This window comes from Sciurus carolinensis, chromosome 4 (assembly GCF_902686445.1).
Source record: "Sciurus carolinensis chromosome 4, mSciCar1.2, whole genome shotgun sequence".
Classification (NCBI taxonomy): domain Eukaryota; kingdom Metazoa; phylum Chordata; class Mammalia; order Rodentia; family Sciuridae; genus Sciurus; species Sciurus carolinensis.
In genome coordinates this window covers 76,224,895-76,359,692 of record NC_062216.1, presented here as the reverse complement: position 1 = coordinate 76,359,692, position 134,798 = coordinate 76,224,895, and the positions used below count along the sequence as shown (strand labels likewise).

The window sequence follows — 134,798 nt, the reverse complement described above, 5'->3', positions numbered from 1 at the left end:
TTCCAGGAAGTCTGGCTCCTGTGTCTAGACTCTGACAACTGTACATTATTGCCTTTTTCTGACATATTCTCTAATTACTTCAATCATTTTAGTGTCTCTTCAAGTTTATTTTTGATGCTTTTGCTTAGGAATTCCCTCTCATGAAAAATTTATGTAATCCTAATTTTTAATCAATACTATTTACTTTTCTCTTTTTCTCTCAAGTGAAGGTTTCCTAGACTAATGAACAACTTTTCTGGGGCTTCTGGGGCTGGGGATTGAACGTGGGGCCTTGCACATACTAAGCATACATTCTACCACTGAGCTACATACACCCCTAGCACCTTAATGAATAAGTTTTTTCTCAGAACATAAGTTATTTTAAATTGTTCCTGATTTGACTTTATATCTACATTTGTAATATAAGTAGATACATTACAAATCTATATCTATATTGCTTAAAAATATATAATTCATGTTAAACCATCCTTGCATTCCTGGGATGAACTCCACTTGATCGTAGTGCACTATCTTCTTAATATGTTTTTGGATACAGTTTTCCGGTATTTTGTTAAGGATCTTTGCATCTATATTCATCAAGGATATTGGCCTAAAATTTTCTTTCCTTGATGTGTCTTTGCCTGGTTTGGATATGAGGATGATATTAGCTTCATAGAATAAGTTTGGTAGGGTTCCCTCCTTTTCTATTTCCTGGAATACTTTGAGAAGTATTGGAATGAGTTCTTCTTTGAAGGTCTTGTAGAACTCGGCTGAGAATCCATCTGATTCTGGGCTTTTCTTGGATAGTAAGCTTTTGATGGTTTCTTCTATTTCATTGCATGATAGTGATTTGTTTACATTTTGTATGTCCCCCTGGTTCAGTTTGGGAGGAGCATATATCTCTAGAAATTTGTCAATGACTTCGGTATTTTCTGTTTTGTTGGAATATAGATTTTCAAAGTAGTTTCTCATTACATTATGTATTTCAGTGGTGTCTGTCATGATAGTTCCTTTTTCATCATGAATTTTAGTAATTTGAGTTTTCTCTCTCCTTCTCTTTGTTAGTGTAGCTAAGGGTTTGTCTATTTTGTTTACTTTTTCAAAGAATCAACTTTTTGTTTTGTCAATTTTTTGAATAGTTTCTTTTGTTTCAATTTCATTGATTTCAGCTCTGATTTTAATTATTTCCTGTCTTCTACTACTTTTGGTGTTGTTCTGTTCTTCTTTTTCTAGGGCTTTGAGCTGTAATGTTAGGTCATTTAGTTGTTGACTTTTCATTCTTTTCTTGAATGTGCTCCATGCAATGAATTTTCCTCTTAGTACTGCTTTCACAGTGTTCCAGAGATTTTGATATGTTGTATCATTGTTCTCATTGACCTCTAAGAATTTTTTTATCTCCTCCCTGATGTTTTCTGTTATCCATGTTTCATTCAATAGCATATTATTTAGTCTCCAGGTGTTGGAGTAATTTCTGTTTTTTATTTTGTCATTGATTTCTAATTTCATTCCATTATGATATGATAGAACACAAGGCAGTATCTCTATTTTTTTTGCATTTACTAAGGGCTGCTTTGTGGCATAACATATGGTCTATTTTCGAGAAGGATCCATGTGCTGCAGAGAAGAAAGTGAATTCGCTTGTTGATGGATGGAATATTCTGTATGTCTGTTAAGTCTAGGTTATTGATTGTGTTATTGAGTTCTATGGTTTCTTTGTTTAGTTTTTGTTTGGAAGATCTATCCAGTGGTGACAGCAGTGTGTTAAACTCACCCAGAATTATTGTGTTGTGGTCTATTTGATTCTTGGCATTGAGAAGGATTTGTTTGATGCACCGTTGTTTGGGGCATAAATATTTATGAGCATTATGTCTTCCTGATTTATGGTTCCCTTAAGCAGTATGAAATGTCCTTCTTTATCCCTTCTGCCTAACTTTGGCTTGAAGTCCACTTTATCTGATATGAGGATGGAAAGCCCCGCTTTTTTACTGAGTCTGGGTGCATGATAGGTTTTTTTCCCATCCTTTCACTTTCAGTCTGTGGATGTCTTTTTCTATGAGATGAGTCTCTTGAAGGCAGCATATTGTTGGGTCTTTCTTTTTAATCCATTCTGCCAGTCCATGTCTTTTGATTGATGAGTTTAGGCCATTAACGTTCAGGGTTATTATTGAGATGTAATTTGTATTCCCAGTCATTTGGGCTTATTTTTGGTTTTTAACTTGGTTTGGTTTCTCCTTTGAATACCAGTTTTTACGTTTACTGTAGCTGAGGAAGCCAGGTGAGAGACTTTTTGTATGTTTTTAGTGTAACAATAAAAAAATGATGCACTGAAGAAGGCAAGAAGGAAGGAGTTACCCAAATCACCACACTCACAACTCCAAGCAGTGGAGTGCAAGGAGATACCTCCAGATCCTAGATTTCAAACCTAGTACCAAGCCAAACACAAGGAAACCATGAGCTGATCAGAACTGCATGGTCAGGCCAGTGCCCATAAACTGAACCTCTGAAATTTTCCTAGTCAGGTGGCCAAGAAACTGCCTCCAATACCCCTTTTTCAATCTCAGGCAGCATAGCATAGAGGAAAACTCCTCCCACCTGGGAACGGGCAGGAAAGTGTGCACAGGAGTAGGTGCTGCAAAACTCAGAGATACAGGATGAGTTTATAAAGATAGAAACTAAGCACACCTCATTTGCCATTCTCTCTCTCAAATCAATCCTGAATCAAGACGCACTTCTCTTGGCAGAAAAAGGGTAAGTAGGAAGGCCCTAGTCATTCCCCACTCCCACTTACGCCACAAACATCTGAGACATCTATTCCTGGAGAACCCTATGCCCTTCACAGACCCTGAGCCCAGTTTGCTAAGGGGTTACTACACTACTCTTTCTCCAAAGGAAAAGTCCAGCTCCTGTGGTCCCTCCCCACCCAGGCCCTCACTACACAGAGTCAGTCTTGAAACCTGGCCTACCCAGAGTACTGAGAAACAATTAGGCAGCTCCCTCCAGCAGCTCTACTGACCTGGCTCTGTTAAACCAGCCAGGAGATTTTACTTGCCTTCCCACAGCCAAGCAAGAAACTGTGTCGTTCACCCTGAGCAGTTGGGCCTGCAGAGGTCCCTAGAAATCAATCAAGCAATTCTGCACACCCAGACGCAGCTGAGTGGCTCTACCCTTGCTCCCTTGGCCCTGGGAAACAACTAGGCAACCTACCCTGAGTGACCCAGTCTGCCAAGTCTCATGGGAAGCAGCCAGGTGGCATTATTCACCCACATCTTCCCCAGAACATAACCAGGGAGCAGTTCCCAGGCAACTCAGTTCACAGAGGTCCAGAGAAACAGAGGAATGGCCATACTCACTTATCCATGACCCCAGAAAACAGCCAAGTAGACTTTCCTAAGTAGTACAACCAGCAAAGTTCCACAGAAAGGTCTCACTAACTCTCCTGTGGCCCCAAGAAGCAGTTGGGCAGCTGCTTTTTAGAAGTTCATCCCACTGAGTCCTGAGAAGCAAATACTTGGCCCTGCCCATTTACCCTCAACCCCACAAAGCAGCGAGGCAGTCCATCCAGGTTGGTCCCTGTATGCCCCATAAAATCACCAGTGCAGGCATCAGACACTGACAGGTGCTCCAACTGAGCACACAGGCACAGTGCAGTCCCAACGGAGCCCTCAGACACTGGTAGGAACCCTACCCCTCTATTGGGCACACTGTGCCACTCACCTTGGTCTTCTAAGTGGCTCCACCCATACAACCTCTGACACTAACAGGCACCCAACACCTACAGTCAGGGCCCCATGTCCAGTGTTACCAGAAAACTTGCCTCACCTAACAGAGCTGCATGCCAACTGGTTGTGCAACCCCACCTGCAACCTAGGCCAATAAAAAGCACACAGACATGATAAGAACACAGTATCACCTCCAGGATGTTCTTCTGAAGATACAAATGCCTTCTAGACATCACAGTTTTATGTCTTATAAGCACATCAAACTCCTGCCCAAACCTTCCAACTTTCCCTTGCCTATATGAACTATCTTGGTAATAGTGCTATCTTATCAATCAATTTAATTTACTCTCTTCATCTTCATTCTAAATCCTAAACTATCATCTTCTACCAATGCAAGAACCTTCTTTCTGACTTCCTTCCTTCTTTTCATTCTGTTATAGTGTGGATATGTAGTGTCTTCCAAAAGTTCATGTGTGAGCAATTCAAGAACATTTAAAGGTGAAATAATTAGATTACAAGACTTGTGACCTAATCAGTAGATTAATCCACTGATATGAATTAACTGGGCTTTAGCTATAGGCAGGTAGGGTGTGGATAGAGGAGGTATGTCACTGGGGGTGGGCCTTTGGGGCATACATTTTGTCCCTGGTGAGTGGAGTTCTCTCACTCTCTGCTTCCTTGTTGCCATGTTCTGAGCTGCTTTCCTATGCATGTCCTTCCACCATGATGGTTTGCAACTGTGGAGTCAGGTATCTGTGGACCAAGACCTCTGAAACTGTGAGCCTCAAATAAACTTTTCCTCCTCTGCCTTTTTCTTGTCAAGTCTTTTGGTCAGTTACGAAAAAGATAACTAAAACACGTTCTCTCCCAAATCCATTCACCACATAGCATTCAACGTAATGATTTTCTTTAATGTCTGTAAGACTATATCACCCTTTTTTGAGGGGGTACAAATTTTCATTTCTATGGTTGTGCACAATATAGATTCATATCATTTTGCTTCAAAGCTTTTCTGCAACTTCTCTTCACACTTGGAATCACATTCAATGTCCTTGCATGACTCATACCTTCCTGCTTCTTCAAAACTCATATCACATCTTTGTTCACTCTCCTTTCACATTGGTTTTCTTTCACAACCTTAAATTCACCAAGATTTTTTTGCCCTTTTATCTTTTACAGGTAACAACACATCTGTTTGGAAAACTCTTTAATTTGGTTTGACTAGCTCTTACTTTTATTTCAGAAATCAGCTCAAATATCAGTTCCTAAGAAGGTCTTTTCTGATCTCCAATTGAATTAGCCTCAATTCCCCTACCTCTAACATGCAAGCCCTTTGTAATGATTTATCTGTTTATTAAATAATTTTCTTTACACCTGATTCTCTCACTAGACTTAACCCTGTATGAGAACAAGATCAGCAAAGACTGAGTTAAAGATTGTTTGATTCATTACTGAAAAGGAACCTTGCTTCAACATTTTTATCTTTCCTATCTTACCCAACTTCCAGTAATTGTCATCGAAGTCGCCCATTCCCTCCTTGGAACATTCTCATCTCTACTTCAGTATCAACACTCTGAGGCTATTTTACATACAATAACCCATAGCTTTTTGACCTCTCCATTTGGCTATCCAGTAGGCAGCTTAAATTTACATGCCCCAAACAGAGCTCTAACTCTGGAATCCCTCCCGACTAAACTCTCCTCCTCTAACTCTTCCTCACATACATTTTTAACATATTTTATTCAGATTGCTCAAAATCAAATCTTTAACTCATCTTTCACACCAAAATACAGTCTACCAGTATACTTTGTATGCTATACCTACAAAACAGTCTTAAGTTTGTTTGCTTACCTCCATTTCTGTCTTTACCACTGATATATTCCCTTTAATATTATAACAACTTTCTAATAAGTTCTCATGCTTGTTATTTCCCCCTGCAATTGACTTTTTCAACAATAATTAAAATAATACTTTTAAAACATAAATCTGACCATATCAGCCCTCTGCTTAAAACTCTCCATTAGCTTCACCTCGAACTTGGAAATAAATTCCAAATTCTTTGTAACTCCCTGTCTTTTTTCTTTCTTTCTTTCTTTTTTTATTCATTGTACACAAATGGGATACAACTATCTTTTCTCTGGTTGTACAAGAAGTAGTCATATCATTTATGTAATCATACATGTACATAGGGTAATGATGTTTTGTCTCATTCTATTATCTTTCCTTTCCCCCCGTCCCCAACCCACCCCTTATTTCCCTCTACACAATCCATCCTTCTTCCATTCTTCCCTTACCTCTCTGTCCCATTATGTATCATCATCCACTTATCAGAGAAATCATTCAGTCTTTGGTTTTGGGGGATTGGCTTATTTCACTTAGCATGATATTCTCCAGTTCCATCCATTTACCAGCAAATACCATGATTTTATTCTTCTTTATGGCTAATATTCCATTGTGTATATGTACCATGGTTTCTTTATCCATTCATCTATTGAAGGGTATTTAGGTTGGTTCCACAATCTAGCTATTGTGAATTGAACTGCTATAAACATTGACGTAGCTTTGTCACTGTAGTATGCTGATTTTTCTTTTTTTTTTTTTTTTTTTTTTTTTTTTTTTTTTTTTTGCAATACTGGGGATCGAACTCACAGCCTTGTGATTGCGAGGCAAGCATTCTACCAGCTGAACTATCTCCCCAGCCCAAGTATGCTGATTTTAAGTCCCTGTCTTGTTCTTAGTTTTCTGAAATGTTAGTATGCTTACCCTTTTTAGAATATGCCAGGCTAGTTCTTCATCCTAGATTCCACAGATGTTATGTTTACTTGAATGATATTCCCCATTATTTTAAATTTCCTCTCATCAGTCAGATCTCATCCTAAACACAATTCTCTCAATAAGGATTTCTCTGAACACCCAATCTAACAAAGTCAGTCACTTGCTTTCACAGTACTCTAAGCTACTCTTCAATGGTATTTATCAATATTTCTTGTCTATATACATGAATGTTTGTTGTCCATCTCCTTCCACTAAAATGCAGACTGTACACGACCTGTCACCTTCTCTTGTTTTGTCCTACACTCAACCTTCAATAGTGCCAAACACACAGCGTGTTCTCAATAAAGATTTACAGAAATAATTAGTGATAATAATGTTCTGCACCTCACCTAATATCTTCAAATCTTGTCACTCAGATTCTTTAACCAGTCTCTCATCCATCTTCTCATTAATGGAGACTTATTCAAGCTTTTGGTTTGGTTTTGTTTTTATATTATGCCAATATCTCTTTAGTGACAATGTCTGCCTCTTGGGTACCCACTGATCTGTATTCCATATTGCTGCCTATAATAGTACTAAAGCACAAAGCTGACCACCTCACCCTCCCTCCTTTAGGATCTTTTACTGATGGCATCTAGCTTTGCCCCAGGCACTCGTTTTCTGGCCACTGCCTCCTCCTCTGCTCCCTATCTCTGCCTCACTTGCTCCTCACATCTGTTCTTGACTGTGTACCATGCATCAGTGAAATCAGACTTTATCCCATTTCCATGTGTTTTCTCTTCTTCCCAAACCATACTCTGAACAACTTCTATTTTTCCTTTTACGTTAAGACCCACAGATATTATCCCCAGGAACTTTCTCACCTCTTGGATTTACGTGTCTCCTGTCCCCTCCCGTAATACTCCACATTTAACTCTTTCGAAGCACCTAATATAGAATGGTCCTAATATTTATTTATTCAACTGTCTCTTATCAGATTTTAAGTTCTCATAGGGCTTTCTATTCTCAGGAATCACAGAGCACCTCATATGCAGGTAGTATATAAATTGTAAAATGATCAAATTGTTTATCTAAAGAGGCATTGTAGTATGTATCTATTTTCATTGTAGATTTATAAATTGTTCATCAAAGAAAATTTTCAGATATATTGTTAACAATAATTTTCAGGACTCAACCAATGTTTCAGAAGTTACCTTGTTTCCCCTAGAATTTTTAATTTATGTTTTTAATGGTAGAATTCATATGGTTCAAAAAACTAGAATGTAAAAAAAATTATAGTAATGTCATCCTCTCATTTTGGTCTCTTTGCCCAATTCCCATCCCCTTCCCCTTTTATACAACTCATGTTTAGTGTTTTAGGTAGTCATTCAATTTTTCTTAATTTATACCCAGGCAAATATGGTTATTGATTCTTATCCTCCCCTTAGCATAAAAAGTAACATAAACACACTCTTTTCATTTGTATTCATAATACATCTTATACATATTTCCTTATTAGTACATAGAAATTTTCATTTGTTTTTGATGACACAGCTTCACAGCATTAAATTGTATGGCTACTCCATAATTCATTAACTAGTTCCCTATTGATGTAAATCTGGGCTGCTTCCAATCTTTTACCACTACAAACAATACTGCAGAGAATAACCTTGAACATACATCATTTCATCAGTGTGCAAGCATACGTACAGATTGAATTCCTAGAAATGTAATTGCTGAGTTGAATGATTTTTGCAATAGTAGTCTTAATAGATATTTTGATATATTGACAAATACTGTTGCATATTAATATGTCCAGATAGCATGCTGAATTCTCCCACTGTTCTCAGACATTTCTCTGTTGATTTTTCTTGTCTTTTACAGAAATAAAATTATCTCACATGCAAATTATGATAATGTTTGCACTATGATAATTTAGATATAATTCTACCTTCCCTTGTTTTCTTTTTATTTGTTCTTTGTAGATATACATGACAGTAGAGTATATTTTGACATATTATGCATTCATAAGTATAACATTCTAATTAGTATCCCATTTTTGTGATTGTATATGATGTGGACTTTCACTGATTGTGTATTCATATATAAATGTAGGAGAGTTATGTTCAATTCATTCTACTGTCTGTCCTATTCCCATCCTGCCTCTCTTCCCTTCATTCCCCTTTGCTAATCCAATGAACTTCTATTCTTCCCTCCCGCACTTATTGTGTGTTAACATCCATACATCAAAGAAAACATTCACCCTTCTGTGTTTGGGGATTGGCTTATTTCACTTAGCATGATAATTACTATCTATTTATTTCATGATGACATGATAACTACTCTCTATTTCACTTGTCATGATAGTTAATATCTCTATTTTATTTATTTTGGGAGGTTGGCTGAAACTTATAGTACAACTTTAAAGACTAATGAAGATAGATATATGCATTATTTCTGACTTTTGAATAATGTTTTCTTATTAACTATTGTTATTGGCTTTTAGGAGAAGATAATATATACATGTATATAATTATATATATTAAATACTATATTTGGTTAAAGAACTATCCATTGATTATTATTATTTTACTAGCTATTTTGTAAGGAGTGGGTATTTATTTGACAAAAGTCTTTCTATATGGAAAAAATCAATTTGATCATGTTGTAAAAATGATTAATTCTTTAATGTGCTACTGGATTATGCCTACTAACTTTTAATTTTAAGTATTTATCACATTCGTGAGAATACTCTCATTCATATTATCTTTACCAAGATCTGATATCAATATTATAATCAGTTCGTTAATAAAATGTTGTTTCTATGTTCTGAAAAAAAGTTCAATATCATTGGAATTGCAGGAACTTTAGATTATGTAGAAGGAAATGAGAGGAAGGAGTGGGTGGAATTATGAAAGACAGTGGAATGAGACAGACAGCATTACCCTATGTACATGCATGATTACACAAGTGGTATGAATCTACATCATGCACAACAACAAACAAAAAGTTGTACCCTATTTGTGTACAATGAATCAAAATACAGTCTGTAAAAATAAAAATAATTAAAAAAAAGAAATTGTTTAGCTTGCTGTGAGAAATTCCTCCTCAGTTGCCACTCTGATGGTTATATTTGCTCAAGTTGATATCAGTGTTTTGTGTATTGCCAATATTTTACACCACATGAATTCAGAGTCCAGAGTGCTCACCATTACACCATGGAACCACCCACATGAATTCAGAAAGGAAAAAACCTCATTTGATTTCAAGGACATTATCTGCCTTGAACTCAGTGTGTGTTCAATAAATGCTGTGGATGTATAGATGAACAGTATTACTTCCAAGTCATCCAGGATGAAAATATGGCAATTTTTTAACATAATGTTGACAAATAATCTAATGAACTCATTAGATCATCATCCAAAAATTATTCCAAAAATGCAAATAATATATTTGTTAATGAATTTATAGTTTAATACACACTTGAATTACTGTACCTAGAATGTCAATAAATAAATTTTAATATGGCAATTGTTCTTTATTAGAAAACTACAGTTCCTTAGTGGTGCTTTTTTAGTTCTACATGTTCTATCAGTAACTAAACACACAAAAGGAGTGCTTATCAGTTTTGCAAATAACACCATGCTGGGAAAGACAAGCCCTCTGTGGACATTGGAATCACGTTTGAAAAACTAAGAACACAGACCAAGAGTTGCCAATTCGTAATATTTGACTATGTCTAAATAGACATTTCTCAAAAGGAAAATACAAATAATGACTAATAAACATATGAAAAATGTTCAATGTCATAAGCAATTTACAGATTAAAGGCAATCCCTATCAAAATACCAAGGAGGTTGGATAATGTGTTCCAAAATATAGTCAGATAGGAATAATAAGTTCCCATGTTTCATAGCATAGTAGGGTAGCTATAGTTCATAACAATTTATTATATATTTTATAAAATACTACAAAAGGGGAGTTTGAAATTTCCCAACTAAAGAAAGGATAAAATGTTTAAGGAGAGAGAAATGCCAATTGCCTGGATCTATCTTACACACATTTATATGTGCATACAATTATCACACCATAGCCCATAAATGTGTATATTTATTATGTTCTAGTTTTTAAAATGGTCACCTTTTAATAAAGATATAAAGGGAGTCAAATTCTTAGTGGGAAGCCATGTTTGAAATGTAGAGTTAAAAGCAAAATGGAGAAGGATGTCAGGTATTTTGCAAGTAATAGATTCTGAAGTCTAAAAGAATTGAATTTCAAGGATTTGAAACCACACTGAAGGATAGAAAATTGGATCATATTAGAATAAGCTTGGATCTATAAAAGAATGAGAGACTAATGAAAAACACCTGGGAGGATAGATGAAGTTAGCAAGATAGCAGAGTAGAAACACGTGAATCTTCCTTCCCACCCCAAAACAATTTAGCAACAATTCATGGACAAATTCCCTATATGAGAAATACAGAAAGCAACTGAAAATCTTCAACACCCTGAACAAATATATAAAACCAGACCCACTGAAATCTCTGAACAGATTCATTTCATCCTCTCAATGCAGGGCACTGAATCTTTTGACCTGATGGCAATGGAAACAAAATTGAGTCAGGTGAGAAAATATGCAGGTGCCACTTTTATTGGAGCTTCCGTTTAGAAAGGAAGACAGCTCCAAGAATAAGACTTTAGGCTGACTCCCTGAATAAAAGAAGGGAGTTCATTTTATTGGTTACTTTCAGAGGTGGGATGTTAACTGATCTTACATATACTCGATGCAAGCATTTTGCCCTGTGCTAAAGAATGGTTACTGCAGTTGTTCAAGAGAACACATATAAGGCATTCTGACTTCAACAACGCAAAGCTGAAACTGTTTGAGAGTGGCATGCATCATATCCCCCAAACTCATCTCTGGCAATGAGCCAAGATACAGAAGTACATTTTTCCCTTGGTCCCTGTGGTGGTCCCTGCTTCACTCTTTCCAGAATCCCTATCTCTGGCACAGAGTCATATGATCAGGAAAAGATTCCCTGGGTCTTAGCTTATCCCAGAAGAGGGAAGGGATTGGTTCACATGTCCAGCATCCCAACTTTTCCAGGAGGTCTCCCCAGAGGTCTGGTTTCTGTCTTACCAGTGATGGAGCTCTCACAGGACTGGTTCAGCGTAAATACTTGATGGAGAAAGAAGACACCAGGTTGGACTGGTAGAAACCATAGACAGTTCTCTGCTCATCACGGTTAATAGACATAAAAAAAAAAATTTCAGCTTTTCCGCAGGGAGAAAAAGAGTTAATCCATGTATCAAAAACCTTAATTTCTCTGGAAGATCCCAAAGAACTTGCATTTATTTTCATGGCTAGGTAACTTTAGTGGGTCTCCACAGTTTAGCCCCACCTGGCAAAGAGTGGAGGCAACATCTTGAGCTGGTAGATGTTATTGATCCTTCTCCCTGCTATCAAACAGCAGGTGAATAAAAATATCATCTTATATTTTCTCTTGAGAGCAAAAGAGTATTCCCATGCATCCAACACCCCAACTTCTCTGAGACCAGTCCAAGAATTGGCATTTTTCTTGCCATATAGGGAGCTCTAATGACCCCAAGAACAATTTAACTGCCTGGGGAGAACAGAGAGTGATTTGGGGTGGTAGATGACATAGCTCCTCCAGTTCAGCACAGAGTTAACATACAAAATCCACAACTGCCTACTTCTCTCCCCGAGGACATAAAATGTTGTTAGAGGCTCCCATACTAATTGGTAGAGGTCTTCTGTACAAAACTAGTCCTGGAAGAATAGGAGAGGTTCTTTTCTTTTTTTAATGCACAGACAGCAACACAGAGAATCAAGGAAAATGGAGAATCAGGCAAACATGTTTGAAAAAAAGGGATAAATTCCAGAAATTAATTCTAATTAAGTGAAGTTATAAAATTTACCTAACAGAGAATTCAAAATAATTGTTGTAAAAATGCTCAGGAAAGTTCAAAAGAACAATATATGAATAGTGAGACTTTTTATAAAAACATAAAAATGCTAAAAGGTACTAAGGAGAACATACAGTTGAGGAACACAATAAATGAACTGAAAATTAACCATAGGAATTCAACAGCAGACGAGGTCAAGTAGAAAAAAGAATCATTTAATTTGAAGGTCAGTAATTGAAAGCAAGTCAGTATGAAGAGCAAAAAGAAAAAAAGAATCTACAAAGCTTAATGACTGATGTAACACCATCAAGTGAACCATTATACAAATTGTGGGAGTTCTAGAAGAATAGGAAGAGACAAATCTAAAAAGATTGTTTATAGAAATAATAACTAAAAGCTTCACAAGGTAGAAAAGGAAAGAGAATCCAAACCTAAGAAACATAAATATTGCTGAATAAGATAAACTCAATGAAATGCATGACGACTCATTGTAATTAAACCATCAAAAGTAAAAGAAAGAATTTTGAAAGCAACAAGAGAAAGCAACTTGTAAGATATACAGGAATCCTTATAAACTATGAGCCAATTTTTCATCAGAAACTTTGCAAAGGAAGGAATGTAATGATATATTCAAAATTCAAAATTCAAAATGGTGAATTTTTTCCAAAAACCGGACAACCAGGAGTGCTATCTGCAACAAATCTGTTCTTCAGAAAGGAAGGAAACAAAGATTTTCCTAGATGGGTAAAAGTAAGAGTAAAGACAAATAAGGAATACTATAATACTGTAATAGTAGTAGGTAAAGCACTTTTAATTGTAGCATAAAAGAATCCAACAACAAGAACCTGGTTAGATTTGTCCCTGGCATGCAAGAATGATTTTGCATGCACATCTATAAGAAGGCTAAAACTACATAAAGAGGATAAGATACTGATAAAGCATTTCACAAAATTCAGCATTCTTCCTCTAAAAAAAAATTTTTTAAATAGTAGAACTAAAAGATGAGTACCTCAACATCATAAAGGCCATATATGAAAAACCCATAACTAACATCCTACCCAATGGTGAAACGTTGAAAACTTTCCCTTTAAGATCAAGAGCAAGGCAAGGATGCCCACTCTTCCCTCTTCTGTCCAACATAGTATGACAGTCCTAACCAGAGCAATTAGTCAAGAAAAATAAATAAAAGGAATCCACATCAGAAGTATAATTTTCTCCATTTGCAGATGGCATAATTATATATATTACATAAAATTGTATATATATTATATATATATATGCATATACAGATAGATCCTCCAAAGACTCCATTTACATAACTATTAGAACTAATAAATTCAGTAAATCAAAATACAAAAATCCCTTGCATTTCTTTTTTTACATATTAATTGTACATATTAATGGGATTCAATGTGATATTTTCATATGTGCATACAGCCAGCATTGATCGTACCCATCACTCTTCTACCTTTGCCCAGCTACCCTGGCACCCTTCCCAGTCCCTCGTAATCCCTTTTCTTCTCTTCAGGTCATCTTCTTCCTCTTCCTCCTCTTCTTTTGTTTTGGGGTATGTGTGTGTGTGTGTGTGTGTGTGTGTGTGTGTGTGTGTGTGTTACAATTTGTCTGTTTTGTTTTACTCTTGTTTTGGTCTTCTTAGTTTCTACACATGAGAGAGAACATTCAATACTTGTCTTCCTTCGTCTGGGTTATTTAATTTAACATGATGTCCTCCAGTCCCATTCATTGTGCTACAAATTACAGGATTTCATTCCTTTGGCTGTGACATACTCCATTATGCAAACATATCATATTTTCTTTATCTATTCATCTGTTGATGGGCACTTAGACTGATTCCATATCTTAGCAATTGTGAATAGTGCTGCAATAAACATGGGCTATTAAGTGTCACTTTGGTATGCTGATTTCATTTCCTTTGAACATATACCCAGGAGTTTGATACCTGACTCATATAACAGTTCTATTTTCAGCTTTTTGAGGAACATCCATACTGTTCTCTATAGCAGCTATACTACTATACATTTTCACCAACAGTGTATAATAGTTCCTTTATTTCACATTCATTCCAGTATTTGTTATTTTTTAGATTTTTTTTTATAATAGCCATTCTAACTGGGGTGAGATACTGCCTCTCATTATAACTTTGGTTTGTATTTTCCAGATGGATAAGGATATTGAGCATTTTTTCATGATTTTATTGACCATTTGTGTTTTTTCCTTTGAGAAGTGAATATTCAGATCATTTGCCCATTGTAATTGTATTATTTGTTCCATACTGTTAATCTTTTTTAGTTCTACATATATTCTGTATATAAATGTTCTTTCAGATTAATAGTTGGCAAATATTTTCTCTCATTCTTTAAGTTGCCCCTTCACTCAATTGTTTCCTTTGTTGTGCAGCAGTTGTTTGTTTTGATGTAACCCTATTTGTCAATTTTCATTCTTGTTTCCTATGCTTTGGGGGTCCTACTCAGAAAATCATTTCTTGTGCCAATGTCTTCAACTCTTTTCCTTATGGTTCCTTTTAATGTCAGAGTTTCCAGTCTTACAACTAGGTTTTTTATTCACTTTGATTTGATTTTTGAACAGGGTGAAAGACGGAGTGAAGTTTCAATTTTATCCATGTGGATATTCAGTTTTCTAAGCACCATTTTTTAAAGAGGCTTTTATTTCTCCAAGCATGTTCTTGGAACCTGTGTCAAAAATCAGTGTTCTATAAATACATTGATATTTTTTGATATCTCTCTTTTGTTCCACTGGTTTGTGTCTGGTTTGTGCCAATAACCGTGTTTTGGTTGTACCATATTTCATAAAAGCATGTATTGTGATTCCTCCAGTTTTGTTGCTTTTGCTCAAGATTGCTTTGGTTATTTGGGGTCTTTCATGCTCTAATATGAACTTTAGGATTGTTTTTTCTGGTTTTGTGAAGAACATCATTGACATTTTCATAACAATTGCATTGGATCTATAAATTGCTTTGGGTAGTATGTTAGTCAACTTTTCATTGCTGTGACCAAAATACCAAGAACAACTTAGATATGGAAAGTTTATTTTGGTTCATGGTTTCAGAGTTTAGTCCATGGTAGGCTGACTATTGTCGTGGGCTCAAAGTGAGGCAGAAAATCATGATGTAAGGGTGTGGATGAGAGGCACTGCTCCATTCATGGAAGCCAGGAAACAGAGAGAGAAAGGGGAAGGGGCCAGGAGGAAGGTCAAACCCTTCCGAAGCACAACTCCAGTGACCCACCTCCTGCAGTCATGCCCTACCTGACTGTAGTTACCACCCAGTTAGTACATTCAAATTCAGATGGACTGATCAGGTGACAGATCTCACAATCCAATCACTTTACCTCTGAATATTACTGAAGCTTTGGGGGAAAACTTCATATCCAAAACACAAGAGATAATAGAAATATTTTCACAATATTAATTCTTCCAATCCATGAACACAGGAGGTCTTTTCATCTTTCTTTGCTTCTTAAATTTCTTTCATCAGTATTTTGTTATTTTCATAGAAGAGGTCTTTAAATTCCTTAAGATTATTCCTTCATATTTTATTTTTTAAATTTTGTAGCTATTATTGATAGGATTGCTTTCATTATTTCTTTCAGTAAATGCTGTTGATATACTGAAAAGCTAGCTATTGACTTTTTGTATGTTGATTTTTGTATACTGCTACTTTATGAAATTTCTTCATCAGTTATAATAGTTTTTTTGGTGGTATCCTTAGGTTTTTCTGTATTTAGAATCACACAATCTGCAAACACAGATGATATAACTTCCTTCTTCTCCCTTTTTATGCCTTTTATTTATTCCTCTTGTCTAATAGCTCTGGCTAAAACTTCTAGTAAAATATTGAATAAGATCACTAAGAGTAAACACGTGTATTAGGGGAAATGCTGTCAGCTTTTCCCCATTTAGTATGTTGGCAGGGAATTTGTATGGCCTTTATTATGCTGAGATGTAATCCTTCTACACCAAATTGGTTCAGGGTCTTTATCTGATGATAGAGATATCTCTTGGTAGAGATACTGAATTTCATCAAATGATTTTCTTTATTGAGATAATTGTATAATTCTTATACTTCATTCTGTTTATGTGATGTATTATACTTATTGATTTGCATATGTTGAGTCATCCTTGCTTCTCTTTTGTGCAGTGATGCTGAATTGGATTTACCTGTATTTTAATGATGAAATTCGAATCTGTTTGTCAAGGATATTGATCTTCTTTTGTTGTTGTTGTGCTCTATTTTTGTTGTTCTTGTGTTTGACAACATGACAACGCTGGCCTCATAGAATGAGATTTGAAGAGTTTCCTCCCTTTCACTTTTATGGAATAATCTGAGAAGAGCTAGAATTAGTTCTTTGAAAGTTGGTAAAATTCAGCAGTGAAGCCATCTGGTCCTGTGCTTTCTTTGTTAGAAAATTATTTACTGATTCGGTCTTATTATCTTTATTAGACTATTAATGTTCTTATGCAATCATGGTTCAATTTTGGTAAGTCATATATGTCTAGAAATTTGTCCATTTCTTCTAGGTTTTCTAATTGATTAACATATAGTTTTTCAAAATAATCCCTGATTATTCTTCATATTTCTGTGGTATCAAGTGTAATGTTTTCCTTTTCATCTCCAATTTTATTTGGGTCTTCTCTCTTTTATTCTTTCTTTTATTAGAGCATTATAGTATAACTACAATAACTCCACTTTTATTAGAGCATTATAGTATAACTACAATAACTCATGTGTGGGGGTTCATTGGGGATGGATGTGACATACTTATCTAAGTGAGATGCCAATATGTAAGGATCGTGAAAATTTTCAATAGCTAGGATTTGCAGCACCTATGCTGATGGAGTTTGCTAGCACTGCCTCCTTCATCCTTACTCACATAGAGGGGAAGCTTTCCCTTCCGCAGCTGTGGAACCAGGGTGGCAGAGGCTGGGATCTTTTGTTTCTCTTACTATTCTGAGTTCCCAATCCATCAATCTTACAAAGTTCCAGTCTCTCTTGCTGATTTTGAATATTCTTTCTCAGTCACTAACCTCAAAATGCAGCTATACACCTGTTACTTTGGTTCTGCTTTGTAGAGAAAGAGGTAAGCCCTAGGCAACTCTCTTCAGCCATCCCAAAATCTTCACTTCTATGTTAGCAATAAACTATGCAAAAATAAAATTAAGAGAACAATTCCATTTACATTAGCACCAAAAAATAAAAAACTTAGCATTAAACTTGACCAAAAGTTAGACCTGTATCTGAAAACTACAAAACATCAATGATAGAATTGAAGAAAATATAAAAAGATGGAAAGACTTCCCGTGTTCATGGATTGGAAGAATTTTTATTGTTAAAATGACCATATTATCCAGAGTGATTTGTAAATTCAATGCAATCTCTATTAAGATCAAAATGGCATTGTTTACAGAGAGAAAACACAATTCTACAATTCGCGACCATGAAAAAAATGAACACAGAACAAAACGATCTTGAGACAAAAGAGCAGAAACCAAAAGTATTATATTTCCTGAATTCAGAATATAGTATGAAGTCACATTCATAAAAATAGTATGGTACTGGCATACAGACAAACATATAGGCCAAAAAATAGACTAGTCTGTTTTACTTGCAATAATATCATCAGTACCTAATAAAGAACCTGGTTCACTCTAGGCTCTTAAATATGGACTGACTGAATAGATGATTTGTTTAATCAATCTCTTTTCTTTAACTTCTGAATGTTTTATCCAACTCCTTACTCAATAGCTTCACTGGATATCTCAAAAGAACCTCAAATTCAGTATATCTAAGATTCGTCCTACTACTTCCCTTCATCGTTCATTAGCAAGACTATCCATGCACTTGTCCTAGGGAGAAACCTAGAGTGATCCTCTATTTATCATATTTAACATGGAAAATAAAAGTCCATACCTATATATCTATAAAGTTTCAAATGCATTAACTGAAATAACCAAGGCAAAGTGCTTATCATGATGCCTGGAACATAATATATGCAAGTTTTAGATATTACTAGTTTTTGTCAATTCTAAGATACATATCTTTTCACATCTCTGAAAACAAGATGTGTTTTTCAATCAGTATTATGATAATTTAATTAAATGGGATTTTCTTCTGTAGCACATTTGAAAACCACATCCTTTATATTTATGGTGTCTAAGATGTTATAAAATGCAGTAATATGATTTCTCTGTCCAATATATTGATTAATATCAAAGTATTAAGTCATAGAAAATATACTTCAAATGCATACTTTCCTCTCTCCACAGTTCTAACTACTTTTGGACCCTCATTTTCTCTCAATTGAACATTGAAATTGTCCCCTGAATTATCTCCCTCCCTCTTGCATTGCTCTCCTCCAATGCATATGCCACATTCCTGCCAGAGTGATTATGTTTCTTCCATGCCTAAAATCACTATGTTGCCTAAACAACTGCCTACATAACTAAATCCAGATTCTTCATTCTGGTACACAAGGCTCCAGTTCTCTCTCTAGTTTTATTCCTAAGTCCCAGTGAATCTGAACTCCTTTCTTTAGTTGCAGATTACCTAACACCCCTGTTATTTCATAATCATGTGTTTTTGGTCTCACTGACTTATCTCTCCAGAATATATTTTGCATCTGTTGTGAGTCAGCTGGAAATTCCTCTGGCAATAAATAACAGAAAAGTAACTAAGAGTTGCTTGAACAAATAAGGAAGTCCATAGGTTAATATTCCAAGGTTGATGCAATAGCCTAGTGTTGCTGGTAAGAACCTCAACACTATCAATCTATTGAATTTGCTTAGCAAGCAAACCTTCATTCTCATGCTTGTTGCTTCAGCATTGCAAGACAGTGACTGAAATTTCAAGCAGCATATCTACTTCTAATGCAAGAAGTGTAAGAAAGAACACTTAATGGTATGCCCACTGAAATTCTCATCTTTAATTAAGCAAATGCAAAGCCCCTTCCCATGAGCCCCGGGCAGCAGTTTTCTACTTGCATCTAATTGACCAGACTATATTAAAAAGTCACCCCTAGTTTATAGATGACTAGGGAGAAGTCTGCTGTTTGATCTGTGTTTGCCATAATCTGCTAAGCAAATATCTTCTCATTTCTTGAGACTCAGTTATGTAAGTAGAAAAAGATAGAGAAATATATAACCTGTTCATCATTACATGAACATTAATGTAGAACCTAATACACAATAAAATGAAAGAAATTTTTCCCTTGTGGAATTACATCCTAGTATTTACCTTTTGAGTCATTATTTCTGTACATATTAATTTACCTTAGCGACTATTCCTCAAAGACAAGGATATTCATTGAAGTATTATTAGATTAACAAAAATTGTTAAGTTCAGTATGTGATTTATTACTTATGATACATATAGTGTAACTATCAACATATTTCTAAATGTAGGTATTTAAACAGACATGAGAAGTTATCTCAAATGTATATTTTAATGAAAAATGTAAAGCAAATGTACAGTAAAGTATCACATTTAAAATAAAAATAAATCCTAAAATTCATATGGAATCTCACAGGACCCCAAAATTGCTAATTTTGCTCTTCTTTGAAAAAACATCAAATGGTCATCACTATTTTGTCTTTATTTAAAATAAGAAAGACAAAGTTGAAAGATTTATACTTCCTGACTTCAAAACATATTGTAAAGGTGTTTATAAAAACAAGGTGGTATTGGCATAAACACAAATAAATAAACCAATGGAATAAAATAACCACAAAATATATCCTCATGTATATGGCCAAATAATCTTTAACAGGGTGCCATGACCACTAAATAGGACAGACTCATCAACAAAAAGAGTAGGAAAACTGGATATTCACGTGCGCAACAATGAAGTTTCAGCCTTCAAACACAGAAATTAAGTCAAAATAAAGATGTAAAGATGAGAGACCTATAAAACTATTAAGTTATAAAACTTCTAGAAGAAAAAAGTGGAAAGTTCATGATATTGGAGTTGGCAGTGACTTCTGGAATATGACACCAAAAACACAGGCAATAGAAGCAAAAATCAACAAATAGGATTTCATCAACTGTAAAACTTTTAGACATCAAGGGATTACAGTCAAGAGAGCGAAATGATAATCTATGGAATGGGAGAAAATAATTGCAAATCATATGGCTGATAAAGGGTTAATTTCTATAGTGTATAAAGAACTCCTACAACTTGACAACAAATCAATTAGGCTGCTTTCATAATGGGCAAAGGACTTCAATAAACATTTCTTCAAAGATGACGAAAAATAGCTAATAATCATGTGATAAGATACTTATAATTACTACTTAGTTGAGAAATGCAAATCAAATGTGCAATGAAATATTGCAGTTTTTTCAGAATGGTCACTGTAAAAATTAAAAAATAAAATAGTAAGTGTCAATGAAGATGTAGAGCCATCAGAACCCTGTGAACTGTTACTGGAATTGTAAAATGGTGCAGAAGTTATGCAAAGCAGTGTTAAGTGTTAAGGTTCCTCAGAAAATAGAAAATAAAACTAGTATTCTGTTTTCCCACTTCAGTGTACAGGGTTATTCCTCAGTACCATTGGGGATTGATTCCAAGACCCCTGCAGATATCAAAATCTATGGGTACTCAAGTTCTTTATATAAAATAATATAGTATTTGCACATAAACTATGCACATTATTCTCTATCTTTCAAATCATATCTAGATAAATCTTAATAACTAATACAGTATAATAGTTGTTATCGTAATGTATAAAGCTGCCACCCCTCCCATCAGGTACAGCCATTTTGCCCGCCTCCCAACCACTTGTCAATCTGCGCTCCACCCGCCTCTTACATTATAGGAATTTCTGGCTTACACTGCCCCATTTTCCTGCTTCCCACATGATGTCCTAACATGCTATTGGTTCATCAGTCAGCTTGCAAGAATTCTCCTCAGCTATTGGTTCCTTCCAGCCCATGAGATTCCAATATCTGGGAGAAGCCACACGCCATCTTTCTCTTTTGCCCCTTCTTTTCACCCTGAGCGGACGTGTTAAACGTCCACATAAATAAAGCCTCTTGCGTGAGACCTCTTCTGGGAGCTATTGGCGAGCCACAACTGAACCAAGCGAGCGAGCAGCAGTTCAGCGGGATCGCGCAGCGGAGGCTGCCTTACATCTGGGGAGCGCACAGCGGCAGCTACAATCGCCGCTGCAGATCCCAACCTGAGCTGCATTTTTCCCCTAACAGTTATACTATATTGTTCAAAGAATAATGAAAAGGAAAAATGCCTGTATATTTCAGTATGGCCATAACTGCCATGGACTTAATTGCATAGTACACAAACCAACATGAGGTGAATAATGCTAAAAAAGTGTGCTGGAGAAAGATTGAGGAACTGAGGATCTGTGATAGGGCAGGAGTCTACAGCATATATGCCTACACATCATTTCATTCATAAAGATTCAGCAAAGTGTTTGGCCTGCAGAAAAAACAAGCTTGTTTTTTGGAACTTTCTAGAACGTTTTTCCAAATATTTTCCACACACAGTTTATTGGATCCATGGATGTAGAATCCACCAATATGGAGGTCCAGCCGTATTTCCAAAAAAAAAAAGAAAAAAAAAAGAAAGAAAGAAAGAAAGTAAGGTTCTGAAAAGGTATTTTCACATCCATAATCAGAACTACTCACAATATCCAAGAGTTGGAAGCACCCCAATGCCCCAATGCTTACTAATGGATGAATAGATTTTTTTTAATGTGTTATACACATAAATTGGAATGCTATCCATTTTTTTTTTTTGCTATCCATTCTTTTAAGAGAAATTAAATTCCAATAAGAGCTAGAATATAGATGAACATTGATAACACTTTGCTAATTGAAATATACCACTTAAAATAGCCAACATCCTAGAAACAGAAAGTAGAATCATAGTTTATGATAGAGTTTGAAGGAAGGAGAAAAAAAGGAGTTGTTTTATGAATATAAAGTTTTTCATATTTTCAAGATAAAAGATTTTTAGAAATCTATTTCACAACATTACAAATATATTTAACACCACTGGACTATACACTTAGAAATGATTAAGATGGATAAAGAGAAAAATTTGTATCTTCAATACAAAATATTGGAAATATTGGGTAAAGTCATCTTATTTTCTATTCTTCATACCTATGTATTTTACACAATAAGCATGCACTGCTTTTATAATCCAAGAAATATTTGAAAAACCTTTTAAAAAATAAGTTGCTTTGAAAAGTTTATTGGATCATATAATCTGAAGCAACCATCAAAAGTTTTCCAACAAAGTCAAGCCCAGAACTGGATGGATTTTCTGTCAAGCTCTACCAGACCATTAAAGAAGAAATAATCCCAATCCTACTCAAATTATTTCATGAAGATGGGGCGATCCAAGATGGTGGACTAGAGGGTGACTGCATCTCCTGTCGTTCCAGAAACCAGGATTCAAGAAGGGGAGGCATTGAGAGACTCAGACTAAAATAGAGCCACGGGGTGAGTCTCCCCCACCAGGGGAAGCTCGGCCTAGGCGGCAGGCACGGATAGGCATGGCTTATCGGAGCAGGGCAGGGCAGCTAGAGTCTTCCCCAGGTAGCCCTGCTCACTCCGGCGGTGGGCTTCTCCACAGGGCCAGCTTGTTGGAGCAGGCCCCCCAGTGAGAGCCTTTCCACACAGAGCCAGCTCAAAGCCCTGGAACCAGTAGCAGGGCTAGGGGCAGCTTTGTTCGGGAGCACTGCATTTTCAAGTTCCTCCAAGACTTCAGGCTACTGAAGGCTGGGAGGTGATACACTGGAAATCTACAGGGACACTATAAGCCAATAGAGGAAATATGCAATATCTCAGGGTCCCACTGACAGCTGACCAATATGAGAAAACAAGCGAAGAAAATGTCCCAAACAAACCTAGATACTATATCAATAAAACCCAATGACAGCACAGCAGAAAAAATGTCAGAAAGGGAGTTCAGAATGTACATAATTAAAACAATCAGGGAAGCAAATGAGGAGATGAAAGAGCAAATGCAGGCATCGAAGGAGGAGATGAAAGAGCAAATGCAGGCATTAAATGATCACACCAATCAACAGTTAAAAGACCAAATACGGGAAGCAAGAGATCATTTCAATAAAGAGTTAGAGATACTGAAAAAAAAAAAAACAAACAAACAGAAATCCTTGAAATGAAGGAAGCAAGAAACCAAGTTAAAAACACCATAAAAAGCATAACCAATAGGAAAGAACACCTGGAAGAATGAACCTTAGACATTGAAGACAATATATTTAATCTTGAAAACAAAGTTGAACAAACAGAGAAGATGGTAAAAAATCATGAACAGAATCTACAAGAATTATGGGATATCATGAAAAGGCCAAATTTAAGAATTATTGGGATTGAGGAAGGCTTAGAGAAACAAACCAAAGGAATGAACAATCTATTCAATGGAATAATATCAGAAAATTTCCCAAATCTGAAGAATGAAATGGAAAACCAAGTACAAGAGGCTTATAGGACTCCAAATATACAAAATTACAACAGACCCACACCAAGGCACATTATTATGAAAATACCTAACATACAAAATAAGGACAGAATTTTAAAGGCCATGAGAGAAAAGAATCAAATTACATTCAGGGGGAAACCAATATGGATATCAGCAGATTTTTCAATCCAGACCCTAAAAACTAGAAGGGCATGGAACAACACTTACCAAATCTTGAAAGAAAATGAATGCCAATCAAGAATCTTATACCCAGCAAAACTTACTTTCAGATTTGACGACAAAATAAGATCCTTCCATGATAAACAAAAGCTAAAGGAATTTACAAAAAGAAAGCCGGCATTACAGAACATTATCAGCAAAATATTCCATGAGGAAGAGATGAAAAACAACGATGCAAATCAGCAACAGGAGAAACTAGCCTAAAGGAATAGCCAAATAAAGGAGAAACAAAATCATGTCAAAAAACAAAAATGAGTCAAATGACTAGGAATACAAATCATATCACAATAATAACCCTGAATGTTAATGGCCTGAACTCATCAATCAAAAGACATAGACTGGCAGATTGGATTAAAAAGAAAAATCCAACAATATGCTGCCTGCAAGAGACTCATCTTATAGAAAGAGATACCCACAGACTAAAGGTGAAAGGATGGGGAAAAACATACCATGCACACGGACACATCAAAACAGCTGGAGTTTCCATCCTCATTTCAGATAATGTGGACTTCAAGCCAAAACTAGTCAGAAGGGATAAAGAAGGACATTACATACTGCTTAAGGGAAGCATAAATCAGCAAGACATAACAATCATAAATATCTATGCCCCAAACATTGGCTCATCCATGTACGTCAAAAAAATCCTTCTCAATTCCAGAAATCAAATAGACCACAACACAATAATACTAGGCGATTTTAACACACCTCTCTCACCACTGGAAAGATCTTCCAAACAAAAATTGAATAAAGAAACCATAGATCTCAATAACACAATCAACAATTTAGATTTAACCAACATATATAGAATATACCATCCAACAAAGAACGAATACACTTTCTTCTCAGCAGTACATGGATCCTTCTCTAAAATAGACCATATTTTATGTCACAAAACTTCTGTTAGCAAATACAAGAAGATAGAGATACCACCTTGTACTCTATCAGATCATAATGGATTGAAATTAGAAATAAATGACAGAATAAAAAACAGAAACTTCTCCAATACCTGGAGATTAAATAATACACTATTATATGATGAATGGATAACAGAAGACATCAGGAGGGAAATAAAAAAATTCTTAGAAGTAAACGAGAACAAAGACATATATCAAAATCTCTAGGACACTATGAAAGCAGTACTTAGAGGAAGATTTATTTCATGGGGCACATTCAACAAAAGAAGTAGAAATCAACAAATAAACGACTTAACCCTACAGCTCAAAGTCCTAGAAAAAGAAGAGCAGACCAACACCGAAAGTAATAGAAGACAGGAAATAGTTAAAATCAGAGCCAAAATCAACAAAATTGAAACAAAAGAAACAATTGGAAAAATTAACAAAATAAAGAGTTGGTTCTTTGAAAAAATAAACAAAATTGATAAACCCTTAGCCACACTAACAAAGAGAAAGAGGGAGAAAACTCAAATTACTAAAATTCGGAATGAACAAGGAAACATCACAACAGACACGACTGAAATACAAAACATAATTAGAAGCTATTTTGAAAATCTATACTCCAACAAAATAGAAAATTTTGAAGACATCAACAGGTTTCTAGAGACATATGAATTGCCTAAACTGAACGAGGAGGACATACACAACTTAAATAAATCAATTTCAAGTAATGAAATAGAAGAGGTCATCAAAAGCCTACCAACAAAGAAAAGTCCAGGACCAGATGGGTTCTCAGCCGAGTTCTACAAAACCTTTAAAGAAGAGCTCATTCCAATACTCCTCAAAGTATTCCATGAAATAGAAGAGGAAGAAACCCTCCCAAACTCATTCTATGAAGCCAATATCACCCTGATACCTAAACCAGACAGAGACACATCGAGGAAAGAAAATTTCAGACCAATATCCTTAATGAACATCGACGCAAAACTTCTCAACAAAATTTTAGCAAATCGCATACAAAAATATATTAAAAAGATAGTGCACCACGATCAGGTGGGTTTTATCCCAGGGATGCAAGGTTGGTTCAACATCCGGAAATCAATGAATGTCATTCACCATATCAACAGACTTAAAGTTAAGAATCACATGATTATTTCAATAGATGCAGAAAAAGCATTTGATAAAATACAGCATCCCTTCATGCTCAAAACACTGGAAAAAATTGGGGTAGTGGGAACATTCCTTAACATTGTAAAGGCCATCTACGCTAAGTCCATGGCCAATATCATTCTAAATGGTGAAAAACTGAAAGCATTCCCCCTAAAAACTAGAACAAGGCAGGGATGCCCTCTTTCACCACTTCTATTCAACATCGTCCTTGAGACTCTAGCCAGAGCAATTAGGCAAACCCAAGAAATTAAAGGGATATGAATTGGAAAAGAAGAACTCAAACTATCCCTGTTCGCTGACAACATGATTATATATTTAGAGGAACCTGGAAATTCCACCAGAAAACTTTTAGAACTCATAAGTGAATTCAGTAAAGTAGCAGGATATAAGATCAATGCTCATAAATCCAATGCATTTTTATACATAAGTGATGAATCTGCAGAAAGAGAAATTAGGAAAAATACCCCATTCGCAATAGCATCAAAAAAAATAAAATACTTGGGAATCAATCTCACAAAAGAGGTGAAAGACCTCTACAATGAGAACTACAGAACACTAAAGAAAGAAATTAATGAAAATCTCAGAAGATGGAAAGATCTCCAGTGTTCTTGGATAGGCAGAATTAATATTGTCAGAATGACCATACTACCTGAAGTGCTATACAGATTCAATGTAATTCCAATTAAAATCCCAATGATGTACCTTACAGAAATAGAGCAAGCAATTATGAAATTCATCTGGAAGAATAAAAAACCCAGAATAGCTAAAGCAATCCTCAGTAGAAAGAGCTAAGCAGGGGTATCGCAATACCAGATCTTCAACTCTATTTACAAAGCAATAGTAACAAAAATGGCATGGTATTGGCACCAAAAGAGACAGGTAGATCAATGGTACAGAATAGAGGACATGGACACAAACCCAAATAAATACAATTTTCTCATACTAGACAAAGGGGCCAAAAATATACAATGGAGAAAAGATAGCCTCTTGAACAAATGGTGCTGGGAAAACTGGAAAATCATATTCAACCGAATAAAATTAAACCCCTATCTCTCACCCTGCACAAAACTCAACTCAAAATGGATCAAGGACCTCGGAATCAGACCAGAGACCCTGCATCTTATAGAAGAAAAAGTAGGTCCAAACCTTCAACTTGTTGGCCTAGGATCAGACTTCCTCAACAGGACTCCCATAGCACAAGAAATAAAAGCAAGAATCAACAACTGGGATAGATTCAAACTAAAAAGCTTTCTCTCAGCTAAGGAAACTATCAGTAATGTGAAGAGAGAGCCTACAGAGTGGGAGAATATCTTTGCCACTCATACTTCAGATAGAGCGCTAATTTCTAGAATCTATAAAGAACTCAAAAAACTCTACACCAAGAATACAAATATCAACAAATGGGCTAAGGAAATGAACAGACACTTCACAGAATAAGATCTACAAGCAACCAACAGATATATGAAAAAATGTTCAACATCTCTAGTAATAAGAGAAATGCAAATCAAAGCTACACTAAGATTCCATCTCAACCCAATTAGAATGGTGATTATCAAAAACACAAGTAACAATAGGTGTTGGCAAGGATGTGGGGAAAAAGGTACACTCATACATTGCTGGTGGGGTTGCAAATTAGTGCAGCCACTGTGGAAAGCAGTGTGGAGATTCCTCAGAAAGCTTGGAATGGAACCATCATTTGACCCAGCTATCCCACTACTTGGCCTATACCCAAAGGACTTAAAATCAGCATACTACAGAGATATAGCCACATCAATGTTCATTGCTGCTCAATTCACCATAGCCAGATTGTGGAACCAACCTAGATGCCCTTCAGTTGATGAATGGATAAAGGAACTGTGGCATATATATACAATGGAATATTACTCCGCCATGAAGAATGATAAAATTATGGCATTTGCAGGCAAATGGATGAAATTGGAGAATATCATGCTAAGTGAGATAAGCCAATCTCAAAAAACTAAAGGACGAATGATCTCGCTGATAAGCAGATGAGGACATATAATGGGGGGTGGGAGGGGTTAGCGTTAGGTTTAGGGTTAGGTTTAGGGTTAGGGATAAGGAGGGTGGTAAGAATGGAGGAATGAAGGACTGTATAGAGGGAAAAGAGGTGTGGGAGGGGTGCAGGGGAAGGAAAAGGAAATAACAGAGTGAATCAAACAACATTACCCTATGTAAATTTATTATTACACAAATGGTATGACTTGACTCCATGTACAAATAGAGAAACAAAATGTATCCCATTTGTTTACAATAAAAAAAATTATTTCATGAAAAACAAAAGGGGTAAACTCCACCAAATTCATCCTATGAAACCAGTATCACCCTGGTACTAAAGACCCTGATACATCAAGACACATCAAGAAAAGGAAACTTCAGACCAATATCATTGATGAACACAAATGCATAACTTCTTAATAAAGTATTGTCAAACCACATACAAAAACACACTAAAGATAGTGCACCATGATCAAGTGGGTGTCCTCCCAGGAATGCAAGATTGATTAAACATGCTGAAACCCATAAGCGTAATTCACAACTTAACTAGACTTAAGGACAACAATCACATGATTATCTCAATAGATACAGAAAGAGTATTTGACGAAGTACAGCATTCATTCATATATACAATACTAAGAAAACTAGGGATAGAAGGAACATACCACAATATTATAAAGGTTATGTATAACAAATGTATGGCCAACATTATTCTGAATGGAGAAAAACTGAAAGCATTCTGTCTAAAAACAGGACTGAGACAAGGCTGCCTCACTTTCACCACTCCTATTTGACACAGTCCTTAAAAACTGAGCCAGAGCAATCTGGCAAGACAAGGAAATTAAAGGGATATGAATAGGGAAAAAAGAAGTCAAATTATCTCTTTGCTGATGACATGATCTATATACAGAAGACCCAAAAAACTCCACCAGAAGAGGTCTCAAATGAATTCAGCAAAGTAGCAGGATTCAAGATCAATACTTATAAATCAATACCATTCCTATACTCCAAAGATGAATCTGCTGAAAAAGAAATTAGGAAAATTATCCCATTCACCATAGCCTCAAAAAAAATACTTGGGAATCACTCTAACAAAAGAGGTGAAGGACCTCTACAATGAAAACTATACAATAAAGAAAGAAATTGAAGAACTTAGAAGATGGAAAGACCTCTCACATTCTTAGACAGGCTGAATTAATATGGTCAAAATGTTCAATACGTCTAGTGCAATTATCAAGAATACAAGTAATAATAAATGTTGGCAAGGATGTGGAGGGAAATGTACACTCATACATTGTTGGTGGGAGTGCAAATTAGTACAACCACTCTGGAAAGCATTCCTCAGAAAACTAGGAATGGAACTACTATATGACCCAGCTATCCCACTCCTCTGAATTTATCCAAAAGAATGAAAGTCAACATACTACAGAGATGCAGCCACATCAACGTATATAGCAGCTAAATTCACAATAGCCAAGCTATGGAACCAGTCTAGGTGCCCTAGGAAAGGGAATAAGGAAAGGGAGGAAGGGAGGGAAGGAGAAAGTCCTGAGGACACAATTAGTACAAATTATTTTCCATGCTTTTATAATTATGTCAAAATGAATAATTAATGGAATTATTTGTGTCAAAAGCAAGAAAGTAGAGTTTGAAACACACATTACATATCATGTTTTTTTATACCTTTATGTTACTTATAACATCTAATTCTACCTAACTTATACTGCATTACTTCAAATTAAATAATGAATCTTGCTCAGATGACCATTAGCATTTTTTGTAATATTCTTAATTGAAAAAAAGGGATTACATATTTGCAATTTGCAACAAAAATATATGATCGACCAGAGCTATGCCATTTAAAACTTAAGAACTTTGTTTTTGTCTGTGCCATTACATTATTGCTTCTGTTTCCTGCCAGTGGATACAATAAACTCTTTTTAGAAAAGTAAGACACATGAAAGCCTTCTGTGCAAGTTCCATATTATTTTAAAATTCAGTCCATAAAAATAAAAAATAATATAAAAAATTTTAAAATTTTAAAAATTCTATTGACTGATAAAAGCATTTCCACTACAGAACTGAAGAGATCTGAGAAAGCACAAGATGCACTTTCTGGAGCAAAACACCTCAACCATTATTACATTACACCTCTTGGCACGAGTAGCAGGCCAGCAAACTTTTAATAGTATCTTTATACAATATATTTCATGATTTCTTATAAGTTTTTACAATATTACTGTAAATTATGGGTATTGTAGCTGTTACTACCATCATGATCATCACAACATCTAAGTAAAACTTGGCAAACACTTTCGTTCCCCTTCTTCCCCCTTTTGTTCTTTGCTGGTGCTGGGGTTAAACCCAGAGGCTTGTGAGTACTGGGCGAGTGCTCAACCACTGAGTTACATTCCCAGTCTCATTATTCTTAAAATTTAACTCTACTTTCTGCTCCCAGATTAAACAGAATCCTCTAAAATCAAAGTTCTGACATTGGAAAGTTCCACAGTAAATAAAAGAGCTACAGTGAACACAGGGGACTCATTTTGTTAAGAGTCATGAACCAGGCCTGTGTGCATGCACACACAAATGCGTTTTTTGTTTACCAAAGGAAAATTAATCCTGCAGCATTTCTCCTACATTGCTTCATATTCAAAAGTAAACTGCAGACAGTTGAAGATACAAGTTTCTACACAAATAGTTAACACAGGAAAAAATACAGAATATTTTTACATATCATGTGTGCAGAAGGACTTCCTAATTAGAAAATAAACCTGTTAAACAAGTTAAAGAACAAGCAACAAACAGAGCTCCTAGAAGTAACAATGATCCTGAACATCATGAATAATCACAAACTTAATTATATACCAATTACAAATATGTCACCTCCCTTTGCTATCAACTTAGTACAAAAATTTTTAAAAGTTGTGGGGAAAGACATATTCTTAAGAATTGGTGGTGAGAGGGAAAATTCACAAAGTCACTTTAGGAAGGTGACGTGACAGTACTTCTAAAATCTTTTAAGCATATGTACACTCTTTGACTTTGCAAGTTCACAGTACAGATGCATCAATCAAAATACCTATTCCTACCCAAAAGGATAGTCATTGAATTTTATCAGTTGTATAAACTGTTCCAGTTCAGGCCCTAATTCCCCTGTAACCCACTGTAGATTCTAGTGATACCAATTCTCTTTAGAAACTGAAAGGAGCAAATAGATTTTTAATTGAAAGGATAAAACACTAATATTCTGAAGCTTTGTGAAATTATGGCAAGCATATTGTTAGGAGAAAATCAATTTGAGAATTTATTATAATTTTGACTTTGTAAATTAAAAATATTGTTCTTAAAAAAAGTTAGGGGGAAGGATGCTAATGAGATGACACAAATGAGAAACACTGATCTTTGAGAACATCTCTGTGGGTACATTTTGCCTTAACTCCCTAATTCCAGGTTTTGTCCAAGATAATGTGCAAAAATAAAGCCAGTACACTCTCTGATAGGGTGAATACGGTTATGACACCAACTGAATGTTGATTTCGAAAGTGGTTAATATGCAACCAGTTGAAATATCCTTTGTTTTCATCACTACCAGGAAACAGATGAACCTGAAATGTTCTCTTTTCTCAGGCAAAGTAGACTAAGTGTATAATTGGTACAATTAGACAAGTAATATTCAATCCCCAGCAAGTTATTGCAATCGAAGGAGGAAATATTTTTCTCATCTATTTTTATAAAGGCCCATGTACCTCCTAATTTTTCCCAATTCCCCAATATTCCTCCTTTGTTCTTATTGCCGTGTTTTTCTGTACTTTGCTCCGCTACTATCTTTTCCTTTAACTTTTCCCCTTTCTTTTCTCTTATCTCTTTGCCTCAGCTTTCTAACAGTAAACATTTGCTTAGTTTTTAAAATTTGTGCAGGATTTGTCCAAGTCATATGCTCCATTTTTGTCAAAGACTCGCTACTCAAATAGCCTAAAGCATTTTCTTCCCAGAAAGGCTGTTGGATGCCAGTCCTATAGCAAACCCCAGAGCAAGTATGAAATAGACCTCTTTCTCAGTCATTAGAATGCAAAATATGAATCTACACTGGTATAGTAAGGTTTTCAATTTTAAAGCTCAGCTACATATACCACCTTATGTAAACTACTCCCATATAGATGATAATACAGATATTATTACCATAAAATATATGAACAAGGAAGCTGAAGGTCAAAACAGTTAACTAAGTTATTCAAACCTACATTGTTCTGTCAAAGTTACCAACTCAGGTGTTCTGGTAACTAAATGGTCCAGTCATTTATTTTCCTTCCCAATTTTTCCCTTTGGTAAAAGGTAATTTTCATAAAAATTTTCTTTTTACAAATATACAGAAAGTGGAGTCCCTCCTCCCAAAGATAATTTCTCCATACACATTCTTTTCTTAAGAATCTATTAACATTTATTAACTTACATATTAAAGGGTTCAAGTGTGATATTTCCATACATGCATGTAATGTGTATTGATCAAATCCAACCTTCCTTCTGACACACCTCCACACACACACTTTCATCTCTAGTAATCATGATTCTACTTCCAGGTTGAATATTTTTAGCTTCCTCATCATTGAGAAAGAAACTTCCTATTTGTCTTTGTCTATCTGGCTTACTTCACTTAACATAGTGTCCTCCAGTTCCATCCATTTGGCTCCAAATAACAGGAGTTCATTCTTCATGGCAGAGCAATACTTCATTGTATACACATTCTTAATACATCTGCTCATTGCATTCTCGGAGGCCTCATTCTGGGATTATCCCTTCTCCCTACATATGTTCAGCGGCCTACTTTTCTCTAGCTCCTCCCACTCAGCATTTGTAGAAGCAACATTTCATTTAAACTTGTTCAAATATCTCTCCTTTCACCTTGCATCTCTAACAGATATCGCCCTATCATTTTTTCTCCCCTTTAGATAAACTGTGAAACCAAAGCCTGTTTCTCACGGTTTCTCATTCCTTAGGAAGCTGAAATCAAGCTTCTGCTCTATACAGACACTGAAATAGCTGGATCACAATGTTCTTTTCTCTAACTCCATCAGAAAAATTATCAATACATAATGTGATTTCACAGTGGCATTTGAATGAGTAACCAGAAATTTAGCAGTAATAATTTATATAATCTTTGCAACTTATGAGTCATCAAATGAATGCTATTAATATTAATCCCTCCTATTTAAAATACTTAATCTTACAAATAAGTGTCATTTCTAGCTTCTTAAAAATAGTTTAAATTCTGTTATATTTTGAATAAATACACTAAAATTATACAATTGCTTATAATATTTTTTATATTGCATGCTATTCACATTGATGTGTTGGCATAGTCAAAATTACTCTGACCTAGTTAAAATCTTCTGTTGATTATTATTTTGTTAAAATGGTCCCCTTCCTTGGGACTCAGAAATCTCACACTCTCCTGTGTTTTTCCCCCAACTTAACCATTTGTTTCATTTGCATCTTTCTGCACATCACATAGACAAAGCTTATATTAGTCAGCTTTCTGTTGCTATGACAAAATACCTGAGGTAGATAAACTTGAGGAAAGGTTTATTTCAGTTCATGGTTTCAGAGGTTCCAGTCCCTGATGACTTGGCCCCATTGCTTTGGGCCTGAGATAAGGCAGAACATCAAGGCGTGGAGCATCATGATGGAGAAAAACTTCTCACTTCATGGTGGCTAGAAGCAAAGATAGAGAGGAAGGGGCCTGAGAGAAGATACAGCCTTCAAGGGCATGCCCTTCCTTCCACTAGGCCTACACTCCTAAGTTTCCACCACTTCCAAATAGTTTATTCCATTATTGGAAGACATTTCATTGATGAGGTTAGAGCCTTCATTATCCAATCACCTTCCAAGGGCCCCGCTTCTGAACACTGCTGCATTGGGAAACAAGTCTTCAACACATGAGCTTTTGGGGGACATTTCAGACCCAAACCATGACAAAAGTGTTATTTGTGCCTCTTGGTCCCTTATCTCTTTTCATTAACATATTTGGACTGTTATCATCCATTTCTATTACACCAGCTTTCCCAATAAACTGATAAATCTATAGTCTGTATGAGTTATTTGGTGGCATTCCGACTATTTAACCTTGATCTACAGTAAGAAATTGTGTATGTTCTCAATAGGCTCTTCACAATGTAACACTGTAATCACATTTCACAGTGTAACTTTGACATTGTGACCTAGGATACTCAGTCAAGAAAAAAGATGATTAAGACAAAAATAGTGATAAAGAAAAAGGTAGGCTATAGGTTTTACTACTATAACAAACAGATCTCAAAATGCAAAGGTTTTAACTAAGAGAAAATAATTCTCTCATGTAAAAGTCCAGGCTTTTGATGATTCAGGGATTGGACTCAGATTGTGTCATTGTTCTGCTTTCTTGACACATGATTTCCATTTCATGGTCAAATGCTAAACTCCTTATGAATGTTAATATCCTACTAGCACTTTCTAAAACTATGCTCTTTACCAATCCCCAGGCCTCTGTCATTCCTTCTGCTCCTCCAATTTGTTTCCTCTGTTTTACTCAGTTATAGGCAACACCCTTCACACAGTAACCAGCTGGAAATTTAAAAGGCACATTTTTAACCCCCTTAAAAATGATATAAATTTTCACTCTTTTTCCAAATTCATCATGAATTACCCTGCTTGCAAATGCCATCAGCTCTTACCTACATAATCACATTAATTCCCAACTGGTCTCCCTGCCTCCCACAGGACCTCCTCCAGTTAGTCTTCCAAATTTCAGGAAGAGTCATCTCTCCAAAAAACTCTCTGAAGTCAATTCACTGAATACCCCCCAAAACCTCAACATTGCTAACAATTCCTTCCTGATTTGAAGTCAGCTTTCTTTACCTCATTTCTAAGTATACAGGCATTTCTTCCAAACCAAATAGCTCTCATCTCATGGAAAGTGCCATGATTGTTGCCACCTGCTAAGCATTTGCACACATCATTTCCTAAGCTTAGAATGCTCTCTTCATTTCCTTCTTCATCTCACGAACACCACTCATACTTCAGAGCTCAATTTACATTTTAATTTCCCCTAAATTTCCTTACCCAGGCTCCAAGTTTGGGTTGTGTGCCCTTTATTTGACCATTCTATCTCTAGGATCTTGCATGGTATCTAGCCCTAGTAAGATCAATAAATGCTTGCAAAATAACTAAATAGCCACATAAATGAATGGGCGGGTGGATAAATTAATAAAATTATTTATGTAGCTTAAAAATAGGTCTATTGTACTTAGAAGACAGGAAATTTATATGTAGTAGATGTTAGAGGCTGTTGGGATCTTAGGCACCGTGGGTTGAAACTTGCTTTTGAGGTCCTGTTACTTCTTTTTTTCCTATTTTCATTTTCTTAATAAATGAAACCATTTTCTGTTATCACTCTTCCAGGGTCTGGATTTTCATTTGTGACCCAATAAGAACACTAAGGGCAAAACCTACTAGCTCCATCCAATTTTGTTTCCACAGAGGACCACTGAGCTCCGAAACAGCTTCAGCATTGAAGGTAGGCACATCTGATGGAGGCACACTGACTTAAGAGTGAAATATATATTTTGAGCCTTTCCAGTGTTGCTTGAACTGCAAACTCCCTTGCCAACAATTCATACAAGGGACAAGAAGAGCTGTAAAAGGCACTGTGGAGGGTAGTGGGGACAGAGAGAGAAGCAGTTGAAAAGCTGATTAGCTGCTTTACTGTAAAACCCAAAGAAAGTGAGCACTAATGGGAATATGGTTTTATCCCTCCAGGAATTCTATTTAGCCTGCCAGGGATTAACCTTGACTGAAATTAGACCATCAATGACCCTTTCAGAGAACATTCGGAGACTTTAACTTTGTTTAGAAAACTTTATGCTGTGCAAACAGGAAGTTTGCACAGAGAGCAGCATAAAGTCCCATTGCTCTGCAGAGTGTTTGGGACAGATCAATTGGAGGGACTAGGGTCCAAGACAGTTTGCTCTCCTCTGGGCCTTTCTCCATGCAGCATGGGGAAGAGAAAGCTTCTTTATCCAAGTCTTGTTTTCCTGCTCCTGATCCTCTTGTCCACAGATGCCTCCATCTCTGGAAAACCGTGAGTTCCACAGAGAGCATGAAAACCAAACTTAAAGAATCTTTTCTTTATTTCAGATTCTCCTTTATTTCATTCATTTTTCCTCTGAAACTGTCACCATCTCACCTCTAAGGTTCCTTCCAACCATAAGATTTTGTAAATCTGGTGTATTTACTCTTCACTTAGTCTTAACCATTTTTCTCTAACTCACTGAATCTCTAAATCTCTAACTACCCTAGTGACATGCAAAGCTTAAGGAGCTTCAGAAATTGATACTTTTAAAATAAGTCAATTTTCAGATACGTTCCTATGGATCTGATGAGATCATGCTATTTTTTTTTTTCTGCCTTCCCTTTCTTAATTTCCTATCTTCTATTTCATAAAACAAAGACAAACCTCTCCCTCAACCAGACCTGACCATGGAGCATTGACTTGGACTATAAAAACTCTCTAGGGTGCACTGGGTGCGGTGGCACATGTGGTAATCCAGTAACCAAGGAGGCTGAGACTGGAGGACCACAAGTTCTAAGCCAGTCTCGGTAACTTAGTGAGACCCTGTTTCAAAATAAAAATTGAAAAGCACTGGGGATGTAGCTCAATTCCAAGTACTAAAAAAAGAAAAAAAAAAAAAAAAAAAACCTGTAGGGTGCCAAATAGAGGAACAGTTTGAAATACAGGTGTCAATGTTGCAAAAGTAAGGGACTCTTCATGACAAAGGAATCGTTTGCATAGCACGTGGTGGTTGATGTGTTCTTTGTTTCACCAAAAGTGAAGAAAGAACTAAAGGAAATACCACCTGATAGCTATTCTTAATAACACAGGACTGGGTGGTTTGAGTCATAATACAGAGTTGCAAGAAGTGTTGGCGATGACAATTTTTTTGTCTGGCATTTACTTACTTTTCTGGGACCAATACTTTTTATCACTTATATCTACACAAACAAAAGTAGTAACAGAAGTGATGTTAGTTCTTATTTAATCCATGCATAAATAAATTTACTTGCAGGAAAAAAGCAGCTCATCACTCTCACTGAAGATGTACTCCCAAAGAATTTTGATTTTATGTCTAAGATGTATAAATCATAATTCGTAAGAAGTTTATTTTATTTTGATCAGTTGTGCACTAGAACTTTTGAAAATAATCAGAACAACATATTTAGTACTTACAAGTTTATATTGATGTTATATTTAAAAGTTAGACTTAAATTTATATACCCACATATAATATTATGTATATAAACATGTGTAAGTGTATGTATGTACATATGCATATATATTTGTAAGAAGTAAATATTTTAAAGCCTAAAAATCTTAGAATAAACTTCTATGTGGTAAGTGGTCTGAAAATCAGGGCTCAAGGATAAAAAATGAAAAGGAAAGATGTTAAATTTTTGATCATAACAAAAAGAACTTGTTACTTTTTTAAATAAGTGATATTAGGAATCTTATCTCTATAATATTTAAAGTTCTATGGGAAACTTGTGAAAATAATGTAAGTCTTAATTGAAATATCAGAATAATATGTTTTGCTATCATTTAAAATTGTGATAAAAATAATCTTTTCCTCCCTTGTGGGTTAGCATTCACATATCAGAAAGAACATTCTGCCTTTGGCTTTTCAGACTGGCTTATTTCACTTAGCATGATATTCTCCAGTTCCATCTATTTACAGGCAAACTAGACAAAAGAGAATGAAGGGAAGGGAGGGGGAAGGGAATAGGAAAGACAGTAGAATGAATCAGACACAACTTTCCTATCCTCATGTATGAATACACAACCAAAGTAACTCCACATCATGTACAACTACAATAAGGGTATTTGAACAAGCCATACTTATTCTATGTATGTATAATATTCCAAAATATACTCTATTGTCATGCAAAAAAAACTTTAAATAAATATAAAAGAAGAAAATAAAATTGTGATAAAAAATAAATGCTTACTTGAAAATATGTAAGAGGTGCACAATGTCTAAAAATTATTTTCTATAAGAAAAAAAGTTTGAAAACTACAGAATAAATCTTACATTATATATAAAGGTATTGGGAAATTTTCTATCCTCCTCATAAATTACCAAGATCTACATTGGATCACTAGAGGACCATTTTTGGATTGAGTCATCCTCTAGCCGTGAATTGAAAGGAAAATATCTAAAATGAAAATGACTGTGGTTAGGTAAAATACCAATATTTCATTAGTTACTTAACACAACAAAGACTTTAATGACTCGCTCTCTTTGAGACTCGTTTTCATATTTACAACATGAAAGCAAGTACTTGCTATGTAATTTTCAGAATTGCTAAATCCACACTTTTCCTCAGATATGCTTCACAAAATCACTGTAATTTGTTTTTTCTGGTGCCCATATACCTGAGAGCTTGCTTGCCTTTCATAGCAATCCTAAAGTATAATAGATTTACAATTAAAGGAAACATAACTAACATTTTTATTAAAATTCAGATGCATACATATTGGTGTTTCTTATGTAAAGGTACTTAAAGAGTTTAATCTGCTTGAGGCCCACCTCAAATAAAACATTCACAGCCGTAGTGAATGATGGCGAGGGGAAACAATTCTTAAGCATGCCATTCAACAACAGAGTCTCATACTCATGAATATGTCATTCTTAGTATAAAACTAATGATGGTAACAACAATCGTGATGGAACTTAGTGCCGTTGATAGCAATGTCTCCCTTCCTTTTTGCTCGTCTAACTGGATTCCCCTATTCACAGACAATATATGGTGCTGGTCCCCTCCCTGCTCCACACTGGGACCTCTGAGAAGGGCTGTGTACTTCTGAGCCACCTGAATGAAACAGTGACTGTAAGTGCCTCCTTGGAGTCTCTAAGGGAAAACAGGAGCCTCTTCACTGACCTAGTGGCGGAGAAGGACTTATTCCACTGCGTCTCCTTCACTGTGAGTGTCTTTTTGACTGAATATACTCAGTTCTATTGGTCAGGATCTGGAGATCTAATATTTTCAAGATAAGGCTTTGGGAAGCTAGTAAGAACTTCAGGAAGGAATCTAAAGGAGTAACTAAGTGTAGGAATTACAGAGCAAAGCATAAATTTCCAACCAGAAGAGCAAACATTTATAGGTGAGTAGAACATTAACTTAATGATCAGAGAAAAATTATATTTGCAGGGAAAGAAGTATGCACTAGACAAAGGAAAAATGTGACTTCTGCTTAAAATTAAAATGGAGAAAACATTTATAAAACAAACCAGGATAGGGTTCAACATGAGTCACCAGTAATGGACTAACAGGAACACATCACACTCTTTCTAATAATAAAAATCATAAGCCAGGAATGGTGGTACACTCCTGTAATCCCAATGACTTGGGTGGTTAGGGGTTGAGGCAGGAGAAATATAAAGTCAAGGCCAGCCTCAGCAACTTAGCAAGACCCTCAACAACTTATCAAGGCCCTGTCTCAAAACACAAAAAGAGCTGGGAATATATCTCAGTGGTACAGTGCCCCTGGGTTCAATCCTCAGTTAACCTCCCCCACCAAAACTATTATAGAATTACCCTCAGCAAATATCCAGTATCTCTTGAGTCAACTATATAGGGATACTTGCAACTAGTACCAATAAAATATCATCAGGTTTTATTTTCATAACCTTAAGACATGCTCTACCATGCCCTACCATGTCTTAAGGTTATAGTATCAATTTTGTAAAGCATCAATTTTGAATGAAGACTGTTTTGTCTGAACTCTATGAAGATATGATTCTCAGTTATAACCTTTCTTAATAAAGTATTTTTTCACAACCTTATGTTCTGTCTTTCCATTTGAAAAAAAGGTAGAAGCACTTCCTTGTCTATGCCAACTTTCCCCAGTGGGAACAACGGAATGAAATTAAGTAAAAAGGGCAAGATTTCCAAAAGGAGTGGAACAGGGAATGGAGGAGAAGACTTGAGAGGCTGAATGGGTTCCCAGGATCTTGTCTGTATTTCAGGTTCCACAATCTTCATCCAGTGAGGAGATAATGTTCCTCACTATCCAAGTGAAAGGACCAACTCAAGAATTCAAGAGGCGGAACACAGTGGTGGTTAAAAACAAAGAGAGTCTGGTCTTTGTTCAGACTGATAAATCTACCTACAAACCAGGGCAGACAGGTAGGAAGAGGTTTACAGTCAACAACATCAAAAAGGAAAGATTTTCCTCCTCTACCTAGTACCCCAAATCCCTACAATCCTGATGCCTTAACAGCTTGTCTTACCAAGCTAGGTACCCAGCCAAGGTTTGGGGAGCTCATGGAAAATATTTTCATTTCAGTGAAGTTTCGTATTGTCTCATTGGATGAAGATTTTCACCCTCTGAATGAGTTGGTGAGTCTCTTGCTAATATTTATGTATAATCACTATTATTTGTATAAACTGGAGGGGAACATCTTTTTGGTGTTGAAGTGATGACCAGGGAGAGGAAGGATCTGATATCACTAACTAATATCTGATATTAAAATAGCACGAGATCCTCATTGAAAACATTATCCCAGGTCAAGAGTATATAGTTTATATCTGATAGTTGTCAAATACTTAACTTTTTAGATTCCAGTTGGGAAAATTAGAAAATTTTATTAAACAATAGATGCAGAAAGACTATCAAAGAACCTAAAAGTTCAAATGACTTCTCAGAGATTTAACTTTTTCCTAAACACATTTACCAAAATCTCTATGAAGGAATATGAAAGTAATCAATATGTTCCTCAGTATTTAACCTTCAGTATTTGTGGTAAGAAATAACTCTTTCTATTATAAAGTAGATATCAAACCAAAGTCTTCATTTTCCTCTCTCAAGTTGACTCCTCCAGCACATTTTCTCATCTCAAAAAAAAAAAAGAGGCAGTTCTTCTTTTCTAGCTCCTAAGACAATGATGAAATAATCCTTGCTTCTCTTTCTCACATCCACTTCCCCTTCACCAGGAAATCATTGGCTTAAAATACATCCAGACTACTTCTCACTACCTGAATTGTTACAACCTGGCCAATACCAGCTGTAAACAAGATCATTGCAAATTACTTTGAAACTCACCTCCCAGGCTTTACCTTCACTCCTATATCCAAAATCAATTACCACATCTATCACTCTATCAGCTTCATCCTGCTTTGTTCTTTCTTCTTGGCACTTACCACACCTGACATATATCTATGTCCAATACATATATATATATAGGCTCTTTCTTATTTATCCATCCTTATTGGAATGTAAGCTTCATGAGAGTAGATACATTGTTCTTTTGTTCTCTGCTATATTCTTATCATCTCAAATGATGAGCAGGTACAATACATGAGTAGGTACGTATTAAATATTAGCTTTAAAAAATGAATATATCATGTTATCCCACTTAGCTTTCTAACTTTGACCTCTTTAATTTATAATATTTCCATGATTTCTTATTCATAGAAGCCTACTCTTATTTTATATGCCCTTAAATCTTTCTAAGGATAAAAAATTGTATTAAATGTAAAAAAAAAATTAATTGGAAGAGCTATTTCCATTTCTTCTTGCTCTTAGAATTACCTAAGAATTCTGTGACCCATATTAATAATTAGATCTAAACATGACTAGATATCTTTAAGTATTAAAATTAATTAATATTAAGTAAGATCATAAATATGTCTTCTTCAATATATAAAATTGCATAGCAGAAGAATGTTTTTGACTCTACCATTGTATGATGTGATTTCCTTTGGGATCCTCTGGATAAATTATTGGCCAGGTTGTAGCAATTCTTTCTGAATGCTATAAGCACTTAAGTAATGTTAGTAAATTCCATTCCTAATGAATGGCAATACACATATATACTTGTTGATGACTTAGTAAGTATTTAACATAAATTATTAATTGGTTAAAAATGGGTTAATTAAAAGTTTTATAAAATTTAACCTGGAATCATTCCATGTTTTATTATATAGTGTGTTATTCTTCATTTACATTAAATTACTACATAAAAATCAGAATTGGGAATATTTGAGAACAATTACCAACTCCTTTCTTTCTTTTTGTATTTCAGATACCACTATTATATGTTAAGGTAAGTAACATGAAATATTCTGTTATTAGAAGGAAAAAAATAAATTTAGGGAAAATGTTCCTATCTGGCAAATTCTTACAATATCCCAGAAATTTGTCATTAAGGGAGATGCCTCCAAATTCACTCAGGGCTCCATGGTTATAACTCATCTCCCTTCCAAACCCCTCACTACTACCCCGTTTTTCCTCTTTGTGAAAAACGAATGTAAGTTAGAGTCTATAGATTCTTTTATCTCTCATGTTCTAAGCAATTTTGTAAATGATAACTAATTTATCCATTTATCCATAGGATCCCAAAGGAAATCGCATTATACAATGGCAGAGTCTCAAGCTAGAAAGTGGTCTCAAGCAACTGTCCTTTCCCCTCTCATCAGAGCCCCTTCAGGGCACCTACAAGGTTGTGGTACAGAAGGAATCAGGTGGAAAAATGGAGCACCCCTTTGTTGTGGAGGAATTTGGTATGGTTCATGAAAAGTCATGGAACATTTTTCTTCATAGTTAAACTTTTAGGGGCTAAAATTTAAACTTACTTATAGTCCTTCCACATCCCATGGGTGAGATTGGACTTGGAGTAGAACTAATTATAACTAAGTTGAATGAAGACATCAATGACCTTTGAATAAATGATCTTTATATAGCTTGGTTATTTTTGCAGTCATAAAACATCCTTATTTTTGTAGAGGCTTTCATAATTTATTAAGGTTCATGGATCTGTCATAGTTCCTCAACCAAAATCTCCATTTGAAAGTAAAGTAGATACAGATATATTGGAAAATAAAGTGACCTTTATCAAAGCCCCTAAATATCACTAGAGAATTGTTACTGAGAATCTGAAAATATTAATGCCCCAAAAGTTGACAATCATCAACCTCCTTTATTAACAATTAACAGTGCTTCCGAAGTTTGAAGTGCAAGTAACAATGCCAGAGATAATCACTATCATGGAAGAAGAGGTGAACGTGTCAGTGTGTGGCCTGTGAGTTGATTTTTTTAATCTTTTAAGGGAAATTATTTAAGGGAGATTCACCACTTGAGATATTTTGGCTTGTTTCTCTGGGAGTAGTCTCAACACAAATACTTGCAGTACTTTGGAAGCATCCCCATCTCTAGAATGTTCTCTTCTTGTTTTTCTACTTTTCCTTCTTATTTCCTTTCATGTCATTTTCAGAATTACTATAACTATCATGGAGTGGGGAACTGTTTCCAGAGAGGCTATGCTACTAAGGAATCACACACACACACACACACACACACACACACACACACAGTGTTGAAGGGTAGTGACTTTACCTTAACCAGAAATAACAAAACATGTATGTGAGAAATAATTAATACATGGTTATAGAGGAAATTCTATCATCGACAGATCATTTACCTGCCCTTGTAAGCATAGTGGGTAAACAGATTAGACTCAGAACACGTAGGCACAATCATGAAGCCAAAATCTCATCTAACTCGGCAGTCTACCTAAGATATGTCACATACTTCTCCACAGTCATTTTTACTCAGATGACTGAACACGTAGCTCAGCATGGTCCTGCCCACCCTTGAAAATTCATGTTTCCAAGACCTTAGGCCCTCATCCGTGGTAGCCCCACAGTAGCAAAAAGAGCAGGAAAAGTAAAGAGACCAGCCCTGCCTAAAAAGACTACCCATGTAAGGTATCTACTATTCAATTGGGTCCCTCAGCCTGTGCTACTTTACAGTAATGGTTACCAAGTGTCCAATCCCAGTAATTTATGAACTAATTCTCTTGCAAATAGCAATATAGAGGATATTCCAAATAGGAAAGGAAAAAATGCCCAGAAAAACACAGTAATCACCTATCATATTTATGCCACAATCCCATTTTTATAAAAAGTAAACAAAACTCAATATAAATACAGATTTATATTGAGGAAACACCATTGTATTAATAGCTTAGATTCCTATGCAGTTTTCAGGGTGTTCATTTCTTGTATTTGATTTTATTTTGTTCATTTTGATTTTATAGATATTGCTTTTTCTCTTAATATGTTTAGCTTTTTAATGAGGAAGGCATTATTAACATGGTATTGAAATGATAAAGTCAAAAAAGACAATAAAAGAATAGTGAATTTCAGCATGTTCACTGGACATTTTCTAAAAAGAGAAGAGCCATTGCTCAGTTTGTTTGCCCTCAACATAGTGTGAACCCTGCAGAAGCAGAGAGAAGTACAGAAGGTGAATACACTGTAACTGAAAGAGAAGTGTCAGGTGGAAAGAGGAGTGTTCTGTGTCTGCTTTGATTCATATGAAATGTTCTCATGGCAGATACACATATGGCAAGCCTGTCCCAGGACATGTGACTATGAGCATTTGCAGAAAGTATAGTAATCCTTCCTACTGTTTTGGTGGAGAGTCAGAGGCTTTCTGTGAGAAATTCAGCCAACAGGTAGGTTGAAAACAGCGCCTCTTGGAGATTAACAATAAAGGCATTATTGATAATCAGTGAGTAGCAACATGGTGTTAACTCTGGAAGAACAATCGAATAGAATTCCATGCTAGATATTGTAATTTTCTTTAAGTCAATGACTTAGCACAGTAGAATTATCTTTTGTAATTGCCCACTGTGGGTGCTCCAGAATATAGAAGTTGAGTCCTCCAAAGGCTCGTTGGGCATTTACTTCTATGAAAGAAGGGGGAAAAATACATCTTTTTAGTTACCTTTGCTTGGCAGGTTCTGCTTTCTTTCTGTGAGCAAGAACCTGACACAAGCCCCATCTAGATTCCAGGGAGGCAGGAAAGACCTCAGATGGGCAGCCAATTCCCAGCACAGCTGTCAACTATGACGGGAACCCACCCAAACTGTGGTGAAAAGTTAGCTGTGTACCATAGTAAGATTACCCAAAAAAGCTTAAGTCATTTCTATCTCATTTTCTCTAGAGAATTTCAGACACCAAAGAATATATATAAGAATATAAGATATATTATGTATAAGAATATACATAAGATGTTGTGAAATGCAATAACATTTAGTTCTTAAATAGTATATATGTTGTCCTCATTACAGAAAATGCCTAGATTATGTTGTCTCAAATATCCATTAACTGAGCACTGATCTGTCTGGTACAGTTATACATATTTTTGTATTTGAATTTCTCTGCTCTTAGCTCAACAGCCATGGCTGCTTCTTTCAACGAGTAAAAACAAAGGCCTTCCAGTTGAAGAGGCAAGGATATGAAATGCAACTGCAGGTGGAGGCCACGATCCAAGAAGAAGGAACTGGTTTGTGTACCACATGGATATGGGAGAAGAACAATGAGCACTGATTCATTTCCCTAGCCTAATAATGAATTTTAAGGCAGGAAGAGTGTAAGAAGTTCAGGGACATCATCCTTCAAAAAATATTTTTTTTTTCAGGTGTGGAAGTAACAGGAAGAGGGTCCAGTGAAATCACAAGCACCATAACCACGCTCTCATTTGTGACAGTGGACTCACATGTTAGACAAGGGATTCCCTTCTTTGGGCAGGTGGAGTATTTTGCAGTTCACTAGTCAAACCATGTAAGATTTCTGATAAAATTATACTTAATTTGCTATCAAGCGACCAAAGGTAGAAAATATAACCAAAGTAAACAACATAAAAATAAATCTAGTCATCTTAAATTTGTTTACAAAAATCTATAAAATTATTTCAAAGTTATATCAAAATTAAGAGGGTTTTTTTTTCTTTCTCTTTTGGAACAGCAGTGTAGGATGTCACTCAATCTCCTTTTCCTGGTTTGTCAAGCAGTCTCAAATTTTATATTTTCTCATAAGAATCTAAAAGTTCATGATAACCCATTACATTACCCTTCTAATACTAACTTTGTTTAGAAATGGATGGGTAGGTACTTTTATTTTTTCTTTTGAAGTATCCAAGATTCTATTATACCTAGTATTTCATTAGTAAATATGTTTACATTAATTTTCTCTAACAAGTATATTTTTTAAATAGTAAACACAGGAATAACATACTATTTAGCTTTCCCAGATTTTCAAAGTATACATTTTCTCACAGATCTAAAAAAAAATCATTGTAAACAGATATGCAGATAGATATTTCTGACTCTGAGAGTCTGAAATGACAGTTTTATGTTATAGTTGGACACAATACCTTTATTTTAATTATTTATTTTTACTTGGTGCTGAGGATCGAATCCAATGCCTCACACCTGCTAGGTGAGCACTCTACCACTGAGCCACAACCCCAGCCCATATATCATATTCTTATGGAAATGTTAGAGCTATTGAGAAAGGGACTATAACCAACAACATGGAGTACATTCTAGACCATTTCATTATATTTTGACAGGAAAGCATATTCAGAAATTTTGGTCTTGTTCTAAAATGCAAGTGTAGCCCATTTTTAAACGTTTCAGAGGTATATTAAAATTTTTGCTTCCGTTAAAAAATACATACGATTTCCAAATACATTTATTTGAAAATAAAGAACTGGAATTTTTGTGCCTATTCTTATGTTGGTACATGCAACTGATATTTGATTGACAAAGTTAGATTTTATTAATCAATTATGAATACTGACCCAAGTCAGTGTATTTTGCCTACTGCTACCAAAAGTAGCTTATAGTAGAAAGGATTTTGAATGTTCCCAAAACAAAGAAATAATAATTGTTTGGGGTGATAGATATGCCCATTACCCTAATCTGATCATTACACATTGTAACATATACTGAAATATCACACTATGCTCTATAAATATTTATAATTACTATATCAATTAAAAATAAAAATTTTTAAAGTAGTTCATTGTGAAAAAAGATCACCTTGTTCAAAATATGAACTGTGCTACACTTCTCTTGTACTACTCAGGAGAAGATAATTTGGCTTTACCTTACTTAATACTTTCTGCCTCACTTCACTTTTATATTTTTAATATGGGGAGTGCATCATAAAATCTGCCTAATTTTCAAAAGATGGAAAAGTCTAGGCTGAGAAGCAGATACCATATATAAACCACCTAGAAAAGCACACAGGATAGTGTATTAGCCATTCCTTCTTTATGTACTTATGATACTTTATGATACTAATCCTGAAAGCTAATAATCTACCTGAAAGTAAAAGTTTGAGGCTCAAATAAATGTAACTCCTGGATTTAAATTTTCTATTACTGTATTATTCTGGTGCTCTGTAACTCTCTAAGAATTATATAAAAATACTCAGTGTTTCTAAAATACCCAGAATACATTCTTCAGATCACCCCTATTATTCTTGTCACTTTCTTCTATTCCTTCACACTGCCTTAGTTTTCTTCATAGGATTGATTACTACTAAATAAGCGTATGTTATTTATGGATGTATTTAACATGTCTCTTTTACTTGACTGTAAGCTCTGTGATGAAAGGAACTTTTCTTGCTCACTGCTGTATCCTCAATACCTGAAACTATGTGCAACAATACAGGAGGCACTCAAAAATTATTTGTGATGAAATGAGTATGTTTGGTGTTTTTAATCTTCAGGTGCGCCTTGTGGATGGGAAAGGCATCCCTATGCCAAATAAAATCATCTTCATCACAGCAGATGAAGCTAGCTATCACTCAAATGCTACCACTGATGAGGATGGCCTGGTGCAGTTTTCCATCAACACCACCAACATTAAGGGTACCTCCCTTAACGTTAGAGTAAGTTTGAATAAAGTTACCAATGACATAAAGTATCCTTGAAAACAAATTGCAACCCAGAAGAGATGAAATTTCCAAATTGTGTTTAATCCTATGAAAAGAAACAAACTAGGAATTACAAACCAACTTAAGGTCAACTTTTCAAATTTTTGTGGGAAAAAAACCAGTATGTTGTTGTAGTTTAAAGGGTGGGTTTTACTTTAGCAACATTGGTGGTAATGTAAAATCGTACAGCTACTACCCCAAATAGTATAGAAATAGTAGAGTTCCTCAAAAAATTAAAAAATAGTAAAGATATATAATGATACCATAATGATGTATATATATATATATATATATATATATATATATATATATATATATATCAGTGTGTCAGTGGTGACCCTAATTCTACACTAGGGTTACAATAGGTAATAATCTACTACATATTTCAAAAAGATGCAAGAAAGGGTTTCTAATTTTCCACCATAAAAAATGATAAAATGTTGAGGAGATAAATATGTTTAACTTGATCTAAATGTTACACAATGTATATATATACCAAAACATCACATGGTGCCCCATAAGTATGCACAATTATTTTATGTATCAGTTAAATTTTTTAATTAAACTTAGTAAAAGAGAATTAAGAGTAGACTTTCAAAGGAGATATTTGCACACCCATTATTTACAGTAGATATTCACAATGGCCCAGGAGTGGAAACTACCCAAATATTCATCAACCTATAAATGGATAAAATTCTTAAATGCAGTATATATACCCAACAAAATATTTTTTCAGTCTTAGAAATACTATCCCATGCTATAATATCAGTAAACCTTGAGGATATTATGCTAAATGAAATAAGATAATCACAAAAAAGACAAATACTACATGAATCTACTTACACATGATCTCCAATATAGTCAATGTCATAGAAACAGAAAATAGAGTGAATAGTGGTTGCCAGGGGCTGGGCAGAGAGAGAAATGGCTAGTTGTTGTTTAGTGAATGTAGAGGTTTAGTTTTGCAAGATGGAAAGTTCTAGAGATTATTTGCACAACAGATATACTTAACACTATTAAACTATACAATAAAATATGAAGATGGTAATTTTATGTCATGTGATTTTAACCACATTTTTTTAAAGTGTGGATTCCAAAGTGAAAATCAGATAAACTGGACATAAATACTGACTCAATCCTAAATTAAGGCCAAATAACTGGATAAACCTTTATGCTTCTTCATTCCTTTAACTGTAAAATATGAGTGTCTAGTTCTTGAGGTGGTTGTGAGATTAAATGACCTAGTGCACCTTAAAGTACTTAGTGATGCTTACATACTGTTACATACTTTTACTATAAATGTCCTTTTTAACATAATTAGTATTTAGTTTCAGAAATATACCCTTCATAAGTTGAATTACTTTACTTTTGTCCTGCTTTTCTGTTTTCTCTAGGTGGCCTCTTTCTACCCATACAATTTGTTTTGTATAGCATGCGGTCTATTCATCAGCAAATGTAAATATGGCTGCACAATGGATATTGCATAATCATAGTGCTAAAACCCTCTGCCTTTTTAGGACTTTTCATGTTGGTATACAAAGAAGGGATGAAGAGTATATTTTACTGCTTCAGCTTTAAATGAATGACATAAAAATCTCTAATAACTAAAACTTGCGTATTTACTCATTTTTTAATTCAGAAGTGCCCTGAATGCTTTCTATGTGCCACTGTACTAGTCCTGACAAAATATTTTTAAATTCTCCCTCTTTTGATGCTCTCATCTATTATCACTAGAAAACAGCACTCAGCTATGATATGAACAAAGCATTTTGCTGGCACAAAGATTCACTCATGCTACGTGGGACCCTGAGAGTAGGGGAAGCTTGGAAAGAGCTAAAGAGCAATGTCTGCATGAAGAAAAGTTGGAAATACACCTCAAATAGAGCTATGAGGCATAAGAATCCAGAATCACTGGAAGCATTAAAAATAATCAGCCTAAGATAGCCCTGGAAAGCAGGCTTCCACTAATTTCACCAACTCAACTCTTTAAATAATGTTTTTTACAACTATAATGCACCAATTTAAAAATGTGGAAGCCATGCTCAGGGTGCGTAATCCCAGAGACTCGGGAGGCTGAGGCAGGAGGATCAAGAGTTCAAAGCCAGCCTCAGCAACTTGGCAAGGCCCTAAGCAACTCAGTGAGACTCTATCTCTAAGTAAAAATACAAAAATGGACTGGGGATGTGGCTCAGTGGTTGAGTGCCCCTGTTTCAATCCCCAGTAGTAAAAAAATAATAATAATAATTTTAAAAAATAAAAATGTGAAAAGAAAAAAAATAAAACAAATAAATGAATAATTCTTTTATAGAAAGTTTTTTCAGACCTCAAAGGTTGCAATATTTCCTTTCATAATACTCACTTGAACCCCATCATAAAAGAGGAAACTGCTTTTTTTTTTTTTTTTGCGGTGCTGGGGATTAGAACCCAGGGCCTTGTGCTTGCGAGGCAGGCACTCTACCAACTGAGCCATATCCCCAGCCCAGGAAACTGCTTTATAAAGCACAATGCTTCAATTTCTAGAGAATATTTAACCTCTTCAATCAGGTTTCATAACTCCAGTGCCTCTACTTGCATAGGTAAAGTAACCAAATTTCAAGCAAGCTAATCAGAACAAAGGATGCCTTCTTTTATGCTCTTCAGATATATAAATACCAAACCCAGGATGCTCTGTAGTGTAAAAGCATAAAAACCATGCTTATATTTGGCAGATAAGTAAAATAAGGGACCTTTCTCACTTCTTACTGTAGAGCAAAATATTTCTAACCACTAGTTAAGGTAAAACAGTAAATTTACATGGTTTTGTGAGAACACTGATCCTTGATATGTAATCCATAAAATAACATTGTTTTTCTAATTCATTAGGTCAAACACAAGGATCATAGTCACTGCTATGGCCACCAGTGGCTGTCGGAGGAAAATGAAGAAGCATATCACACTGCTAATGTTGTATTCTCCCCAAGCAAGAGCTTTATCCACCTTGAACCCATGCCTGGTAAACTGTTATGCGGCCAAACTCAGACAGTCCAGGCACATTATGTTCTAAATGGACAGGTCCTACTGGAGCTGAAGAAGCTCATCTTCTATTATCTGGTAAGAAGGGAGGTCCCTGCATTGGCTCGTCTATAGACAGAGCTCTCTGTGGGGCAATAATCATATAGCTCTTTCAAATACCATTATTTGACTTCTTATCCATGTTCCTTTTGAAAGTTTGACTTTCCTTGTGTCTAATTATTGTCAGCAGAGACTCAATAACACAAGCATATAGCATGGAAGCCAAGACTGGAGGAAAATCTCTGTTGGACAAACTAAATTTCCTTTTATTTCCTTTTTTGCAGATAATGGCAAAGGGAGGCATTGTCCGAACTGGGACTTATGTCCTGCCTGTGGAGCAGGGAGACAGTACGTATTTCCATAATGTTCATATTTCTGCCCCATTCTGCCCCCATTCAACCTCACACTACAGAAATATTTTCAAATATAGATAATTTCCATCTAATCACAGTAAAAAGAGGAAGTTGAAGGAGAGAAAGCATTATTTCTTATTTTATCCCTTTATCAAATATTTGTTTTGTCTTCCAGTGTATTCTGTTTAGATTATTTAAAATATTGACATTATTGTGTATATATACTTTAATCCAAATTTTTTTAACTTTATTTATGGACCCTCTTGTCAAAATGTGAGACATTTCAGCATTGAATATAGAATGGGGAGGAGGAGAGGTAAAGTTCTGGGATTCTTTCTATATTCTAAGTCTTGTGCTGAATCATTGATATCTTAATAAACACCTTATTTCTCCTTTGACGGTAGTTATGATTTCTGAAGTTTAAATTGAGTACTTCCGTCATTGAACAGGACTCTCCCCATGAACAAATATGGAACAATATTCGAGGACTCTAAGCAATGAGTTACTAGAAAACCATAAATGAACTACTCTTGGCATCTCTGTACCAACACAAAAGCACCATAGTAGGCTTAGGAATATTTAATGCAAACTCTAAATAATCTACATAGGCATTTAAAATTTTTCCAAAGGAACATAGTCTTCCTCAGAGAAAAGGCTAGAATATTTGCTTCATAGATAGGTAGAGAAGATATAAATACAGGGTGCTAAACTCTTAGCATAATTTCAGTTTTTATTGTCCTCTCCTCATGTGAGGTCTAGATCAAATGGTAGTGAAGTTGGATGTATCCACACCTGTAGACAGTTCAGAGTCTTATGCTCAAGCTAAAATTGGTGAGAAATCAACATGTGATTTATATAGGAGATGAAGGCTTTTGAAAATCAGAATTCTTAGTGAACATGTACTATTTATTTTATCTACTCGTAGAAGCAGTTCTTAACCAGACCAAGTTCCTAAAATGGCTTATGTGACACAATAATTTTATTTCAGCTTTGGGGAGATGTTTAACACATGATTGATCCCCTCATTCCCTCTGCTCCAGTGAAAGGCCATTTTTCCCTGACCATCCTTGTGGAATCTGACTTGGCTCCCATTGCTCGATTACTCATCTATACCATTTTACCTGATGGGGAAATGGTTGGAGATTCTGCAAAATATGAGGTTGAAAATTGTCTGGCCAACAAGGTGGGTGCTTCATACCATAAAATTTCAACATTTAATTAATTGTTACTATGATTATGAATTACTTCACACATGTGAGCATAAAAGTCAAAGGGGTTAAATGAATCCCCAGAGACATCCAGCAAAGTAACAATAGAATCATACTAAGAAGCCATGTCAGTTGACTCACTCCGCAAAATTCTCTATATAGCATTGTCTTTAACATGTGTCACAGCTCAAAGTACCTTGCTCCCTTCTTCCATGAGGAAATGTTGGGAAGTATGCAACCAAGTTTTTAAAAAGACTACATATATCCAAAACAAAACTACAGGAGAACTTAGATTAATTTGCATTCCACACTAAGTTAATGAGCACCTCATTGTGCATGAAAGATAAAAAATGACACTTCAAAATCAGTAGTTTATAAGGATAACCAAAGTCATTTCAATGGTTTTATTGAATCTTGAGATTCAGAGTAAGGTACAAAAGACAAATAGCCTTAGTACTTGCAAAATGCTAGTCACCATGAAGGTAAACAAATTAGTTATGCACTAAATTGAGGAACATTCAGGAAATGCAAGTGAATCCATGGTTAATCTGGAAATTTGCTTTTCTGACATCTGCCCCCAATTTCACAGGTGGATTTGAGCTTCAGACCAGCACAAAGTCTTCCAGCCTCAAATGCATACCTGCAAGTCACAGCTTCTCCTGGGTCCCTCTGCGCCCTCCGAGCTGTGGACCAAAGTGTGCTGCTCCTGAGGCCCGAGTCTGAGCTCTCTGCATCATCGGTGAGTTCCTGATACCTCAGAGATCAGGAAGGACTGTGCAAGGGACTTAAATCGGGAAAAAATGCTTGAGTAGAATAAGATATATTAAAATTTTATCTGTCTGCAGGTGAATTTTGAGCTCTTTCATGTGTGCTTTCTTTAGTGAGAAAGATAATTGTACATAATTTCTCATGTTCTCTTTATATCTCTCTATACACACACACATACATACACTACTAGTTTCTGCAGCTGAAAAGAATAAAAATTTATTTTGTTGCATCCTATATTGAACCAAATAAAAGAATTTTTAAGAAGATAAAATTTAATAAAAATTAACCAAAAATGGACTTATGATTCAGATATAGTAAGGTTCTTGCTCTAGGTCACCTGATAACACAAAACCAAATATGATTGTATAAGGTCATCTATATACAAAATGCTGACAGAATACAAGGCAGGTTGTGGAAAATAAAGGGACAGATAGACAAAATAAAGAAAGTAAATCTGAGGATTCAGAAAAGTTATTCATAAATTACATATATTAATGTAAAAGAGACCATGCACTATACAAAGTCCCTGAATTCCCAGAGCTTCATGAACCAATAATAGGAGTTTCCAAACTAGTATTAACATTTTGAAAATTCTAATGAAAAATGATACATTTGCCTGCACTAAGACTAAATGGAATTTCAGATTAATGTTTCTATAATTAAATCTATTGAAATGATGACTATCTCAAGGAGAACATAATTTCCGAAAAATGATATATATTGTCTCTGATAATTAAAAATTAGTAAAAGTGAATTATTGTATGCACTGATTAATCAATAGTTTTAAATACAGAGTTAATAAAAGAAATAGCAAAATGGCATGTTATTACACTTAATTATTTCATAGCACACACAAGTAGCTGCTCATATCTTCAAATTTTCAATGAGACCAAGTGAAAAAACTTTTTACTAAAGTTTTTTTTCTATCAAAATTTTACAAAAGGAAATTTTATATTTTTACTTCCCTAAAATAGAAATTTAAAAGAATATACTTCTTGCTTTTTGGTTCTTATAAGTGGGATTTTAATTGAAGCTATTCAATACTTCTAAAGGAAGAATTAAGAACATTGCAAAAGTGGAAACAAGAGTATATATGGAAAAATTAATATTTTATGTTCGTATGACAATTTTAAGTTCTCAAAGGTTTTTTTTTTATTCTAACAACTCTTTACTATTAACTTAATAACAAAGCAGAAGCTTTTAAGCATTAGTAGGATGCTAGTTCTTCTCAATCTGTGACTAGTGTTTTATTAATGAAACACTTTGCTCCTACTACGAAGTCATTCATTGAACACATATTTACATAACACCTACTGTATTCAAGAAACTATCTTAAATGCTGGGAGTCTAATGGAGAACTACCAGAACGATTTAAAAAATAGGCCAGGTACAGTGACCAATGCCTGTTATCCCAGCAGCTCGGGAGGCTGAGGCAGGAGGATCACAAGTTCAAAGAAAGCCTCAGCAATTTAACAAGGCCCTAAGCAACTCATCAAGACCCTGCCTCAAAATAAAAAATAAAAAGGGACTGGGGATGTGACTCAGTGATTAAGTGCCCCTGGGTTTAATCCCCAGGACCAAAAAAAAAAAAAAAAAAAAATATATATATATATATATACACATATATATATATACACACATATATACACACATACTTATTTATATATGTAATATGTAATATTTATACATATATATGTCTAGTGAGATTTATATTTTTATAGATGAAATAGACAATAATAACATGAGTAACATGCTTTGGAGAGAAATGAAGCAGGAAGGGACAAGGGGGAATGTTAACAGCCTTTTGAGAAATTTTCGAAGTTCATCACATCACATACTGCACCAATATATTCTGTTTAAAACTCCTATGAATATAGTGCCATGCACCAATCAGCACTTTTATGTCTGTCTTACTCCTGCCCTTCAAATGAATTTGAAAGTTGTCTTGCATGAAGATCTGAAGCATTTTGCTTGTATGAATAATATCCTAGAAAATACTATACTGTCTTATATAAAGAAAATGCATACAGTACTTACTTGTGTGGCTGTTTAGAAAGTTTGTGCATTAACTTTGTTATATATTCAGTGGTAATTATTCTTGTTCTTTTCTCCTTGTCCTTAAAAAAAATCACAAGTAAGTTAGCCTCGGTATCCTTTGCATTTATAAGGTTTACGAGCTTCTACCAGTGAAAGACCTCACTGGCTTCCCTGAGAGTTTGAATGAGGAGGAAGATCATGAAGACTGTGTCAATCACAATAACGTCTATATTAATGGAATTCTGTATTCCCCAGTATCAAATACAAATGAAAAAGATATGTACGGCTTCCTACAGGTAAATTACTGATGTTGCAGATAATCCTTAAGGTTCTTAAAATATCACATATGGAAAAATTATTTACTTTAATGCCTTTTATCATGATTGAGGTTAGTAGAACAGAGACATCAAATGACTTCTTCCAAGGTTAACAGTAGCAGTAGCTCTGCTAAAAGCAACAGAATCAGGACTAGAACTTTTGGGCTCTTAATCAAATTTCCTTTTTTATTAAAGTTCATTGTTTTGTGATATTTATAAATATCATTTATATAAAATAATTGCTGTTTTGGACAAAATTAAATTATAAGTATACTAAGTTCCTTCTACAAATGTGACCCTGAGAAGTTTAATATTAAGCTACTTGTACTGTTTGTTGAATTCAATGAAGTCTGTGCATACATGTATATGTATACATATTTTATAATTAATATGTACTCATTAGGTGATCATTTCCTTTGTAGGATATGGGCTTAAGAGTACTCACGAACTCAAAGATTCATAAACCCAAAGTATGTAGAAAGATTGAAAACTATGCAGTCAGAATTTCAGCATTAGAAGGTAAAAAATTAATAATGATTTCTTGCCTAAAATATTAAATCAAATAAAAGTATCATTTCTAATATAATATGTGATAAACAACCAAAAAAAAAAAAAAAAGAACTTGTGACTCAGATATACTATGGTTCTTGCTCAAGATTACATAACAATGCAAGCTCAAATCTGATTGTCTCGAGTCTCCACAAATGCAAATCTGGAAAGAATGCAAGGAAGACTATGCAAAGTGCTCAAAAACAAGTACAGGTATGTGAAATAAAGGCAGGATTAACTCTGATTAGGAGTAAGGAAGTCTTTCATGAAAAATCTGCTTCTGATAAATGGAGATGTGTGAGGCTGAAAGAAAGTTTCCAGGCATAAGATCACTGTACAGAAGTAGAAATGTTCACAAGACTATATTCTCATCAGTCAAGTAAAGAAGCTCTTCAGCTTCCCCAAAACGTCAGCCAATATTCATGTGGAAACACACACATTCATCAACGATGTAAGCTATTTTCTTGATAAATCAGATAGTAATCAAGGATTTAGTTGTAGTTTTATATTGTCAAATTATGGTTGAAGATAAGTTTAGTACATACAAAAGAAAGTCAAAAATCAAAAAAAGTATTCAGTGAGAATCAATTGGCTATGTGGGATTTAAAGATTACTGTATATTTTATTATTTATAAATTATATAATCCTTATCAGTAAGATTTATACTAAACTTGTACATGTACAAGTATGTATATATATGTGTATATACACACACACACATATACGAAAACACATTTTGTGCAAAGAACTGGCTGTTAAACAGGCATGGTGGCTCATGCCTGTAATTCCAGCATCTGGGTAGGCTGAGGCAGGAGGATCGTGTGTTCAAAGACAGCCACAGCAACTTAGCAAGACCTTGTGCCAAAATAAAATAAAAAGAGCAGGGGATGTGGCTTAGTAGTTATGTGCCCCCGGTATGAAAAATAAAACAAAACAAAAAAACTGGCTGTTAAATATTTACCTGTACCTGCACCTAACTCTGATCTGCTAACATACAATGAAATAAAAAGCCTTTTTATCCTGACCCTTTCATACCTATTAACTGTTTCTAAAAATCCCATATCTATTAAAATTTTTGTTTGCTCCACAGAGGAACACAACTATGGCAACTTGGCCTCCTGGTCTCCTCCTGTGCCATAGGTCACCACTTAGCACAATGGATAGTAGCCTCACCAGGACTCCACAGAGTCCTGCTCCAGAAACAATTCAAGGCTTTCTACCAAGGTCACTGTGTTCTCTGTGATTCTCTTCCTGCTGCTCAGCTTATTCTAATATTTCAGATTTGACTAAAATATCCCCTCAAAGAAATTCCATCTGACTATATAATTTCCCCTCCTGGTTCCTCTTTATTTCAGTCCTATTTATTTGGTAGCACTTATTACAATCTCTCATAAGCTTTACCTTACATTTATTGTCTTCTCTCTCACCTACCATAGAACCAGTTGCACTTCACAGAAGCCAAAGTCAGATGATACCCATGTCAAAACCTCACAAAGAGACTATAAGAAAATACTTCCCTGAGACCTGGATCTGGGACTTGGTGGTGGTAGAGTAAGTAACCTCCTCTATCTAGAAGATGCAGCAATATAGATTCCTCGCAGTTTTTACTTCTTGGCTAATTCCTCCTTTTTACCGTACATATTTTAAACATATGACATGATGTTTTGATATACATATGCATAGTGAGAAGATTGCAATCGTCAAGCAAATTAACATATCCATCATCTCTTCTTGTTGCCTTCTGTGTGTGTGTGTGTGTGTGTGTGTGTGTGTGTGTGTGTGTGTGGTAAGAGAACCTAAAATCAATTCTCTTGATGAATTTCTAGTATATGATACAATACCTTAACTATGGTCTACATGCTGCAAATTAGATCTCTATATTTATTCCTTCTACGTAACTATAAGTTTGTACCCTTTTATCTGCCTCTCCTTACCCACTCCTGCATTAATCACCATTCTATATTCTGTTTATATGTATTCAACTCTTTTTTAAATTCACCATACAGGTTAGATCATATGGTATTTTTCTTTCTATATCTTATTTCATTTAGAATAATTACCTCCATGTCACAAATGATATTATGGCGCTGTTTAAGTCTGAATAATATTTCATTTTATATTTACACCACAATTTCTTTATCCATGCATTCATCAACAGACATCCTGGTTGTTTCCATCTCTCAGCTATTGTAAATACACTGCAACAAACATAGGAGTACATGACATTTATGAGGTGATGATTTCAATTCCTTGGGTAGATACCCTGAAGAGGAATTTCAATATCATATAGTTGGTGCATGTGCCTGAGTAACCTCCATACTGCTTTCCCTAATGACGATACTAATTTACAGTCCCTCCAATAGTGTACAAAGGTCCCCCTTTTTCTATGTCCTCCCCAACACTTTTTAATCTCTTGTCTTTTTGATAGGTCATCCTAACAGGTGTGAGGCGATACCTTCTGATGATTTTGATAAGCTCTCCCCTGGTATTTAGTGATGTTGAGAACTTTTCCTCTGCCTTTAGTCCATTCTTATGTCTTCTTTGAAAAAATGTCTATCTAATACTTTGCCCAGTTTTTAATCCAATTATTGAGATTTCGCTATTGAGCTGTGTGAGTTCTTTATATATTTCCAATATTAACCCCTTATCAGATATATGGTCCACACATAACCCATGGACTGCTTTTTCATTTTGTTAACTATTTGCTGTGAAGGGCTTTCCAGTGCATATAATCCCATCTGTCTATTTTTGCTTTTGATGGTGGTGCTCTTGGTGTCACATTTAAAAAATCATTGCCCAAACCAATGTCAAGGAGACGTCTATGTTTTTATATGAAGTTTATTGTCGCCGCCCACGGCAATTTATTACCGCCTGCAGCAACAATTGCGCGGGTATTTATCGGAGGTGGACTGGAAACTGAGCTACTTCTATTATCTTTCTCTTTAGTGCACTGCTTTCTTACTTGCTCACTTGTTCCCTAGCTTATAGGGGAAGAAAGGCTTTGAGAGGAGAGAGAGAGAGAGAGGCTTTGCATAAGAGAGAAAGAGAGACTTTGCTTAAGAGAGAGAGACTACACTTTCAGAGATCTATATCTTCTTATAGTCCTGCATCCTGCAAACTTAAAGGTGCGTGCTATCAGAGGTGCTTCTTCTGTGATCTGCCATCTGCCTTCTGCGATCTGTCAGAGGTGCTGCTAATCCTCCGTCCAGCCATCTAGAGGTGTGGCTTATCCCCGAGTTCTGCAATGCTGCTTATACGATGGTGCTTCCTATAGGTGTGTCTTATATACCTAAGGTAGCCAATCAGCTTAGGATTAAGTAGCATGGTTGGAGCATGCGGTATGGTACTATGGTACTAATTAAGAATGAGGAACATCTGCTGACCACTAGCACAAAGGAGACATTAATCAGCCAAAAGTAGATTACGTGTTAACACTAATTATGTGCCAAACCTCTTAGCTCAATGCCAGCCGCCATCTTCGGGTTACCCAAACATGTCTTCTGCAGTTTTTAGATCCAGTCTTACGTTCAGATCTTCAATCAATTTTGACTTGATTTTCTGTGTATGGTCCAGTTGCACTTTTTGTATACACTCGCCAGTTTTCCCAGTATCATTTATTTTTTTAATTCATTTTTTATTGTAAACAAATGGGATACATCTTGTTTCTCTGTTTGTACATGAAGTAGAAGCATACCATTTGTGTAATCATACATGTACCTAGGGTAATAGTTTTTGATTCATTCTGTTATTTTTTTCTTCCCCCCACCCTACACACCACTCTTATCCCTCTATAGAGTCCCTCCTTCCTCCATTCTTGCCCCCTTCCCACCCACTATGTGTGCCATCATCCGCTTATCAGTAAGCTCATTCATCCTTTGGTTTTTTGACATTGGCTTATCTCACTTAACATGATATTCTCCAATTGTATCCATTTGCCTGCAAATACCATAATTTTATTATTCTTTAGGGCTGAGTAATATTCCATTGTATATATATACCATACTTTCTTTATCCATTCATCAATTGAGGGGCATCTGGGTTGGTTCCACAATCTGGCTATTGTGATTTGAGCAGCTATGAACATTGTTGTGGCTTTATCTCTGTAGTATGCTGATTTTAAGTCCTTTGGATATAGACTGAGGAGTGAGATAGCTGGGTCAAATGGTGGTTCCATTCCAAGCTTTCTGAGGAATCTCCATAATGCTTTCCAGAGTGCTGCACTACTTTGCAGCCCCACCAGCAATGTACGAGTATACCATTTTCCCCACAAACTCTCCAACACCTATTGTTGCTTGTATTCTTAATAATCACCATTCTAATTGGGGTGAGATGGAATCTTAGGGTAGTTTTGATTTGCATTTCTCTTATTACTAAAAATGGTGAACATTTTTTCATATGTTTGTTGATTGCCTGTAGATCTTCTTCTGTGAAGTGTCTGTTCATATCCTTAGCCCATTTGTTGATTGGATTATTTGTATTCTTGGCGTAGAGTTTTTTGTGTTCTTTATATATTCTGGAAATTAGTGCTCTACCTGAAGTATGAGTGGAAAAGATTTTCTCCCACTCTGTAGGCTCTCTCTTCACATTACTGATAGTTTCCTTTGCTGAGAGAAAGCTTTTTAGTTTTCTAGGTTTTTTTTCTTTGTTTGTTTGTTTTAGTTTGAATCTATCCCAGTTATTGATTCTTGCTTTTATTTCTTGTGCTATGGGAATCCTATTAAGGAAGTCTGATCCTAAGTCAACAAATTAAAGATTTGGACCTACTTTTTCTTCTATAAGATGCAGGGTCTCTGGTCTGATTTCAAGGTCCTTGATCCATTGTAAGTTTTGTACAGGGTGAGAGATAGGGGTTTAGTTTCATTCTGTTGCATACGGATTTCCAGTTTTCCCAGCACCATTTGTTGAAGAGGCTATCTTTTCTCCATTGCATATTTTTGGACCCTTTGTCTAGTATGAGAAAAATGTATTTATTTGGGCTTGTGTCCATGTCCTCTATTCTGTACCATTGATCTACCTGTCTATTTTGGTGCCAATAGCATGCCATTTTTGTTACTATTGCTTTGTAGTAGAGTTGAAGATCTGGTATTGCGATACCCCCTGCTTCGCTCTTTCTGCTAAGGATTGCTTTAGCTATTCTGGGTTTCTTATTCTTCCAGATGAATTTCATAATTGCTTGCTCTATTTCTGTAAGGTACGTCATTGGGATTTTAATTGGAATTGCATTGAATCTGTATAGCACTTTTGGTAGTATGGCCATTTTGACAATATTAGTTCTGCCTATCCAAGAACATGGGAGATCTTTCCATCTTCTAAGGTTTTCTTGAATTTCTTTCTTTAGTGTTCTGTAGTTCTCATTGTAGAGGTCTTTCACCTCTTTGGTTAGATTGATTCCCAAGTATTTTATTTTTTTCAAAGCTATTGTGAATGGGGTAGTTTTCCTAACTTCTCTTTCTGCAGATTCATCACTTATGTATAAAAAGGCATTGGATTTATGAGCATTAATCTTATATCCTGCGACTTTACTGAATTCACTTATGAGTTCTAAAAGTTTTCTGGTGGAATTTCCTGGTTCCTCTAAATATATAATCATGTCATCAGCAAATAGGGATAGTTTGAGTTCTTCTTTTCCTATTCGTATCCCTTTAATTTCTTTGGTCTGTCTAATTGCTCTGGCTAGAGTTTCGAGGAAAATGTTGAATAGAAGTGGTGAAAGAGGGCATCCCTGCCTTGTTCCAGTTTTTAGGGGGAATGCTTTCAGTTTTTCACCATTTAGAATGATATTAGCCATGGGTTTAGCATAGATGACCTTTACAATGTTAAGGAATGTTCCCACTATCCCTATTTTTTCCAGTGTTTTGAGCATGAAGGGATGCTGTATTTTATCAAATGCTTTTTCTGCATCTATTGAAATAATCATGTGATTCTTGACTTTAAGTCTATTGATATGGTGAATTACATTTATTGATTTCCAGATGTTGAACCAACCTTGCATCTCTGGGATAAAACCCACTTGATCGTGGTGCACTATCTTTTTAATATATTTTTGTATGCAATTTGCTAAGATTTTGTTGAGAATTTTTGCATCAATGTTCATTAAGGACATTGGTTTGAAATTTTCTTTCCTCGATGTTTCTCTGCCTGATTTAGGTATCAGGGTGATATTGGCTTCATAGAATGAGTTTGGAAGGGTTCCTTCCTCTTCTATTTCATGAAATACTTTGAGAAGTTTGGAATGAGCTCTTCTTTAAAGGTTTTGTAGAACTCAGCTGAGAACCCATCTGGTCCTGGACTTTTCTTTGTTGGTAGGCTTTTGATGACTTCTTCTATTTCATTACTTGAAATTGATCTATTTAAATTGTGTATGTCCTCCTCATTCAGTTTAGGTAATTCATATGTCTCTAGAAACCTTTTGATGTCTTCAAGATTTTCTATTTTGTTGGAGTGTACATTTTCAAAATAGCTTCTAATTATGTTTTGTATTTCACTCGTGTCTGTTGTGATATTTCCTTGTTCATTCCGAATTTTAGTAATTTGTGTTTTCTCTCTTCTTCTCTTTCTTAGTGTGGCTAAGGGTTTATCAATTTTGTTTATTTTTTCAAAGAACCAGCTATTTATTTTGTCAGTTTTTTCGATTGTTTCTTTTGTTTCAATTTCGTTGATTTCAGCTCTGATTTTAACTGTTTGCTGTCCTCTACTACTTTTGGTGTTGCTCTGTTCTTCTTTTTCTAGGACTTTGAGCCATAGTGTTAGGTCATTTATTTGTTGATTTTTCCTTCTTTTATTGAATGCACTCCATGAAATAAATTTTCCTCTAAGAACTGCTTTCATAGTGTCCCAAAGATTTTGATATGTTGTTTCTTTGTTCTCATTTACCTCTAAGAATTTTTTAATTTCCTTCCTGATATCTTCTGTTATCCATTCATCATACAATAGCGTATTATTTAATCTCCAGATGTTGGAGTAGTTTCTGTTTTTTACTCTGTCATTTATTTCTAATTTCAATCCATTATGATCTGATAGAATACAAGGTAGTATCTCTATCTTCTTGTATTTGCTAACAGTAGTTTTGTGGCATAATATATGGTCTATTTTAGAGAAGGATCCATGTGCTGCTGAGAAGAAAGTGTATTCGCTCTTCGTTGGATGGTATATTCTGTAAATATCCATTAAGTCTAAATTATTGATTATGTTTTTGAGATCTATGGTTTCTTTGTTCAATTTTTGTTTGGAGGATCTGTTCAGAGGTGAGAGAGGTGTGTTATAATCACCTAGTATTATTTTATTGTGGTCTATTTGATTTCTGGCATTGAGAAGGATATGTTTGACGTATATAGTTGAGCCACTGTTTGGGGCATCGATATTTATGATTGTTATGTCTTGCTGATTTATTCTTCCCTTAAGTGGTATGAAGTGTCCTTCTTTATCCCTTTTGACCAACTTTGATTTGAAGTCCACATTATCTGAAATGAGGATGGATACTCCAGCTTTTTTGCTGTGTCCATGTGCATGGTATATTTTTCCCCATCCTTTCACCTTTAGTCTGTGGGTATCTCTTTCTATGAGGTGAGTCTCTTGCAGGCAGCAATTGTTGGATCTTTCTTTTTAATCCAATCTGCCAGTCTATGTCTTTTGATTGATGAGTTCAGGCCATTAACACTCAGGATTATTATTGAGATATGATTTGTATTCCCGGTCATTTGTCTCTTTTTTTTTTTTTTTTTTTTTTTGACACAACTTGATTTCTCCTTTACTTGGTTGTTCCTTTAGGGTAGTTCCTCACTTTGCTGATTTACATCGTTGTTTTTCATCTCTTCCTCATGGAATATTTTGCTGAGAATATTCCGTAATGCTGGCTTTCTTTTTGTAAATTCTTTTAGCTTTTGTTTATAATGAAGGATCTTATTTTGTCGTCAAATCTGAAGGTAAGTTTTGCTGGGTACAAGATTCTTGGTTGGCATCTATTTTCTTTCAGAGCTTGAAAAATGTTGTTCCAGGCCCTTCTAGCTTTTAGGGTCTGGATTGAAAAATCTGCTGATATCCGTTTCCCCCTAAATGTAATTTGATTCTTTTCTCTCGCAGTCTTTAAAATTCTGTCTTTATTTTGTATGTTAGATATTTTCATTATAATGTGCCTTGGTGTGGGTCTATTGTAATTTTGTGTATTTGGAGTCCTATAAGCCTCTCGTACTTGATTTTCCATTTCATTCTTCAGATTTGGGAAATTTTCTGATATTATTTCATTGAATAGATTGTTCATTCCTTTGGTTTGTTTCTCTATGCCTTCCTCAATCCCGATGATTCTTAAATTTAGCCTTTTCACAATATCCCATAGTTCATGATTTATTACCATCTTCTCTGTTTGGTCAACTTTGTTGTAAAGATTAAATATTTTGTCTTCAATGTCTGAGGTTCTGTCTTCCAGGTGTTCTATCCTATTGGTTATGCTTTCTATGGAGTTTTTAATTTGGTTTATTGTTTCCTCCATTTCAAGGATTTCTGTTTGGTTTTTTTTTTCAATATCTCTAACTCTTTATTGAAATGATCTTTTGCTTCCTGTATTTGCTCTTTTAATGGTCCATTGGTGTGATCATTCAATGCCTGCATTTGCTCTTTCATCTCCTCGTTTGTTTCCCTGATCATTTTGATTATGCACATTCTGAACTCCCTTTCTGACATTTCTTCTTCCATGCTGTCATTGGATTTTATTGCTATACCATCTAGGTTTGTTTGGGACATTTTCTTCCCTGTTTTCTCATATTGTTCTGGTATCTACCCCTCTAATAGTGAAACTCTGGGATATTGCAGATTTCCTCTATTGACTAATATTGTCTCCATAGATTTCCAATAAGTCACCTCTTAGCCTTCAGTAGCCTGAAGTCTTAGAGGAACTTGATAATGCGGTGCTCCACTAGGAAGCTGGCCTTCTAGGGGTGGTGGCCTTCAGGTGGGGTATATTCCCCGGTGGCTCTGAGTTGATCCTGAGTCTCTCAATACCTCCTCTTCTTGGCTCCTGGGTCTTGCCAAAGGGCTTCTAGCCTCCTGTAGGTGTCTCAGGAAGGGAGTTGCCCTTCCAATGATGATGGCCACGCCCTCAGGAGTAATTCAAAATGCCTGCACCAGCCTATAAAGAAGCCTCTGGCTAACTCTGTGATGACGACAAACCTCTGCGTGGGGGTCAGCAGGGTTGTTCAGTGATGGCGTCTGTCTTTGGCCTGGTGGTTGGGCGGGTTGGCTACCTGCCATCCAGCTCCGCGAGGCAGGCAGGTTGGGTACCCGCCTGCCACCTCTGTGATGCAAGCAGCCTGACTCGACCACCAGTTCACTCCGCGACTGCAACCAACCAGTGATGGCACCGAGCTAGGTGCAGGAGTCAGGCGGAGTTGCTCAGTTATGAAGTCTGTCCTTGGCCTGCTGGCTGGGCGAAATAGCTGCCCGCCGTCTACCTCCGCAATGCAGGCGGCCATCCCAGTATCACTTATTAACAAGACTTTCCTCTTCAATTGTTTCTTTCCTAGGGCCTATTGAAAATCAGTTGATTTTATATGCTTGAGTTTATTTATGTTTCATTATTCTATACATCTTATTCTATTCCAATATCATACTATTATTATTATTATGACTTTGTCCTATAGTTTGAAATCAGGAAGTGTGTTTCCTCCAACTTTTTTCTTTTTTTTAAGACAATTATTTTTACATATTTATGGAGTACAGTATGATGATTTGATGTATGTATACAATGTGTGATGATCAAATCACAATAGTATTTATACCTCCTCAGATATTTATCCTTTCTGTGTGTTGGACTATCCTAATTTTTTTGAAACCTATCATGTACTGTTGTTGACTACAATTATATTATTGTGCCGTAGAATACTAGAACTAATTCCTTTGGTGCCCATTTTCTAACCTCTACCTATCATCTCTACCCTCTACCGTTTCTAGTCTTAGAGACCATTATTTTACTTTTTTTTCCAATATAATCAACTTTTTATATTTCACATGAGTGAGATCATTTTATGCCTGGCTTCTTTCACCTAACACAGTGCCCTCCAGTCCCACCCAGGTTATCACCAACTACTTTCTTTTTTTATTTCTTAATATTTGTGTATCTGTGTCTGTGTGTGTGTGTCACTTTTTCTATGTTAGAATTGCTTTGGCTGTTCAAGATCTTTTGCAGTTCCATACAAATCTTAGATTTACTTTTCTATTCCTATGAAAAATGCAACTGTAATTTTGATAAAGATTATATTGAACCTATGTCCCTCTGGGTAGTATTGTCCCTCAATAGGGGTCCAAGGAGGTCTTTCCAAGTGGAGTGGAAGTGCCACTCAACCAGGGGGGATTCTTGATTTACACCACTAAAAACAATTTCAGGACATGTCAAAAGCAAGATACATTCAAAGATTTATTAAAAGACTACACTTCTTTCTGGCCAGCAAGGTTTCTGCTGGAAATCCTAATAGTCTTATAGGATTTTGTATGTAACATATGAAATTTTTTTGCTTCTTTCAAAAATCTTTTTATCCTAAATTTTGTCAATTTTATAATGTGTATCAGTGTGGGTCTCTGGGTTCATCTTGTTTGGTGTTATTTAGATTTCTTGTATCTAGTTTTCTATTTCCTTCTTTAAATAATGTTCTGTCACTTTCTCATTTCTTCTCCTGAGGTTCCAGTAATACATATATTGTTCTTCTTGATGGTGCCCCATAGCTCCCTTAAGCTATCTTTTCATTATCTTTTTCTTTTTTTTGCTCCTCAGATCAAATGATTCACAAGACCTGATTTCAATTTTGCTAGTCTTTTTTTTTTCCTTTGATGCAGTTTGCTATTGAACCCCTCTAGTTCCTTTTTAAGTTCATTTACTATATTCTTCAGATCTATGATTTCTACTTAGTAGTTTTTAAATTTTTTCTTTGTTGGAATTCTTACTTTGTTCATGTATTTATCTTCCAATCTCAGTGAATAGCTTTATGACTATTCTCTAGAATTCTCTGTTAAGTATATCATCTGTCTTCATTTCATTAAAGTCACTTTCTGAGGAATCATCTTTTTCTTTTGTTTGAAACGCCTTTTCCTGTTGTTGTTTTTTTTTTTTTTTTTTTTTTTTTTTTTTTCCTTTTCTTTGACCCTCTATATTGGTTTCTCTGTATTGGATAAAGCAACACATACCTCACTTTTGTCAGACTGGCCTCATGTAGCAGAAGTACCTCACCAATAAGCCCAACTAGGTATTCTAGGTGCCTCTTAAATGTTTGTGCTTATCCATATTGTCTTGTTCTTAGTGACTCCAAAGGAGATTAAAGTATAACAAAGTTTGTCAGTGTCTTGAGATTGGCAAGATCCACTCTACTCAAAGCTGGGAAGAGGAACTGTAACAAATGCCTCTATTCTTATTCATTCTACACATACATTCAATTTAATGCTTTGTTCTTTATTGTTTGCTCCCTGAGACAGGCAAGTTAGCTGGACACTTAGCTTTATATCAGGAGCCAGCCAGCCAGGAGGAGGAATTATTGGAAGGAACCACATACTCACTCATGTTCCTAGAGACTAACTGATTGCCTGATCCTTCAGTTCCTAAATGCAAGCTAACTGGAGGCCTGATCCACAGGCAGCAGCTGGAAAAGTTGGGACATTTAAGTATGTAGCCAAACCTTCTCCAGAGAAAAACTGGGAGCTGAAAAGTTTTTACCTGTTCTCTTTTCATGGAGCCCTGGGAGAGGAGGGCTGCTAAAAGTGCTCACATATCCATCTAAAACCACCTTTCTGTTCTCTGTGGTTTCAGTGTACTTGTGAATGAAAGCACCATCCAATCCTAGAGATAGAGGATTTAGGAGCTAAAAAAGTTGATGTGCTTGATGTGTTGACCAGTTTCTTCCAGGAAGAAGTTGGAGACCTGGTTTTATCACTAAAGCAAGCCATGAGTGGATGGGAGGTGCCTACACTCTAATTCTGGACTCCAGAAGTCCACTGTTTACCTGTCCCTTCTGCTCCCAGATGAGGCCAGTTAGAAACCCAACCCTCAGGGAGTAACTGAGAAAGTATGTAGACAACCCCTTTCAGGGAGAACTAGGAAACTTTTAGCTAACTTTTCAATATCCAGATACTTTTAAGCTTATTGCTCTTTTCAGGAGATGTTTAACATAAATACTTACATTATGAATGTCACTAATATAATTCAATCAAAACTAAGAAATTCTACACAAATTTAATTCTAGGATTTACAGAAAAAGGGAAATGGTTCTAAATATAACCAAGCACTGCATGGATTAACAACTATGAGATCCTTTATTGGTCAGCAATCTTAGGTTAAGCACAAAATCAGGCAAAATGTGCAATAGTAGTAGAAATAAAAATGATAAATCTGCCCATGCTGAACCTGCATTTTATAGAAAAGAATTTAAGGATAATCTCAAATTACATATTTAGTCTATAACTATATTTCTATAAAAAGTATACTACAACAATATACCTATAGGAGGTTCTGATAGAGACTAGCATTAAAAACAGAGTTGGAAGAAAAGCCTAATATTTTTCAAAGTCTGGTCTGAATTATGCTCTTCATTTTTGGTATTTCTATTAAGTGCATTCAAATTGTGAGAAAAGAATCATTTATAATACCTCTCTTCTTAGTATGGATTTATTTAATCACTTACTTTCTGTTCTTCACATGGTGTCCTCCCAGCTCATCAGGTGTGGCTGAAGTAGGAGGAACCGTCCCTGACACCATCACGGAGTGGAAGGCAGGGGCCCTCTGTCTGTCCAATGACACTGGGCTTGGTCTCTCTCCCACGGCCTCTCTCCGGGTCTTCCAGCCCTTCTTCGTGGAACTCACAATGCCCTACTCTGTGGTCCGTGGAGAGGCCTTCACACTCAAGGCCACTGTATTGAACTTCCTTCCCAAATGCATCCAGGTAAGGAAAATAAGTGTGAATTGGAAGGGTGGATAGAACAAAAGACTCCTTTACTCAAAGTTCACAGCACTAAGAATAATCCAGGATGCATCCAGGTAAAGATCTCTTTCCTAAATTGAATACAAGGCAACAGTCAAGTAAACTAAGAATTGCATTTCTAGGAATACTGACAAACTCTTTTATATAAGATGGGATCAACAGAGTGTGAATACCATCACAGAGATATTCATTTCTTATATATATTATAGTTGCTGGTATCTCTAAGTACTGAATTGTAAAAACAAGTTTCTAGCCCTTATCATAACCCTTTAAAGTTAGATAGTTTGGGCAATACGATGATTTTTGAGGTGGACTGAAGCATAGCTCAGTGGTTGAGTACTTGCCAACCATGTACAAAGTTCTGGATTCTGTCTCCAGCACTGGGAGAATAAAAAAGGTTTCTGACAGGGACAACAAATATCAGTGCTCCTCCTGCTCATGTCAGATCTTCCAAGATTCAACTTCTACATTCTTATATAGTTAACTTCATTCATTATGCTCAATCTCATTTTAAAAGTTGTTTGTGAGCATATTACCTCTGCTGAAACCATAGCTATTTGTAGACTTGTAAACTCTGCAGGGAGAACTGAGAAAATGACCAAGCTTCCAGGTCTCAGAAGCAGAGCTTACACAGGCAAGTAGTCAGCATCACCTCTCCTTGCCTCTGGTCCCACCATCTGGAAGAGAAGACTACTCCCAGAGTTCTAAGATCTACCAGGATTATTAAGTTGACTCAAGTTCTAGTTACTCAGTATTCACTGATATAATCTTTAAGGCTAGGCACCCCAACACCTAATCATTCCCTCGGTATACTTTATTTCAATCCCATTATCCTTCTGGTCTCCTACCTCTAAACCCTTTTGTCTATTGTGTGACTTCAGATCTACATACAACTGGAAGCCTCTCCCACATTCCTAGCTGTCCCAGTGGAGAAGGAACAAAAGTCTTACTGCATCTGTGAGAATGGGCGGCAAACTGTGTCCTGGGCAGTAACCCCAAAATCATTAGGTGAGAAACAGACTCCTAGAGTCTCCAATTCTCTACTCAGGGCTGTGTGCCTCAGTGTTACTTCCCTCAAGCCAAGACCTCCAGGTGGTAGGTGGTCTGTAATTCTACAATGCCTAGAAGGATATCCTCACTTCCTCACTTCCATCTCCACCTTAGATTCTCAGCATCAGTAGCCTCTAGGTTATGTTGCTGTATTTGTTCTCTTATATTTTTATGAAATATAAGACTACAGAGCATTACACATTTATAAATTTTGAAGTCAGAGGCACAGAAGAAAGGAAAGATGGTACTTATCTCTACTTTTTTTCTTTTTCTTTTTTTTTTTTTTTTTTTTTAGGAAATGTGAACTTCACTGTGAGTGCAGAAGCACTGACGTCTCAGGAGCTCTGTGGAAGTGAAGGGGCTGTGATCCCTGAATATGGAAAGAAAGACACAATCATCAAGCTCCTGCTGGTTGAAGTAAGAGAACCTGTCCATTTAATAGGTTATACAAAAATAGCACTGACTCAGGTTAGGGTTCCAACTTTTAGGGAAGAAGGGATGGATAATATATAGTCCATAATAACATTCATACCATATATATTTGGATATAATTAATAATAATTATTATTATTATTTAACATTTTTCTTCTCTATTCCTATCTACTTATCATCCCCATCTCTGTCTGTCTCCATTTCTCTCATGACATTTTTCTGTATTTTTTCCTCATATTGTCATCCTTCATAGTGCTTATATTTAATTTGATAATATAGTGCAGTTCAAATCCTTCTCTTTACTCTTCAGTGTTCTCTATCAGTACACATGCCCTAAGAGTCTGTTTATGCTTACCCCTAACTTTTCTTTCTTCTCCCTAAAGCCTGAAGGGCTAGAGAAGGAAGCAACATTCAACTCCCTCCTTTGTCCTTCAGGTAAGCGTCAACCATTGTGATTAAAATAGCACTGAATAAAGCTTATAGAACATTTGAGGTCCAGAGAATTTTTTTATATTTTGTCCCTTTCACTATGAGATAAGACCTGAAGTGCTACCAACATATGTGATAAATTAGGAGAAAACTGCTCTTAAGGAAGCCAAATACTTTCAGGAGGGTGTCTATCCCAAGCATTATGAGACTTTACCTCTTGGCAGCACAATGTCTTTCCTGTCAGTAAATGTTGTGAGCACAGGTAGAAAGTGAGTAGAATAAAATGAATACTGTCCAAGAGGATACTTCCTTGAATAATTAGTAATACAACATAGGGATAGCTGAATTCAGGTCGCACTGACACTGAATTTTACATAGCCAACAGATTCAATAATGGGACTGTGCTATTTCTCAAAGAAAAAGTTGCCATGGCCTTTACCATTATCATGTTTATTTGATGCCAATCCAGTATCTAAGGCCCTCTCAGTCATTTGAGAAAAATTAAAGAAGTTTACAACAGAATATAGCACTTCATCTTACCAGAAAATTTTCAAGTCCAAACAAAAAAATTTACAGAAATTTACTTCACTAAGAAATTTTCAACTCAACATATCCTCACCCCAAACCAATGTCTAATCAGTATCATACATAGGTCTTTTGTCTTCTCTCTCCCCCTACTAATTTCTGTTTACTATATTTGTATACTGCCAAGATTAATATATAAAATGTATCCTTAAACACATAATTTAGCTGGGCATGGTGGCACATGCCTGTAATCCAAGAGTCAGGGGAGGCCGAGGCAGGAGGATAGTGAGTTCAAAGTCAGTCTCAGCAACAGTGAGGTGCTAAGCAACTCAGTGAGACCTTGTCTCTAAATAAAATACAAAAAAGGACTGATGATGTGGCTCAGTGGTTGAGTGCCCTGGGTTCAATCCCTGGTAACCAAACAAAATCAAAAAACAAACATAATTTATTGATTGTGTAGGCTTATTTCTACATTTAAGTGAATTAAGTTTAATTATCTAAATAATTTTATAAAAGTGCATTCTGCTTGGTTTTTCAACCATTCCCATGTTAGTTTTTTCTACTATTGTCTAGTAAAAAAAATAATAATTCAAATAACATCCTAGATATATCCAAGTGTATCTAATGTAGATTCTAAAATGTGAAATTTCTCAAGCAAGATGATAGTTATATTCTTAGGCTTTTTATTGTTGTTTTGGTTTAATTTTTTTTTGTAAATTGACAACTTTATAATTGTTTATGTTTATGGGGAAAAACTGTTGCTGTATTATGAATACAATGTAGAATCATTAAATCAAGTTAATTAACATATTATCACCCCAAATACTTATTTTTTGGGGTTAACTACATTTTAAATTTATTCTCTTACCAAGTTTGAAATGTGCAATTCATTATTATTAACTATATTCAACATGCTGTGCAACTGAACTTTAAAAAACAAACTATTTCTCCTGAGACTATATCCTTTGACCATTATTTTTGCATTGCCCCCACCTCCAGCCTTTGTATCCACCATTCTATTCTGCTTCTATGAGTTCCACCATTTTCACTTCTATACATAGAAGTAAGAACATGCAGTGTTTGTCTTTCTGTACCCAGCTTATTTTACCTAAAATAATGTCCTCCAGGTTTATCTATGTTGTCACAGAATGATAGAATTTCCTTCTTTTTTAAGACTGAATAGTATTCTGCTGTGTGTCTGTGCATTTTCTTTACCCCTCCATCTGCTGATGAACACTTATGCTGATTCCGTACCTTGGCTATTGTGTTTAGTATTGTAATGAACACAGGCATGCAGACATCTCTTCAACAAGCTAGTTTCAAATCTTTTGAGTAAAGACACAGAACTGGATTGTTGCATCACGAGGTAATTCTAATTTTAGTTTTAAAGGAATCTTCATACAGTTCTCCATAATGATTATACTGTTTTATGTCCCCATCAACAGTGCACCAGAGTTCCCCTTTTCACATCCAGGTCAATATTTGTTTTTCTTTGACTTTTTAATGATAGTCATTCTTACAGATGTGATACCCGATTATGGTTTTAATTTGAATTTCCCTAATGATTAGAGACGTCAAGCATTTTTTATGTGTATACTGGTCATTTGTATACCTTCTTTCAAGGAATGTCTATTCAGTTCTCTTGCCCTTTTCTAACTGGTTTGTTTTCTTGCTGTTAAGTTCCTTCTATAGTTTGGGTGTCAACTCATCAGATACGTGGCTTGCAAATATTTTCTTCTGGTCTACCTCTTCACATTGTTAATTGTATTGTCTTCTGTGCAGCAGTTTTTAAGTTTATAATAATCCCATTTGTCTATTTTTGCATTTGTTGCCTGAACTTTAGGGTCAAATTCAAAAACAAAATAATTGTCTTTTTCCCCCTATATTTTCTTCTAATAATTTTACATTTCAAGTCATGTTTAAACCTCTACTCATTTTGAATCAATTTTTGCATATGGTGTACTACAAAGATCCAATTTAATTCTTTTGCATGTTGATATAGAGTTCTTCCAACATTAATCACTGAAGAAACCATCCTTTTCCCCATTGTGTGTTGTTGAAACTTTTGTTGAAAATCAATAGACTATACACGTGTGTATTCATTTCTGGGCTTTCTACTCTGTTCCTTGTTTTATATGTATGTATGTGCATATATATATATTTTTTACTTTTATTATTTTTTCCAATTTTATTGGTTCATTATAGTTGTACATAATGGTGGGATTTGCTGTTACATATCCATACATGCATACATAATTTGGCCAATATGACTCCCCAGTACTTCCCCCCTCCAACCCTCCTTTCTACCCCCTGGTCCCTTTCTCCTACTGATCTTGCTTTGATTTTCATGAGATGCCACCCACCTTTCTTTTCCTTTTTCCTTTCTAGCTTCTGCATATGAGAGAAAAACATAAGACCACTAACCTTCTGATTTTTACTGATTTTAACATAGTGGTCTCTAGTTCCATCCATTTTCCTGCAAATGACAATTTTGTTTTTCTTTATGGTTAAATAAAATTTCATGGTGTATATGTACCACATTTTCTTTCTCCATTCATCTGTTGATGGACACCGAGGCTGGTTCCATAGTTTAGCTATTGTGAATTGTGCACCTATAAACATGGGTACCATGCATATATTTTTATGCAAGTACCATGCTATTTTAAATTACCATACCTTTGTAAAATAGTTTGAAATCAGGTAGCATAATGTCTTCAGTTTTGTTCTTTTTGCTCATGATCACTATTTGGGATTCACATTGCTGATATTATTGTATATGCATTTTTAGAATTTTTTTCCAAGTTCTGTGAAAAATAACAATGGAATTTTGATAAGGATTGCATTAAATCTATAGATTAACTTGAATAGTACAGACATTTTAATAATTATTATTTCCATCCATGAGCACAGAATTTTTTCCATTTGTGTCCTCTCCAATTTCTTTCAATATTTTATAATTTTCAGTTTATAGGTCTTGGTTATATTTATTCCTACATTTTTTTTTCCTCAAAGCTATTGTAAAAGGGATTGTTCTTTTTATTTCTTTATAGGACAATTCATTGTCAGTATACAGTAGCCTCACTGATTTTTGTGTGTTCATTTTGTATCCTTTAACATTACTGTATTCATTTAATAGTTCCCATAAGGTTTTAGTGGGGTCTTCAGGGTTTTCTCCAGTCATCAGAAAATTATTTTTCTTCTTCCTTTCTGGTTTGCACACATTCTACTTCTTTTTCTCATCTGACTGTTCTTGTTGATACTTCCAGTACCACATTAAATAGAAATGGCAAGAGTGGACTTCCCTTTCTTGTTCCAGATCCTAAAGGAAATACTTCTAGTTTTCACTACTGAGTAATCAATTATGGGTTTATCACATTGCCGTGGAAAGCAGTGACTGAGATTGGGGGATCTCTGATGACCTCATGGCTATGGCACACATGGTGCCTGGGAATGTTTCTGTGCAAGGGTACAAGATGCCCAGTTGCTACGGTAACGCCCCAACAGAGGAAGCTCTGTGCAAGAGTCTTATCAGCTTCCAGCTTGATCTCTGGCACATAACTCGCAGGGATAGAGGAATTCTCATGCTAGACAACCACAATGTTTCACCAGCTCTACTACTCCTGAGCCTGCCAGCTTAACCGTAACTTTAAACAATGGACCTCCTTGAGTGCTGCGCAAAGCTCCTAACATTGCACATTGCAACTAAAGCTCCTAACATTGCACACTGCAAGTGTGGAAAAGCTGCATAGATATTTCTAGTCCTGTAACTTTCCTGAGTAGAAAGAATAATGCTTGCATAGTCTTTAACCTTATAATGAGACATATATAAATAAAGATTGCTGGCCTAAATTTTTAGATCTGCTTCTCCATCAGAGAGCAGTACTTCATCTGATCCCAGCCTTTACCTTCAAAATCTGCATGTGTGAGTCTTTTAAAAAACTTTTCTAATCCCCTATCACCCCTCGCTGGAACTGGGAGTTTGGCCATGCTGTTGGTGGCACGTTGCCTTTATTGTGCTGAGGTACATTCCTGCTGCACCTAATCTGATGAGAGTTTTACGTGAAAGGATGTTGAATTTTGTCAAATGCTCTTTCTTCATCCAATGAAATGATCATGTTTTTGTCCTTCGTTTTATAAAAGTGACATATAACATTTAGTGATTTGTTTATGTAAATTAAACTTACAATCCAGAGGTAAATCCCACTTGATCATGGCAAATGATAATGTGTTATTGAATTCAGTTTGTTAGATTTTTGAGGAATGTTACATCTATGTTCATAAAAGATATTAGCTTTTAATTTTCTTTTCTGGTAATGTTTCTGTCTGGCATGGGTAGTGCTGCCTCATAAAAAGCTTTTGGAACAGGAACACATAGGTGCCACAAAGATCCATATGCTTGCACCATGAGCTCTGTCTCTTCTATTTCTGCCTGACTCATATGGTCCAGTTGTGATATTATCCCCTGGATTCCTAGTGAGGTGAGGCTAGAGTGGGTTCCTGGGAAGCATCTTGAATGCTAAGGGAACCGGATAACTGCCTCTGGTTGTTTTCCTCCTGTAGAAACCACGAACCCAAGGAAAACTTCTCCACTAGAATTGTACCTACATAGGTGTGAGAGATGATGTCGTTAAAGTGAGACCGTTCTTCTTACCCTTCTAATTTGGTTTTCATTCAACTCTGTGGACCACACAGTTTTCTCAGACTTGTTTCCAAGTGTCAGGAGTTTCAAAAAGATGTTCTTGTCTCCAAATATCTGCTAGTTCAACTTTCTGTGGAAAAGGTGGAACCATCTGACTGTAGTCTTAGTTTTAATGGAACTAAAGAGATCCCATCTTTGTTATCTAAATACATTTATACTTCCAACAATGTGCATCCACTACCATCCATAATGTATACTCATCATCATTAATTGCCATATTTTTACAAAAAATTATATTAAAATTTTGTTGTGGCTTTAATTTATATTTCCCTAGTCACAAGTGAATATGAGTTTGTTTTTGCAAATTTATAAATTGCCTTCATATCATTTGACCATTTGCTTTGAGTATTTTATCTTTTTTTTTTTTTTTTTGGCCTTAGTTGTATACACTGTTTTTTTCTGTAGTTGTTTTTGAATATATTGCATTTATTTTCTCTTATGTGGTTATTTTCTAATGTTGCTTTGGTATCTTATTTCTTACATAAGCCTTAATGTTAATTTTGGTAGTAAAAGAAGATATACCACATTTCTCTAATTGTCTCATGTATTTCACCAAGATTAAAATGTCATTTGATTATGTTCATCACTAGCAAATATTTTATTTTAAAGAGTCAAAATATTGCCCCCCTCTTGGTTATTTTTCTTTTCAGTTTGCTTATGGTATTTGTTATCTTACAAAAGTTTTAATATTAGCCTCATGATTCAGGATGCAATATGAAAGTAAATACTACACTTCTCTCATTTTCATCTTCACATAAGTCACCAAGATTTAAACGGAAGTAAATATATGTCCATTGGTAGTAATTATTTTATTTTCAAGGGTTCAAATGCTATATTCATCTACATCTCTTCACACCCATTTTATAGGTCTTCATAAAAATACTATATTATGGTGAAATTGACTGAAGAAAGAATGTAACATCATTGTAGAAATCAGGGGCTGTGGGGGAATTTTTCTTTATATATAAATTTTTCTTTATATATATATATATATATATAAATTTGGGGGGGGGCATTTTTTTTCCTCATACAATTCATTATTGAGTAAGGAGAGTGAAGGTAGACAAAAAAAAAAAATAGATCTTGTTGTCATAGCCATGGGATGAATGCAACTGAACCACAACATTACTAGGGTCTTATCAATCTGTTATCTTCTTTTGAAATGAAACTCTACATACAGGGGAAAAAATGTGTTCAGGGGTGAAATTTGGAAAATCTTAGAATCCCAACAGCCATGTATTAGATGATAAATAAAACTGTTCTATGAAAAGAAGAACTCTCTCTTCTTCTCCTCACATTCATGCTTTCTCTCTCCTACTCACTTTTTTTCTCTCTCCTCCTTGCTTTTCTCTCTCTCTCTCTCTCTCTCTCTCTCTCTCTCTCTCTCTCTCTCTCTCTCTCTCTTTTTTTCCTCTCATTTTCTCTCTTATCCTGCAGGGAGACATTCTGTTTGTTTAATAAACCCTCCTATGTGAAAAAAAAAAAGAAAAAAAAAGAAAAGAAGACCAATTTTTCAGGAGTAATTTAAGAGTAAATCATACTCTTAACTTAGGGATTATAGAGCTCTTCAGAAATATACATTGCAGAAATAGTTTTCCTATGACTGATTTGTCTCTTTCCTTAGGTGCTGAGGTATCTGAACAATTATCCTTGAAGCTGCCACCAAATGTAGTAGAGGAATCTGCCCGAGCCTCTGTCTCAGTCTTGGGTGAGTTTCCAGTCCCTAGTGAATTTGGGTATTAATAGCTTCTACTATATTTCTTTTCCATAAATATTTTATTCAAATTAATGGATATAATTTTAATTTTTCTTCTTTCTCTCTTTGAGCTTTTTTATTGCTTCCAATCACTCTTCTATCCATGGAAGATATCTTCTTAAAAATCCTAATTATTTTCAAGCTCAGCTAATTACACTCTTCTTTTTAATACCTAAGATAGATTATAATCTCTAAACTTTATGACTTCCCTCTCTTCCATTTCATAGGAGATATAATGGGATCTGCAATGCAAAACACACAGAATCTCCTCCAGATGCCTTATGGTTGTGGAGAACAGAACATGGTTCTCTTTGCTCCTAACATCTATGTTCTGGATTATCTAAATGAAACACAGCAGCTGACCCCAGAGATCAAGTCCAAGGCCATTGGCTATCTCAACACTGGTGAGTTACTCAGTGAATGAGTGGAAAGTTGATATTATTTTAATTTATTTCCCAGTAGGCTTAAATTACTTATCAATACTTTTAAACATCAGTTTATCCTACCCTGATAGCTACTACGGTATGAATACCATGATGGTTAATTTCATGAAAACTATCCAATCTCCAATAAAATGTTTAGTACTCAGAACCTTCTTAAAGTATGACAGAAAATTTTAGGGAAAGGCACAAAAGATAATATCTCTGGCCTCCACATACACATTCATCTTTCATGTTGTTTCGTTGACCTTCCATTCCAGGTTACCAAAGACAGTTAAACTACAAGCATCACGATGGCTCCTATAGCACCTTTGGGGAGAAACATGGCAGGAACCAGGGCAACACCTGGTAAGTGAAGGACAATTTTTTAAGCTCTCATTTCTGTGCCATATTTTTTCACATTTTCCCACATTTATATTTGTAGGAACCCTATTAAGATATGTATTATTAGACCTATAGTAGATTAGACTAGATAAATACACCACAATTAGCAAGGTAGCAAGCAGAAAATCTGATATTCAAATACAAGTGTGTTAGACTTGTTCCCCAAATGCACCCTGTTGATAATAAACCAAGTGTTTTTTTCTAAATTGGCTCCCATAACCATGAGTTTTTAAATGACATGGTCGGTGAATATATCATATTACTTCCAGATAAACCATGTTAACAGCTTATTTTGTTTTTTTAGTTTATGCTTATCTTGACTGAGAAAATTTTCATTAAAAAGAGGAAAGAATTAAGGAGACTGTGATAGGAAACATTATCCTTTAAATCCCTCAGGAAAAACAAATTAGAAGTTATTACATAAAAGAGTTGATTACAGAAGATTCTTTTAGCTATAGAAGGAAATCTCTGAAAAAAAAAAGTGAGATTTAAAAGCCTTCCTCCTGAAATAACTAAGAAAAATAAGTAAATTAGAAATACTTAGACTTCTGGTGGCAAAGGGAGTCAGCAAGAAAATATTAGACCTACAGATTTATCAAGGAGACTAAAGGTGTAGGAGCTCTACGTACATACAAATTCCTGTTAGGTGACTCTTCTATGTAGAGTCGTCTATGTAGGCTCTTCTATGTATGAAGCCCATTGCTGGTAAAATTATGCTAACAATACAACATTGTCATCACTTGCTCACCCACAGGCTCACAGCCTTTGTACTGAAGACTTTTGCCCAAGCTCGAAAATATATCTTCATTGACGAAACACACATTACCCAGGCCCTCCTCTGGCTCTCCCAGAAGCAGAAGGAAAATGGCTGCTTCAGGAGCTCTGGGTCACTGCTCAACAATGCCATAAAGGTGAGTCATTCCAGGGCTAGTTTTGATGTGTCTATTAGGATATCTATAAGGGTAAAGAAAGGAAGTGGCAATGTAGAAATTCCTGACAAAAGGCATCCAAGGAAAATAAAACCTGGATAACACCAAGGAAGAGGGAATGGAACTTAGAATTGTGATACTTTGCCCCATTGGGGATGGATATGAATAAGGATAAATTTTGTGACACAGCCCAATAGAACGAGCTGGTCAACAGCATTCTGAAAAGCTGAATTACTCAAGTCTTTTCCTTTTCCATATTCACAGGGAGGAGTAGAAGATGAAGTCACCCTCTCTGCCTACATCACCATAGCCCTTCTGGAGATTCCACTCCCACTCACTGTAGGTACCACCTCATCTCCCCGTTAAAAGGTAGTTCTGCATGCAACAAATCTACTTACCTGCTCTCTGAAACACTAACATACCAAAACCTGTCAGCTTTCCTTCTAAGCAGCATCAATAATTTCGAGATCAATAGAGAATTTGGCCAATCTATTAAGACAGACTTATACTTTCCCAGTGATGACTCTGGGCTATATCCCCTTTTAAGATTCTTTAGGGGAGAATTCCAAATATATGGTCTATGCTTCTGCCTTTTATAAATAAGGATAGCACTCGGCCACAGTGGCACATGCCTATAATTCCAGCTACCTAGAAGTGGAGGGAGGAGGATCATTAAGTTTCCGGACAGGGTGGGCAACTTAGCAAGACCCTGTCTCAAAACAAAACCATTTTTTAAGTCCTGGGGCTGTAGCTCAGTGGTTGAACACCCTTGAGTTCAATCCTCAGTGCCACAAAAATGTGTATGTGTATGTGTATGTGTATGTGTGTGTGTATGAGAATAGCAGATCAAAAACACTATTCTCTCAAAATCCATTAGAATGAGGAACAGATGAACAAATGTATTCAAAAAACTTCTTCATCTCCTGTTTATAAACTGTGTGTTAAACCTGGGAATGCTAGTACCCATGTTCATATAGCTTAATTCCCTTTTTGTTCTCCTAACATAGCATCCTGTTGTCCGCAATGCCTTGTTTTGCCTGGAGTCAGCCTGGAAGTCAGCAAAGGAAGGAGCCCATGGCAGCCATGTCTACACCAAGGCACTGTTGGCCTATGCATTTGCCCTGGCAGGTAACCAGGACAAGAGGAAAGAAATACTGAAGTCACTTGATGAGGAAGCTGTAAAAGAAGGTGAGAGCACACCTAAGATCTTTCTCTCATCCCACATTCTCTGTATCAAAAATTACATTACAAAACTTCTCTACTCCTACCTCTTTGATCCCTTCTTTTATCTACACACTCTCTTTCTCTTTCTCTTTCTCTCTCTCTCTCTATATATACATACATATATCTATATATGGTAAGATACTTTGTAGTATATACATATATATATTTATACACACACACACACACACACACATATATATATAGTAAGACATTTCAGAATCTTTATATACACACATATATATTATATATTACATATATATATAGTCCGCAACATATAAGATATAAGATATCTTAATAAAATCAGACATCGAAATATAAGAGATGATAAGTTTAGTAGTGAGAAGTTTAGCCTCTGAAGACTAGCTCCAAAGCATCTTACCTGTGGTCATGGGCAAGTCAGGAACTTGTCTGTTTCAGTTCTTTCATCAGTAGAATGGGGCTTATCTCATAAGGTTGTTGTAGTAAATGTATTAATATGTGGAAAACATTAGTAGAGTATATGGCCTAGCAAATGCTATAAAAGTGCTTGTTATTATTATTAAGATATCAGTTCCTAATATATACCCAACCCTTACACAATGTATCATATCATCTTAAACATAAGGAAAAATTCATGGAAGAACTCCATGAACAAATTCTGATGTTGTAATCTCATTTCACTGTACCAATAATGTTGACCAATCTATTCATATTCATAAAATTCTTCTACATACACTGAGCTCTATATGAGGTGTTAAAGAAATAGAAAATAAAATGCAGATGTTAAATGTTAAAATGTTAAAATGGCCAATAAAATGTGTTCTACCTTTGTCTTTCGACAATGTGCTTTAATATTTGGGAAATGTTTCACATATACCAAAAAAAGCATAAAGAATAATTAGAAACACCCATGTAACTCCCTCCAAGTGTAAGAAATAGAGTGTTACCAATGCAGGAAAAAAATCCCGTTACCACTTCCACTTCCAGAGGTTGTCATTATCCTGAATTTGTCATTATAATTTTCATGGATTTCTTTATATTTTTGTTCCATATGTATTCCTTAAGTAATATTATAATTTTCACATTTCATATATTTTCACCTTTAGACATGCAGTATTATATTTAAATATAATATATTATATTTGTTCATCTCTCACTTTTTTAAGTTCAACATTACATTAGTGAGAGTCTTCATACATGTTTCTGTAATTTTAGTTCATGACTTTTCACTGATGCACAATAAATTACAATATATAATCAGATTATAATTTATATGTTTCTCTTAATGAATCCTTTGTTAACTTTTGCTATTACAAACAGTGCTACAGTGAATACTCAGGTACTTATCTTATTGTGCATGTGTTTCCCAAAGTTGTACTCTGAGAAACTAATGACTAATCATAGACTAAACACACCTTCTTCCTTTCTCAATATTTCCAAATTGTGCTGAAGAAGCAGTTGACATCCCACAGCAATGAACTTCAGTTCCCATTGTTCCCATTACACTTCATACCCATGTGGTATTTCATGCAGTTGCTCAACTATTAGTATTTTAAGGATTAATGTGAGGTTTTCTTTCTTTTTCAACCTAATGAGTGTGAACTGTATTGTTTCATGTGATCTGTGATACTCACGAGAAACCTCTAAAGACAGGTCTGACAAAAAAACTTGACATATTCTAGATATGGTCTAAACAACATCAGAAATAGGAAATAGCTACAACCAGTGAGAGACCTTCCTCTGCCATCTCTTTCCCCCATCATCCCAACTGTACCAACTACCTGAAAGTACAGATGGCAAAAGGTTCTGACTCTGGCAACATTAGCTGCCTTAACTGGGTTGAAACACACCAAGTTCAGATTTCCATGAAGGGGAAAGCATCGCTAAGAGGTTTAAAACACCACAATCAGAATGTAACCCTCTCTTCAGCTCCAGTTTAGATACATTCGTCTTAAATTAAACATGAATATTTAGTCACTTATAAGTATCTTTTTCTCACACCCAGATAATACTATCCACTGGACACGGCCTCAGAAGCCCAGGGCACCACAGGGGCTTTTGTACCAACCCCAGGCTCCCTCTGCTGAGGTGGAGATGACGGCCTATGTGCTCCTCACTTACCTCACAGTCCAGCCAGCCCCGACCTCAGAGGACCTGACTACTGCAACTCACATTGTGAAGTGGATCACAAAGCAACAGAATTCCCATGGAGGTTTCTCCTCCACCCAGGTTGGTTACTTGCCAGAACTTTTTAATTAACGTTCAGTTAGAAAAAGACAAATACATGAGAAGAAATGAAGGTGAGAATAACTTGAAAGGTTGTCAGTATAAAGAGGGATAATTTTGTGTCAAAGACAGCTAAAAAGAAAATGCAAAGAATTCTGGCACCCTCTGCCTGCGTTTATTCACAAAACTCAGCCTCCCTAAAGCAATGGTGTGGCACCAGCAGAATGAGGAGGAAGACTCCTACCAACTCTTCTCCACAGTTCTAGGAGTCCCTTCCAAACTGTTCACAGGAACTCTAAATACTGTAATCTTGCCTTGAGAACCTCCATTCTCAGGTCCCCTGACACATTTCATGCTCCGCCATCCACCTCTTCATACACAAACATTCATTCATTAGAAGCATAAAGGACTGTTTCTGTTCATCCAGCTTCCTAAGCCTAACTGTATAATCATGTATCTAAACATGAAGGAAAGATCACATCTCAAAACAGGAAGTTAGACAGCTGGGTAGGGCTAGACTTGTTTTTTATAATATTCTCCTTACAAGAGCTACCAAGGGATCCCATAAGAACTACCTATCCCTTCCAAGGAGAGTGCCCTCAGTGACTTAAGGACCTCCCACTAGGCCTCATCTCTTAAAGGTTCCACCACCTCTCAATCTCACCACTCTGAGGACCAGACATTCAACACATGAACCCAAAAGGGACAAACCATTTCCAAACTATAACAATACCTAAGTGGGTTCTCCCACTCCTCTTTCAGGACACAGTGGTGACTCTCCACGCTTTGTCCAAATATGGAGCAGCTACTTTTACTAGGACTGGGAAAGCTGCACAGGTGACCATCCAGTCTTCAGGGACATTTTCCACAAAATTCCAAGTGGATAACAACAACCGCCTGTTACTACAGAAGGTCTCCTTACCAACAGTACCTGGGGAATACAGTGCAAGTGTAACGGGAGAAGGATGTGTCTACCTCCAGGTGAGACTCTCAGGGCAAAGGACAAGGGTCCACAGTTATCATTGAAAAATCCTAGCTCAGCAAACCATGAGGCAAATCAGAGAACTGAGGAAGATGAAAGGAATTTATTCTAAAGAAGAGAGAAAAACAAATTCTGTCTTTAATATTCCACAGACATCCTTGAAATACAATATTCTCCCAGAAAAGGAAGACTTCCCATTTGCTTTAGAGGTACAGACTGTGCCCCAAACTTGTGACGGACCCAAAGCCCACACCACCTTCCAGATCTCTATGAATGTCAGGTAAGATTTTTTGACTATATTACCTAATTCTAAGAGTAACAACCAGTCTTATTACTGGGACTCTTCATTAAGTTAAACAGTGTGACAGTAAATGTTCACACTGCATTTATTTTAAAAGTAGCGTATTCTTTTATATTTATTGGTGATGAAGTTTACATTATCCATCCCCTGCTCCCAGGACCTACTGTTGTCCAATGTTACTTAAAAGTTAATGCTTCCCCTCAATTAAAAAAAAAAAATCATCCCTTACCTGTGACTTGAATTCCTTCAATATAATAAAATCCTGTTATTCTTGATCTATTCAAGGCAAAGAGAGAATTCTTGAAAAGCTTGAAAAGAAGGAGTGACTTTTTAGTTAGAATTCTCACTGACAAATGAATCTCAAGTTATATACAATATAATCAATTTTGGGGGAATACATTTATATGCAGTAATATCCAAATAACTACATGTCTTACAAAAAAGTATCTATCCATAAGAATATTATAATTTGATTGGGGTACTACTCAGGAAAAGATTGAGATAAGTGTATTTTATCTGGCATAGATCTGAGGCCCCCAGTCCAAGCATCACCTGTGGAGCTTTCTTAAAACACAGATCCCTCAGAGTCCACACATTTGAAACTCTGATTTGACCAGTTCTGGAGTAGGGCTGGTCTCTGAGGCTGTAACGGGTTCTGTAAAAAGTCTTATGCACTGCCACTTTTCTAAACCACTGGCATGGGACATTTGGAAGGACTTATGTGTAATTTGTAGAGTATTTAATATGAACACTGGAAAAGGGAATATTTAATAACACAGAAAGCCCTAATCCCTTCCTTCCTTGGGCCCCTAGATACACTGGGAACCGTCCTGCCTCCAACATGGTGATTGCTGATGTGAAGATGGTTTCTGGCTTCATCCCCCTGAAGCCAACAGTGAAAATGGTAGGTTTATTATAACACCAGGTTGCCCTATTTTATTTATGTTTTATGTATCCCCACACTAAGAAAATAATGTTCTTTAAACAATATTAAATCAACCTCTAATCAAAGATTTATAGAATCTCCAGACTTAGAACTACAATTTGGCATGTTTGTATGAGATCCCACCATGTGCAGAGCATTCTGCTAGAAGCCATGAGAGCTAGGGTTAAAAAATATCATAGGTTCCTGCTTAGCTAGAGCTTAGAATCTTCATGCACATGAGCATGAACCAGTGGAAAAACATGAAAATGACTAAGTATTACAGAAGTTAAGAGAAGAAAAGTGATTGCTCTAAGTCAAATAAAACAAAAATTTAAAAATTTCCATCATAAAGAAACAGACTATGAAATATAAGTAATTCCCAAGTTTAGACTATTGAATTCCTTTCAAATAAATCAACTTTACCATGGACCATGTGCCATCATATTAAACTCTTCATCCAAATCATCTTTAATTTTTACTTTTTCTATATTACGTTTTTACTTACAAAAAGCTTTTGAAGGTATAGGGAATAAGAATTTTCTCCCCTCTGGAACTTTCAGGGGTTTCATCTATTTTTAACATTGTGGTCTTTTAATTTTCTTCAGCTTGAAAGATTTAGCCATGTGAACCGAACTGAAGTCAGCAACAATCATGTCTTGATTTACCTGGATCAGGTGAGAGCCCTGCCAATGTAGCTGAAAAAAATACAAATAAAAACCCTTCTAAGGAAGTTGTCTGGGAAGTAAGTTCATGAGTTCTGTAGACATCCCTTCTAAACTAGAAATTTGAGAATGCCAATGAATGTTTTTCCTCCCTTTTATTTAAATTTTCCTAGGATTATGAATAGAAGTAGCTTAATATTTGGATATGAATATATTTGGACCCTGTAAGCAAGGGATTTTCCACAAAATGTTTTCATTGTGTCCACAAGTCATTTTGAAGATACTGAATAATGTAAGGAAGTAACAATTGCAATTAGTCAATTATTATATCAGCATCCTCATCAACAATATAAAAGGGGGAAGCACTGTCAATATCAGCAAGACTTGGACAATAAAACAATAAAAACTGATAATGATAACCAGTCCACCAATAAACCAATGTGATTTTATAGATAGGTATGGCAGCATAGTTCATGCATGCCTACATTGATAGGAATTACACTTTGCAAAATCTGTGAAACTTAAACAAGCTGCAGTGACATGTCTTTTACGTAGCTCCTCAAGTCTACACAAGTATTTCCACAAAATGGAAAAGCAAAATTGTACCAAATCTCTGAATATTTAAAAAGGGACATAGCCAGTTAACCAGTAAAAAGTACATAGTATTTCCCTCATGAATAGTCATGTGCTGACACTGATGGGGTATAGAAGTTGTGTTCATTATTTAAGAAATGTTTGGCAAATTTTCCTTCTATTCTAAGGACTTTTGCACAATTTAAGGATCTTGTAGTATGCTGTTAGTTGATAAAAGGTTTTTTTTCCCTCAAAAACAGATGGATGCTTATTATTCATCTATTTGAAAAGAGAAGAAAACTCCCTGGAAGGTCATTTAACTCTCTTTTGCTTTCTAGGTGTCAAACAAGACATTGAGTTTGTCCTTCACAGTTCTGCAAGATATTCCAGTAAGAGATCTGAAACCAGCTATAGTGAAAGTCTATGATTACTATGAGACAGGTGAGTGCAAGCAACTTTCACGTAGAAATTAAAATTCTTCATCAGAAATGTAGGTTTGAAAAATGTATTGGGGTGACTTATTACATTAAATTCTCTTGCCACTTCATTTTTGTCTCCAAGTTTGATTCTCTACTTTTTGTCTTGGATACATAATGATAGAAACTACCTGTATTTTAAATATATCGAGTATTTTTAAAAATCAGCACTAGGATATTTAGTTCCTTTTGGTACGATAAACCAACAATAAGAGATTTAAGCAAGTATGTCATCTGAACTGTCTTTCTGGAGAGTGCAGCTAAATAAAACAGAATACAGTATTTGAAAGGACAATACAAGGCAGTAAGCAGTGCATCAAGTAAATGATGCTGATATTTCTGATACAATGTAGTTCTTCCCACAGAAAAGATTCCTTCACTGACTTCACATAATGATGTTTGTTTTTTCAGATGAGTTTGCAATTGCCGAGTACAGTGCTCCTTGCAGCAAAGGTAAATGAGTCACACTTCTTCGAACTGAAGTCAGAATTTCTCTGGTTTGTCTCCCAGATCTCTTCCTTCATAAAATTCTGGATAAATATTCTTCATAGGTATTATATTACTCACACTGTGTATTATTGCAGAAAAACACATGCATTTGAGAACAGCTAAGGACTCTGTGAAATCTCAGTTCAGAAGGCCGTTTATAGAATAATTATATGTAATAGATATCATTTTTTACTAATTGGGTTTCCTTAGGTACTATGCTGCTAAGATTTAAGTAAAAGGAATATTCTCTCTTCATGGAAATCCAAGTTTGTCTTAATTTTCTTTTCTTTCCACTATCACAGATCATGGAAATGCCTGAGAACTACAGGAACAAAAAGTGCCTTCCTAGTCTCTGTTCACAGGACTACACAGAAAAGAAATCATTTTTGCATCTTCAAAGATTTGATAAATAAACCTTTTTTCTTATCAATCTCTACTATTGTTTTCTCATTCATTCAATAATCATTTTCACATTTCTATGATTCCAAGTGGAAACCTGGGACAAAAATTAACAGCAATCAATGGCTGAGTGACTTCAGAATATGAAAATGTTAGTAATGTTAGTCTGAGTAAGCTTCATGGTAGGAAAAAGAAAAAAGTATTGGATTATATACTAGGAGAATGTACAATGAATTTGGTTCAGTAATGCCTGAAGAAAAAAACAAAGAGTGTATTTTTATGACAAAATAAAAGACTGACTTGACTACAGAAGACTTTTTTTACAATAAAGGGAAGTAAGTAAAATACAAAATTGGGTAGGTTATATCGGAAGGGAGCATAATAAATCAAATCCTGACCTGTTTGGGAGTTACATATCTTAAGTTAGACCAGACTCTAACTGGTCTAACAACTGATAAGAGTGATCAGTCTGTTAGCTCTGGGTCTAAGATTCAATAATGGACAACAGACTAAAAATGTTGAAGAGATCATACATGTAGAAGTAAGTTTTCTCAGAAGAGAGAATATCTATATAGATATATATATAGGTATATATATGGTTCAAAGTCAAATAGGAGTGTTATATTGGAGCTTCTTCTGGATCTTTGAGCCAGGATTAAAGCATAGATACAAAGTGTTCAGATACAAAGATTTTAGATACAGAAATCAAAGCTCCAAAATCCAAAACCTCATGGGTTTTTTGTTTTGTTTTAAGATGTCTTATTTCCTTTGCAATCAATATTAAAATCATCCATTATATGAAAGTGGAGGCAGAAATTTCCAGGAATTTGTATAGAAAGAGTGAAAAAGAAGGTTAAGACAGGACAATTGAGAGCATGAGGCTTTCTAGGGGCAGTCCTGGAATCCTAGCCTCATTTGGCATTAAACTGAAAACATTTAATTTGGCAGAAGGTGTGGGTAATACCTTAAGAATTTGAAAGAACTCTGAAGGTCAAACAACCCTTAGTTCTGTTTCCAGACTGGATCAAAATAAAAAAATAAAAGTTATCATATTCCACTGGTGATTTCTTTATGTAGCTTTATATAAATACTCAAGCAAATTGCAGTAGGTAGTAAGCCCCACACCCTCAATTCCTTATAATGAATATACTACACTACAGGGCAAAAGAGATTTTGCAGTTGGATCTTAAACAGGGAAACTGTCATGTATTATCCAAGAGTACCCAGTGTAATCACATGAGCCATTAGAAGACGGGTTCAGTAATTGGGATATCAGAGAGATTTGAAACACAAAAAATACTTGACATGTTGTTGTTGACTTAAGGATAAAAGAAAACAGTGACCTCAGTTCTTAATCCACAAGAAACTAAGTTCTACCAACAACCAAAGGGATTAAAAGGTACCTACAGGCAGCTAAAGGTTGGGAACCACGCCCAAGTAGACCCTAGTAAAATGAATACTCTACTAGATTCTAGTAAAGTGAATTCAGTCACATTGTGTCAAAACTCTTTATCTACATCATGTGTTGGATAAGTGCTTGCTGTTTTAAGCACCTAATATGTAGTAATATTTTATCAATAGAAAACTGACATACAAGTTGGCATAAGTACTTTGACCTTTAGAATCAAATCACAAATCTTGAGTTTGGTATTTCTTTTCTTTTATTGTTATTATTGCTGTTGCTTTATTTGCCTCTCAAGGTTCAATAATTCCTTACTCCTGCCCCTAGAATACAGGTGCACAGAACTGGATTACTGATCTATACACTGGATGCTTATTTACTTATTTCTAAAAAAATGTTTTAGAGAAAAAAAGCAAGATGGTGGAATAAAGGAGGTTATTTTTCAAACAGTTCTGTGGTGCTGGACCAGGAAAGTGAACAGCTTTTCTTTGTGGTCAGTAAGAAAAATAAATCTCACTGGGATTTAATACTGAACTCTCACAGAGTGGCCTAGAGACTCAGAAGGTTGGACAGAAAGAAAATAAGAAAAAAACCACCACTGGAAAAGAGTATGGCAATTCCTCAGAAAATTTGGAATAGAACCACCATTTGCCCCAGTTTTCCCACTCTTCAGCATATACCCAAAAGACTTAAAATCAGCATACATGGCCACATCAGTGTTTATAGCAGCTCAATTCACAACACCTAACCTAAGGAACCAACCTAGGTTAAGTGTTGAACTATCCTCTTCAACAGATGAATGGATAAAGAAAATGTGGTACATATACACAGTGGAATACTACTCAGCCATAAAGCAGAATGAAATTATGGCTTTTTCCAGTAAATGGATGGAACTGGAGACAATCATGCTAAGTGAAATAAGCCAATCTCAAAAAACCAAAGACTGAATGTTTGCTCCAATATGCAGATGTTAACTCACCAAAAGGTGTGGGGGGAGAAGGGGACATTCACTGTATTGGACAGGAGCAGAGTAAGGGGAAGAGGGGAGGATGGGACTGGGAAAGATACTAGAATGAATCTGACATAACTTTCCTATGTTAAAAAAGAATTCATGAGCAGTGTAACTCCACATCACATAAAACCACAAAAATGGGAAGTAATACTCCATGTATATATGTCAAAACACACTCTACTATCATGTATAACTGAAAAGAATTTTAAAAATCTTTAAAAATCAATAAATGTAATTCACCATACCTCAACAGACATAAAGACAAGAATCATAAATTATGTCAATAGATGCAGCATTTGACAAAATACAGCATCCATTCATATTCAAAACACTAGAAAAACTAACAATAGTAGGAACATACCTCAACATTGTAAATGTATATACACTAAACTCAAGGCCAAAATCATTCTAAATGGAGAAAAACTGAAAGTATTCTCTGTGAAAACTGAAATAAGACAGGGAAGCCCTTTTACCGCTTCTATTTAACATAGTCCTTGAAACTCCAGTCAGAGCAATTAGGCAGAAGAAACAAATTAAAGGGATATGAATAGGAAAAGAAGATGAGATGAGATGATTCTATATATGGAAGACCCAAAAAACTCCACCAGGAAACTTCTAGAACTCAAATGAATTCAGCAAAGTAGAAGGATATAAAATTAACACCCACAACTCAATTGTGTTCCTATACATCAGTGATGAATCAGCTGAAAGAGAACTTGGGAACCTAACTATCCCATTCACAATAGCTTAAAAAAAAACCTGGGTATCAGTCTAACAAAAGAGGTGAAAGATCTCTACAATGAAAACTACAGAACACTAAAGAAAGAAATTGAAGATGGGAAAGATTTCCCATGTTCATAGATAGGCAGAATATTGTCAAAATGGCCACAATACCAAAAGCACTACACAGGTTTAATGAAATTTCTATTAAAATTCCAATGATGTTCCTCATAGAAATAAAAAAAAGCAAACTTGAAATCTATAAAAATAAGAGGTCCAGAATAGCCAAAGCAACCTTAGCAAGAAACATGAAGCAGGAGGCATCACAATAGCAGACCCTAAATTATATTATAGAACTATAGTAACAAAAAAAGCATGGTTTTGGCACCAAAACAGGCATTAAGACCAGATGAACAGAAGACACAGAGACAAACTCACAAATATAGTTACTTCATACCAAAGGCACCAAAACATACATTGAAGAAAACAGAGCCTCTTCAACAAATAGTGCTACGAAAACTGGAAAGCCATATTAATAAAATGAAATTAGACTCCCATCTCTCACCCTGCACAAAACTCAACTCAAGGTGGAAGAAAGACAAGGCATTAGACCAGAAACGCTAAATATGCTAAAAGAAAATGTAGGCCCAATACTCCATCATGTCAGCTTAAGAACCCACTTGCACTGTAGTCCACCTGAGCAGCCACTCTGCTGCTCAGCTGCTCCACTGCTCCCCTACCACTTCCTAGCAGGGACCAGTAGGCGGGCTGCGAAGCTGACAGACGGGGAGCCATGTCATTACTAGTATTCTGCCCTATAAGAAATGCTAAAAGGGGGAGTTTCAAGATGGCAGACTAGAGGGTGGCTGCATTTCATGTTGCTCCAGGACGCAGGATTCAAAAGAGGAAATAGTGAAAGACTTGGGACCAACTCAAAGCCGCAGGGTGAGTCTCTCCCGTTGGGGAGGCATCCTGGATGGGGCGGTAGCCCCGGAACGCAGGGAACTTTGTGAAGTAGAGTTGCTCGGCGAGACGCCCCTCCCCCCCACTGGAGGGGTAAACACGGACCACTGGGATCATCGTAGAGGAGGCAGCTCAGCACAACGCTTGGACTCGGAGCAACCACTGGGGCTCCGGGCGGCTGCCTGAGGAGGAGCTGCGTGGTGAGCTGTTTGGACTCAGAACGATCGCTTCTGAACACCGGGGGGTTGCCCGGAGGAAGAGAAGTACAGCGGGTCACTTGGTCTAGGAGTGACTGCATCAAAGCCACAGGCGGTTGCCAGAGGAGGAGCTGCGTGGCGAGCTGTTTGGACTCAGAACGACCGCTTTCGAACAATGGGGGGTTGCCCGGAGGAAGAGAAGTACAGCGGGTCGCTTGGTCTAGGAGTGATTGCATCAGAGCCACAGGCGGTGGCCAGAAGAGGAGGCGAGTGGTGAGTTGTTTGGACTCAAAGCAACCACTCCTGAACACCGGTGGCCTGCCTGGAGGAGAAGCACGGTGGGTCCCTTGGTATCCGAGCGACCACTCCTGAACCCCCGGGGGGCTACCCTAAGGAGGAGGAGGAACAGGGTGGGTCACTTGGACCCGGAGTGACTGCCTAAGGCTACGGGCGGTTGGTGGGAGAAGGAGACGCGAAGTGAGTTGCTTCGACTCCTAGTGACTGCATCGGAAACCGGGCGGCTATCCAGAGGAGGAGGTGTGTGGTGGGTCTCTGGGTCTCAGAGCTATTGTACGGGGCTCCAGGTGGCGGCTCAGAGGAGGGGCCGCATAGCCAGGCGATTAGGTGCAGAGTAGGGTCCCAGGAGCTAGGTGGCTTCTTGCTGGAAGAGCCGCACAGAGACACGCCTAGGGGCGGAGCGAAGTTTCCAGGACTGCGGGCAGATTATCTGAGGAGAGGCAGCCTAAGGAGATTCGTCTGCAAAGGGTGAGGATCCCAGGCCCAGGAGGTAGGTCCCGGCCCCTGGAAAAGTTGCAGAGGAAGACAGTCCAGCCCAGGCGGTAGTTGTAGATTGAGGGGAACCTCTTGGAGGAGAACTGACCAGCGAGACCTCCCCACCGGGTGGGTCTTCCCTGCTGGGTGAGGTTTTCCTACAAGGTTGGTAAAACCAGAGACACAGGCACAAACAGGCCTTGCCTCAGCCCGCAGCCTAGTTCCCCTTTGGATGACCATTGGTCAACAAGTGGAGGCACCTCTGCCCACTATCAGGGAATATACCCCACCTGAGGGTCACCACCCCTAGAGAGGCAGCTTCCTTGTGGAGAACCGCATTATCAACTTCCTCCAAGACTTCAGGCTACTGAAGGATAAGAGGGGATATACTAGCAATCTTCAGGGACATTATAAGTCAATAGAGGAAATCTGTAATATCTTAATGACCCACTGATTCCTGAACAATATGAGAAAACAAGGGAAGAAAATGCCCCAAACAAATCTAGATGTTACATCAATAAAATCCAACGACAGCATGGCAGAAGAAATGACAAAAGGGAGTTCAGAATGTACATAATTAAAATGATCAGAGAAGCCAATGATGAGATGAAAGAGCAAATGCAGGCATTGAATGATGAGATGAAAGAGCAAATGCAGGCATTGAATGATAGCACCAATCGACAGTTAAAAGAGCAAATACAGGAAGCAAAAGATCATTTCAATAAAGAGTTAGAGATATTGAAAAAAAAAACAAACAGAAATCCTTGAAATGAAGGAAACAATAAAACAAATTAAGAACTCCATAGAAAGCATAACCAATAGGATAGAACACCTGGAAGACAGAACCGCAGATATTGAAGACAAAATATTTAACCTTGAAAACACTAAGTTGAACAAACAGAGAAGATGGTAAGAAATCATGAACAGAATCTCCAAGAATTATGGGATATCATGAAAAGGCCAAATTTGAGAATTATTGGGATTGAGGAAGGCTTAGAGAAACAAACCAAAGGAATGAACAATCTATTCAATGAAATCATATCAGAAAATTTCCCAAATCTGAAGAATGAAATGGAAAATCAAGTTCAAGAGGCTTATAGGACTCCAAATACACAAAATTACAACAGACCCACACCAAGGCACATTATAATGAAAATATCTAACATACAAAATAAAGACAGAATTTTAAAGGCTGTGAGAGAAAAGAACCAAATTACATTCAGGGGGAAACCAATACAGATATCAGCAGATTTTTCAATCCAGACCCTAAAAGCTAGAAGGGCCTGGAACAACATTTTTCAAGCTCTGAAAGAAAATGGATGTCAACCAAGAATCTTATACCCAGCGAAACTTACCTTCAAATTTGACGATGAAATAAAATCATTCCATGATAAACAAAAGCTAAAAGAATTTACAAAAAGAAAGCCAGCATTGCAGAACATTCTCAGCAAAATATTCCATGAGGAAGAGATAAAAAACAAAGAAGCAAATCAGCAAAGGGAGGAATTATCCTAAAGGAACTGTCAAATAAGGAGGAACCAAGTAGTGTCAAAAAAATAAATAAATAAATAAAATTTAAAAAATGAACCAAATGACCGGGAATACAAATCATATCTCAATAATAACCCTGAATGTTAATGGCCTGAATTCATCAATCAAAAGACATAGACTGGCAGATTGGATTAAAAAGAAAGATCCAACAATATGTTGCCTGCAAGAGACTCACCTCATAGAAAGAGATACCCATAGACTAAAGGTGAAAGGATGGGGAAAAACATACCATGCACATGGACTCAGCAAAAAAGCTGGAGTATCCATCCTCATTTCAGATAATGTGGACTTCAAGCCAAAGTTAGTCAGAAGGGATAAGGAAGAACATTTCATACTGCTTAAGGGAAGCATAAATCAGCAAGATATAACAATCATAAACATCTATGCCCCAAACAGTGGCTCATCCATGTATGTCAAACAAATCCTTCTCAATTTTAGAAACCAAAGAGACCATAACACAATAATACTAGGTGATTTTAACATGCCTCTCTCACCACTGGAGAGATCTTCCAAAGCAAAATTGAACAAAGAAACTATAGATCTCAATAACACAATCAATAATTTAGACTTAACAGACATTTATAGAATATACCATCCAACCAAGAGCGAATACACTTTCTTCTCAGCAGCACATGGATCCTTCTCTAAAATAGACCATATATTATGCCACAAAGCTAATGTCAGCAAATACAAGAAGATAGAGACGCTACCTTGTATTCTATCAGATCATAATGGATTGAAGTTACAAATTAATGAAAGAGTAAAAAACAGAAACTACTCCAACACCTGGAGATTAAACAATATGCTATTATATGATGAATGGATAACAGAAGATATTAGGAAGGAAATTTAAAAATTCTTAGAGGTAAACGAGAACAAAGAAACATCATATCAAAATCTCTGGGACACTACGAAAGCAGTACTTAGAGGAAGATTTATTTCATGGAGCGCATTTAATAAAAGAAGTAAAACTCAAAAAATCAATGACCTAACACTACAGCTCAAAGCGCTAGAAAAAGAAGAACAGACCAACACCAAAAGTAGTAGAAGACAGCAAACAGTTAAACTCAGAGCTGAAATCAACGAAATTGAAACAAAAGAAACAATACAAAAAATTGACAAAATAAATAGTTGGTTCTTCGAAAAAATAAACAAAATTGATAAACCTTTAGTCACACTAACAAAGAGAAGATGATAGAAAACCCAAATCACTAAAATTCGGAATGAACAAGGAAATATCACAACAGACACGACTGAAATACAAAACATAATTAGAAGCTATTTTGAAAATCTATACTCCAACAAAATAGAAAATTTTGAAGACATCAACAGGTTTCTAGAGACATATGAAGCCTAAAGTGAACGAGGAGGACATACACAATTTAAATAGACCAATATCAAGTAATGAAGTAGAAGAAGTCATCAAAAGCCTACCAACAAAGAAAAGTCCAGGACCAGATGGGTTCTCAGCCGAGTTCTACAAAACTTTTAAAGAAGAGCTCATTCCAATACTTCTCAAAGTATTCCAGAAAATAGAAGAGGAGGGAACCCTCCCAAACTCATTCTATGAAGCCAATATTACCCTGATACCTAAACCAGACAGAGACACATCGAGGAAAGAAAATTTCAGACCAATATCCTTAATGAACATCGACGCAAAAATTCTAAACAAAATTTTAGCAAATCGCATACAAAAACATATTAAAAAGATAGTTCACCATGATCAAGTGGGTTTTATCCCAGGGATGCAAGGTTGGTTCAACATCAGGAAATCAATAAATGTAATTCACCATATCAATAGACTTAAAGTCAAGAATCACATGATTATTTCCATAGATGTAGAGAAAGCATTTGATAAAATACAGCACCCCTTCATGCTCAAAACACTGGAAAAAATTGGGGTAGTGGGAACATTCCTTAACATTGTAAAGGCCATCTACGCTAAGCCCATGGCTAATATTATTCTAAATGGTGAAAAACTGAAAGCATTCCCTCTAAAAACTGGAACAAGGCAGGGATGCCCTCTTTCACCACTTATATTCAATATCCTCCTTGAAACTCTAGCCAGAGCAATTAGACAGACCAAAGAAATTAAAGGGATACGAACAGGAAAAGAAGAACTCAAACTATCCCTGTTTGCTGATGATATGATTGTATACTTAGAGGAACCAGGAAATTCCACCAGAAAACTTTTAGATTTCATAAGTGAATTCAGTAAAGTAGCGGGATATAAGATCAATGCACATAAATCTAAGGCATTTTTATACATAAGTGATGAATCTTCAGATAGAGAAATCAGGAAAACTACCCCATTCACAATAACTTTGAAAAAAATAAAATACTTGGGAATCAATCTCACAAAAGAGGTGAAAGACCTCTACAATGAGAACTACAGAACACTAAAGAAAGAAATTAAAGAAAACCCCAGAAGATGGAAAGATCTCCCATGTTCCTGGATAGGCAGAAATAATATTGTCAAAATGGCCATACTACCAAAAGTGCTATACAGATTCAATGCAATTCCAATTAAAATCCCAATGATGTACCTTGCAGAAATAGAGCAAGAAATTATGAAATTCATCTGGAAGAATAAAAAACCTAGAATAGCTAAAGCAATCCTAAGTAGCAAGAACGAAGCAGGGAGTATTGCAATACCAGATCTTCAACTCTACTACAAAGCAATAGTAACAAAAATGGCATGGTATTGGTACCAAAATAGAAAGGTGGATCAATGGTACAGAATAGAGGACATGGACACAAACCCAAATAAACACAATTTTCTCATACTAGACAAAGGGTCCAAAAATATGCAATGGAGAAAAGATAGCCTCTTCAACAAATGGTGCTGGGAAAATTGGAAATCCATATGCAACAGAATGAAACTAAACCCATATCTCTCACCATGCACGAAACTAAACTCAAAATGGATTAAGGATCTCGGAATCAGACCAGAGACCTTGCATCTCATAGAAGAAAAAGTAGGTCCAGAGCTTCAACATGTCGGCTTAGGACCAGACTTCCTCAACAGGACTCCAATAGCACAAGAAATAAAAGCAAGAATTAATAACTGGGATAGATTCAAACTAAAAAGCTTTCTCTCAGCAAAGGAAACTATCAGCAATGTGAAGAGGGAGCCTGCAGAGTGGGAGAATATCTTTGTCAATCATACTTCAGATAGAGTGCTAATCTCCAGAATCTATAAAGAACTCAAAAAACTCTACACCAAGAATGCAAGTAATCCAATCGACAAATGGGCTAAGGAAATGAATAGACACTTCACAGAAGAAGATCTACAAGCAATCAACAAACATATGGAAAAATGTTCCACATCTCTTGTAATAAGAGAAATGCAAATCAAAACCACCCTAAGATTCCATCTCACCCCAATTAGAATGGCGATTATCAAGAATACAAGCAACAACAGGTGTTGGCGAGGATGTGGGGGAAAAGGTACACTCATACATTGCTGGTGGGGTTGCAAATTAGTGCAGCCACTCTGGAAAGCAGTATGGAGACTCCTTAGAGAACTTGGAATGGAACCACCATTTGACCCAGCTATCCCACTCCTTGGCCTATACCCAAAGGACTTAAAATCAGCATTCTACAGAGATACAGTCACATCAATGTTCATAGCTGCTCAGTTCACAATAGCCAGATTGTGGTACCAACCTAGATGTCCTTCAGTTGATGAATGGATAAAGAAACTGTGGTATATATATACAATGGAATATTACTCTGCCATAAAGAATGATAAAATTATGGCATTTGCAGGCAAATGGATGAAACTGGAGAATATCATGCTAAGTGAGATAAGCCAATCTCAAAAAACCAAAGGAAGAATGATATCGCTAATAAGTGGATGAGGACACATAATGGGGGGTGGGAAGAGTTAGTGTTAGGGTTAGAGTTAGGTTTAGGGAGGGGGCAAGAATGGAGGAAGGAAGGACTGTATGGAGGGAAAAGAGGGGTGGGAGGGGTGGGGGGAAGGGAAAAAATAACAGAATGAATCAAACATTACCCTATGTAAATTTATGATTACACAAATGGTATGCCTTTACGCCATGTACAGAGAAACAACATGTATCCCATTTGTGTACAATAATAAAATAAATAAATAAATAATAAAAAAATAAAAAATTAAAAATTAAAAAAATTAAAAAAATAAAACTCACACTAATGAAAGCACAATGCCATGATTTGTATGGAAAAAACACAAAACTTTTAATCTCTCTTTGGTGTTTGTGTGTATGTGTAAATATAAAATTATGATGCTTTTAAAAGTCTGAATATCTTTCTGGGACATGTAGAAGACACCAGGATAAAGATTAGTCAAAAAGGACTTTCACATTACCTATCATCATCTCTTTTTAAGTGTGTGCTGGTGTATTTCTTGTTTTTGAAAGAACGGGAAAAAAACTTTCTGGAAAGACACTTAGTAAGTAATAATAGTCACCTCTGGAAAGAGAAACAGGAGAACAAGGTGTGGTTAGTAGAAATTTTTCCAAGTTTTTCTCTTAACCTTCCACATGTTTATCCAGTATGCATTCATGTTAGTTTTGTCCTTTTTTTAAATGTTGGATTCACCACTTCAGCAAGGCTTAGGGTCTCAGATGCTGCTATTATCACACATGAAATGTGATTATGAATTTAACTCGATTCCTTATACGAAACATTCTAAAATGCTTTTTTCATTAGATAAAATTCTTTATCTCTATGCATAAGTAGCAAATTTTACCAGGCTAGGTCAAAGAAGGAAAGAATCACAGTAAAATCAGTAGATAGCTTATGTGAATCTTTAAGCAAAAGGTGAACACAACTAATTTATTTTCATTTGAAATATTCAGTGAAACCGTTTGTTTAATTTACCTTACAAGTCGGGGGAAAATAGATTAAAAAATAAAGTTTTGTTTTAGTCTTCTGTAACTGTCCCTGTGCTTGTGGACAGTCTCAAAAGATGTCACTTAGGGCTGGGGTTCTAGCTCAGTGGTAATGTGCCATGTGTGAGGCACTGGGTTCAATCCTCAGTACCACATAAATATAAACAAATCAAATAAAGGCACTGTGTTCATCTACAACTAAAAAATATTTTTTAAAAAGATGTCACTTGTGTGACATGTCATGTTGAGTAACTGAAGTTCCCACACTTGAAACCAGTTAACATTTCACCAGGCGAGATATCCCTCAGAAGTTAGTCCTCAGCTAAAGTGCAGCTAAATATATCCTTGTGCAATTTATTTGGCTAGAGTTCAAACACAAGATTGGGATTTGTGGTATGCAAGAAAGCCAAAAAGTTAATTCAGCCACTGTTAATTTATATGGAAAAAGAACACTTTAAAATTGATTTTATGGCATCACATCCCAAAATCCTTACTTTGTCTCCAATCTCTAATGCCAAAGCTTTCTATTTCAAGTCAGTCAATCATACATTTATACAACAATTATTTATTAAGCAACAACAACATGGCTCAGTAGGGAATAAAACAGACCAAACTAATATTCTAGACAGAGGAGAAAGGTTAAAAACAAAATGAAAAAGGAAATTAAATTACATATGATAGGGGTTTAGTGCCATAGGAAATGGGAGGAGGAAGAAAGGACATGAGGATGGGTTGGTTACAGCTTTAAATAGGGATGCAGGAACTCCATGAGAAGTCAGCTCTTAGGCAGAGAATTACGAGAGGTGAAAATTATCCTGCTTTTCCTGTCTCTGGCTCCACCATCCTTCTTGTTCCATCTCTCCTTCTTCCTTCCACCTTTTCCCTTCCTCTTAACTAGAGAATCTATGTGATAAAATAAGTATTCTGAAGCTGTAGGGTCTTCATCAAAATTATAGTGGCTCTCCTTTTGGCAAAAATAATATATCAGTTTTCTGGAGATGTTGGTAAATTCCTTTCCTATGATGACACCAGTTGCAAACTTTAATCATTCCCCTTTTCAGCCTTTGAGAATGGCAGCAATATTTATGATAAAATTATTATAATAGAATGAGTATGTTATTATGGGGGAGGAAGGTAATCCTACAATCAAGATACACAGAGCAGTTCTGTTACCTCCCACTATGACTATTAAAGATGTACTCTCATGTCAAAAAATGGTGGTAATAACGACAGCTTCCATTTTTTAACCAATTTTTTTGGTTTGGTTTAGCTTCGTTTTTGGTACTGGGGATTGAACCCAGGAGCATTTCACCACTGAGCTACATGACTGACCCTTTTTAGGTTTTTTTTTATTTTGAGACAGTGTCTTGCTAAATTGCTCAGGTCCTCATTAAATTGCTGAGACTGGCCTGGAACTTGTGATCCTTCTGCCTCAACCTCACCAGTTGCTGGAATGACAGGCCTTCATCACCTCACCTAGCTTAATCAATTATTTTTGGCAACCAATTGTTAAACTCACTTCTCTGGACTGTCGCTGCCCGCGGCAACAATTGCGCAGGTATTTATCAGAGGGGCCTGGAAATAAACTATTTTTCCTATATTCACTAATTCATAGAGGAAGAGAGATTTTGAGAGAAAGATAGGCTTTGCTTAGAGGAAGAGAGTCTTTGCTTAGAGGAAGAGAAACTTTGCTTATCAGGAAGAGAAACTTTGCTTAGAGAAAAAGTTTTAGAGAAAGAGAGGTTTCTACGCTTATCAGAGATCTATTTCTTCTTAATTCTGCTGCTTCTTGAAGGTGCGTCCTGCATCCTGTGAACTAAGGGTGCGTCTACCTAAGGTGCTTCTTAGTGATGCATCCCACGTACTGCAATCTGCCTATCTGTGATATGCAACCTAAAGATGTGTTCCCAGTTCTCTGCTCTGCGATCTGCCTTCCACCACTGCCTCTACTTCTATCTGCTTGCCGCTTCTTCTTCTTCCTTTCTGCTTTTGGTTTCTACTCCGCTTCTTTCTGCTAGCTGCTGCTCTGCTTGCTGCTGCTCCTTACTGTTGCGCCCCCCCCCCCCCCGGCTGCCCGCTTATATTCCCTCCAGGAGGCAAGGGCGGGGCCACACCAGTTGCAATCAGGCGAGGAGCCAGCTGCCCTATCACGGCAAGGATTAAAACGAGCAGGCCCAAGCAGGCACGCTGGGGAACGCCTGTGCACGCGTAGTGCGCGTGGACTTAACTGAATACGGCCAGTGATAAATCACCTGAGTGCGCTTATGTTAATTAACCTCCTCACTGCCGATGTGATCAGGCACCGTTCTGGCTGGCATAGCCCCCAACACTGGACCACTGGAGTCTATGTACTATCAATGTGTGAATATGATAAAGTTAAATGTATACTTATCAAATATCCTACCAGTTCCACTTATAAGCATTTCCTCAAAAGAAATGAAATAAAATAAATATGTCCACACAGAAACTTGCACATGACCTCTTGAATGTTTATAATAGCTTTATTAATAATTGTAGAAAACAAGGAATAGCACAAATGTTCAACCTGAGACAAATATATAAACTAATTATGGTACAACCAGACAATGGACTATTACTCAGTAGTAAAAAGGAACCAACTGCTGATTCAAAAACAAAATGGATGTAACTCAAGTCATTTTGTTAAGTGAAAGAAGTCAAACACACAATGCTACATACAGCAGATTTCCATAATTCCATTTCTATGACTTTCTACAAAAGTCATATTGGTGACCAGTGGGAAGTAGGGGTGCTACAAAGTAGTTCAAGAAAACTTCTGAAGGTAAAAGAACTGCTCTGTGTATCTTGATTGTGGCACATGTTACCATGTGTGTTGGTCTAAAATAATACCAGGGGCAGTGACAGAAAGCCATTATGTAATGGATAAAGAATTTCTATCTGAGATGATGAAAAAGTTCTGAAATAGTGGTGATAGTTGTGCAACATGATGAATGTAAATTAACGCCACTGAAATGTACACTTAAGGACAGTGAAATTGGTAAATTTTATTATGTATATTTTACCTAAATCAAAAGAAAAATAATGAATAAAACACTGGAAGAATAAAAAATAAGACTATATACTAAAAAATTAAATTTTATTTGTAAATTCTCCACCATACCTGACTCAGAAAAGGAAATATAACAAATCTTATAGTGGTATAATTTTTAAATATTTTTATAATTTTCAAATTTTTCATGCTTGTTTTCCTTTTAACTTTTATGGTACCATATTGTGGTAGCATATATGAATTTTTCTCCTATTATTCTGGCTACTTCTACATTTCTTTAAATATTCTTTTTTTTTTTTTTCTTAAGAATCCTATTCTAAGTCCTCTTTTTGTTCTATGTATTCTATGTGGGGAATTTCATCCATCCCATAGCTAAAATCCTTCAAATATAAAGATTATTACTAGATTTGTTATCTCCAGCAATGATCTCTTTCCTGAGTTTTAGTCTTTCAGATCCCACTCAATGAGGCATCCACAGGCATATCAAGTTCAAACAATATTTATGATTTCATACACACACCCCAAAATCTCCCTGCTGTGCCTTCTATGAATGAAAAGCATCACAATCCACCCAACCAAGAAAATAAAGACCTGAAAGTTATTCTTAACTTCTTTTCTCCCTTCCCATCCTAAACATCCAATACTTCACCATGTAGCATTGACTTGTTTTCTTCTAAATATCTTATGGATTCTTCACCTTCCCAGTCCTCCTAACACACTGACCTTAGTTCAGGAAAACATCATAATGTATCTAAATAATTACGCCAGCCTTCAGGGGGACTCTCTCTGCTTCCAGGCATTCTCTCAAATTACCAAACCTGATTACCTTCCTTCATTGCTTAAATCTTCCCTTGATTTGCTCTAAGTTCCTTGCCACGGCCTTTTTATTTTTAAGTTCTGGCCTAATTTAACATGAACTATATAAATCTCTTCCATCACTGTCCTGTAAGATTTAAAGCAGTACCCATGTTGTTCATTGATATGTTCCAAAAGTATAGTGCCGTGTATTGATCTTAGTATTGCCTAATAAATATTTGATGAGTGAATGGAAGAACAAATGTAATTATTGTAATAGAAGTTGGAGATACAAAAGCAATTTAAGGAGTTGTTGAGACGTCTCTATGATTGGTTGGAGCTTTCAAGCAAAGCAAGGAGGTATAGAAATTTTATTTCTCTTTCCATCCTTGTGGCTCCCACGATACCACCCTGCTCCCTACACTGTCTTTCTTTTCACTAGCTTTCACTTGTTATTTCTCTTCCTCGGGAACATTTGTTTGGGGCGATGGGGGTTCCTATTAATATTTTTTATTTTGATGTTTGATTGGAACCCTTGATGCAACCTTCTAGAGAAAGGTGCCCAAGGAACTGATAAAGGAAAAAGTTCTATTTATTCTTTGTGATTTGATGCACAGATGAAAAACTTAACACACAATAACAGAAACTGGTTGTTAATAAATCACGCTCTAGTCTTTCAGCACTTCTGTAAGCAGACGACATCTTCAGCTTTCTAGCTCTTGTAGCTTTCAACACTGCAACACCAATAATGCATATGTCTAGGATCAGTTAAAAAGAATGTCAAACTGCCACCTACCTTTATTTCAACAAAAAAGAAAAGTTAAATATAAAAATTTCCCTAGGAGAAGGACTCTATGTCCTTCTCCAAATGCCAATTCATTTTTCTGTTCTACTTTCAATCTCAATAAAATAATTACATACACATACTGTCTTTACTGCTTCCTTCAATCTGTCTTTGTTTTATGCTATGAAATATTTAAAATACATAGATATTGTGAATAATTCCACAAATATCTATATTCAAAATCATGACAGATCAAATATTGACATTTTTATAGGGTTAATTCCCAATAGGCATATTTGTATCATATTTATAGAAAAATAACACTAGCTTTTCTGATCAGAACAAGCTCCAAGTCCTGGAGCCAGCGTGGCATGCTCTGGCCTGCAAGCAGCTTCAGGGACCAGGACAGGGCAGCCAGAGACCTCCCCAAGCAGCCTGGACCCCTGCAGTGAGGGGCGCCTTTCAAGGCTAGCTTCTCGGAGCAGACCGCCCAGTGAGAGCCTTTCTACATAGAGCCAGCCACAAGTCCCCAAGCCAACGGAGAGCTTCGATCCGCAAGCAACCTCTGGGATCAGGGCAGGGCAGCCAGAGACTTCTTCAGGCGGCTCTGCCCACTCCGGCCGCAGGCTCTTTCCATGGGGCGATCCAAGATGGCGGACTAGAGGGTGACTGCATCTCCAGTCGCTACAGAACCCAGGAATCCAAGAAGGGGAGGCATTCAGAGACTTGGACAAAAATAGAGTCACGGGGTGAGTCTCCCCCATTGGGCGAAACTTGGCCTGGACGGCAGGCACAGATAGGGGTGGCTTATCAGAGCAGGGCAGGGCAGCTAGAGTCTTACCCAGGTAGCCTTCCACACTCCGGCGGTGGGCTCCTCCCACACGGCCAGCTGCACGGTGCAGGCCCCCAGTGAGAGCGTTTCCACACAGAGCCAGCTCCAAGCCCTGGAACCAGTAGGGGGCTAGGGGCAGGTTTCTTCGGAAGCACTGCATTATCAGATTCCTCCAAGACTTCAGGCTACTGAAGGCTGGGAGGTGATACACTGGAAATCTACAGGGACACTATAAGCCAATAGAGGAAATCTGACCAATATGAGAAAACAAGGGAAGAAAATGTCCCAAACAAACTTAGATACTACATCAATAAAACCTAATGACAGCACAGCAGAAGAAATGTCAGAAAGGGAGTTCAGAATGTACATAATTAAAACAATCAGAGAAGTAAATGAGGAGATGAAAGAGCAAATGCAGGCATTGAAGGAGGAGATGAAAGAGCAAATGCAGGCATTAGATGATCGCACCAATCAACAGTTAAAAGACCAAATACGGGAAGCAAGAGATCATTTCAATAAAGAGTTAGAGATACTGAAAAAAAAAAAAACAAACTGAAATACTTGAAATGAAGGAAACAATAAACCAAGTTAAAAACTCCATAGAAAGCATAACCAATAGGATAGAACACCTGGAAGACAGAACCTCAGACATTGAAGAAAATATATTTAATCTTGAAAGCAAAGTTGGCCAAACAGAGAAGATGGTAAGAAATCATGAACAGAATCTACAAGAATTATGGGATATCATGAAAAGGCCAAATTTAAGAATTATTGGGATTGAGGAAGGCTTAGAGAAACAAACCAAAGGAATGAACAATCTATTCAATGAAATCATATCAGAAAATTTCCCAAATCTGAAGAATGAAATGGAAAACCAAGTACAAGAGGCTTATAGGACTCCAAATATACAAAATTACAACAGACCCACACCAAGGCACATTTTTATGAAAATACCTACATACAAAATAAAGACAAAATTTTAAAGGCCATAAGACAAAAGAATCAAATTACATTCAGGGGGAAACCAATACGGATATCAGCAGATTTTTCAATCCAGACCCTAAAAGCTAGAAGGGCCTGGAACAACATTTACCAAGCCCTGAAAGAAAATGGATGCCAACCAAGAATCTTATACCCAGCAAAACTTACCTTCAAATTTGACAATGAAATAAGATCCTTCCATGATAAACAAAAGTTAAAGGAATTTACAAAAAGAAAGCCAGCATTACAGAACATTCTCAGCAAAATATTCCATGAGGAAGAGATGAAAAACAACGATGCAAATCAGCAACAGGAGGCACTAGCCTAAAGGAATAGCCAAATAAAGGAGAAACCAAATCATGTCAAAAAACAAATATGAGTCAAATGACTGGGAATACGAATCATATCACAATAATAACCCTGAATGTTAATGGCATGAATTCATCAATCAAAAGACATAGACTGGCAGATTGGATTAAAAAGAAAAATCCAACAATATGCTGCCTGCAAGAGACTCATCTCATAGAAAGAGATACCCATAGACTAAAGGTGAAAGGATGGGGAAAAACATACCATGCACACGGACACAGCAAAAAAGCTGGAGTATCCATCCTCATTTCAGATAATGTGGACTTCAAGCCAAAACTAGTCAGAAGGGATAAAGAAGGACATTAAATGCTGCTTAAGGGAAGCATAAATCAGCAAGACATAACAATCATAAATATCTATGCCCCGAACATTGGTTCATCCACGTACATCAAACAAATCCTTCTCAATTCCAGAAATCAAATAGACCACAACACAATAATACTAGGCGATTTTAACACAGCTCTCTCACCACTGGATAGATCGTCCAAACAAAAATTGAACAAAGAAACCGTAGATCTCAATAACACAATCAACAATTTAGACTTAACAGTCATATATAGAATATACCATCCAACAAAGAACGAATACACTTTCTTCTCAGCAGCACATGGATCCTTCTCTAAAATAGACCATATTTTATGCCACAAAGCTACTGTTAGCAAATACAAGAAGATAGAGATACTACCTTGTACTCTATCAGATCATAATGGATTGAAATTAGAAATAAATGACAGAATAAAAAACAGAAATTTCTCCAATACCTGGAGATTAAATAATATACTATTATATGATGAATGGATAACAGAAGACATCAGTAGGGAAATAAAAAAATTCTTAGAAGTAAACGAGAACAAAGACACATCATATCAAAATCTCTGGGACACTATGAAAGCAGTACTTAGAGGAAGATTTATTTCATGGGGCGCATTCAAAAAAAGAAGTAGAAATCAACAAATAAATGACTTAACACTACAGCTCAAAGCCCTAGAAAAAGAAGAACAAACCAATACCAAAAGTAGTAGAAGACAGGAAATAGTTAAAATCAGAGCCAAAATCAATGAAATTGAAACAAAAGAAACAATTGGAAAAATTAACAAAATAAACAGTTGGTTCTTTGAAAAATTAAACAAAATTGATAAACCCTTAGCCACACTAACAAAGAGAAAGAGGGAGAAAACTCATAGTACTAAAATTCGGAATGAACAAGGAAACATCACAACAGACACGAGTGAAATACAAAACATAATTAGAAGCTATTTTGAAAATCTATACTCCAACAAAACAGAAAACCTCGAAGACATCAACAAATTTCTAGAGACATATGAATTACCTAAACTGAACGAGGAGGACATACACAACTTAAATAAACCAATTTCAAGCAATGAAATAGAAGAAGTCATCAAAAGCCTACCAACAAAGAAAAGTCCAGGACCAGATGGGTTCTCAGCCGAGTTCTACAAAACCTTTAAAGAAGAGCTCATTTCAATACTCCTCAAAGTATTCCATGAAATAGAAGAGGAGGGAACCCTCCCAAACTCGTTCTATGAAGCCAATATCACCCTGATACCTAAACCAGACAGAGACACATCGAGGAAAGAAAATTTCAGACCAATATCCTTAATGAACATCGACGCAAAAATTCTCAACAAAATTTTAGCAAATCGCATACAAATATATATTAAAAAGATAGTGCACCACGATCAAGTGGGTTTTATCCCAGGGATGCAAGGTTGGTTCAACATCTGGAAATCAATGAATGTCATTCACCATATCAACAGACTTAAAGTTAAGAATCACATGATTATTTCAATAGATGCAGAAAAAGCATTCGATAAAATACAGCATCCCTTCATGCTCAAAACACTAGAAAAAATTGGGGTAGTGGGAACATTCCTTAACATTATAAAGGCCATCTATGCTAAGCCCGTGGCCAATATCATTCTAAATGGTGAAAAACTGAAAGCGTTCCCCCTAAAAACTGGAACACCACTTCTATTCAACATCGTCCTTGAGACTCTAGCCAGAGCAATTACACAAACCAAAGAAATTAAAGGGATACGAATTGGAAAAGAAGAACTCAAACTATCCCTGTTCACTGACGACATGATTATATATTTAGAGGAACCTGGAAATTCCACCAGAAAACTTTTAGAACTCATAAGTGAATTCAGTAAAGTAGCAGCTTACAAGATCAATGCTCATAAATCCAATGCATTTTTATACATAAGTGATGAATCTGCAGAAAGAGAAATTAGGAAAACTACCCCATTCACAATAGCTACAAAAAAAATAAAATACTTGGGAATCAATCTCACAAAAGAGGTGAAAGACCTCTACAATGAGAACTACAGAACACCAAAGAAAGAAATTAAAGGGGCTGAGGCTGTGGCTCAGTGGTAGCGCGCTCACCTAGCATGTGTAAGGCCCTGGGTTCGATCCTCAGCACCGCGTATAAATAAAATAAAGGTATTGTGTCCACCTACAACTAAAACAAAATATTTCTTTAAAAAAAAAAAAGAAATTAAAGAAAACTTTAGAAGATGGAAAGATCTCCCATGTTCCTGGATAGGCAGAATTAATATTGTCAAAATGGCCATGCTACCTAAAGTGCTATACAGATTCAATGCAATCCCAATTAAAATCCCAATGATGTACCTTGCAGAAATAGAGCAAGCAATTATGAAATTCATCTGGAAGAATAAAAAACCCAGAATAGCTAAAGCAATCCTTGGCAGAAAGAGTGAAGCAGGGGGTATTGCAATACCAGATCTTCAACTCTACTACAAAGCAATAGTAACAAAAACGGCATGGTATTGGTACCAAAATAGAAAGGTGGATCAATGGTACAGAATAGAGGACACGGACATGGACACAAACCCAAATAAATACAATTTTCTCATACTAGTCAAAGGGGCCAAAAATATGCAATGGAGAAAAGATAGCCTCTTCAACAAATGGTGCTGGGAAAACTGGAAAACCATATGCAACAGAATGAAATTAAACCCCTATCTCTCACCCTACACAAAACTCAACTCAAAATGAATCAAGGACCTCAGAATCAGACCAGAGACCCTGCATCTTATAGAAGAAAAAGTAGGTCCAAATCTTCAACTTGTTGGCTTAGGATCAGACTTCCTTAACAGGACTCCCATAGCACAAGAAATAAAAGCAAGAATCAACAACTGGGATAGATTCAAACTAAAAAGCTTTCTCTCAGCAAAGGAAACTATCAGCAATGCGAAGAAAGAGCCTACAGAGTGGGAAAAAATCTTTGCCAATCATACTTCAGATAGAGCACTAATCTCCAGAATCTATAAAGAACTCAAAAAACTCAACACCAAGAATACAAATAACCCAATTGACAAATGGGCTAAGGAAATGAACAGACACTTCACAGAAGAAGATCTACAAGCAATCAACAAACATATGGAAAAATGTTCCACATCTCTAGTAATAAGAGAAATGCAAATCAAAACCACCCTAAGATTCCATCTCACCCCAATAAGAATGGCAATTATCAAGAATACAAGCAACAATAGGTGTTGGCGAGGATGTGGGGGAAAAGGTACACTAATACATTGCTGGTGGGGCTGCAAATTAGTGCAGCCACTCTGGAAAGCAGTGTGGATATTCCTTAGAAAACTTGGAATGGAACCACCATTTGACCCAGCTATCCCACTCCTTGGCCTATACCCAAAGGACTTACAATCAGCATATTACAGAGATACAGCCACATCAATGTTCATAGCTGCTCAATTCACAATAGCCAGAGTGTGGAACCAACCTAGATGCCCTTCAATTGATGAATGGATAAAGAAACTGTGGCATATATATACAATGGAATATTACTCCGCAATGAAGAATGATAAAATTATGGCATTTGCAGGCAAATGGATGAAATTGGAGAATATCATGCTAAGTGAGATAAGCCAATCTCAAAAAACTAAAGGACGAATGATCTCGCTGATAAGCGGATAAGGACATATAATGGGGGGTGGGAGAGGTTAGCATTAGGTTTAGGGTTAGGTTTAGGGTTAGGGATAAGGAGTGTGGTAAGAATGAAGGAAAGAAGGACTGTATAGAGGGAAAAGAGGGGTGGGAGGGGTGGGGGGAAGGAAAAAAATAATGAATCAAACATCGTTGCCCTATGTAAACGTATGATTACACAAATGGTATGCCTTGACTCCATGTACAAATAGAGAAACCACATGTATCCCATTTGTATACAATAATAATAAAAAAAAGAAAAATAACACTAAAGAAAAATGTGAAACTCCTTTATATACCCTTCTTTTATCATTTTCCTCCTTCCCACACCTCATCACAGATAGCTATTAATTAGAACTTGGTGTTTATAATTATTTTGCAAGGTTTTATATTTTACTAAATGTTCCATACATAGAGTGTATATTACAGAGTGTGTGTCTGTACATTTACATGTGTGTATATGTATAATTAGATAGATGGCAGATACAAGAGATTAGCATTCTTAAAGTAACATGGTATTGAAAAGCAATAAGCCTTCTCTTTCCTTTTTATCAAAATAAATAAATAACGTCCCAAGGTATTTTCTTGTTTTGCAAATAGGTTTTGCAAATTGTTTCTCAGTGATTATTCTCCAACCCCTTCATAGTATCTAAGAGGTTTTGTGCATAATCCATCATGTCACTGCCATCTCTGAAGTATGCTAAATATCACCAGATTACTTTCTTTTTACCTTCTTCAAAGACAGATGTTCTTGGTTTTTTCTGATGATAGCAAAGAGAAAAGTAATGTGACAGCAAAATTCTGACAATGTGTTTATTTTGACACCAATACTAAGCTGTATTGGGACCAAATACTTTTCAATGAGCTTTGATCCTAACAAGCAGCCCACATACATGATAGTGTCATTTTATGGACACAGAGACAGGCTCAAAGAAGCCTGACTTGGCTTACATTTGCCAGTGCGCTTGTGCAGCGCCCGTCGGGGCGCGTCTGGGGAGCAAATGCAGCCCTGAGGATTTGGCTACTGCATATAACAACAGGGGTCAAATCAAGTACTTGAGGGTTGATTTTTTTGAAGCCATGGATGACCAATCATCTGCCATAGAAGTCCAGCCCAGTTTTGAAGTTCCATATTACAACAGAGGGTTGATATTGTACAGGCTGGGATATTTCGATGATGCTTTGAAAGATTTCAAGAAAGTACTAGACTTAAATCCTGTATTTCAAGATGCTGCTCTGAGCTTAAAACAGACTATTTTAGACAAAGAAGAAAAACAAAGAAGAAATACTGGAAAAAATTACTGAAATTTTTAACTCAGTTGAACTATTAATTCATGATTCTTACATCTGCTTCTAGGGGCTCTGATTTAGAGTAGCTATTTTGATTTATATTTAAGATTTATGCATTGGTACTGAGAGTTCATGTACTTAAGGTTGTTAATTTCAGGTTGAGAAACTGTCAATGTATAAATAATATTGATGTATAATTGTATATTATTACAGTGAAATATTTAAAGAAATGTGTGGTATTTTCTTCAGTGGAACTTCTGATTTTTGCTACTTTATTCCCAATTTCTAATTAAAAAGTTTTTCATCTGCAGAGAAGTTGAAAGTGTATGGGTGTTACTGCCATCACCTAGAAATGCTTCCCTTCAACTCATCGGTTGTTAACATCGTGCTACATTTGTTTCTCCTCTATGTTTAAAAAGGGAAATGAGAGGGAGGTGGGGTAGGAAAGATTGTGGACTGAGACAGACATCATTACCCTATGTACACGTATGATTGCACGAATGGTGTGAATCTACAGCATGCACAACCATAGAAATGAAATGATGTACCCCATTTGTGTACAGTGAATCAAAATGCAGTCTGTAAAAATAAAAACCCCCCAAAAAAAAAAAAGAAGCCTGACTTGCCCCAAGTCTTACCTGCCTCAAGTTGCAGCTCTAGTCTTGACATATAATCCAATCATGAGTGTCAATAATTTAAATATTTGGTTTTAAAATTACTGTGTCTCGAGGGCTTCAACACAAAGGAATAGCTCTTGAACGCTGGAAGCTTAGGTCTTAGTGACAGACTAATGAGAAGGTACTTTCCTAAATCAAATCATACCTAAGTTTAGTCATACTAATCAATCAGAGTTGAAAAAAGTTATGTGGACTCATATAATATTAAATTTGTAAGGGACATTTAGGAATACAGATAGAGTAGAATGGTGGTTACTAGAGTCTGAGGGAGGAGGTAGAGAATGGGGAAATATTGGTCAAAGCTTAAAAATTGAGGATGAATAAGTTTTGGATATCTATTGCACAAAATAGTAATGGAGATTTCTCAAAAAATTTGGAATGGACCCACCATTTGACCCAGCTATTCCAGTCCTTGGCCTATATCCAAAGGACTTAAAATCAGCATACTACAGTGACACAGCCACATCAATGTTTATAGCTACTCAATTCACAATAGCCAGATTGTGGAACCAACCTAGATGCCCTTCAATTGACGAATGGATAAAGAAACTGGTATATATACATGATGGAATATTACTCAGCCACAAAGAAGAATAAAATTATGGCATTTGCTGGTAAATGGATGAAGCTGGAGAATATCATGCTAAGTGAAATAGGCCAAGCCCAAAAAACCAAAGTCCGAATGTCTTCTCTGATAAGTGGATGACAATACATAATGGGGAGGGTGCGGGTGGGGGGAGAAAAGAATGAAGGAACTTTGGATGGTGTAGAGGAAAATGGGGCAGGAGGGGTGGGGGAAGGAAAGATAGTAGAACGAGACAGACAGTATTGCCCTATGTATATGTATGATTACATGAATGATGTGAACCTACATTGTGTACAACCATAAAAATGAAGAGTTGTACCCCATTTGTGTACAATAAATCAAAATGCAGTCTGAAAAAAAATTTTTTTAATTATTTAAATGTATATGTACCTGGTCATTTTTTAGACAATCTAATCTGCTCTGGTTGTCTCTTTTATCTATCCCTACACTCTTATGCCATTGTCGATTTTCCAGTGCAGATCCTCTTACCCATTCTCTAGTCTTTCTAGTCTTTTTCATTCCTCAAAATTGTCATAGTAACTTTTGGATCTTTCATATAACTTTCACTACAAGTTTGTAGTTCCACAGAAAGACCATCTTGGAATTTTGATTGAAGTAGTATTAAAGATTCTTTGGTGGTAAGTGGGAGTATAGCTTAGTGGTAGAGTGCTCACCCAGCATATGTGATGCCCTGGGTTCCATCCCCAGTACTTAAAAATATATCTATTCTTTGGGGGTAGTGTGCATCTTTCAGTAACAAATTTTTCTAAGTGCATATATCTACCCATTAATCTTAGTTCTCTTTTATGTACTTTGATGATGGCAATATTCTCCATAGGCTTGCTACATCTTTTCATTGATTTATTCCCAAAATCATTATCATTTTTATTATTGAATGGAATCTATTTTTATTCCTTCCATTTTCTAAGTGACTATGATTTTTTTTCTCAGTATACCATTATTTTTTTCATATTGGTGAATGTATTAGTTCTTACTAATTTAGCAGTAGCTTGCATTCGAATTTCTGTGTAAGGTAGTAATACAATCTAGAAATAACAGTGTTACCTCTTACCTCACAATTTTCATAACAGTTTTTTTTTTCTTGTTTTATTGGTTATAACCTTCAGAATGACATCAAATAGAGGGAGGTTTATGACTTTTATGAAAATTCTACTAAACTTACAATGTTAATTGACATTTTTGATAGAAATTTTTATTAAATTAAGAAATTGTCAGACAGCTTGGGTTTGAATCTTAGTTCTGTCATATTTCATCTGTGTTATGCCAAGCTTCTTAACTTCCTAATGCCTCAGTTCTGTAATCTATAACATATTGATAATATTAATACTCACCTGATTGTAGTAAAGACTAAACATGATAAGACTTTAACTCTCCTATCCCGGTATTTCACACAGAGCAAAGTCACAATTAATCTTATTATTCTCAAACTTAGTTCAGAGTTTGATGTGAATGCAGTTTTCCAACCTGACACTCAGAAATTCTGTTCATAGCTTTGCCTTAGACCCACAAATCTGTAGGTGGTTCTCTGACCACACTTTGAAAACCAAATGGTTACCTTAGAATTCTGGGATCCATAAAATATTTGAATCTGAACTAAAAGGAACATAGAATTTTGTCAATCTCCATTTCCTGATTTGTAAAAGTGTAACACAATTATGCTGTTAACTAGATGTCTGTGAGTTATATTAGAAAATTCAACTTTAGGCAATAACAAAATACATTTGTTATTGTTGAAATATTCATTTCTTATGCTATTGTTAACATTTATTGACTTCCTAAAATGGATTAATTCAATATTCTATGAATTTTTATTTATAGCTTTGCTGTATTCAGTAATACATTTGACTTTTCTATAAAAATGTATTTGATGATAAATTATATGACTCATTGAAAAGTCATGATTATATGAATATAATCAGAACATAGTTTTATTTTGTCTTTCACAGTTTAGCAAATGCAGGGCCGGGGATGTAGCTCAGTGGTAAAGCACCTTGCTTTGCATACATGAGGTCCAGGTTTGAACCCCCAGCACTGTAAAAACAAGATAACCACTGTTTTATGAAAAGTACTCAACCTTGCCTCTAGGTAAAAACTCTGGAAATCTCATGACTTTTCTGGTCATTTTCAAATAATAATTTTTTTTTAAATCCAGTATCCTTCATTAATTAGAATTTCAACTCCTATTGATAAATCCGAATCTCAAACTTAAAGCTAAATCTCCCTCTTTTATGAAGCTGGATTGTTCTGCAGGAGAAAAACTAGGCAAAAGAAATTCATTGATCTTTATTCCTCAGCCTTAAGTAACTATCTATCCTCTCCCTAGCTTGTGTTTCTGGCCTCGCCACGGTTGAAGAGAGAGAATAAAAAGCAGAAAACATGCTCATAAATCTAATGCATTTTTATACATAAGTGGTGAATCTTCAGAAAGAGAAGTTAGGAAAACTACCCCATTCACAATAGCTTCGAAAAAAATAAAATACTTGGGAATCAATCTCACAAAAGAGGTGAAAGACCTCTACAATGAGAACTACAGAACACTAAAGAAAGAAATTAAAGAAAACCCCAGAAGATGGAAAGATCTCCCATGTTCTTGGAGAGGCAGAATTAATATTGTCAAAATGGCCATACTACCAAAAGTGCTATACAGATTCAATGTAATTCCAATTAAAATCCCAATGATGTACCTTACAGAAATAGAGCAAGCAATCATGAAATTAATCTGGAAGAATAAGAAACCCAGAATAGCTAAAGCAATCCTTCGCAGGAAAAATGAAGCTGGGGGTATCGCAATACCAGAACTTCAACTATACTACAAAGCAATAGTAACAAAAATGGCATGGTATTGGTACCAAAATAGACAGGTAGATCAATGGTACAGAATAGAGGACACGGACACAAACCCAAATAAATACAATTTTCTCATATTAGTCAAAGGTTCCAAAAATATGCAATGGAGAAAAGGTAGCCTCTTCAACAAATGGTGCTGGAAAAATTAGAAATTCATATGCAACAGAATGAAACTAAACTCATATCTCTCACCATGCACAAAACTAAACTCAAAATGGATTAAGGACCTCGGAATCAGACCAGAGACCCTGCATCTCACAGAAGAAAAAGTAGGTCCAGAGCTTCAACATGTCAGCTTAGGATCAGACTTCCTTAACAGGACTCCCATAGCACAAGAAATAAAAGCAAGAATCAACAACTGGGATAGATTCAAACTAAAAAGCTTTCTCTCAGCAAAGGAAACTATCAGCAATGCGAAGAAAGAGCCTACAGAGTGGGAGAAAATCTTTGCCAATTATACTTCAGATAGAGCACTAATCTCCAGAATCTATAAAGAACTCAAAAAACTCAACACCAAGAATACAAATAATCCAATCGACAAATGGGCTAAGGAAATGAACAGACACTTCACAGAAGAAGATCTACAAGCAATCAACAAACATATGGAAAAATGTTCCACATCTCTAGTAATAAGAGAAATGCAAATCAAAACCACCCTAAGATTCCATCTCACCCCAATTAGAATGGCAATTATCAAGAATACAAGCAACAATAGGTGTTGGCGAGGATGTGGGGGAAAAGGTACACTAATACACTGCTGGTGGGGCTGCAAATTAGTGCAGCCACTCTGGAAAGCAGTGTGGATATTCCTTAGAAAACTTGGAATGGAACCACCATTTGACCCAGCTATCCCACTCCTTGGCCTATACCCAAAGGACTTAAAATCAGCATACTACAGAGATACAGCCACATCAATGTTCATAGCTGCTCAATTCACAATAGCCAGAGTGTGGAACCAACCTAGATGCCCTTCAATTGATGAATGGATAAAGAAACTGTGGAATACATATACAATGGAATATTACTCAGCCATAAAGAATGATAAAATTATGGCATTTGCAGGTAAATGGATGAAATTGGAGAATATCATGCTAAGTGAGATAAGCCAATCTCAAAAAAACAAAGGAAGAATGATCTCGCTGATAAGTGGATGATGACACATAATGGGGTGTGGGAGGGGTTAGTTTTAGGGTTAGAGTTAGGGTTAGGGAGGGGGGCAAGAATGGAGGAAGGAAGGACTGTATAGAGGGAAAAGAGGGGTGGGAGGGGTGGGGAGAAGGGAAGAAATAACAGAATGAATCAAACAACATTACCCTATGTAAATTTATGATTACACAAATGGTATGCCTTTACTCCATGTACAAATAGAGAAACAACATGTATCCCATTTGTTTAAAATAAAAAAAAAAAGGCAGAAAACAATTCACTTGACTTGTATTTCTCTAAAATAGCACACTTTGGGCCAGGTAGTTAGAGCTAACTTATCATGGTGCACTTTTTGTGGGCCCTCCAAGGACCATCATTAATATGTCCCCAATAGTTCCTTACACTTGGCAAAAGTACTCTTGTTCAGTGGTTATTTACTCCTTCCTCGACTGCCAAAAGCCCAGGGGCAGCTTCCAGCTCATGCTCCTCAACCAGTTGTAATGGAATTGTAATGTACGCACAGTCACGATAGAATCTACAATGACCCCTTTACTGACTCTGACCTACATAGTCCTCACCTTGTCAACGGGAAGTACTCAGGAGTTCTTTATCTCATGAAAACAGAAGGGAGACAAGGAGGATAGAGGAAGGGGACTGGGGTTGGTAGGAGGGGAGGGCAAGGAGAGGTACTGAGGAGTGAAATTGATCAAATCATGTCGTGTGCATGTATAAATATGCCACAGTAAAGTCCACTATTCTGTATAATTATTATACACAGATAAAAACAATTTTTTGCTTTTTCCACATTTTTATTGGTGCATTACTGTTGTATATAGTGATGGGAATTGTTACATATTAGTATGTGTGCACAATATAGCAATATAATTTAACCAATATCACTCTCCAGCATTTCTCCCCTCCCTCCGCACCTCCTACCCCTTGCTCCCTTTCCTCCACTGATCTCTCTTGGTTTTCAGGGCATCTACCCCACCTTTAAAAAAAAAAAAAAAAAAAAACTTTTTTAACTCCGAAAGTACAACCCAATCCCAAGGCAGCAGCAATTCTTTGTTCTTCAGCAGAGCAGCTTGTCAGTCATTTTTTGCCCTCACATTTCTAGTACAAGAGTTAATTCACCTTGTTCAACTCAGTTTGGGAGGTATATATCAAATGCTCACTGTAGCTCTCTGCTTCCTGGCTACCCGTGAGCTGCTTCCCTCTGCCACACTGTCCCCCAGGTTGCTCCTGCCTCCCCTGGAGCCCTGAGGAACGGAGCCGGCTGTGTGTGGATGAGACCTCTGAAACTGTGAGCCTTTGAGATCAACTTTTCCTCCTAAAATTGTGCTGGTCAGATCTTTTAGTCACAGCAACGAAAAAGCTGACTAAAACAGCGTTCCTGGCAGCTACCTCAGGTATAGAGACGGAGACAAAAAAACAGACTTAAAAATCCTACAGATCTCTTTTTTAACAAGATAGATCATCTGTACCTGAGGTACTGGCAAGGAACCCCGATCCTGACTCGCCGTCAAGAGCCTCGTTGAAAACAAGTGCCATTTTTCCTCCTGTTCTCATCAGCTACAGTGAAATATTCAGACCACCTCAGCCGAGGGCCTCGCCAAAATGTCCTCATTTAGCCAGAATTCCTCCCAATCCTCTCAATGATTTTTGTAAACAAGAAACAATGTAAAATACATGTGGCTTTTTTTTTTTTTTTTTTTTTTTTTTATGAAAGTAAGGACAGAAGAAAGAAGGAAGTCTGTGCGAGGCAGAATAGTGGTCCCCCAAAGATGTCCACATCCTACTCCCTGGAACCTGGGAATACGTTACCTCACATGGCAAAAGAATGAAGGCAACACATGGAATTGAGGTTACTAGTCAGCTGACCTTCGAGGAGGGAGTTGTGTGTGATATCCAGATGGGCCCAACTTATCCCAAGGGTCCTTTAAAGTAGAGGGGGGACAGCATAGAGGAGGTGGCGGGGGACCTGCTACGGAGACAGACCTGGAACGGGCAACGTTGCTGACTGGGAGCACCAGGCAGTGGTGGTGAGCCCGGGTACTGTGCAGCCTCCGGAAGGCGTCTCTCTGGAGCTGCAGAAGGAACCCCAGAGAATTAGCCGGTACAGGAATGAACCAGCGTGTGGAGATTTGAAATTGCACCGATTGAAAGGAAGCTCAGGTTAGGCAAGGACGCCTCCAGATGCACCCTTTTTAAAGCCACCCGGATTGAAGCATCGAGCCTTCAGCTCCGCAAAACGTTCACCTGGCGGGGCAGCCGGCAACGGAGGAGCCCGGGAGCCCCGCACCGAGCGCTCGGAGCCGGGCGGAGAGCCGAGCGCGGCACCCGCATCTCCAGGATGGTAGGTGACATTGCAGCACAACTGCACATCCAGCGGCTTAGGGGGCTCAGAGCCGAGCGGCAAGCTCGGGGGTCGGCGCCCGGAACCTAGTGAAAGTGCAGCCCGGCGGGCGGCGCGCGGATGAAGCGCCGCTGTTACATGCTGAGCTTCCAGCAGAAGGTGTGCCTAGAATGTACATTTTACACGTGGATCCTTAGCAGTAGCCCCACACTCCCTCCATTCACCCCAGTGTGCTGCACTCACGTGTCGTGTGTCAGGACGCGGAAGCAGTCGGGAGCTTGAAGGCGACACAGTGGAGAAAAACATGGAGCAGGGCGGTCCAGATACCCCCTCTCAGCTCTGTTCTCTCTCGATGTGGAGGTGTGATACTGAAACAATGATTTTATATCTAATAACTGTATAAATGCTAAAATGCTAAAAGCAGACTTGGAGGAAGGGGATGTCTTAGTTTTCTGTTGCTGCAAGAGAGTACCACAAATCAGGTAAATTATAAACAGTAGGAGTTTATTCTGTTCACAGTTCTGGAAACTGGGAAGTCCAAGATGAAGGGGCCCACAGCTGGTCAGGACTTCTCATCTTAAATGGTGGAAGGGCAAACAAGCATGCCCAAGACAGAGAAAAATCAGGCAAATTCATCCTTTTTATCAGGAACCCATTCCCAAGATAACTCAACCACTCCAGGAGTAATGGACTTCATCCACTGGTGCCGGCAGAGCCTAGTCACCTCTTAAAGGCCCCACCTGTCGTTTCAACCCATTTTGGAGGGGAGTTCAAACCATACCCAAAGATAAGCCCTCTTCTGTTATCTTTTGTTTTAGCTAAACTAGTTCGACAATAAGTTAACTGTGATTAGTCAGAGTAATTATTTTTAGAGAGATTTGTGTATAAAGTCAAATTACTGTCTTGTCTGGCAGACCCGTAGGGCCCCCCACCCCAGAATCTGAACGAGCTCCTTTTTTGCCCACCCTCTGTTTTCCATACTGTATTCTTCACGTACTCTTGTGCCTCTTGAATAAAATTTGTCCATTAAGTTTAAAAAAAAAATGCTCACTATAAAGCCTTTCATTAGACCTGCAATGAGAAGTAGGTGACTCATGTGCCCATGACATTCCCAGTTTAAGAGTACTGTGTGAAAATATATATAATTAGTACCCTCTTTAACTCTCATAAATTTCCTAATTTGAACAATAAATTATACAGCACTCTATTACTAGGGATGAGTCACAGCAAACCAGAGAAATCTTATTCATAAAGCTTCCCCAAATCTCTATTCTCCCATCTCTATTTATCATGTGGTTTGAGTTCTCCAGTCAGTTTTTAGTATCGTACTTAAAACTTCTCTTTGGTAATTTGTCTTCCAATTCACTTAATTATCTGGTCTTAAATTCATCAAATCTTGACTGAAACTCCCATTGCAATGTTCAGTTCTTTAAGTCTAGTTCAGTTTGCTGCATCTGTGAAATGTCTGAACTAACATGTTTTTTTTCTTTTCCTTTGGTTTTATACTTTCCACTGGTTTACACTGAAGTAAGAAACAAAGCATGCCATCAGAGAGAAATCCGTACATTAAAAATAAATTGCTGTTTGTAAGGTCATGACAATAGAGTTCCAAAGACAATGGAGTTTCAAAGAAGATAGTATATCTGATAAAATCCACCAACATTCCAGAGAACTGAATTGTTATATCCTACTCTGCCCCTATTTCTCTCTGCCCAAAGAAAAATACTAGAAATGTCTCAAATGATTCTATCACTAATACATGTAGGAAGACACGTATTAGTGTCCCTAATTCTTTAGTTACTTGGATAAGTAATAACCTGCTTTATATATTTAGGACCCCAGAATGAATCAGATTATGCAATGGGAGACTATCAAGTCAGAAAATGGGCTTCAGAAATCATCTTTCAGCCTTTCACCAGAGCCCATTCAAAGCTCCTACAAGAGAGTGATAATAAAACAATCAAGAATAAAGATAGCACACTCCTTCACTGTGGAGGAATTTGGTATGGTTTTGTAAGATTCAGAAAGGAAAGTGGACATTACACTTCTGGTTCTAGAGTAAACATCCAATTGAATACATATCAGTTGCCAAGGGTAAGACTGAGCTTCCTCTGACTCTAACCAAGACCATCCGTCTATGAACACAGGACTTCATAAAAGTTCTGGAATTTTTAAAAGTAAATGATTTCCCCCATTTGAATTTTTTCTTAATATAAGCAGAGACTTTTATGATTTGCTCTGACTAGTATCTCTGATCACTCCATTTTATAATATTATTGGGTGCTATCTTAAGATTATAAAGTCACTGTTATGGTTTGGATGTGAGATGTCCTCCAAAAGCTCACGTGTGAGACAATGCAAGAAGGTTCAGAGGAGAAATGATTTAGTTTAAAACTCTTAGCCCGATCAGTGATTTAATTCCCTGATAGGGATTAACTGAGTGGTAACTGAAGTGGTAGGGTGTGATTGGAGGAGATGGGAATTGGGGTGTGGTTTTGGGGTATATATTTGTATCTGGCAAGTAGAGACCTCTCTCTCTCTCTCTCTCTCTCTCTCTCTCTCTCTCTCTCTCTCTCTCTCTCTCTGCTTCCTGATCACTATAATGTGAGCTGCTTCCCTCTGTCACCCTCTCCTGCCATGATGTTCAGCCTCACCTCGAGCCCGAGGAATGGATCAGCCTTCTAAGGACTAAGACTAAGAACTCCGAAACCATGAGCCCTCAAATTAACCTTTTCTCCTCTACAATTGTGCTGGTCAGATCCTTTTAGTCACAGCAGTGAAAAAGCTGACTAAAGCAGTCACCATTTCAGAGCACTGGTTTATCATTTAGACAACCACAAAAATGACTTGCCAAATTGCCTCATTTCTTTTTCAACAGTGTTTCCCAAATTTGAAGTGCAAGTAAAAGTTACAAAGATAATAACTACACTGAATGAAGAAGTGAATGTAACGGTATGCGGAATGTGAGTTAATATTTTTTCCTTTTTCTATCCATTAAAATGTTCTCAAAAGTTAAAAAATATTTTGGATGTCATCTCATTACAGCACATAAAAGATGTTCAAATACCTAAGTTCTCCCTCATGTAAGAACTTTCTCTTCAGTACAATCGTTTCTTTTCTCCCTGGCCCCTTTATAATTACTGCTCCACATCTATTACTGCTTAAATTGCATAAGTGGTTGTTATGAGGAAACAAATTGAGTTAATTCTAAGGAAAGATTTTTTTCCAATTGTCTTGGGCAAAAATGAGTTCCACTTTTGAAGATATAAAAGCACACAGAAAGATCCAGTTGATCCAAGATATAAAGAGATCCAGGCATGAAATGTGGCATTTGGTTGAACGATTATGGTGTGGTATAAAGAGCACAGAACTAAGAGTTCACAGTTCTTGCTCTAAGTCCAGCGCCTGTCACTTTAAGTATATTACTTTCTTGCTTTGACCTTGCATTTCTTTAACAGAAAAATAAGGATATCATACTAAATCATTTGAAACTGCTATTTAAGTCTACAATCACATAAACCCGAAACAGCACTGGCAATAGTAACTGATAGATCTGTTCTAACAATCAAATACAGGAGACACTGCTTCAGTTCACATTTTGAGAGAAAAACTAGAAGAACCTGAAAAGAGAAATGATAGGATAAAGGAGAAAGATTGAGAGGGTTTCTTAGGTAATATTTCTCTGCCTCTTCAGTCATGCTTGCAATTAACATGAGCAGTGTACCGTAAAGACTTGGAGGCAACAGAGAACAATGGTCAAGAGCCAAATTGCCTGAGTTCTAATCTCAGCTCCACCACCTATCAGTCAAGCAGCCTTAGTAGATTACCTAACCTCACTATGTCACATTTTCTAGCACTACAAAATGGAGAAAGTAATCTCTCTCTTAAGGGGTTATTAAAAGGACGAAATTACTTAATATATGTGAAACGCTCAGAGAAAAGCTTGCTTTATAGTAAGTATTGACTGCTACTATATTTACTGTTATTATTATAGAACTGTACAAAGTAAATCTACTGTGATTGATTAATTATGTGGAATATGAATAGGAAGAAAGTAGGATTATGCTTTTGGGAATATCCTGGGTCTCTGTGGATTTCTCTTGTGATAGACATACCTATGGAAAGCCTATTCCAGGACATTTTTTGTAAAGATAAGTATATGCCATAAACACTATAAATTTTATTTTGGCTATGGCTCAGAAGCTATCTGTGAAGAAGTAAGCCAGCAGGTGAGTGAAAATTGTTAATAGAGGTTTTTTAACATACAAGAATTACTGTAAAATATAAGTACGGAAATAAAATCTGGAAGGAATAGCTACCCAGATATCAAAAGATGATGATACAGGGGCTGGGGTGGAGCTCAGTGGTAGACTTCTTGCCCTGGGTTCAAAACCAGCACTGAAAAAAAAAAAAAAAAAAAAAAAAAAAAAAAAATATATATATATATATATATATATATATATATATATACCAACTACCAACTGTATATATATATAGAAATAAAAAGAAACAAAACAAAGAAAAAGAAAGAAAGGATAATAGTCCCATGTGCCGCTCTTACTGAAGTAAGAATTCCAAAGATTTATAACTAAACTTGTCAACCAACTAATAATAAAAAAAATGGGACATAATGGTGCTTAGTTTAGCTTAGTTCAGTTATTGGTGCTGGAGATTTAACCCAGGGATTCACACATGCTAGGCAAGCACTCTATTACTGAGCTACACCCAGTCCATGGTGGTTCTTTTAAATAATAGCAACTAGTTATTAAGTTCTTATGAAATCCTTGTCAATATCCTGGTATATTATATGTGTTAATTTACTTAATCCTGACAATTGCATTATGAAGCAGGCATTATGATAATCACCATTTTATAGATGAGAAAGCAGAAGCCTGGGGACACTATGTAAACTTGCTCAAGTGATATCACGCAGCAGCTAAATGTTAGAGTGAACCTCCTGCTTTAACTAGGATATTGTGTTACATTGCTCCAAGAAGACAGTTCTCTCTAAAGAAGACCTCATGTATTGGTTTGGCTTCATGTCATGTTATTTTGTTTTTTGTTTTTTGTTTTTTTTTTTTTTTTTCTCTCTCTCACTTGACAGCTAGATAGCCAAGGTTGCATCACACAAGAAGTAAACATCAGTGTGTTCGAATTAAAGACAAATTACCACCAAACTCCAAATCTTCAAGTAAACGCCAAGATTACAGAGGAGGGGACGGGTGTGTGGGTAACGTAAGAAAATGGGAGATAAAGCTTTGCACATCAATACCTCTTCTCTTCAAGAGGGTAGGGAGAAGGATGGGGAAAATAAATTTGAAAGCAAGTGATTCATCTCCAACTGTTGGGGGTTTTTGTTGTTGTTTGTCTGTTTGTTTTTAATCTCTTTCTCAGGCTGAAATTCATTCAAACTGGGATAGAGTCAAAAGCGCAGTAACCACGGCCAGGGCGGTCACGCGACCGCGGTGGGGGCCTTGCGCCCGCCTCTCTGCGGCGCCTTTGCCATCCACAGCCCGCGGCTCGCCCCGGAGCGCAGCGCGGAGCCGGGTAAGCAAGACTGGAGCGCGAACGGCACACCCCGAGGGAGCCGCGTGGCCCTGGGCCTGGAGGGGCGCCTGGTGGCCGGGACCCGCAGCGTTTGTGAAGTGCGCCCTCTAGCGGGAACCGGCCTCAGCCCCGATGCCCTGGGTCGGAGGCCGAGTTGGCTAAAGGTGCGCAGTGCGCGGCAGATCAGTACTGAGTAGAGCACCAGACACCTACAGCTCGTTTACCCGTGGCCGGTGGGGCCCGAAAGCGTGGTTTTAAAAAGAGCCGCTTAAGAGTTGCAAAACATGCCTGCCTTGTAAATGGGCTGGCACTTGGCACGATTTGAAATTCCGTTTCGTCTGCAGTTGGAGCCATAATTGCAAGGGCTCAGTTCCCAGCACAGCGGCCACCGCCAGAATTCTGTCCCAAGAAGGTACCCTGCTGTAGGGGAGGGTACCTCAGCAATCGGAGCATGCGCTGGGAGGGCACAGTGGAATTCAGCCAAGAACCCGCCCAAGGTGAAGGTCTCCCTGGCCTATGTGGTGAACCAGTGCCAGGAAAAAATAGCGCCCGGGCCGATACTTGTCACCCCTTTCATCCCAGGAACTCTGGAGGCTGAGGCAGGAGGAGCACAGGTTCCGGATCACGCTTGCAACTTAGGGAGGTCCTGTCCCAAAATGAAAAATGATAAAACAGGGCTGGGCGAGGTGCAGTGGTGGCATTCATCTGGGGACTAGGGATGCTGAAGCAGGAGGATTTTGAGTTCAAAGCCAGCCTTAGCAAGGGCGAGGCGCTAGGCTACTCAGTTGGTGGATCCTCACCTTCTCAATCCACTGCAAGGGATTGCAGGTGTGTGCCACTGGGCCTGGCTCAGGTACCAGTTAAAAAAGATTATGGATCTTAAGGGTTAGGCACCACTCCTCCTCTCAAACCCAGCTTAAAAACACAGCTCTTAAAAAGGTGTTCTTTATTTAAAAAAAAAAAAAGAGCAGTAACCAAGCTTGTGTTGGTGAAAATTGATTCATACTTCAGACAAGGGTTATCATTTTTTGGGAAGGTAAAGTACTTCATGATTCACAGATGGTTAAATCGTATTGTGATACCTAAGCAACACAGACCTTTCTGCTCAAGATCATACCTGGTTAAAAACATTGACAATAGGGCTGGAGATGTAATTCAGTTAAAGAGCATGTACTTAGCATATGCAAGGTCCTGGGTTCCATACCCAGCATCAAAAGAAAAAAGAAAAACAGATTCTCAATTGCTTCAGAAGATCATATCTTTTTACTTATGAATATTACTCATGAAATCCATAAACCCCAAAGAATTATTATATTTCATTTGTGAAATAACAGGGACTAAATATCCATAACAAACCCAGACTATCTCTAACCCTCATTTATTGGTATATATTATTTAATAGCACTAATCACTGACATAAATATTAGTTCTTTTACAAGTTTTTCTTATGAGTATGTTAGTGCATCTGCAAATTTTAGTTTATATAATTAAAAAATCATGAGTGATTTTCCTTTGAAATACAGTTAAGTATGACATATTTATTATGCTTTTAAGGATATGACCCTTACTTTCTGTGTAATAAATAAGTGTAAATTTAGGAAATGCAAACACTAAGAAAATGTGGCATTCGGTATTACTAGTAATTAATAAATTCATCCAAGTTCAACAGAAATCTTTTCTGGTGAGTTTTTTGGTATGACTCACTATTAAAAAGGATTGTCTCAGTTATTTCTGATCCTATTATTCTCTAACTTTGATTCTGTATATACATCGAATCACTTCCAGTATAGTTAGTATATACCATTCTACTCTTACTGGAAAAAATGCAGAATTTCAGTAATATGCACTTGGAAGAGACAAAAGGTCCCAAGCTGATAAAAAGCAGTATTAGGGCAATATATGGGAATGTTTGTTCTTTATGCAACATCAGAAAAGGATTTTGCTCTCATATCCTTTCTATGTGGCATTCTCAAGTCCAACCTACAATTTTATTCATTGTTCTATTACAGGTATGCCTAGAGGATGGAAAAGGAGTTCCTATCCCAAATGAACATCTCTTCATCAGAGTATACCAAACCAGCTCCCTCTTTAATTCTACCACTGAGGAGCTCAGCCTGATGAGTTCTCCACCACCACCACTGACATCCCTCAGAGTAAGTTTGGAAGTAAGGACCTAACACACAAGGAGCGACTTTGGTAACAGAGTTGCAGCTTGGTAGTGTTTAGCTCAAGGAAAAGAGATTCATATTCCAAATTGCCTTACTTTAGGATGAAATATGAGGCATTCATTATAAATAATAAAAGTGCTAGGAGAAGAACTAGAAATAATTGTCCATACCATAAAGATATTCTTTTAAGGATCCAAGATGGCGGCCTAGAGGGTGACTGCTCCCCCAGTCGCTCCAGAACCCAGGAGTTAAGAAGGGGAGGCATTGAGAGACTCGGACTGAAATAGAGCCACAGGTGAGTCTGCCCACTGGGTAAAGCTCGGCCTGGGTGGCAGGCCCAGATAGAGGTGGCTTATCAGAGCCGGGCAGGGCAGCTAGAGTCATCCACAGGCAGCCCTGTGCACTCAGGCGGTGGGCCCTGCCCACACAGCCAGCTTCTCCAGGTTCTCGGAATGGAACTGACCTGCTAGTGAGAGCCTTTCTGACCAGAACAAGTTCCAAGTCCTGGAGCCAGCGCAGCACAGCGTACTCAGGCACACAAGCAGCTTCAGGGACCAGGATAGGGCAGCTGGAGACCTCCCCAAGTAGCCTGGACCCCTGCGGTGGGAAGTGCCTTTCAAGGCTAGCTTCTCAGACCAGACCGCCCAGTGAGAGGTTTTCTACATAGAACCAACCACAAGCCACCGAACCAACAGAGAGCTTCAATCCGCAAGCAGCCTCTGGGATCAGGGCAGGGCAGCCAGAGACCACTTCAGGCGGCTATGCCCACTCCGGCTGCAGGCTCTCTTCACGGGGCGATCCAAGATGGCGGCCTAGAGGGAGACTGCACCCCCAGTCGCTCCAGAAACCAGGAGTTAAGAAGGGGAGGCATTGAGAGACTCGGACTGAAATAGAGCCACAGGTGAGTCTGCTCACTGGGTGAAGCTCGGCCCGGGTGGCAGGCCCAGATAGAGGTGGCTTATCGGAGCCGGGCAGGGAAGCTAGAGTCTTCCCAAGGTAGCCTTCCACACTCTGGCAGTGGGCTCCTCCCACACGGCCAGCTACACGGTGCAGGCCCACAGTGAGAGCCTTTCCACACAGAGCTAGTTCCAAACCGTGGAACCAGTAGGGGGCTAGGGGCAGGTTTCTTCGGATGCACTGCATTATCAGATTCCTCCAAGACATCAGGCTACTGAAAGCTGGGAGGTGATACACTGGAAATCTACCATAAGCCAATAGCGGAAAACTGCAATATCTCAGGGTCCCACTGACAGCTGACCAATATGAGAAAACAAGGGAAGAAAATGTCCCAAACAAACCTAGATACTACATCAATAAAACCCAATGACAGCACAGCAGAAGAAATGTCAGAAAGGGAGTTCAGAATGTACGTAATTAAAATGATCAGGGAAGCTAATGAGGAGATGAAAGAGCAAATGCAGGCATTGAAGGAGGAGATGAAAGAGCAAATGCAGGCATTAGATGATCGCACCAATCAACAGTTAAAAGACCAAATACGGGAAGCAAGAGATCATTTCAATAAAGAGTTAGAGATACTGAAAAAAAAAAAAAAACTGAAATACTTGAAATGAAGGAAACAATAAACCAAGTTAAAAACTCCATAGAAAGCATAACCAATAGGATAGAACACCTGGAAGACAGAACCTCAGACATTGAAGACAAATTATTTAATCTTGAAAGCAAAGTTGGCCAAACAGAAAAGATGGTAAGAAATCATGAACAGAATCTACAAGAATTATGGGATATCATGAAAAGGCCAAATTTAAGAATTATTGGGATTGAGGAAGGCTTAGAGAAACAAACCAAAGGAACGAACAATCTATTCAATGAAATAATAACAGAAATTTTCCCAAATCTGAAGAATGAAATGGAAAACCAAGTACAAGAGGCTTACAGAACTCCAAACATACAAAATTACAACAGACCCACACCAAGGCACATTATTATGAAAATACCTAACATACAAAATAAAGACAGAATTTTAAAGGCCGCGAGAGAAAAGAATCAAATTACATTCATAGGGAAACCAATAAGAATATCAGCAGATTTTTCAATCCAGACCCTAAAAGCTAGAAGGGCCTGGAACAACATATACCAAGCCCTGAAAGAAAACGGATGCCAACCAAGAATCTTATACCCAGCAAAACTTACCTTCAAATTTGACGATGAAATAAGATCCTTCCATGATAAACAAAAGCTAAAGGAATTTACAAAAAGAAAGCCAGCATTACAGAACATTCTCAGCAAAATATTCCATGAGGAAGAGATGAAAAACAACGATGCAAATCAGCAACAGGAGGCACTAGCCTAAAGGAATAGACAAATAAAGGAGAAACCAAATCATGTCAAAAACAAATATGAGTCAATTGACTGGGAATACAAATCATATCTCAATAATAACCCTGAATGTTAATGGCCTGAATTCATCAATCAAAAGACACAGACTGGCAGATTGGATTAAAAAGAAAAATCCAACAATATGCTGCCTGCAAGAGACTCATCTCATAGAAAGAGACACCCATAGACTAAAGGTGAAAGGATGGGGAAAAATATACCATGCACACGGACACAGCAAAAAAGCTGGAGTATCCATCCTCATTTCAGATAATGTGGACTTCAAGCCAAAACTAGTCAGAAGGGATAAAGAAGGACATTACATGCTGCTTAAGGGAAGCATAAATCAGCAAGACATAACAATCATAAATATCTATGCCCCGAACATTGGCTCATCCACGTACGTCAAACAAATCCTTCTCAATTCCAGAAATCAAATAGACCACAACACAATAATACTAGGCGATTTTAACACACCTCTCTCACCACTGGATAGATCGTCCAAACAAAAATTGAATAAAGAAACTATAGATCTCAACAACACAATCAACCATTTAGACTTAACGGACATGTATAGAATATACCATCCAACAAAGAACGAATACACTTTCTTCTCAGCAGCACATGGATCCTTCTCTAAAATAGACCATATTTTATGCCACAAAGCTACTGTTAGCAAATACAAGAAGATAGAGATACTACCTTGTACTCTATCAGATCATAATGGATTGAAATTAGAAATAAATGACAGAATAAAAAACAGAAACTTCTCCAATACCTGGAGATTAAATAATACACTATTATATGATGAATGGATAACAGAAGACATCAGGAGGGAAATAAAAAAATTCTTAGAAGTAAACGAGAACAAAGACACATCATATCAAAATCTCTGGGACACTATGAAAGCAGTACTTAGAGGAAGATTTATTTCATGGGGTGCATTCAAAAAAAGAAGTAGAAATCAACAAATAAATGACTTAACACTACAGCTCAAAGCGCTAGAAAAAGAAGAGCAGACCAATACCAAAAGTAGTAGAAGAGAGGAAATACTTAAAATCAGAGCCGAATCAACGAAATCGAAACAAAAGAAACAATTGGAAAAATTAACAAATAAAGAGTTGGTTCTTTGAAAAAATAAACAAAATTGATAAACCCTTAGCCACACTAACAAGAGAAAGAGGGAGAAAACTCAAATTACTAAAATTCGGAATGAACAAGGAAACATCACAACAGACACGAGTGAAATACAAAACATAATTAGAAGCTATTTTGAAAATCTATACTCCAACAAAACAGAAAACCTCGAAGACATCAACAAATTTCTAGAGACATATGAATTACCTAAACTGAACGAGGAGGACATACACAACTTAAATAAACCAATTTCAAGCAATGAAATAGAAGAGGTCATCAAAAGCCTACCAACAAAGAAAAGTCCAGGACCGGATGGGTTCTCAGCCGAGTTCTACAAAACCTTTAAAGAAGAGCTCATTCCAATACTCCTTAAACTATTCCATGAAATAGAAGAGGAGGGAACCTTCCCAAACTCGTTCTATGAAGCCAATATCACCCTGATACCTAAACCAGACAGAGACACATCGAGGAAAGAAAATTTCAGACCAATATCCTAAATGAACATCAATGCAAAAATTCTCAACAAAATTTTAGCAAATCACATCCAAAAATATATTAAAAAGAGAGTGCACCACGATCAAGTGGGTTTCATCCCAGGGATGCAAGGTTGGTTCAACATTCAGAAATCAATAAATGTCATTCACCATATCAATAGACTTAAAGTTAAGAATCACATGATTATTTCAATAGATGCAGAAAAAGCATTCGATAAAATACAGCATCCCTTCATGCTCAAAACACTAGAAAAAATTGGGGTACTGGGAACATTCCTTAACATTATAAAGGCAATCTACGCTAAGCCCATGGCTAATATCATTCTAAATGGTGAAAAATTGAAGCGTTCCCCCTAAAAACTGGAACAAGGCAGGGATGCCCTCTTTCACCGCTTCTATTCAACATCGTCCTTGAGACTCTAGCCAGAGCAATCAGACAAACCAAAGAAATTAAAGGGATACGAATAGGAAAAGAAGAACTCAAACTATCCCTGTTCGCTGATGACATGATTATATATTTAGAGGAACCTGGAAATTCCACCAGAAAACTTTTAGAACTCATAAGTGAATTCAGTAAAGTAGCAGGTTACAAGATCAATGCTCATAAATCCAATGCATTTTTTATACATAAGTGATGAATCTTCAGAAAGAGAAATTAGGAAAACTACCCCATTCAAAATAGCATCGAAAAAAATAAAACACTTGGGAATCAATCTCACAAAAGAGGTGAAAGACCTCTACAATGAGAACTACAGAACACTAAAGAAAGAAATTAAAGAAAACCTTAGAAGATGGAAAGATCTCCCATGTTCCTGGATAGGAAGAATTAATATTGTCAAAATGGCTATACTACCTAAAGTGCTATACAGATTCAATGCAATTCCAATTAAAATCCCAATGATGTACCTTACAGAAATAGAGCAATAAATTATGAAATTCATCTGGAAGAATAAAAAACCTAGAATAGCTAAAGCAATCCTCAGTAGCAAGAGCAAAGCAGGGGGTATTGCAATACCAGATCTTCAACTCTACTACAAAGCAATAGTAACAAAATGGCATGGTATTGGTACCAAAATAGACAGGTAGATCAATGGTACAGAATAGAGGACATGGACACCAACCCAAATAAATACAATTTTCTCATACTAGACAAAGGTTCCAAAAATATGCAATGGAGAAAAGATAGCCTCTTCAACAAATGGTGCTGGGAAAACTGGAAAACCATATGCAATCGAATGAAATTAAACCCCTATCTCTCACCCTACACAAAACTCAACTCAAAATGGATCAAGGACCTCGGAATCAGACCAGAGACCCTGCATCTTATAGAAGAAAAAAGTAGGTCCAAATCTTCAACTTGTTGGCTTAGGATCAGACTTCCTTAACAGGACTCCCATAGCACAAGAAATAAAAGCAAGAATCAACAACTGGGATAGATTCAAACTAAAAAGCTTTCTCTCAGCAAAGGAAACTATCAGAAATGTGAAGAGAGAGCCTACAGAGTGGGAGAAAATCTTTGCCAACCATACCTCAGATAGAGCGCTAATTTCCAGAATATATAAAGAACTCAAAAAACTCTACACGAAGAATACAAATAATCCAATCAACAAATGGTCTAAGGAAATGAACAGACACTTCACAGAAGAAGATGTACAAGTAATCAACAGATATATGAAGAAATGTTCAACATCCCTAGTAATAAGGGAAATGCAAATCAAAACTACCCTAAGATTTCATCTCACCCCAATTAGAATAGCGATTATCAAGAATACAAGCAACAATAGGTGTTGGCGAGGATGTGGTGAAAAAGGAACACTCATACATTGCTGGTGGGGTTGCAAATTAGTGCAGCCACTCTGGAAAGCAGTGTGGAGATTCCTCAGAAAGCTTGGAATGGAAACACCATTTGACCCAGCTATCCCACTCCTTGGCCTATACCCAAAGGACTTAAAATCAGCATACTACAGAGATACAGCCACATCAATGTTCATAGCTGCTCAATTCACAATAGCCAGATTGTGGTACCAACCTAGATGCCCTTCAGTTGATGAATGGATAAAGAAACTGTGGCATATATATACAATGGAATATTACTCCGCAATGAAGAATGATAAATTATGGCATTTGTAGGCAAATGGACAAAATTGGAGAATATCATGCTAAGTGAGATAAGCCAATCTCAAAAAACTAAAGGACGAATGATCTCGCTGATAAGCAGATGAGGACATATAATGGGGGGTGGGAGGGGTTAGCATTAGGTTTAGGGTTAGGTTTAGGGTTAGGGATAAGGAGAGTGGTAAGAATGAAGGAAAGAAGGACTGTATAGAGGGAAAAGAGGTGTGGGAGGGGTGGGGGGAAGGGAAAAAAAATAAACATCATTGCCCTATGTAAACGTATGATTACACAAATGGTAGGCCTTGACTCTATGTACAAATAGAGAAACAACATGTATCCCATTTGTATACAATAAAAAAAAATTCTTTTAAGTATTATATTCTTGATAAATAATTATCCTATTTTATTTGGGTTCCACTGTGTCACTCAAATCAATACCTTCCAACAAAAAAAGTGACAGAAGAGTACATTTTATTTATTTGACCAAGGATATATGATTTATGAATTCTCAAATTCATTGCCTCAAAAACCGTATTCATTTTCCCAAAGAACAGACACTCATTGCATACTTGAATGTGCTGGACACTGTGCTAGTCTCTGCTAAGAAAAATAATCATGATTCTCATTCTTATGGAACTATATCAAGCTCCATAAAGAATTAATGTCTTGTTTATGAACATTATAATAAAAGTATGAACAAAGTAGAGTAAAGGAGAAGGAGGAGGACCCACAAGTCTTTCGAAGGTAGCAAAGAGGATCCTGAAGAATTAAGGAGCCACTACTACATGGGAGAAAAACAAAAATGCCACTCAGATAACTTCTGCAAGACTCAAAGGCATAGAACTTGCATAAGCTTTACAAGATCAGTCCATAATATCACTGAAGTGGTAACGCTGACCTATGCATTGGTTCTGCTATTTATTTATACAACCTTAGTTAATATCAGCTTATCAACTTATCACAATTATTCTCCCCAGTGAGATTTCCTAGTTCCTCTGGATCTGGTCTGTTGAGATAAACTGTCTATATGAAAGATAAACTTTGGGACCTGGGATGTAGCTCAGCAGTAGAGCATTTGCCTAGTAAGGACGAGACCCTGGGTTCAATCCACAGCACACGCACACAAAAAGATACTCTTCATTTTTCTCTGTTTATAGGTTTAAATACTTCCCCAAAATCTTCTAAAAACTAAGGTTATTGAATATCAGTTCATTTAATCAACATTAAAGGAGACTTTTCCCCATTTTTGCTAAGAAACTTATGCAGTTTGAAAGTTGTTTCTAGTAGGCAGGATATGACACAGTATTTTTTTTCATTCCTCCAGGTCTACCACCAGGAGGACGGTCCCAGTGATAACTACTACTGTACAATAGAAGAAATAGGATACATATGTCACTTGGCTATTAATGCTTTCTCCTTTAGCAGTAGCTATATCTAACTTGAGCTTGTGTCTGGTATCTTGCCTTGTGGCCAAATTCGTACAATTCAAGCACATTATATTCTGAATGGACAGGTCTTGGGGGAGCTGAGTGAGCTTGTCTTCTATTACCTGGTGAGTTCTGACTCTGAGTTGAAAGCTGACCATTAGGCCAAAATTTTGAAATCCTCTGATTTCCAAAGCCTGTCTCTCTTGACACTTTGACTTCTCATTGAGCTGGATATCACTACCTGGGTCTCCACAATGAATAT

At 36.6% G+C, this 134,798-nt stretch overlaps 1 protein-coding gene across 1 annotated transcript; it reads left to right on the top strand.

Annotated features, from left to right (window-relative positions):
- Positions 1 to 36,138: 36,138 nt before the first annotated feature.
- On the top strand, positions 36,139 to 88,159 carry A2m (alpha-2-macroglobulin). Its single transcript, XM_047549521.1, has 36 exons — positions 36,139 to 36,298; positions 39,012 to 39,195; positions 40,242 to 40,401; positions 40,562 to 40,614; positions 42,300 to 42,320; positions 42,609 to 42,777; positions 43,211 to 43,295; positions 44,612 to 44,732; positions 45,451 to 45,565; positions 45,701 to 45,810; positions 47,800 to 47,961; positions 50,869 to 51,096; positions 51,342 to 51,405; positions 52,451 to 52,593; positions 53,208 to 53,357; positions 55,555 to 55,719; positions 56,163 to 56,259; positions 57,726 to 57,840; positions 68,975 to 69,203; positions 70,124 to 70,250; positions 70,588 to 70,709; positions 71,108 to 71,159; positions 78,002 to 78,085; positions 78,361 to 78,537; positions 78,834 to 78,921; positions 79,712 to 79,868; positions 80,151 to 80,225; positions 80,894 to 81,074; positions 83,095 to 83,318; positions 84,078 to 84,296; positions 84,450 to 84,577; positions 85,412 to 85,502; positions 86,129 to 86,197; positions 87,097 to 87,199; positions 87,646 to 87,687; positions 88,026 to 88,159. The coding sequence occupies exons 1-36, from the start codon at positions 36,213 to 36,215 to the stop codon at positions 88,040 to 88,042; spliced, it is 4,413 nt and encodes a 1,470-aa protein (XP_047405477.1). The 5' UTR covers positions 36,139 to 36,212; the 3' UTR covers positions 88,043 to 88,159.
- The last annotated feature ends 46,639 nt before the right edge of the window (positions 88,160 to 134,798 follow it).

Coding starts and splice junctions, on each gene's coding strand:
- A2m (XM_047549521.1), top strand. CDS start 36,213: ATGGGGAAGAGAAAGCTTCTTTATCCAAGTCTTGTTTTCCTGCTCCTG. Junction 45,566..45,700: donor GATCCAAGAAGAAGGAACTG/GTTTGTGTACCA, acceptor TTTTTTTTTCAG/GTGTGGAAGTAACAGGAAGA. Junction 70,710..71,107: donor TCAAGCTCCTGCTGGTTGAA/GTAAGAGAACCT, acceptor TTCTCCCTAAAG/CCTGAAGGGCTAGAGAAGGA.